This window comes from Macrotis lagotis, chromosome 2, assembly GCF_037893015.1.
Source record: "Macrotis lagotis isolate mMagLag1 chromosome 2, bilby.v1.9.chrom.fasta, whole genome shotgun sequence".
NCBI lineage: Eukaryota > Metazoa > Chordata > Mammalia > Peramelemorphia > Peramelidae > Macrotis > Macrotis lagotis.
The window spans coordinates 118,151,376-118,295,554 of record NC_133659.1 but is presented as its reverse complement, the minus strand read 5'-3'; the positions used below and the strand labels follow the sequence as shown (position 1 = coordinate 118,295,554).

Below are 144,179 nucleotides of genomic sequence, written 5' to 3'. Positions count from 1 at the left end.
CTGAGAGCCCTTGGTTTTAGGGAAAGAATTGTGGAGAGTCAGTCTGAGTACAGATGACCTGGTTTGAACATGGTCACCAAGAAGGGACATAGAAGCCTATCTCCATACAAGATAGGTCAAAATCTCCTGGTGAGATTTTTGGATTGCACAAAAATAAAGAATGGGATCAAGTAAAGGATAAAAGAAAGGGTGCCTTTGGGACCAAGCCAGGACACAACTGGGATGGCTTGTGGGGAATTAATCCTAAATTTAGATTTCCATCCAACTGACAATATGTTGAACAATAGTTTAAGCTAAGGTGGGAGAAGTGGCATAGACCATGTCCCAGGAGCCATAGATGGGAAGTCACCCAATTTTCTAATGTTAGTAGGAGATAGACTCTACCAGGAGAGTCAATTCAATTCCATATTAAGTATGATATACAAGGCATAGGGTTGAGCAGAGGGCAAGTCTCTGTCTACAAAGAGCTAGAAAAACAATACACATATACATAAGTATAAAAAAAATCTATTTCTGTGTGAGAGAGAGTACTACAAACTGAAAAAAATCCTAAAAAAGTCTCATCTAAGGTGTGGCATCTAAACCTCAGTTTCTCATAGCAAGTCAGGGATCACAGCCCTGTGAAAAGAGCTTGAAGTTCCCTGAGATAGCAGTGACTTGAGGGAGGAATTTTGTTATAGGGGAACAGCTTATGCAAAGTTGGGAGAGAGAATGCCCACTTTGTCTGGAATGGAGAGCATGTAAGGGGAAATAACCTACAGTCAACCTGGAAAGATAAGCGAAGCTTTATATTAAAAAAAAAAGTTTATGACCCTAGAGTAAGAGTGGGGAACTTTTTCTGCCAAGTGCCATTTGAATGTTTATAACATCATTCACAGGCTACATTTGGTCAAACAATTCATTCACCCTTAAAAAGTTCCCAGATTTATTGAATTTTGAGTCCCACCTGCGGTTGCATTGGCAGCCCCAGACCAATACAACCTGCATCTGGAGGTTCCCTGCCCCTGCTCTAGAGATATAGGGATCCATTGAGCTTTATGGGGGGGGGTTGCTTTAAGATAAGTCCAAAGATATAGGGGTACAAATCAGTGTGGCAGCTTCCCATTTTGGCTATAACATAACATAACCACAACAATTGACAAAATCTACTTTCAACTATTCTACCCCTTTTAAAAATCACTTTAAAACAGAATAAAATAAAAGCTTCTATGAGAACTAGTCAGCTACTGACTTGGAAGGACTTGTCAAAGGCTATGAGAACCTAATGAATGACTCACTAAACCCACAGACTAAGACTGCCCCTTAAAAGCTAACATTTAAGTTTCTGTTCATCTCAGTGCCATCCTGGTTTTTCTGAGGCAAAGACTGAGATCTGAAATGCAAACGAATGCTCTGTCTACCAATCTGATGTGGCCAATTTGATTTTCCTTTGGTTTTGAGGAAGATCATTCCTCAAGCTTGTAGTGTCTATGACTTTCTATTTTTCTAAAGCCTTGTCTTTTCCCCTATGCTATTTCCTCTAATTGCTGCATTTTTTATAAGAAAAAGCTCCTTCTAACCCCCCTCCCCAAATAAATGAAGATCTTCTCCATGCCTTCCCCTAGCTCCAAATCCCTGATGTCAGTATTTTGTTCCAGTCCTTTATGAGGTCCCATGTTTCCCTTTCCCAGGTGACCCAGTCCCTCTGATCAGGTTAGCTGCCTCTGGAGCACCTGCCTTCTCCCTGCTTAAGCACTTTTTTTGAGCAGAGAGGCTCCCAGGTGCCAGAGTGAGGAAGCCATTCATGTTTTATTATCTGCTTCAAGGTCACACAGCATACGGTGCAGCTAATTGTAAGTACAGGTTTTACACAGAGCACAATTACTGGTTGGAATTTGGAACGATCATTCTCTGAAATCCTGAACAAATAATACAAGGGAAATTCACCTTCGTGACTGACCAATTAGTCTCTGGGAACCACATGTTTTTCATCACAAAAAACCTTCCCAGTGACCCACATGGATATTTTTAGATTCATTTCAGGGAAATATTAAAGTCCAGGAGGTGAATTGGGTTAGGGGGGGGGGGGAATGTATATAATCATGCTGCTTTTTAAACAGATGATTAACACTGACTTCCCCCTACATTTTTAAATCTCAGTTTGACTCGGTAGCTGATATATCTGATGTGTCCAGCAATGTCACCCTCAAAAGCTACACCATGCATTTTGAGGTATGGGTTTGCTGTGTCCTCACAATCATCATGGTGTGTTTGCATGATTCTCTTGCATGGTATGTTCATTGTACAGGGAAGAGTAGCTAAAACTCTCTGACATCTAATGGAAGGGGTTTGTCATGTCACACAGCTGAGGTATAAAGCATCTACTGTGTACAGACTCCTGAGCGAGGCACAGAAGGGAGATTCAGAAAATAACAGGGACCCTACTTTAAAGGACATTGCTGTAAAATAGGAAGATAATATACCAGCACAGATCACTATAATAGGTGATATATAATAAGTGTGTTAAGAAACTCTGAAATAAAGCCTATTCAGGAGCAGCTCAGTGGTGCAGTGGATAGAACACTGGCCATGGAGTCAGGAGGACCTGATTTCAAATCTGATTCCAGACACTTAATAATTACCTAGCTGCATGACCTTCAGCAAGTTACTTAACCTGATTACCTTGCAAAATAAATAAATAAAGCCTATATAATGAATAGTGGGAAGTGAGAGAGCAAGTGTGACCCAAGTAATAAGGAAAGGTTTTCCTGGAGGAAATGAAATTTGACTGGGGGTTTTAAAGGATGAGTAGGAATTTAAAAGATATAATAATGGGCTAAGGATTGTAGAAAGGAAACAAATTAGCATATATTTTAAACAACAGGGAGCATGCCAGGTGTTCATTTGGTTTTCACAACAACCCTGTAATGTGGGTACTATTTTTATTCCCATTTTACAGATGAGGAAACTGAGGCAGATGTTAAATGATATGCCCAGGGTCACACAGCTAGTAAATATCCAAGGCTGGATTTGAACTCAATTCTTCCCAACTAAAGACCTTGGTGTAAACAAAGAGACAAAGATTCTAAGGCACAGAGTATGTGCTTGTGAGAGAAACTGGTGAAGAAGCCAATAAGAAATTTAGCTTGGTGAAGGAGCAAAGTCATAGAGTAATTTAAAAAAGAAGACTGGAAAGGGAAGGCAGTGCCAAGTTGTAGAGGAATTCAAAACAAGAATTTTGCCCTATAAAAATAGTGTATAGTTGGATTTTCAAGACATTCTAATCCTAAATTAAGAAAGACCTTACCTATTTAGAAGTAAAACTGGATCTGGCAGAGTAAAGAGAAATGGAACAAGAAACCACTTTTACACATAGGTCCTAGAATCTGAAAGTCAATTTTTTTCCCTCTCATACCAACTGAAGGAAGGGCAGAACTCAGCCAGCAGTCAGCCATAGGGAGAACCTTGTTAACCTTGGCATCATCGAGGACTTTAGCAGCCCAAGGAGAAGGGTGTTCCAAGCAGAGAGGGAACTGGCAACGGTGACACGCATGAAGAGATCACCTTGTTAAACCTGCAATGCAGCAAGCCTTTGTCTCTGTAGGGAACAATAGCTGGAGCTTCCCTTAATGACTGTTCTGGGGTCTTAATGACACTTTTATCAGGTTGCTAATGTGACCATTAGCTTGTTACCTAACCTCTGTAGGAAACAAAGTGACAAGTAGAATTACAAACAGTTTCTAAGCTTTTTTAGAGGGTTCCAAGATGTAACAACAAATGATCCTTGGCACACTTCTTTTTTAAGGGTTTCACTAATAGAAACTTTCTTCTTCAGGGACTGGCTGATACCAAGATCCCTAGGACAGGGACTCCCATGAGCATTCGAAGCAACAGAAGCATGTCTGTCCTCCGCATCCCAAGTCAAAGCCAGATCAGCCGTGCCTACTCCCAGGCTTCTCTGCACCGCAGTGTCAGTCAACTCATAGACATGCAGGACAAGAAGGGCTTATCCGATGACTCGCTGTGGGAAACCATCATGGGCCATGATAGTGGATTGGTAAGTTGGTCTTTTTATGACTGAGCTGCTTTCACCAAGCAACCAGAAAAGCAATTGCTGTATAATTCATTCATTCATTCATTCATTCACTCATTCATTCACATTCCTTCATTTCACTGGATACACCTCTTTAAAACAAAATTGTTGATATAACTTTGTGCAGGGAGGACCAAGGATGCATTATATTTCATTTAAAAAGATGGCTGCACATTATTTAAAGGATACCTTTAGCACTATGTAATATAGGTTAGCTTTCCCCACTAAATATCAATTTCCCTTTGTTTACCAGTGGTCTTCAATACTGTATATTGTGGGGAAAGAAAATATTTTTCCCATGTAGAAAACTCTTAAAGGGTTAAAGATGGTATATCTCCAAGGGATCTTTAGAAAGTGAAAACAGATAATAATGAAATTGCCCCATGGGCCATGTTTTAATAATTTCATTCCTAACGGGTACCCAGAATTAAATTCCAGCTAGGTAGTGCAATGGATTGAGTGTTGGACCTGGAATAGAAAGAACCAAGTTCACATCCTGCAGCAGGATGACCCTGAACAAGTTATTTAACTGTAGCCTGCCTCAGTTTCCTCATCTGTAAAATGGGGATAATAATGTCTACCTCCCAAAGTTGTTGAACATAAAATAAGATATGTTCAAAGTACTTTACAAATCTTAAATCTCTATTTTATGTGCTTTACAATTTAGGTTTTCTGTAAGTATTGTCCTTCCTTTGTGAATATATGCATGCATAAACAGATTAGTAACATTTTAGGGGCCTAATAGATGGTGTAAATTATCCAATGTGAATGTTAATCTGTTTTCTGCATCCCTAGCATTTTTAGCATGTGAAGACAGACACAGGATAGTTAAAACCTAAGCAGAAATTCAAACTAGGGGGGGCAGTTAGGTGGCACAGTGGAGGGGTGGCTAGGTGGCACAGTGGATAAAGCATGGACCCTGGAGTCAGGAGTACCTGGGTTGAAATCCGATCTCAGACACTTAATAATTACCTAGCTGTGTGGCCTTGGGCAAGTCACTTAACCCCATTTGCCTTGCAAAAAAAACAAACAAAAAAGGAAGAAATTCAAACTAGGAGTAAATTTAGTAATACTTTCTTTTTTTTTTTGCAATGAGTTCCTTTATGAGATAAAAAACCACCAGTGTAAAGGAATGGACCCTGAATTCTGGAAATTTTTCTCATACTCTAGCCAAGACCATAAGAGCAACCCAATTTCTATAGGAACAGATTTTATAAGTCAACCTACCTTCTTTCACCAACCAATTACATTGCTTAATGTTCCCAAAGCATAGATTTTGGGAATAGAATTAGCATATAATGCTTTGTTTCACCACCAATCACTATTATAGAACCACTGGCAAAAGATGAAAACTGGAGGGATTTTTGCTGACAAACATCAGAGATAGAAGCTTTAAAAAAAATAAAAATGAAATTGGAAAGCTACCTCTGATATTGTCTCTTCCCCATGAGGGAGTCTGGCGTAGACTGAAAAGTTTCAGATCTCCCATCCACAGTTAATCAATGCTTCAATATACTATCAAGAATATTCATCAACAAATTTCATTTGCATAAATAAGTATGGAGTATGAATTCTATTATTTTCTTTCCTAATGTAGAAACTGAGTAGCTAAATGGTACTGTGCATAGAGGGCCTGGTCTGGAAACAGGAAGACTGATTTTATTTAATTCAAATCTAATCTTAGATGCTTACTGCCTGTGTGACCCTGGGCAAGTCACTTAATCCTATTTACCTCAGTTTCCTTATCTGCAAAATGAGTTGGAGAAGGAAATGACAAACCACTGCATTAGCTTTGCCAAGAAAATCCCAAATGGGGTCACGAAGAGTTGAAAAGGACTGAAACAACTGAACAATAATGGCAATGTGGAGACTCATTAACCACAAAAATCACTCACTTTGGCATTTGCTTCTAAGTGAAGGAAATATGATTAGGAAAGATTTCTATTTAAGAAAAATCTTTTGGATCCAAAAATACTGCTAAATTAATGATATATACATAAGTTACTGTCATGATTCCTTAGCTTATGGAGGCAGATATGCATGAATCCTAGTTTCTTCACCAAAAGCTTCTTTCTCCCAAAGTCCATGTTGTGGAGCTAAATGTTGCAAAATATACTCTGACCTGGCACAAGTCCTCTATCATCACACTCTTCCCATTCAATAACTAATATAAAATACTTTAAAACTTGTCTATCCTTTCTTTATCATGCCAAATCTGCTTATAATAGTATAGTTTTGAGCTAATAAAACTATTAAGCTTTAAAGCACAAAGCTGCACTTCAACTTCTGGGTTATAGATTATTTGGTACAACCATTGTGAGGAGGATTCCACAGATATTATTATTCCCATTTTACATATGAGGAAACTGAATCTCAGAGATGTTAAGGGACATAAATATAGTCACACAGTTAGTGCTTATCAGAGGCATAATTCAAAACCAGCTTATAACTGCATAAACAGCATTCTCTCTATACCGGCCTTCTCTCATCACCACAATTATCATGGAATATAAAATATTAGTGAACAGAGAGTTGTACTGTTGCTTTCAACAATGTCTATCAAAGAGCAACAAATAGAAATATATTTAATAAAAACTTTTTGATATCTATAATTAAACAATTTGACATAGCTATTGTATTTATTCACTATCATGTTTTATTTTGTTTCTTGATGAAAGGCAGCTTGGTGTACTGCATCAAGCTTTGACCTCATTTGGAAAGAGGTTCAAATCTTACCTCAAATACATACTTTCGGGATAAATCACTTAACCTTGGACCTTGGATAAATCACTTAACCTCTCTGGTTCTCCCTTTCCTTATCCAAAAACTGAGGGAAACAATGGAATCAATTACTTGCTAAGATAACCTTTCATTCTAAATCCAAGTTCATATAAGAAAACAGTCTTTATGTAATTTAAGAACATTAAGAATCACAGAATCTGGAGCACATATCTATTGTTTGAGACAAGATCTGAATTTCTTCCTAACTTCAAGTCCAGGATTCTATCCACTGTGCCACTGGAGTGTTGGACAGTTAGTTATCTAGTCCAACCTGTGCTAGCACAGGAAGGTCTCCCACATCATCTCCCACAATTGAGCACGCAACTTATACTTGATAATCTCTAGTAAAAAGGGAGGTGGGGGAGCAGTATCTTTTGAATTAGATGATTTATTGATCTTTCCCACCAGTTAGCAGAAAATGCTCTCTAAATGTGTTTTGGTAATAACCTACCATAAAGAGTAAAAACCATGTACTAAACTTACACAGTCAAAGCTAAAATTTTGAAGTCAGCTGACTCTCAATCTCAAGGCAATAACAGGACTATGAATTTGTTTGTTCTCTGGTTTTGAGTTTGGGGCTTCTTTCATTGATGTAAGGTGCCAGTAGCTAAAATTCAGATTTGTGAAGAAATCTGTAAGCCATGGATGAGGGTTTCTCCTTATGAAAAGAGAGAAATCTAATTTCCCATATAGTTCTTTTTTTTTAAGGTTTTTGCAAAGCAAATAAGGTTAAGTGGCTTGCCCAAGACCACACAGCTAGGTAATTATTAAGTGTCTGAGATTGGATTTGAACCCAGGTACTCCTGACTCCAGGGCCTGTGCTCTATACACTTTGCCACCTAGCCACCCCTCCCATATGGTTCTTAAGAGCCTTCCCTCTCAACTTGTAGCAGGAAAGGATCAGGGAAGTCAAAGACTATGCCAAAATGTATTTTTAAAAATAATTCTTTCTTTCTCAGAGACCTTGGATCTGGGACTTTGATAAGTTATTCTTATGCAGAGAAGATTCTCAAAGATGACTAATCTATCTGTAAGCTCATAATTTTTTTGAACAGATAGTCCTTTTGGCCTTAGGAATGAAGGATTAACAGAAACTGCACATAACATCAGTGAATATAATTTTCTTAGTCTATTTCTTATTTTCTTAACTAAAACCATAATATAGAGAATGGGACTCCCATTTGTCTATCTCAACACCCTTAAGCAATAGCAAGTTGGAATCATGAATCAGTTTTTATATTTGGGCAGTTTTCTTTTTGCAATTTGCTCAGGGGGGGGGAAAGGAGAAGAATACTGAGAATCTTCTAAGTATTTTGAACACCTTGTTTATCCATTTCTTAGGTTAATTGGTAAGCATAGGACATGGTAAAATATCTTTCAGTGCTCTACTCAGAGGTACTTTGATAGAAATTTTCCTTACTTATAACTGTTTGTGGTTCCTATCAAGACTTTTAAGGTACCCAAACAATATTCTGGTCCTTCCCAAATTAGCAAAATGTGGGATGTCTTTGCTCAGTGATTAACAAAACATCTGGCTCAGAGTAGGTCCTTAATTAATGTTTACTGACTGGTTGACAGTCCTTTGAGACCAAGCTCAACAAGAACTCCTCTATGTGTTGATATATCCTTTTTCAGATAAGTCCAACTTTTCATGACTCTTTGGGGTTTTCTCGGCAAAGATACTGAAGTGGTTGGCTATTTCCTTCTTCAGCTCATTTTATAGATGAAGAAACTGAGGTAAACAGAGTTAAGTGACTTTCCCAGGGTCACACAGCTAGTAAGTGTCTAAGGCCACAATGATGAGACTTCTCGACACCAACTACAGACCTTGAAATTCTTGAAGACAATGCCACCATTGACAAATCTTATTTCTAGGCTCAACATCTGTACTTTCTTAATTGAATGTCATATGGTATGGTCCTTTCACCATCTGAATAACTCTCCTCTAGTTAAGCTGCACATTGTACCCCGATACCTTTAATGTCCCTCCTAAAATTTGTTATACAGGTATGAATATATTATTCCAGAACTGGTCTGACCAGGGCAAAATGCAGTAGGATTAGCAATACTCTTTAGACTGGACAGTATACTTTTTAAAATTTCATTTCATTTTTTTTAAAGACTGAGTCTTTTTATCTTACCCAGACTAGAAAGAATGGGGGAGGTCTACACGTGGGGTATGTGGGCATGGGGGTATGATTCCACTATTGATTGAAGAGAGAATGTTGAACTTTGCTGTCTTTGACCTTGGCAAGTTCTACCCTGAGTTAAGCCCTCTGTTCCCAGGGGCTTACCTTACTGATGTTGAACTTAGCATACACATCCACTTGGTATTGTGCACCACAGTTCAGAATTCCCAAACCTAATATCTTTTTTTGAATCTCAAAGTATTAGAGAATCTCTATAAATGTTTATTGAAAATTTGAAAGTATTGCCCCTCATTTTCCCCCAAATGTTTTGACGAACTCACTATTATTTTTAAGCATGGCTCTGAATTATTTTTCTCCTTGAGTACCTTCCCCTTCTACCTCTTCACACCTTACCCATACTTCAAGTTCTAACCCAAATCTTAAATCCTCTATGACTTTCTGATCTTTTCTGCCCTTACTAGTTTAAAAAATTCTTGTTTAGTTTTAATGAGATTCATAAAATAAATAATTACTCTGCCATAACTGCTATTTTTTATGTGTGTTTTTTTCCAGTATGTGGATGATGAAGATCTGATGAATGCTATCAAGGGTTTCAGTTCTGTGACTAAAGAACACACAACATTTACAGATACTCATTTGTAACAGATGGAGAAAATATTCAAGAAAAAAAAAAATGAATGATAGTGTGCCACACCCTAGAGTTGCTCCCACAATGACTAACTAGTTATTTATTCAAACTGAAAAGCTACTCCTATGTCCCCTTTATTTCTATTAACATAATTTGGGTTGGGTTTTTTGTTTTGTTTTGTTTTTTGGATTTGGGAAGAGATGAGAATTATTTGGTTGATAGTATCCTGACTAGGCTCAATTTAGAAATAAATCCTTCTCTTGTGTTAGTGAAATGAAGGTCAAAGCCTACAATGCATATCCATCTCAGATCTGTGTTTTGTCAGGGACAGGGTAATGTATGTTTTTACTGGTCTAGATTTCTCATAAAAACAGAGGCACTGTAGTAGAATAATAATATATTTCTGTGGTTTAGTTTGAATCTATGTCAAAAGGTAGTATGAAGACATTCTCAAAGTTGAAGCCAAACAACATGACCCAAAGTGACCAGGGTAAGTAAAGGCAGCACATTTTCCTTAAGGAGTTGATGCTATCACTGCTTCTCTCAGATATTACTCTTCTCTTGTCCTTAGAGCTAAATGTGACCCCAAGAGCCTGTTAACATTTCTAAAGCCTACCAATTTTCACATAGTATGAATACACTACTTTCAATGTTAGAAAATTCTCCCATAAATTGGAGTGATGCTTCACTCAACCTAAGTATAGGCCGCACTATTTTGGGCAAAACCTTTTTTGAAAAGACTTGGCTCATAGAGCTTTTTGACAAGGCATCATACAACTTATAATACATTGGCCTCTATCTCTGCTTTTAAGAATTGTTTTAAAATCTGAAAACTAAATAGCCAATTTATGCACTTCAAAGAGAAAATGAAGTGTTTCAACAGAACCACCTCTACTTGAACTGTAACCAATGTTTCTATTTCATAGTATATCAACATACAATGTTGAGACTGCAATTAGGGAAGTTATCATAAAAATCTGACAACGTACTGAATGTTGGGAGTACACTAACATCTACAATTTAGCAGATTTCAAATGGCAACTGCAGATCTGTTTGTAATATTTCATCAGCTTGATCATTGTAGACAGAATTAAATAGGAGGAAAAATATGTGCAAGCCATTTTCTAGCTTTGAAATGAATATAATTGCTTAAATTATAGTACATACATAAAGCTACAAGATCATCCTTATGCTTCAATGAGTAACACTTAGAAAACCATTGCAATCTACCTTTCTTTGCCTTTCAGAGAGGAAGTCTTACCCCTTATCTTAAATTGCAAATGACATGCAAAATAAACTATTTCTATTTTCCTCAGACCCTTAAAGACCTTTATCATCTACCCTTTATCTTAGTGATAAATTTTTTGTTCCAGAAAAATAGGGATAACTAGTTTCTGTTTTAGTAACTTGGGTAAGTGTAAGTACATTTGTTTGTTTAAGTTGTCAAGATCCCAGTAGAGGAAAGAAAAGAAAACCTGTATAATCTTAAGGGTCAATGTCTCCTGGAAAGTGACTTGGACACATCTGTATAGCTCTCATTGTTGTATTGTGGGAATAAATGAATATATATTCAGAGTTGGGTACCTTCCATAAGAAACACCCAAAAAATTGCCATAGTTCTAGACCACTGAGCAAAAAAACAAAAAAAAAAGACTGCAAAGTTTGAAAGTACTTGGTAGACTCTTCTTACCTCTCACACTCGCCAAGAAAAATGCAGGTGTTTGTTCTCTGACATTTTATTTGTGTCCTTTTCTTGTCCAAAGCACTTTTTTTGGATCAACCCCCCCCCCACATACTGATTGACTCCCTAACCCTGATGGGCAATAAGCAAGCATTCTCAGAGATATGCTAAAACATAGTCAGAAACTATTGATTGCATTAGACCTGGTTCCCTGAAGTTCTAGCTAAAGCCCATGATGTAATTCAGGAAGTTTGGAATAGTGGTGTAAGCTACTCTTGCAGCCAGAAGCACCTAGAGGCAACAAATACAATTTCTATTGCTGTGGTAATAACACCTACATTTCACTCAATTCTCTCTTACACTATGCATTCCCTTGGGTACACATGATGAAGAGACTTTGCTTCCCAATATACTTTTGAAAACAGACTTGTTTGGCTCAAAAAAAATCACTATCTTAAGCCACCACTGACCACAGCACTTATAAAATTGTGTTGCATACCCTCTCCTATGGAGGCTCTTTTCCTGTTCTAGAAGTGTTAAGCAACTCAGAAACAATTCAACACACAGCTCTGATCCATTTGTGCACAGGCTGAATAAATTGTCATGGTCCCATCATCATCATCCTATGACAAATAGAGAGGACCACTTTCTCTTACTCTTTTCCAGTCAGTCATTAAACTTTCATTGAGTATTGATGTATGGGGCACTATCCTAAGTACTAAGGCTATAAACAAAGGTAAAAACTGTCCCTATATCTCACATTCTAATCAAAAAGACAATTCATAATAAGTACATACAAGATACTGAAGAAGGAAATGACAAATCACTCCAGTATCTTTGCCAAGAAAATCCTAAATAGTCACCAAGAGTCGAACATGATTGAAAGCAATTGAACAATATACAAAATACATTCAAAGTAGATGAATTTTCAGTGTAAACATTTATTTGCACTTTATAGATGGGTCAATGCTACAGATCAAAGCTTAATTTATTACTATATTGTCTAGTTATAAAAAAGTGATGGAGAAAAGGTGTTGCCTTTCAGAGGACTAGTTTACATATATTTACCAACACAAATCTAGTCAGATGAGAAGATTTTAATACAGAAATTCTTAACCTTTCTTGTATTAATAATCCCCTTGGCAGTTTGCTGGAGCCTATGAACCATTTCTCAGGATATTTTTTAAAATACATAAAACTAAATACAATTACAAAGGAAATCAATTATATGCAATTCAATTCAATTAACATTTTGTGTGCTAAGTACTAGGGATACAAATTTTAAACAAATACAATCTCTTGCCCTTGAGGAGCTTGCAATCTAATGGGGGGGGGGAATAACACATAAAAGAAAGCCACAAAGGAAATTGGGGGGGGGACCACCAGATTATGAGGGCATGGTGTTCCACTGAACCAAAATCAAGCAGGTACTGATAGAAAATGAAGTCATCTGAAAAGTTATGAGCCCACAATAAAGAAAGATTGTGGAAGAGGTTTAATGCTCCATCCTTCAATCTTTTGTTCAGAAGGGAAAGGCAACTGAGTAGATCAGATAAAAGGGGGCATTCTGTTCCCGGAGGTGAAGTGAAGCAGAGCTGCTCAAAGAAAATGTAATTGAAATATCTTTTAAGAATTAGAATACAGATACTGGGGTGGCTAGGTGGTGCAGTGTATAGAGCACAGGCCCTGGAGTCAGGAGAACTTGAGTTCAAATGTGACCTCAGACAATACTTACTTAGCTGTGTGGCCTTGGGCAAGCCACTTAACCCCATTGCCTTGCAAAAACCTAAAAACAGATACTAAAATATTTCTAAATAAAAGACATAGATCCTAGTTAAGAATCACTATTCTACTACCTTGGAAGATTAGAAAAAAACTCCTACAGAAGAAGAACTTGGAAATAGGGCAAGCATCCTAAATTTGGGGGTGGGGGGAAGGCAGGGAACAAGTACAAAAGCATGGAGACACGAGGTGGAGTATTCAATGTGAAAAATGAGTAAATGGAACATGGAATGTGTGAAATGTAAAAAAAAGATTAGAAAGTTAGGGAGAGGGGCGGCTAGGTGGCGCAGCGGATAAAGCACTGGCCTTGGAGTCAGGAGTACCTGGGTTCAAATCCGAGCTCAGACACTAAATAATTACCTAGCTGTGTGGCCTTGGGCAAACCACTTAACCCCATTTGCCTTGCAAAAACCTAAAAAAAAAGGTAGGGGGGGCCAGGTGGTAGAGAGCATGGCAAGGACTTTACATTTTAATCCTGAATGTAAGAGGGAGTCACTGAAGTTTGTTGGAAGGACAGGATGGAGGTGGGATTGACACAGACCTATGCTGTAGGAAAATCACATTGACAGCTTTATGGAGGATGAATAGGTGTAGAGAAGAAAGTGATGCTGAGAAGCTGTGTGGAGAAAAGACCATATGAAAAAATATTACTAAAGTAGAAATAACAAAATTTGGCATTTGAATGGCTATTTGGGGAAAGTTTGAGGAGCCAAGGATGGTACCTTGGTTATAAGCCTAGGAGACAGAGGTGGGGGAGTGGGGTTGGGGTGGGAGGGCATCTTTTACTTCCTATGCAGCTTGGTGGCAAAATGGATAGTGTGTAGGACCAAGAGTCAGAAAGACTCAAGTTCAAATTTATCTTCAGATGCTAGTGAGCCCCTGGGTGTCTACCTTAATTTCCCAAACTGTAAAATATGGATAATAACACCTCCCAGGATTGTTGTAAGGATCAAAAGAACTATTTGTAAAGCAATATAATGCCTAGGGCTTAATAAATGCTTATTCTTTTCCCAGACTCTTCTAGTCTCAAAGTACCTTAAAAAATACTGAGTTCTACAATCTTTAGGATATGTGATGAAGCAATATGTATTTTTTCACAAACTTGTATAAAAATTGATTTATTAAATAAAATGGATAGATTTGCATAGTCATCAACATTCAGTATCAACAGAAATTTTTACCTTCTTTAAATATAATCTTATTATTACTATATTGTTTACATTAATATGAAAGAAAATAATTCAGTGACAAGATTTCAGGCCTTCCAGATTCTGAGTTGGGCCTTCCACTATGCCACATTGCCCCTCTATAGCATATGAATTATTAGAAGTTGCTTTTTGAAAATAAATACACCCTCTCTCTTCTAGTCTGGGAGTTGGGGTCTCCTGATCTCTCTGCTGATCAACTTGAAGTTTTCACCTGTTTTGTTTCCTACCTAGTCTGGTTTGCCTTTCCTTAGGTACCCTGGAGGGTTTCTGTTCTTGGAGACTCACCATGTTGGTGCTGTACTTAACTGAGGACATTCATCTTTTTTAGTCCTACTGCAATTCAGAATTCCCAAACTCAAGCAGCCACCAACCTTAGCATTCCCAGTAGTAAAGAACACAGGTAAATATTATCATTCCTGGCTAAATGTTTATTTTCAATGCAAAAATGCCGTCATGTAAATCAAGATAGCCTGATAGCAGTTTGACTAAAAAATAACTAAATTTAAATTGTGCAATGTCAACAAATATGGAGTTTGTTTTAATAGCTGCATTTACAAATGATTTATTTTAAAAATATGTTAAGGCAGTCTATTAAAAATACATCACAATTTCAAAGAGTGCTGTCTACCAATTTGCAAAAATAAGGTTGTCCTGTCCAGTTTATGTACACGGTGGCATGACAACTAAATAGATCAGTTTGTTTTGTTTTCTTTTCTTAAATAGAAATGAATTGACACAGAAATTGGTAAGAGTTATGTTGTTCGCTAATACTTAAAACTTTTTGCTCAGTATTGAATCAGCCCCATTAGCTTTAAAATTGGGGGAAAAAATGCATCTGTTCAAAATAGATGTTAGTCTAACAAAATAAGAATAGAGCACAGGTTCCCTTGTCTTATCTACTGAGGAAATGATGCTTAATTGATCTGAGGAACTTTTTTTCTTTTTATACCATCTAATTAGTTCCTGTCCTTTCAAAGTAAAACACCACCCTCTTCATCTAGTGAAAATTCAATTACACAATTTTTATTGGACACTATGCTATTCATGGTTTAAAAATGTGTTTTTTTAACCTTTCTTAGGAACTCTGAAATAAGTGTAAAAGTGATTAAAAGGGCAGCCCTGTCATCAGAAGTAGAACTCTGTTCTTTCTTTTCTCTCTACTAACAATATTGTTATGCTCTCATCAGAGATTTAGATCTGGAAGGTAAGGTTGGAAGTTATATTAGTCCAATATGTTCATTATATAGATGAAGTAACTGCAGCCCAAAGAGGTTAGGTAACTTTCCCTAGATGATATAGCTTGTGTCAGAGATTATGACCAAAAGTTTTTTGAACTATTCTATACTTTCTGCCATAATGCTACTTCAAATCCCTCCCTTTTATTTCTCTATCCACTTAATATTTTCTAAAATGAGTTATTTTTCATCATTAGCTTTCCCCAATATCCTTTCCCCTTCCCCTCCTAGAGAGCCCCATAAAATAAATATTTTTATAAAGACAAAAAAATCGCTGATCAATACATACAAAAAGTCAGAAAACATATGTGCCCTCCATGAAGGGATGGGCTGAAAGTATCCATTCATATTTCATCTGTAGAATCATATTTGGTCTTTATAATTTTAAAATATAAATTTTTGATATATTAAGTCATTCTTTCTATTTGCATTGTTGTAGTCACAATGTACATTGTATCTGTGGCTCTACTTTACTTCTATCTGTATTAACTCATGTAGATCTTTCCATGATTCTCTGTATTCAGCATATTCATCTTTTCAGTACTGAATAATTCCATTTTATTCATATACCTTAATTCATTTAGTTATTTCCCCAATAAATAAATAGGCATCTATTTGTTTATAATTCTTTGTTATCACAAAAAGTGCTATTATAAATATTTCAGTGAACATGGGAACTTTCTTCTTAATAGCTTTCTTGGAGGTATAAGTCAAGTAATAGTATCTTTAGTTTAAAGGGTATGGACATTTTATTCACTTTACCATATATTTCCAAATTGCTTTCCAAAATGGTTGTGCCATTTTTTTCTTTTTCTTTTTTATTGGCTTTTGAAAGGCAATGGGGTTAAGTGACTTGCCCAAGGTCACACAGCTAGGTAATTATTTAAGTGTCTGAGGCTACATTTGAACTCAGTTCCTCCCCACTCCAGGGTTGATGCTCTATCCACTGCACGACCTAGCCGCCCCAGTTGTGCCATTTCAAAGCTCTACCAGTAATGTATCCAATCAATCCTTCCAACATTGATTTTTTGGGGGCCTTTTTTGTCAATTTGCAAAGTATGAAGTGAAACCTTGGGATAATTTGCAATATTTATAAGAACTCTACTTTCCTCATATGCTTTGACCACTTATCTACAGTAGAATGGATATTAATATGACATATATGTGCTGGTTATTTAAATACGAACCCCTTGGAGAAATTTGATGCAAAAATTTATTTTTTCCATTTGACTTTTCTCATCCTTGGTAAATGAGTTTTGTCAGTGCACAATCTTTTCACATTTATTCAATTAAAATTAACTATTTCATCTTTTATAATTACCTTGATTCCTGGTTTTGGTAAATATCTCCCATCTATTGCTGTGAGAGATTTATATGTTTCTCTTCTTTTTTTTTAAAAAAGTATATTCAAGTATATATTGTAGAATATGATCTAAAGAGTTGGTCTAAGCTAATTTCTTCCAGACTGCTTTCCAGTTTTCCCAGGAATTTCTTTGAAACAGAGAGTCCTTTCCTATGTAATTGATTTTTCCCCCTACTTAATGAACTCTAGGTTATTGAGCTCCATTGTTTCTGATTCTGCTTTGCCTGTTCCACTGATCTAGCTTGCTGTTTTTAAACCAACATTAAAGGTTTTGATGTCTCCAGTTTTATAATAGAGTTGAAGTTCTAGAAGAGCTATTCTCTTTTCATCCTTTTCATAATTTCTCTTGATATTCCAGATGGTTTTTTAAATGAATTTTATTATTTTATCAAGTCCTCCCCCACCCCAGAAATTTGAATAGCATAACATTAAAAGGGGTTAAATGAATTTATTAATAGTATCATTTTCATTTATCTTGACAATACCCATTCATTAACAATAAATACTCTTCCAGCTATTTCTGTTGTTCTTTATGTCATTAAGAAGTATTTTGATTGGGAAAGAAGAGACAAAACTCTCACTCTTTGCAGATGACATGATGGTCTACCTAGAGAATCCCAAGAAATCATCCAAAAAACTACAGAAAACAATTAGCAATTTTAGCAGAGTTGCAGGATATAAAATAAACCCTCATAAATCCTCAACTTTTCTATATATGTCTAGCAAGATATAGCAGGAAGAGCTAGAAAGAGAAATCCCATTCAAAGTAACCTCAGACAATATAAAATACTTGGGAGTCTATTTGCCAAGACAGACTCAGAATCTTTTTGAAAACAATTACAAAACACTTCTCACACAAATTAAATCAGATTTAAATAACTGGGCAAACATCAACTGCTCATGGATAGGTTGAGCTAATATAATAAAAATGACAATTCTACCAAAACTAAACTACCTGTTTAGTGCTATACCAAAGTTCCAAAAAATTACTTTAATGAGTTAGAAAAAGTTGTAATTAAATTCATATGGAGAAATAAAAAGTCAAGAATTTCCAGGGATTCAATGAAAAAAAAGTGCAAAAGAAGGTGTCTTAGCCTTACCTTATCTAAAATTATATTATAAAGCATCAGTCATCAAAACTGTCTGGTATTGGCTAAGAAATAGAATGGTGGACCAGTGGAATAGACTAGGTGCAATAGCAGGAAACTATTATAGTAATCTGCTGTTTGATAAACCCAAAGAGTCCAGTTATTGTGATAAAAACTCTCTCTTCAATAAAAACTGCTGGGAAAATTGAAAGTTAGTATGGAAGAAACTTAGATTAGACCAACACCTCACACCCTATACCAAGATAAGATCCAAATGGATACAGGATTTAGACATAAAAAACAATATTATAAGCAAACTAGAAGATCAAGGACTAGTTTACCTGTCATATCTATGGAAAGGGAAGCAGTTTATGACTAAGGAAAAGATGGAGAACATCACTAAAAACAAACTAGATGATTTTGATTACATTAAATTAAAAAGTTTTTGCATAGACAAAACCACTGTAACCGAGATCAAAAGAAATGTAGTAAACTGGGAAACAATCTTTACAATTTATGTTTCTGATGTAGGACTCATTTCTAAAATATACAGAGAACTGAGTCAAATTTAAAAAAAAAAAAGCTATTTCCCAGTTGACAAATAATCAAAGGATATGCAAAGGCAATTTATAGATGGGGAAATCAAAGTGATCCATAGTCATATGAAAAAATTGCTCTAAATCATTACTTATTAGAGAAATACAAATTAAAGCTTCTCTGAGATACCACTTCACACCTCTCAGACTGGCCATTATGACCAGAAAGGATAATGATAATTGCTGGAAGGATTGTGGGAAATCTGGGACACTAATACGTTGTTGGTGGAGCTGTGAACTCATCCAACCTTTCTGGAGAGCACTTTGGAATTATGCCCAAAGAGCAACAAAAATTTATATCCTTTGATCCAGCAATACCACTACTGGGTCTATTACCCTGAAGAGATGATGAAAAAGTGTAAAAACATCACTTGTACAAAATAATCATAAGCAGCCCTGTTTGTGGTGGCAAAGAATTGGAAATCAAGTAAATGTCCTTCAATTGGGGAATAGCTTAGCAAACTGTGGTATATGTATGTCATAGAACACTACTGTTCTATTAGAAACCAGGAGGGATGGGAATTCAGGGAAGCCTGGAGGGATTTGCATGAATTGATGCTGAGCAAGATGAGTAGAACCAGAAGAACATCATACACTCTAACTGCAACATGGTGGTGATGTTCAACCTTAATGGACTAGCTCTTTCCATCAGTGCAACAATCAAGGAAAATTTGGGGCTGTCTGCAATGGAGAATACCATCTGTATCCAGAGAAAGAACTGTGGAGTTTGAACAAAGACCAAGGACTATTTATTACCTTTAATTTAGAAAAAAAAAAACCTGATATCGTATTGTCTGATTTTTTTCTTTTCTTTTTTCTTTTTTTTTATTAATTTTTATTAAAGATATTATTTGAGTTTTACAATTCTCCCCCCAATCTTACTTCCCTCCCCCCACCCCCCCACAGAAAGCAATCTGTCAGTCTTTACTTTGTTTCCATGTTGTACCTTGATCCAAATTGGGTGTGATGAGAGAGAAATTATATCCTTAAGGAAGAGACAAGAATTCTAAGAAGTGACAAGATCAGACAATAAGATATCTGTTTTTTCTAAATTAAAGGGAATAGTCCTTGAACTTTGTTCAAACTCCACAGCTCCTTATCTGGATACAGATGGCACTCTCCTTTGCAGACAACCCAAAATTGCTCCCAATTGTTGCACTGATGGAATGAGCAAGTCCTTCAAGGTTGATCATCATTCCCATGTTGCTGTTAGGGTGTACAGTGTTTTTCTGGTTCTGCTCATCTCACTCAGCATCAGTTCATGAAAATCCCTCCAGGCTTCCCTGAAATCCCGTCCCTCCTGGTTTCTAATAGAACAATAGTGTTCCATGACACACATATACCACAGTTTGCTAAGCCATTCCCCAATTGAAGGACATTTACTTGATTTCCAATTCTTTGCCACCACAAACAGGGCTGCTATAAATATTTTTGTACAAGTAATGTTTTTACCCTTTTTCTTCATCTCTTCAGGATATAGACCCACTGATCTTGCTATCTCTTATAGATTATGTTTCTTCCTAAAAGATATGATTTCTCTCTCATCACATTCAATTTGGATCAATGTATACTATGGAAACAATGTAAAGACTGGCAAATTGCTTTCTATGGGGGTGGGGGAAGGGAAGTAAGATTAGGGGAAAAATTGTAAAACTCAAAATAAATAAAATCTTTAAGTACATGTGAAAAAACTAAATTAATAAGCAAAAAAGTATTTTGAAATTGAATCTGTACAAGTCCTTTGTACACAAACCTTTTGTGTGCTTTGATGAATAGATCCTCAGATATTTTACACATTTTGTGATTATTTGGAATGAGATTTCCCTTTTTTTATAGTTACCCTGAAATTCTGTTATTATTACTGGGTAGAAATATAGTTATTTTTTGAGAGTTCATTTTGAAGCCTGCAATGTTAGTTAAGTTTTTGTCTCAGTATCTTTGGTTATTCTCTAGAATTTTTCAAGTATACCATGGTTTCATTAGCATACAGGAATAGTTTTGCCTCTTTAATCTACACTTATACTTTTAATTTATTTTTTACTTTCTCAATTATTACTGTTGCTGTTGCTGCTGTAATTTGGGGGTCACCAATTAAAAATAGAAATTGAGGATTACTGAAAGATAAAGGAGTACTCCCTGGGGATTTAAAACTGCTCAGGATTTTATTACAAATTATTACAAAGTAAACAGAGTAAAACTTTTCCTCCTCCCTTAGGATCAACAAGCACTTTAGGACAGATTTTTTTTCTAATCCCTCATTTTATAATAGATTTTAGTTTTGTTTTTAACAAATATGTCAACTTTTTTTCAATTTATTAAACTTAAGCTATTAACATTTAAAAGTATGAGTAAAGAATGTTTTTTTCTCTTCCACTACAAAGTACTCAAAGTATTGAAATGCCTTCCATCAGCATTTTCTGATGAAGCCCTTCTCCTTACAAGCTTTACTCCTACTATACTAACTGAAGCAATTCTATCCCATATCTTCTAGCAGATTACCCCCATTATCCTCAGATTTAACAGGTATTTTCAATCTCCCACTTCCCTATTACTTACAAACAAGTTCATGTCTTCCCCATTCTAAAAAAAAAAAATCCTCACTTTATGCTTCCATCATCCTATACTTTATTCTGCCCTTTGTAGTTAAACTCAAAAAGGCCATCTACAGTACTTCCTCTCTCTCTCTACTTAATGCCTTACAATTTCAGATTCTGATTTCCTATCTTGCTGAAGCTTCTCTCTATTTTTTTAAAAAAAATTTCAATTACATATAAAGACAGTTTTTAACCTTCTTTTTTGCAAACTTTTAAGTACCACCCTTCTTTTTTTTACCCTCCTTCCAACCCCAATATAGGTTGTACATGTTCAACCCTGTGATACCTTAATTGCCAAATTCAATAACCATCTCTCAAGCCTTGACACTTGATCACTTTCTATACCTCAATACATCCTTCTTTGTAGTATTTCAGGATACCACGATACCACTCTCTCCTGATTCTCCTCTCTCTCTCTCTCTCTCTCTCTCTCTCTCTCTCTCTCTCTCTCTCTCTCTCTCTCCTTTACCCAGATTCTCCTGTGCCCTTTTCTCTTTTCCCTCTATACTACTTTACTTGGTGACCTTATCAGTCATCTATATTTTTTTCTCAAATCTACCTGTCCTTCTCTAGCCTCAAATATGTAGTAGCATTTCTTGAACTGGATATTCAGTAGGTATCATAAACCAAACATTTCCAAAATAGAATTTATATTTCCTCCTAAATTCTCCCACCCACCCAGTCCCTCAGGATCACAACCTGGGAGTTATCTTTGACTCCTCACTCTTTCTCGTCTCCCATATCCAATCTCATGCCATATCCTATTGATTCTACCTTTGCAACATTTCTCAATTATGCTCACTTCTCTGACACAGCACCCATTCTAGTCTAGGCCTTCATTATCTCATGTCTGGGCTACTGCAATAGATTCCTGGTGTGTCTGCCTGCCTTGTTTCTTCTTCACCCTAAACAATCCTTTCAGTCATCAAAGTGATTTTCCTGAAGCACATTTTCCTAAAGAGCCCTTTCTAACCTATCTTTTTACCTTTCCATTCTTCTTATTAGTATATATCACAGACTGATCTAATAACACTGCTCTCCTGAGTTCCATAAATAAGATACTCCATACTTGCTTTTATCTATTTAATTCTGCCCTTATCACTTAATAAAATAGAATTATTATTCTTCCTTTAGTTATTTTAAAATTTCATCCTTTGCACATTTTTCTAGAAAGGATTTCTTTTCCTCACTCTTTTCATATTCCTTTTCTGTTGATTTTAGACTTTTATTCTTTAATTCATGGCTCTTATATTTGTATTCTTTCCTTTACTCATTAAATTAAAATTTTGAGATATCTATTTTTGAGTTCTCCTTTCTAAAGTTTCTGTTATTGCCTTGTAGTTTGTCCCTAACCTTTTCCCTTTTTACATTTTTCTTAGAAAATAATTTCTATAGGGAGAGTTCCTGCCCAATAGAAGAATTCTTCCTATGTCCTGGATTATGAAGTTCATTATAGACCCTTAACCTTCCTTTGATCACTTTCTTTCTCCATCTGATTCTACTCTGGGTTAATTCTCCCCTTCTCCTACTGTCAGTTGCCCACCAGGAGCTGTTTTCTCTTGTCCTGAGGTAGTATCAGTGGTCTCTGAAATACCAAATTCCCAGACAATACCTATTGTAAGGTTTCCATTTCCCTTTAGAGAATATCTTCATCTAGATCAGCAATCATCCATTCCTACCATTGAAATCCAATATCCATTATCCAATATCCATTCCTACCATTGACATAAGATTTCCAGGGTGGGGGTGGGGGCAGAGCCAAGATGGCAGTGTGAAGGTAGCATTTCCTGGAAACTCCTTCCCCAAAAAAACTACAAAAGTGGTCAAATTATGACTGTAGTCAAATTAGAGGGGCAGAACCCACAGAAAGACTGAGTGATATATTTTTCCAGTCCAAGATAACTTAGAAGGTCCACAGGAAAGGTATATTTCACCAGGACCAGAAGTTGGAAAAAAGCCCCGGCCCCAGCTAAGCCCAGCCAAACCCAGCCCATGGATCACTGGGAACAGCTTGAAGGGGGCAGTGAGAGAACTCTGCTACACGGAAATGAATGCAGAATGAGGAGCATGGGTTGCAGAACCTGTAGCAAGAATCAGGGGAAGCCAGTCTGTACTCCTGAGTACAGTCCACAGACGATAAGGGGAGATCAAGGGAGACTGCAGAAATCTCTCTGCTCTCCCTGGGGCAAAACTCTGCTTTTTTGCCCACACTCAGATCCAGGTTGCAGTTTGGTCTTCCATACTAAGATACAGGGACCCTCCTCTCAGCTCTAGGGCAGAGGGGAGTGCTGTGGTCATCTACAGATCAAAGCACAGGCAAGAGAACATAAGACCTTGGAGGAATGAAGGCTCCAGTGGGGTGTCTCCCCCCAAAAAACCCCAAAGCCTTGAATGTGCTGTAAATTAGTCTTGAGCTGAGGAAATGAGTAAACAACAGCAAAAGAAGAATCTGACCATAGAAAATTACTTTGGTCCCATGGAAGATAAAAAACACATAATCTGATAATGACAAAATCAAAGCTTCTGTATCCAAAACCTCCAAGAGAAATAGAAAATGGGCTCAGACTATGGATGAGATAAAAAAAAAAGACTGAAAAACAATTAAGGGAGGTGGAGGAAAAAGAGTGATTGAGAAAAATAATGAAAACCATATCAGCAGCTTGTGGTATAAGAAATACAAAAAAATACTGGAGAAAATATTATGTTAAAAACCAGTTTAGGCCAAATGGAAAAAGCAAAACAAAAGGCAAATGAGAAGAATGTCTTAAAAAACAGAATCAGCCAGCTGAAAAAGGAGATAAAAAAGTTCTCTGAAGAAAATAACTCCTAAATGCAGAATGGAGCTAAAGGAAGCTGATGACTTTGCGAGTTAATTGGGAAGAAATAAAACTCTTTCAAAAAAAAGCCAAAAATTAGAAGAAAACATGAAATATCTCATTGGAAAAACAACTGACCTTGAAAACAGATCCAGAAGAAATTATTTAAAAATTATTGGGCTACCAGAAAATCATGACCAGGAAAAGAGCCTAGACTTCATTTTTCAAGAAATAATACAGCAAAATTGCCCTGAGATCCTAGAAGTAGAGGGTAAAAATGGAAGTTGAAGGAATTCACCAAATCAACCTCCTGAGAGAGATCCCAAAAGAAAAACTTCCAGGAATGTTATAGACAAATTCCCAAACTCCCAAGCCAAAGAGAAAATACTAAAAATAGCCAGAAACCAATAATTCAACTACCGTGGCTCCATAGTCAGGATTACACAGGATCTGGCAGCATCTACATTAAGGGCTTGTGGGGACTGGAATAAGATATTCCAGAAGGCAAAAAATTTTGGTTTATAACCGAGAATCAGCTACCCAGCAAAACTGAACATCCTCTTTCAGGGGAAAAGATGGACTTTCAATCAAACAGGGAACTTTCAAACTTTCCTACTGAAACAACCAGAGCTGAACAGAAAGTTTGATCTCCAAGTCCAGGACTCTGGTGAACCATAGAGGAGTGGACAAGAAGGACTAACCATGAGGAACTAAATGATATTGAACTCTTTGTATTTCTGCATGGGCAGAAGATATTGATAACTCATATGAACTTTCTCATTTTTAAGAGCTGTTAGAAGGATGATATATAGACCAGGCACAGGAAGGAGTGGAATATCATGCTATAATAAAAAAGATGAAGTTAATGGGTGATAAAGGGAGGTACTGGGAGGAAAAAGCTAAGATATTTCACATAAGAGTCAAGAAAAAGCTTTTTTCAATAGAGTGGAAAGGAGGAAGGTTAGGGGGAATGAGTGAGCCTTCATTCTCATCAGAAATGGCACCGAGAGGAAATAACATACACACAATAGGGTGAGGAAATCTTTCTTACCCTAGAGAAAAATGGGGGGAAGGAAGGGAGGAATAGGTGATAGAAGAAAGGGAAGATTATGGGAGAGAGTACTCAGATATGGCACACTTTTAAGATAGGGCCAGGATGAAAGGATGGAGAGAATAGAATAAATGAGAGTGGGGAGGAATAGAGAGGAGGGATATACAGCTAGTAATGGCAACTGTGGGATAAATATCAAAGCAACTTCTTGGGTGGACTTAAGATAAAGAAAGCAACCATTGGAATCTGAACAAAGTCTGAAGTACGTTTTTTTCCTCTCTCAATATTCGTTAGGTTTCTCATCCTCTTGGGGGGGTTATGTTTACTCTTATAACAAAATTATTGTAATAACAAAATAAGCCCTAAAAAGTGAAAAAAAAGAATTAAGATTTCCAATCTTTTAAAATTTATCCTTTTACTTTTGTTGCACATTCTCCTGTAGACTCTTTTATGGAAGCCTACTGTAGTTATTTTCTCTTTGGTTGTTAGTATATGACTCGATTAAGATACATCACTTTCCCCTTTATTTTCTCTTTTTTAAGTAACCTCCTCTTTTGTAATTTAGTACCACAAAAAAAGAAAAAAAAGTTTTATTGTATGTGGTTTATGAGATTTAGTCCATGATGTTTCAGTACTAACTCATCTTCACTTTTCCATCATCACTTCTATTGGACTTCTGCTTTCAACCTTATTTCCTAAGAAGTCTTTGAATGTTCTCTATTATTTTGTTGTTGTCATCCTTGGATGCTATGTTAGTTTTTCTTACATTATCTGTTAAATGGCATGTTTGAAAAGCAAAATAATCTCATTAAATTTTTCTTAACAAGAATGTTTTAATACATCTTTATTACTGAACCTTATTTCATTGATAGCTAGCTCAGATTTCACCTTGGGATGCATGTTGAATTCTATTGCTCTTTGACACACATTACTGCATTTCCTTCTGTTTTCTGAAGGGTGCCAGTCTTATGTCATTTGAATTTTCTTTCCTTCATCTTTGAAAATCATCATCCTGACCTCTCAGAACCTGTTGTTTCTCAATGGCATTTAAATTTAAACACTATGTTTAAGAGTGTGCTGCTTTTATCATTTTTCTATGCTCAGTTCTGTTTTAGAAATTTCTCTTGTAATGCTGTCCAGATTTTTTGACTTTTCATATGCTCCTGTATGACTTGTTTCTATGTACCCTTATCTTCAAATCAGTGTTTTGATTATATGAAGAGCTTGATTTCTTCATAGTTCTTTTCTTCCAAATTGTCCCTCCTTTCTGTGTATTAGCATTCTAAGTCAGTTATCTTCTTTCTTTCACCAGTTTCAAAGGTTGTTTTGCCAATTATGTGTTAGACAATAATTTCTACTCTCATTTTTCTTTTAAACCACTCAGGCACATGCTGTGGTTCCATGCTCTTAAAATCTGCTGCACCCTCCTTTACCTCGTCTAATCATTTTGTTTTGCAGTTACTTGTTCATAAATGTGCTAACTAGATCTACAAAGTTTACTTGTTTACTAGATCTGGAGGATGTATGTCCTTTTGTTAGCTGCTCAAGGGCAGCTAGGTGGTGCAGTGGATAAAGCACCGGCCTTGGAGTCAGGAGTACCTGGGTTCAAATCCAACCTCAGATACTTAATAAGTACCTAGCTTGTGGCCTTGGGCAAGCCGTTTAACCCCATTTGCCTTGCCAAAAAAAGAAATCCTAAAATTATCTGTTCAAGCTCAAGATGTTTTAATTTTCTTTCTACTGAAACCTTTAGTATTTTTTTTTATTTTTCTCCCCTACTGCTCATTTTCTCTCACCCGTCTAAGTGTCAGATCCCAAATCTTAACGTCTTTCCATTATGGGCACTTTATAATAAATCAGTTTAATTTTCTGTTCCACATTATTTCTGGTGGGACAGAACTGGCTTCGGTTGGTTATTGGTTATTACTTTAGGCTCAGTAGACTTCAGCAGAGGTGCTACAGCCTCACCAAATTTCTGCAGTTTGGAGCTGTGGCACTGGGAAGAGGGGGGAGGGTAGTGTCAAGGTGAGGGGCTGCATTCTTTTGCAAACCAGTGGGTTGACTAAGTTGCTACTTGAAGTGGGAGAGGAGATAGTAACTGAACCAGGTTTAAGCAGGAGTTCCTGAACTTTTGCTTTCTGACCCATATGAAATCACAAAATAAGTCCTTAAGTTATTGGTATCCTATATTGTAAAGACAAATGAAATCGCTTGATTTCTGGTAAAAAAAATTCTATTTTGAAAAGGTTTTAACGATAAGTCAAATGTCTAGTTTTCTCTCTTGTTGGTCAATAGGCCTAATTTTTTTCTGCTTTCCTACTCTTTTCATTTTTAGAATGAAAGTTATTAGAACCCCATCATAACAACAATGGTAGAATAACAATGACTTACAGGCTTGCTAGGTTATAATGAAAAAATATACCTCACTAGCTGTAATCTAATCTAAATCTAGCTGTCATGTAACCCAATCAAGCCAAAGAAGAACTGACTTTTGACGGAAGTTTAATGCATTTTCCATCTTGGAGCTTTCTGATGATATCCCCTCTCCCTCCTCCTAGTATAGCTCATTTTTTTCCCCTTAATACCGAGTGCCTAATGGTCTCTCTCTCTCTAACTGTGATAATAGGATTGATAAAAGGATTGATGAATAACTGAATTCCTTTCAGTCCCAGTCATGATGCTATTTATGGTCATACTCCTTCCCCTAGTTTCAAGAACAATGATCAAAACATTTATACTACTTCATAGAAATGTTATGGTTTCTCTAGGAGCCATAGACAAGATGGTTACAATAATAACTGTATTATTACATCCTCCAAGACATCAGGTCCTAAGTGCTCCTTCTTGGGTATCCCCAGCTTGTTTCATCACCACCCCCAATCTTCCCAACCCAGTCATAGAACTGAACTTCTTAGGACAAGAACCATCTCTGCTTTTCTATCGCAGGCACTTAAGATTAATGCTTGGCACATTCGCCATTATTTTCAGCATTATGACCGAATATGTAGTATGAAAATAAAATTTATGTTTATCTCATTTTTTTCTCCTGAGTATTCCAGATGTGCTAAGATGTTCAAGACAGGAAGAAGAAAAGTAGTAAAGACAATGGACCAGAAAAATCAGCTCTCATGTAACTAAGAGGTGGTTGTACTGATCTCTTTTATTTAACTTGATATTCAAACTCATGAGAAAACAGTGACAACATGGCAACCTTCAAAGAATTTATTTGTACTTCACACATCAACTTATACTGGAATTTTATAAGTACAGCATCCTTAAACAAATGCTTAATTACCTTTTAAATTTACAGATACCATATTTGTAAATACCTGAAATCACATTAAAGAAAACAAAATGATCACTATAAATAATTATCCTTTCTTTGAACTTTTTAATAGGACAAATATATGCAAAATAATGTTTTTTCAGCAACCAAAAGCATTAACTCAATATTCAGAATCACAGTGTCATTTAACTAATACTTTTAAAGAACTAAGGTAAAAGTCTCTTAGCTTTATTAGATTTGGGAAGAAAATAACCAAGTTGAATTTATAAACAACACAGAAAAAATAAGTAGAGCTTTCCCACATGGGTACAAAAAGCTTCCCTTGAGTTAGTTTTCATGTTTCATCAAACCTGAAGAGAAACAATAGCTAAAAGTAACTCCGAATCATAAACTCAGCCCTAAGATGTCTTTAGGTGGGCTGAGTATTCATTACCTGTAGTACAAACAGAGGTCCAACTTGAGGTCCTAAAATTAAAATCAGACAATGACTCCCATCACCAAGACACAAATATCCCTTTAAAAGAAGTTCCACATGCTGGGTTGCATTATTTGACATCACAAGTGTTTAAGAATTAGAATATTACTGTAATATTTTTCACATACATAGCACCTTTCAAGTAAAGATCTCAAAGCACTTTTCAAACATTGGACAGATTAGGAAACAAGGGTCACTAAAAAACTGTGACATGCCTAAAAATTTCAACATAGGTTAGTGGTAAAATGACCAGAAGATCAAGGTCTGTCACCTTCTATTCCTTGTGGGAGTATTCGTGCTATCTTAGCATGCCACTGTTCTCTTAAATATTGAACTCTGTTTCCACAAAATGACATACAAACATAAAATTGGACTCTAGCTTTTAAAATGTCCCTGTTTATTGTGTTGTTAAATCCAAAGAGTTACTAAGCAATATGAAAAACATGGTTAACGACCACCTTGCTCCAGTTAATCCCTTCTCTTAAAAACATACCGAAATGAAACCCATTGTAAGTTGTAGTGTAAAAATTAACAGCATTGAAATCCAGTTAAATTAACTTTCATCAATATTCATTGACATAATTGTCCATACTGCCTAGTGTTTTCTCATAAGCTATAATCCTGACCAGAAGAATCACTTTTCTTATGCCGTGGAGATGGGGTGGTCTTTGTAGGTGATGGGGATGCAGTACCAGGTGAGTCAGTCCCTCCATCTGAAGTACTTGGTGATGATGCTAGGTGAGGAACTTTCTTTCTTCCAAGGAACCCTCCCCCTTCAAATCCACCTTTCTTCTTCATCTCTATTTTGTTTTCAGTTTCATCCTCGGATGCTCTTTTCTTGGATTCTGACCAACCTTCACCTATTTTCTGAGCTTCAATTCCACCATCTGATTCTCTTGAAGTTTTTGCTTCTGTTCCAGGAGACTTTTTTTCAGAGATGTTGCACTCCATCGCTGCCCATTTCATTTCTCCCTGTACTGGGCACAAACTATTTTCAGGGACAGCTTTTTCCACTGAATTTCTATTCAAATTAAAAGTTTGGAAGTCTTTGTAACTGTGAAAGCTCTCAGTCCTTCTTGCCCTTGCTAATAAAGGACTTTCTCTATAAGGCCTCACTGAGCCATAGGTAGCTGCTTCATGGATCGTTTCATGGTGCTGAAGTTGAAGGCTGAAACAGATTTAAAACAAACAAAAACTAGTATATTTCAAGATTATTTCTGTGCCAAAATATATTTATATTTATCACTAATTAAAAATTTGCAGTTATTCAGTCAAAACAATATATTTCAAAGATGAAATATTTGGGAAGAAAATTTTTTGAAGCTATCACAAAACTGGAGCTCAGATTTATCAGACAGGAAAGACAGACATCAGACATTAGAATGAGTATTATATATTATAGTTTGAATATTCCCCCAGAGCTTTGTGAAGTACTCTCCATTTATCTGATGAAGACAGTTTTCCAAATTTCTGAATTTTCCCAATATGTAGTTTAAAAGATTTAATGAAAATAATATTACTTTATAAATAGTAAATACAGCTCTACAAGAGGAAATACAAGCTAGATTTTATTTTCCATTAATAAATATTTCATTGAAAAAGATAAAAATAAGGTGAATTCCTTATTCCTACCTCCAACACTCTTAAATGTTGGCAGGTTTTGCCACTTCCTTCAAATACTTTCGCAGGGATATTATAAGAGGATGTTTTCTTATAAAATTTGATATAAAACTGGGCAACAATTTACATGAAGAAGTTGGATGGGAAAATTCTATATGTCTTTGAAAAGTGAATACAAAATTAAGAAAATCATAAAATGTAAATACTTTAAAAATGTTAATATTATTTCCTAGAAAAAGTATGAAAATTCAACATTCAAATCTGTCTAAAAAGAATTGAATTTGCATGTTTCATACATACCTAGAATTTGATTCCCGTAGGCGGTTATGCTGAACTACAGAAGTTGCTGGGCTGATATTAGGAGTAGCACATCGAGATGTACTCAGGTCACACTGATCCAGTAATTTAAGTAGTTCCTCTTCAGTTGGACCCCCTATATCTTAAGCAAATAAAAATTAATTAGTATTTCTTCTATGAATGCCTCATATGAATGATCAGTTTCCTTATGGCAACCTACCCTTATCTTCACTTTTATTAACAATATCCATAGCAGTGGTTAAATCCCACATTTGAATGCTGCCATTTGCATGCCCAGTGAATAAATACCGTCGTGGCCTTGAGCCCATTCTACTGGATCCTTCACATTCTCTCACAGTAAATGATGAAATTGTGGTACAATCAACAGCTTGGATCTCACATATTCTGAAAGAAAATTATATAATTGTCATTTAAACAGATATTAAATTGCAGAAAATCTTTTAATCCAAACCACATTATGAAGTGAAAATTCCCACTACAATATCATTCAACTGACACCTTCAAAAGAAAAAATTTGAGGGGGCTACAAGAATGCTAAAAACCATCACTATAATTAAGAGGGCTCGGGAAAGGTTTCCTGTAAAAAGAGTGGTATTTTAGCTGGGACTTAACAGAAATCAGAAGGTAAAAATGAAGTAGGAGAACATTCCTGGCATAGGGGACAAGGCAGAATAGAATAAATTCCTGGAGCTGAGAGAGGGAGAATTTTATTTGTAGAACAGCAAGGAGGTCAGTGTCAGTGGATCAAAAAAAGTATGGCAGAGAGTCAGGTGTCAGAAGACTAGACAGGTAGGAGGGGCAGGTCATGAAGAGCTCAGTTTTCAATTGTACTGTAGATGGAGTTTGCTTGGATCCTACAGGCATCTCTCATCTCAATTACTGTCATGTTCTCTATACGAGTCTCCATGACTCAAGCCAAGCTCCAAACTAATCTGCTTGCTCCCAAAATGATTCTTCATAAAGCCTAGATCTGACACTAATGGTTCCCTGATTGACTCTACATTTAAAGCTCTTTCCATTGTCTCTTTCTTGGTAGCTTGGTAGCATGGTGAATCGAGCACTGGGAGGATGGGAGTTCAAATCCTACCACAGGCACTTGAAAAGTCTATGACCTTGGGGAAGTCACTTAACCCTGACTGCCTCACATCCAGGGCCATCTCCAGTCGTTCTGATCCATATTTGGCCACTGAATCCAGATGACTCGGAAGTAGAAAGTGAGGCTGGTGACTTAGCACAGTCGTCATTGGTCCCCCCACTCAAATCCAATTCATGCACTTGTCATAGCACCCTGTCCCTGATGTTGTTGTCTTCAAGAATGAAGGACAAACATTAGTATGTCTGACCCCACACAAGACAACCCATTTCCCATCTAGGCACTTTCCCACTAGAGGGTCCTCCATGTCTGGAAAACTTTTCTTCCTCCTTTGTTTCTTGGAATCAATGGGTTCCTGCCTTCCTCCAAGACTCGGTGTTAAGGGGCCATTTTTTGAACAATGTATTAACAGTCCATTCCAGTTGGAATGGCCTTCTCTTGGAGGTTACTGCAATCCTGATCTGTGTGTTTACTGCCTCCCCCATTAGAAAGCAAGCTCCTGCATGGATATAGAAAGCTGAGTGAAGTGAGCAGGACCAGAAAAACACTATACAGATTAACAGCAACTTTGAACACATTTGTATATATACAACCTAGACAGTATTGTTCACTGCCATGGAGAAGGGGAGGGTGGTGAAAAAATATGGAACTCAAAAGCTTGCAAAAAAGATGAATGTAAAAAACTACACTGGAATCAGAAAAAAATAAATTTTAAAAAAATGCTATTTTGGGGATTTCCCCAAAGTTAGGTGAAAAAGGAGCTTTACAGCAGGGACTGTTTCACTTTTGTCTCGTATCTCCTAGTGTCTTATAATTTCTGGTTTAATGACTGATTAAAAATAATTCATAAAACACTTAGCACTATGTGATACAAAGAAAGACAAAAGGCAGCCTTTAGAAGCTCATAGTCTAATGAGGGAGAAAACATGCAAGCAACATATATATACATACATACATATATATATATATATATATATATATATATATGAATCTGAAGGATAAGTTGAAGCTAATCAACAGAAGGATAGAGGAGCCAAGAAGACTTATTTCTGAGTTTAAATATAGTCTCAAAAATTTACTATATGACCCCACTGAACACTGTTTGCCTCAGCTCCTCAACTGTAACATGAGCTAGAAAAGGAAATGGCAAAACACTCCAATATCTTTGCCAAGAAAAACCCCATATGGGGTCATGAAAAAGGATTGAAAACAATAAACAGGGAAGGGACTAGCTTTAAAGGAATTCAGAAAAGATATTTTCTAAAGGGAGAGATTTTCAGGTGTTGGTGAAGGATTGTTTGTCCTATTCCACTGTTGACTCACTATTGTAATCTACTGCAGGGCCTAGTTTTTACTCTAGGGAGTCAAAACCATGTTGTCTCATCTTGGACCATTCGTTTGTATGCCTGCTTCCTCCCCAGCGAGTTCTTCCTGAAACCTCCATTTTATGTAAGGGCACAGACCAGACTTATTCCCCTCACACCTACTTTCAGTTCTTTCCTGTGTGCTGTCTTGGGGAATGCAATATTGTTCAGGGCAGAAACCTGAAGTAAGCTCTTTTTTTTTTTAAGATTTTTCAAGGCAATGGGGTTAAGTGGCTTGCCCAAGGCCACATGGCTAGGTAATTATTAAATGTCTGAGGCTGGATTTGAACTCAGGTACTCCTGACTCCAGGGCCAGTGCTCTATCCACTGCGCCATCTAGCCTCCCCGGCTTAGTAAGCTCTCAGTTGAATAATTGTTTCCTTTTTTTCATCAGTGATACTCCCAAATCTTTTTTTCATACAGATAAATGTCCCTCATTTTGTAATCACTGTTTACTTTCTGAACCCAAATATAAGAATTTATATGCATTCCTACTAATTTCCAATCTTTCAAATACAATCCCAATTGTGAAAAAAAAGTCATATTACGTGTCTAAGTTCACACAGTGAATTAGTGACAAAGTGGTCATTAGCAACTATGTCTAGTCTCCTTATCCCAAATACCTTCTTTCCTTAATAGGGCATATTTTGATTCTCTAGTGTGCCTAACTGAAAAATCTCACATTACTTTAGATATCCTGTGTTATCAAACTTCTTCCAAATGATAAAAACAATACAAAGGTGAAGGACATGAACACCATGGACTCAAACTATCAAAAAATCAAGTACACACACACACACACACACACACACACACACAATGTGTCTCATATACTTTAACAACATTTTACTTGTGATTATGGAATGAGCACAAGTAACATGAGATGCAGTTCCTAGTTTTTAAAAGTCAGCATTTAATCAAAAAAATAAATAATCCAAGAAATTATACACCTGACCCAAATGAAATCACAAAATGAGTCCTTAAAATTTTCCAAGAACAAAAAACAAAACAAAAAAACCACTCTTCATTACAAAAATTATCCATAAACATAGAGAAAGCTGGAACACTGCCCAATACATTTTGGAAGGCAAAGGTGGTAGTGATTTTTAAATCAGGCAAAAATTACACTTAAAAGTAATAGATTCCATGGGGCGGCTAGATGGCGCAGTAGACAGAGCACTGGCCCTGGAGTCAGGAGTACCTGAGTTCAAATCTAGCCTCAGACACTTGATAATCACCTAGCCGTGTAGCCTTGGGCAAGCCACTTAACCCCACTGCCTTGCAAATTTTTTTTTAGGGTTTTTTTTTTGCAAGGCAAAGGGGGTTAAGTAGCTTGCCCAAGGCCACACAGCTAGGTGATTATTAAGTGTCTGAGACCGGATTTGAATCCAGGCACTCCTGACTCCAGGGCGGGTGCTTTATCCACTACTCCACCTAGCTGCTCCCGCCTTGCAAAAAAAGTAAAAAAAAAAAAAAAAAGAATAATAGATTCCAACAACAACAACAAAATTCACACTACTAAGACTCACTATTCTCCAAAAACTGCAGAGAAAATTAGAAAACATCCTACAAGTAATTAGGGATAGTGTGAAGTTTCACATCATATACTGACCTAGATATAAAAAGTTACATTATAAACAAATTAAGAGGAGTAAGGAAGAAAATAATTTCTATAGCTATGCTTAGGGAAGAGTTCATTCCCAAGGAAGGCAGAAAGGATCATAAAAGATAAAATGGACAAGGTTTATTATATACCAATACAATTAAATTTAGAAGGAAAATAATTAAGTTAAAATGAGGAGGGACATTCACATAAAACTTCTCTGATAAAAAAGGCTCTGTTGTATAGGGAACAGATTCTAAAATGTAAAAATAAGAGTTATTGTTCAGTAGAGAAATGGACAAAGGATATAAATAGGCAATTCTCAAATGAAGAAATGAAATCACTCGAGCCTTATGAAAAAAATTGCTCCAAATCATTCATTAGTGAATTGCAAATTAAAATTCTGAGATCCTCTCTCATACATATTAGCTTAGCAAAGAAGACATTTCAGAGAAAACAGGGAAGATTTAAATGAACTGATGTTAGCAGAATCAGGATGAGGTATACAATAACATTATAAAGTAAAACAATTTTGAAAAGTTTAAGTAACTGGAGATGTTTACCCTGATGTTTTCTTCAGCCTTAGGAGAGACAATAGAAGGCATTCTATGAGGAAGAAGAATTAAACTATCCTTCAAAATCCCTTAGGACAGAATTAGAGGCAGTGGGGTAGACAATTCAGAGTCAGATTGATTGCTTTTAAGGAATGATATACACTAGTAAAAACTACATGAATTGTTTAGAGAAGGAAATGGGTTTCCACTTTTCTAAATCTCTATGAAAATGAGAGATACATTGCAGAAAGAATTTTTATTCAGGTACAGGATGAAGCTCTTCCAACTATATTTCTATTAAAATGCTACTATATACAAGGTGAGGACAAAAAAGAAAACACCACAAATATATCTTTTTTCAAGGAGGCTGTAGTCTAATAGGTAGGTCATGGTTAGTTTACACTGCTTTATACCTCTTTAAATGGCTATTCAGAATATGGAAAGTGTAGTCTAAACAATAGATTTTACCTTTTGATTATTTGTAATTCCAAGAACCAGATTTATGCTACTGTTGTTGCTTGCTATTCAATCATTTGATTCTTTGTGACCCAATTTAGAGTTGTCTTGGCAGAGATACTGGAGTGGTTCACCATTTCCTTCTCCAGATCATTTTACAGATGAGGAATTGAGGTAAATAAGATTAAGTGATTTGTCTAGGGTCACACAGCAAGGATGTGTCTGAGGCTAGAAAAGAACTCAGAAAAATGAGTTTTTCCTAATTCCAGGCCTGGTACTCTATCCAGATGATGTGCCATCTCTCTGCTCTTTTATTCTAACAGAACAAAGTCAGTTTATGTTCCTTTAATCTATGGATTGAATTAAATTTTATACAGCTATCTATATTAATTTTCCTTTTTTATAAAAACCTCCCAAACTCACTATTGATTATTCTGATCTAATATCAAACCTGTTTCCTTTCTGATAACTCATCCTCACTTTGCACTAATTTTTCCAAAGGATTTCATATGTACTTACCGCTCGTCAATTTCATGAATTCAGACATTCCTAAAGTTAACACAAATGTAAATTTTGTAACAAGGACTGGTTGATTAAAACATACTACTGTCATTTGTATTTACAAGAAGAGGATAGGGAAGAAAAACAAATTAGAACTGAACAGGGATCTGAATTTGTTTTGTTAAACTATGTTCTAATGTGACATCAATTTTAATGAACATTTGCAGATTCATTGAGAAAGCAGAAAATATTAAATTATGATTTATAATATTTATTGAGTTAACAATAATTTGCTCTTTAAAGAAGCTAATGCTATTTTGTTTTAAAAAAAGGCTGTCAAAAGGTGAACCTGCATATTTGATTAATTCCTTTAAAAAGCTGCTTATGATTACCTTTTATGAACTTTGATATAAGGAAGACAAAAGAAAATCAGGTAATTTCTATTGAAAACTGCAGTAAGAGCTAATAATTTTAATATCAAAATTGTTACTCTAAAGTCCTATTAATATTCTTATTTATCACTATTTCTTTAAAAGCTAAAAGAATTTCATCAATGGAAAGAGAGAAGGGAAAATTTTTTGACATATTAGAGGGAATAAAGGAGATCTTCATATTTACAATATGAAACAGACAGAAAATTTCAAATTATTAGAATAAATTTTATCATCTTATCCTGCAGTTGCTATCTGGAGATAACCAGAACATAAATAACTATTCCACAGAAGAAAGCTAATCTATTTCCTTTCTGATTTCAAATGGTAAAAACAACAATAATAATAATGATGATGATGATGATAAAGGAGTCAAATTTTTCATTCGGGTTTCATTAAAATAGAATCGGTTGTTTCAGAATGTCAAACTATATATTACATGAGCTCCTGAGGGGCAGCAGGCATGCAGAAAGGAGGGGGGAAAAGGGCAGAGAATGACAGAGTCAGCAATGAGAAGACATTAACATGGAAAGAATAATCACAAAAGGGGCGGGGAGGCGAGGCCAAGCCCCTGCAATTTGGGACAGGGAGTAAGTTCTACTTTTGTCTGATATTGCCCCCTCACACACTGTTATTCCTAATAGTGAGAAGCAGTAGAAAAGAACAAGGAAAAGTGCTACCAACAACAACAGCACTGAAATCAGGTAAAATATTAATACCATGAGTGACAGAGAGAGAAAAAAATGATATTGTTCATAGACCAGTAAATAAAAATCAGAGATGTGTGAAAAGGAAGAGAAATAGTGATGAAGTTAAATTAAAAGAAAACTTTTGCAACAGGGTGCTGTGAAAGAAAATTACTAAAATTAAAAAAATTCAGGGAGATGAAATATGTTTAATAGTCATATTCCAAGAAATAATTATTTTGATTTCATTAAATAGCCAACTTAATGAAGAATTTCTATGAATTTATGACAATGAATTTGCATTCTGCACATCTCAAGCAGCTGACAATACAAAATGTGCCAATATACGGTTATCTTCCTAGTACATATACCTCCCAAAACATTGTTAAATGGCTCAGGCTCCTTCATCTCTTCATCTTTAAACAGGTCAAACTTATTCAGTAAAAATGAAATCAGTTACATGGTTTTCATTTGTTTCTTTTGTCTTTACTTCTAGGGTCTTATGGAGTTTTTTTTGCATTAATAGCTCAATTGAGTCTTGATGATGGGATAATTGCATATCAATTTTGAGATTTTGGAATGAATAAAAATGTATCCTATAGAAATTCATTTTAATTCATTTCAATTACATTTTTATCACCCTGTAGAGGAACTTTTCAGGCCCAAATTACCCTTATAAGACTGGAGAAGGCTTTAACTCCATAAAAGAAGGGAAAGAGAATTTGACCAGAAAGGACCCTGATTCAGACTCTTGCAGAGACCACATCTCTCCTTAGATCACATCAACTTGGAAACACCAAAAACTTTCTAGACTCATAGAACTACCTCTGAAAATACAGCAACATGAAAAAGCAGTGTCTCCCCATCCCCAGGTGAGCAGAGGCCAAAGTCAAGAAATAGGCTGGGAAAAATGAGTAAACAACAAAAGAACTTGATAATGAAAAAACTACTACAGTGACAAAGAAGACCAAGATATAAACTTAAAAAGAAAAATGCTAATTGGACCCTAGCCTAAAAAGAGTTCTTGGTAGAGTTAAAAGAAACAGATAAGAATAGCAAGGGGGTGGGGCAGCTAGGGGGGCACAGTGGATAGAGCACCTGCCCTGGAGTCAGGAGGACCTGAGTTCAAATTTGGCCTCAGACCCTCTAATTGACTAGCTGTGTGATCTTGGGCAAGTCACTCAAACCCCATTAAAAAAATAGCTGAAGAAAAATTGGAAAAAAATGAATGATGCAAAAAAAAATTATAAAAAGAGAATTAATAGCTTGATAAATGAGCCACAAAAATACTCAAGAAAATAATACATTAAAGAAAAATTGGTCTAATGGCAAAAGAGGAACAAAAATTCAAAGAGGAAAACAAGTCCTTAAAAATTAGTAATGGGTAAGTGAAAGTTAATGACTCCATGAGAAATCTAGGGGAAAAAAGGCAAAAAAACTGGAAAAAAAACCAGAAAACGTGAAATATCTTACTGGAAAAACAACTGTCTTGGGAATTTAATCAAGGAGAAATAATTTAAAAACTATTAAGAGTATCTGAAAGCCAGGATTATAAAACAAAGAGCCTAGATATCATATTTTTATGAAATTCTTAAAAAAAAAATCTGTCCTGGTATCTTAAATTGAGAGGGTAAAATAAAAAACTGAAAGAATACACTGCTCGCTTCCTGAAAGAGATTCCAAAATGAAGACTCCCAGTATATAACAAATAAAATTCCAGAGCTCTCAAGTCAAAAATTAAGTATTGCAAGCACTGCAAGCACCAGAAAAAAAGACAATTCAAATATCATGGAGTCATAGTCAGGAACACATAAGATTTAGCAGCTTCCAAGTTAAAGGAATGGAGGATATGGAATAAGATATTGCAGAAGGCAAAAAGAATACAACTAAGAATAATCTACCCAGAAAAACTGAGTATAATCCTTCAGGTGAAAAATGAGTTTTTAATGAAATATAGCACTTTCCAAGTAGTCCTGATGAAAAGATGAGAGCTGAATAGAAAATCTGACATTCAAACATAAGACTCAAGAGAAGCATCAAAAGGTAAACATGAAAGAGCTATCATAAATGATGCAATGGAGTTAAACTTTTTACAATCTTATTATGGGAAGAAGATATATGTAACTCCTCCTAAAAACTTTGATTTAGGGCAGAGTTAGAAAGAGTCTGAATAGACAGAGGGCATGAGTGCAAGTTAAATTATATTGAAGTGGTCTCCAAAAAGATTGTATATGGGGTGAGAAGGTGGAATACAATGCACTAAGAAGAAAGAGGCTGAATGAGGCATTCAAGGAAAAAGCTTTTATAATGAAAGGAGAAATGGGAGGGTAACAGTAAAATAAGGAAGCTTCCTTTCTATACTATTATTTAATCCAGTTCCAGAAATGCTAGTGAAAGCATTTTAATAGAAATAAATTAAAAGCAAAGCAGAGTTAGAAATGCCATGACATGATACTTAGAATCAACAAAAACAACAAAAGTTGAGATAATAGCTTCTATATTCTGCTCTAATTCAGGTTATCATTATCTCTCATTTTTGACTACTGCAATAAATTTCATATTGACTCTCCATGATTCATCTCTCCCAATCCCAACCCACTCTTTTTTTCCCTTTTTCTTTAGGTTCTTTTTGCAAGTCAATGGGATTAAGTGGCTTGCCCAAGGCCACACAGCTAGGTAATTATTAAGTGTCAGAGGCTGGATTTGAACTCAGGTACTTCTGACTCCAGGGCCAGTGCTCTATTCACCACCTAGCTGCCCCACCCCACCCCAATCCACTCTCCACAGAGAATGTTAACCTAATTTTCTTAGTCTCAGATCTGGCAATTATCACTCACCTCAACTCAAATCCCAGTAGTTCCCTATTAACTCTACAATAAAATTTAAACTTACTAGATAATTGGATCAAAGTTCAGATATGGAAAGATCTTATAACTCATCTAATCCAATCTTTTCATTGTATAGATGAGAAAATAATGATTAAGTGATTATCCACAGAGACAGGATAAAAAGAGCCAGGATTTTAACTCAGGTCCTATGAATAAGTAGGAATTTTCCACTGTGCCACTCATTTCTCTTAATGGCATTTAATCATTTCACAATCTTATCCTATCCTGTTGTTCCTGTCTTATTTCACATTCTCCTCCCCCATGCACTCTATGATCCAGTCAAACTGAATGCTTTGAATCCTGAATCCTCTATGGTTTGTACTGGTGTTCTCTCATGCCAGGAATGCATAATTTTCTCACTCCAACATCTTAAAATCCTTGATTTCCTTCAAGCTACAACTGAATCACTAGCTCATATATGATTAAGAGTTCTTTCCTAGTTCTCTCTATGTACCCCCAAGTTATCTTATGTGAAAGACATGAGATTTTTGAGTTGTCCTCCCATAAAAGAAAGAATTAGGGACCATGGCTGAGGATAGATACAAACAATTAGCTTGTCCTGGCTGTAGATGGTTTCAATGAGTTTTAAAATGAGGAATTGGAACCTGGGAAATGCTAAACTAGAAATTCCTGCTGGTTTTAGGGTAAAGATTTGATTTGTTTAAAAAAATAACAAACAAAAATCTAGCTTATGAACCAGAAACCACAATAGAGCCAATAGCTAAGCACCAGAACCAAATGCCCAGTCCAGAGTCACCACAGCAGAATGAAAATATCATGAGTAGACATCAAAGATCCTACAACACTAGGAATGTGTTGTTCTCCTTGTTTGTGTTCTAGTGATGCTTGGTTAGAATGTGTACCTAAGTCTTTAGGGAAGTGTTCTCATGTAAATGCTCTTACACTGCTATTCTAGTACATAAACACTAACAGTGTCCTCTGACTAGACAATTTAAGGTAAACATATCCCTGACATGTCTACCTTTCATGGGAAATAGTTTTAAAAGCAAGGACCATGGGAACCTACTTATGAATGCAAGTTAGAAAGAAGGGAAAGGTGTAGCCCAAATGGTCATTATATTTTATCCATTTGCATGTACAAATTCCTATTAGAATGCAAATTCCTTGAGGGCAGAGAATGTTTGGCTTTCATCCTTTTATCTCTATCTTCAGTTATATTGACAGATATATAATAGCAACTCAATTAAAAAAAGAGAATATTAGGAAATGGAAGTTCTATTCAAAAAGAACCATCTGTATAAAATATCTGGGAGACACTACACCAAGGTACATTTATGATTTATACAACAAAAAATAATGATAGGGGAGGTTACTTTCTTACAGGAGGAAGAATTTAAGTTGAATTTTAAAGGAAACCAGGTATTGCAAGTGGTGGAGAGAAGACAGGCATTCCCAATGAAAGTATTAGGAAAAAAGCATAGAAAAGGGAGGAGCACAGTCTATGGAGTGAGAGTAATGTGCAATTCCCATGGCTGGGCATCATCAATGTAACAAAAATCATAATGCTACCTAAATTAATTTATAGATATAGTGGTAACCAGTCAAACTACCAACATTCACTATAGGAGGAACAAAAATTCTAGAATCTCAAGGGGAATAATGCAAAAAAAAAAAGAGGGAAAGAAGGAGATAAGACATCAAGTTATTTTGCATTATTTGACCATCAAAAACTACTGACTCAACCTAATAGACAAAAATCAAAAACAACTAAACTTTAAAAAAAAAATAGCGTGATTGATACCCAAGAACACAAATTACCTTCAAGAGAATTAATTCCGTTTTGGCTAAGAACTGCTAAGAAGATAGCTTGGCAGAAATTATGAGATAAATATTCAAGCCACAAAAAGCTTGGTGGGTGAGTAGAGTGGGTAAGTGAGTGAGAGAGAGAAAGAGAGAGAGAGTGAGTTGTTTTAAGGTCACAAGATAAAACAAAAATTAGAAAACAACCAAATATAGTACCTTTCATCATGATATTTGTGATGAAACACGAGACATAGGGTAAGAAGAGTTTCAATGCTAACATATACATAGCAGCACTTTTTGTAATAACAAAGGGAACAAAATGGGTTCCTATGAAATATGGAATTTTAAAAAAAATTGTATTGATGTCTCAAAAGATGACATCTTTTCTGAATACCTGATCTCTTACTTCAGAAAATTACCTTTTTCCAGTAGATGACAGTCTTACAAAGAGTTTGTTTGTGATAGGAACAACTTTTTGGATAAAGACTTGTTGATCATCTCTCTCTCCGAAAGGTCCTACAAATTATAAAAAGAAAATGGAAATATGTCCAAAGAAGTATATTAGATCAAGTTGAAATTCATTTTCATTTTCATTTGCAATAATCATTAATATTGGAAAAAAGACATTTTTCCCCAAATCATAAAATCCACTAAAAAACATTTCAAATATATAGAAACTCTACCTATGATTTTATAGAATAAGTTCTGGTTAATCATGTTGTACTAAAGCTTTATAATCATTTGACAAACTTGGAATTTTTAAAAGTTGGCATGATTCTTATGGAATGTTTTACTGATATCAGAAAAATCTGAGTTAAGACTCCCTCTGCCAATATACAAAGGCATCCTCTTAGGTATTGATGCTGTTAAAGAGTTGCTTGGTATACCAAGAGGTTAAGAAACTTGCCCAGAGTCACACAGCTCAGGATGAATCAGGCAGGATGTGAACCTGTCTTCCTGGTTTCTAGCCTGCTTTTCTATCCACATGTTATTCAATAATTGATGTTTCTAATAGTCAAAGTGTAGGAGCAGCTAGGTGGTGCAATGGATAGAGCACCAGCCCTGGAGTCAGGAGGACCTGAGTTCAAATCTGACCTCAGATACAATAATTACCTAGCTGTGTGACCTTAGGCAAGCCATTTAACTCCACTGCCTAGCAAAAAAAAATCTTAAAAAAAAAAAAGATAGTCAAAGTGTACATCTTAACTTTAAAATAATATTTTCTCCTCCTTATCCCCTTCCCCAACAGAGAAGTTTCTTGGAGTTTATATACCATAGTTTAACCAACAACATATGTGATTGTGACATACAATGATTTCTAATCAATGTTTATTAAAGTTGAAAAACCTTTTCATAGAGATGTAAGAAAAAGTCCTGCATAGCCAAGATTATGATACTATATTTCAGCAGGAAAGCAGGACCTTCAACAGAGGATTTCCAATTGTCAGGGCATAGTTCTTTCCTTTACACCACCTCTCTTTTCTTTTTTTCTATAACAGATAAATATGGCTAGATAGCTATTAAGTACTTTCTGGGTGCTAGGCACATAAAGAGAAGCTAATGGTAAACTCCCTTCTTCCATTCCTCCCTCCTCTCTTTCCCTCCTGCCTTCTTTTCCTCCTTTTACCCCCTTTTCTCTTTTTCCCCCTCCTCCCTTCTTCCTTCTCACATGTTACTCAGAAGAATTTATTTTTTCTGTCAAGTTTTAGGGAGCAAATTTTAAATTAGTACATAGCATATATATTTAAAACTTCCATAAGAACCATGATAACTTTAATTCCAAGTCTGTCAAATGACTATAAAACTATATAATACAACCATGATTAATCAGAACTCATTTCCTTTTTATCATAATTTTTGCAGCTCTAAATAAGAAAACAAGTCTATGTCAGTAGTTAAGTAAACTAAAAAGGAAATCTTTATGGAAAGTCCTAGTATTACTTTTCTAAAAAAGGCAGTCCTGACAGTTAGGATTTCCTATATCTTCTACATTTACAATAATATTTACTAATCACTGCTGTAAAGAATTATAACAGGGAGTCTCCAAATATATTTTCAGTTATTTACAAAAGGGTCAATCCCATTTGTTATACTGTATTTGTTAAAGGGGGGAGTTGGGAGAGGGAGGAAATTAAATGTTCTAAAATGATCTGAAATAAAAAGGACTTTGAACCTGAACTAAACAGAAAATCTGATTAATAAAAACACTTAATTCCCTTAGCATTCCGATACTTAACTGAGATCATGCTCTATTAGTCAACTGTCAGAATTGTGTACTGAACATTGATACATTCATACCAGTAAAATTTCACATTAAAATAAACATGGTAGCAAGTAATCTGAAGTCTTAAACTAAGGATATCATCTATTTCATTAATGATAAAACTAGATTAAAATTTTCTGAAATAAAGCTAAAAATGACATTTTAAACCTCACTTGTTTATGAAATGCTTTGAGATTATTGTGAGGAATAATATATACAAACATCCTTTGCCTCACCTGCATCCCAATCTTCCAATCAAGAAAATTTCAAGTAAACAAATAGACTCTTGTGGTCTCAATAATATAAGCTTTCAGAGAAGAAGCACTTAATATTGATTTGAGACATACTGTTAACTCTGAAAGAGTCAAAGAGTCATTTAATAAGCATCCTAATATCTTGAACTTTAAGAGTAACTGTTACAAAATGATATTGTTGGATATGTCCATTTTCCCATGTGAAGAAACTTATGCGATGTAATTTTTATAACAGTTTCATGTGGTACCTTACACAAAGTAGGCAATAATAATACTTTTCATGGAAATGTATTATTTAAAGTAATTGTAGGTTTAATATTTTAAAAGACAATCATTATGAAACCTTAACCTCAAAAATATATTTTGAAAGCTATAAATCCAGAAATCGCATGCAAATACATTCTTAAGATAATTCTTTCTTATCTTCTATCATTGTCATAATTTCTACACATTTTAAAAAACGATCACAAAGGTACATTAGTTAGCCAATAGGTCCTATAGAACTCTTCTAAGTATGGTGAGGCACGACTGCATATACAGAGCAGATTCTCACAAATGGGTCCTTGGGGAAAAACAACATAAATGGTACTGTGAAATGTGTGAGTTTAGAGACACAAATCACAGTAACTTTATATACCTCCTGCTGAAATCAGATATCAGAGTAAAAACAGAGACACGCTACACTGTCTTCAAATGGCTTAAACTACCAATAGCTTCATAAAGAATTTTAGTACATAAAAATAGATGAGCCTGCCTTCTAACTTACATTGTTTTTTCACTAGATTAATTAGGATAGCAATGGAAAAGCAAGTTGTGCTGATATAAAAATGCTTAACTTAATCATGACTTGGGGTTTGACATGAAGGTCATAATCTGAAGCGGTAGCATTATTTAAAACTATTATTATGTCCTAATTTAAAATTTGGCAGTAATAAATAAATGAAAATAAACCCTTCTAAGTAACAAAAGAGAAGAGGAGAGAAAAGAGAAAAGGGGAAGAAAGGAGGAAGAGAATTTACTTTGAACTTCTCTTTAAATGTCTAACACCAAAAAGGTGCTTATTAGATGTTTAATGATTGACATTTCTTAAGTCTTTATACACACCAGGTACTCTGTGAACTCCTAGGGATTCAAACACAAGCCAAAAAAAGAGAGTTCCTACCCTGGAGAAGCTTCCATTCTAATGGGGGAAGATAAATAATTCAAAGGGAGTTTAAAAATGTATTAAATGTCATCTAGGTAGCAGGCACAATGCAAAAAAGAAAAAACAGTCCCAAGCCCAAAGGAGTTCACAACCTAAAGGGGAGCACAATAGCAAACAAATATGTACAAACAAGCTGTATACTGGAAAAAAAAAGGAAATAATTAAAATGGAAGGCACCGGGATCAGATGAAGTTGAAAAATGGATTTTAGTTGGAACTTTAGGGAAGTCAGTAAACAGAGATAAAGGGGTAAGGGGGGGAGGGCATTCTAGGTATTTAGAAGAGCAAGAGTTTGCCTGAAGTTAGGAGGGCCTTGTTCATGGAAAAGCAAAGGAAGCCTTTGTCATTGTATCAAAAAAACATGTACTAAGGAATAAGGTGTAAGAAAACTGGAAATACAGGATAGGGCTAGGCTATGATGGGCTTTCAATATCAAACAGAGGATTTTGTATTTGATCCTGGAGAACAAGGTAGAGTAAGAGGATATGGTCAGACCTGCACTTTAGGAAAATCTATTTGGTAGCTATATGGAAGCTAGAAAAGAGTGGGGAGATTTAAAGCAGGCAAACACACCAACAGACTACTGCAACATATAATGCAATATATAACATATAATGAATACGTGGTGAATCCTCTCAATAGACTAAAGAGATGGGGGCTCCTATTGATTCTGAAGGAGAAGCCTGATTGGTAAAGAGCTTGAGAGGCATAATAAAAAAACCAAATACTACTAAAAGCTAGAATTTCAGACTTTAAGTAATTAAATTTTGAAAAAGCTGAATCAACAGAATAAGGAAAACAAATGTAAATTTTCTTTGAACATTCAGCAATTAAAAGACATGTATGACTATGTTTTTAGTATTTAAAAAACTTGCCTTTCTGAAGACAGAGGCATTCACCTTAAAGACCCAGGTGAAAAGGGCAATAATAAGGTTAGAGACTGATAGGCTGCAAGGAATACGTATGGCTTCTGACCAATAGCTCCCTTTGGAGAATGTACTGACTTCCACAAAAGAAAAGGCTATAAGGGAAGAGACTGAAAGAGATGACAAAGGTAAGAACTGGGAACTTCAGGTAGGAAGAGAATTTGGATTGGCCTGAGTTAGGCATAGCCAAGAACACCAGAACAATTAGACAAATCTATTCAAAGGGATTTAGGCTGAAAAGAAAGGGGAAGAAAGGCAAATATATTCCAAATTATAGCCTAAAACAAAATTCACAGGTTTCTATATAAATGCAAATGTAAAAAATGGTAATGATAACAGTAAACCTAAGCTCCAATGCAATGAGGCAAACCTGACCTCATAGGTCTCACTGAGACTTGGTGAGATGAGATTCATGACTGAAATACACTTCCAAAAGAGATACCTATTCAAAAAGAATATATTTAAAGTGGAGAAAGAATACTGAAAATTAAAAAGACAATGTCAAATCAGAAGAGGTAAAGTATGGTGGAACTCATTTGAGGAAAGAACGTTAGAGACAGAGAATTAATATTGCTGTGGAGCTTATTAGATTACCTAATCAGAAAAAGGGGAAAATTTAGGATACTATGTATTCTGTTTGGAAACAGATCTCAAGCACTGATGAATGATGTAATAGTTACAGGTTATTTCAATTTTTCTGGGACATAGCAGTTCAAGGTTCCCTTAGTGGCAAGAGGGTGGGGGGGGGGGGTGAGGGGCACATTTACAAGGGGAAACTTTTACTCTACATTTGATCCTTACCAATGGGATCAAAATGATTACTTGGATAGAAAGGATAGAATCCCTTTTCTTAAAAATCTATTTATTTGTTTGTTTATTTATTTATTATCCAATTATGTGTAAAGATTAATTTCAACATTCATTTTGGTGTAAAAAAATTTTTTTTGTTCCACATTCCCCTCCCTCCATCCTAGGATAGCAAATAATCTAATAAAGGTTATACATATATCAACACATTACTCATATTTACATATTAGTCACAATGTGAAAGAATCAAAACAAAAGGGAAAAATCATGAGAAGAAAAAGTTTTAAAAAGAGAAAATAGTGTGCACTAATCTGCATTCAGATTTCTTCATTCTCTCTGTATATGGATGGCATTTTCATTGTAGGTCTTTTAAAATTGCCTTTGAACAGTGGATTGTTGAGAAGGGCTAAATCTAAAAAGATGGAATCCTTGGTGGAAAATGAATATCCTATCAAAAATTTGTGTTCAAGAAAAGGAAAGCTGAGTATAGTTCAATATGTACCTAAGATTTAGGTCTTCTGTTTTGTGTTTTTTTAGGATAGGGTCTCAACAATGAAAATTTTGGAAGGGAAGTTAGCCAAGGAGGGACAGAAAGTTCTCAAGAATTAAATTCTGAAAGCACAAAGAGAAAATTCATGAAGAGAAACAAGGCAAGTTGCTAAAGAAAGATATGGGCCTATAGGGAAAAAAAACATAGAGAGATGTTTAAAAGATACATACTAAAGATGGAAGTAAGACAGGTAACAGGATAAATATAAAGAGTAATACAGTCCAATTAAGAATGCTGCTAGAAATACTGAAACCTAGAATGAGTTCTTTTTGTTCTGTTTTGTGTACACTGAATTAGGGAAAAGAGAAGGACCAAAAAGGGATAGACTACTGCTGCTGGAAGTGGACGGATGGAATGATGTTACTAGACAAAGAGGACAGAGTTTCATTGACAAGGAAAATGATCATTAGCCTCAAAAAAGATACACTAAAAATGGCAAAGAAGGAGCTAAAGCTCTAGACCAGAAAAGAGATAATAAAGGAACCTTTCACTAGCCTTGATGCATTCAAATTATCAGGTTGAGGGTATATGGCATTGAACTGTTCCCTTAGATAACTTAAAAGATGATAGAAAATGAAGAGAATGCAGAACTGGATAAAGGCAAATGTCACAATACTCAAAAAGACAAAGTACTAGCAAACTTGATATTAATTTCTGGGGAAAAAACAGAACTAGCCCAGCCAAGTGTAATGGGTGGTACATTCCTATAATCTCAGTTACTGGGAAAGATCTCTAGAAGAGTACTGCCTTTCTCTAACCTTCACTTTCCCACATACTCTGTGATCCGGTGACACTGGATGTTCCTTGTGCATGACACTCCATCTCCAGATTTTAAGTAAAATCACTGTCCTACATGACTAGAACTCTCTTCGTCATCTCCACCTTTTAGTTTTCCTGACTTCCTTCATGTCTCAGCTAAAATTCTACCTACTACACACAATCATTTCCTGGGCCTCCACAGTCTTAGTGCCTTCCTTCTGAGATCATCTCCAATTCCCCTACATATATATTCTGTAAAGGGACTGTAATAGTTGTTGTTCTTTGTATCCCCAGTGAGTAGCATGATGATACCTGGCAGTTGATCAGTAAATGCTGGTCAAGTATCTTGATTTGCCCAGCTGTCTCTTGAAGCAATATTAGATCTGATCTGCTTGGCCCAAAAAGGTAGAACTGAAGGCAAAATTTGAAAGTCACAAAGAAGCAGATTGTGGCTAGAATTAAGAAACTGTTTCTTAACATTTAAATAACTGTTTCTTAACATCAGAAATAATGGTTTCCCCATCAACAGAGACCTTCAAGGGAAAAAATGATTATTTGTTTGGATATGGTAGAGAGCAGTGTAATTCAGAGGAGAAATCATTTAGAGGGTTTCTGAAGCCTCTTCCAACTCCAATATTCAATGATGCTCTACTATTTTTCCCCCAAAGACAACACAATCTATTGTGCAATTCTCTCATCTACTTAATAAAAACCTTTAAGCAGTTTTACTCACCTATATCATTTCCAGAAGAGTAACTACCATGACTTTCTGTCTCTTCCAAAGACAGTATCTTGAATGATGCTAAAGGAGTAGAACCTGGCTGTGTGGAAATCATTCCTCGGAATCGTGTTACTGTCCATGTCCGTACATGATTATTATCAGCACAGACTATTGAGAAAAAAGAAAAAATATAAAATGCTAAATATAATATCAATATTTCAAAATTAAAGAAGGTTCACAATTACTTACCATATGTAATGAGACAATATACAGACATCAATAAAGATAAAAATGATTAAAAAACAGCAAATTGTGATGGTATTCTTAGAAAACCCAGCAAAAAAATCAGCAAAGAAGCTGACTAAAATGATTAATAGCTTCAGTAAACTCATAAAAGTCATCAGCATTTCTATTCTACATTAATAACAAAACTAGGGGGAAGGGACAGTTATAGTTAAGAGAATTTTCTCTTATTAATGATTTGGTTCAGACTTTGACATGGTTATTGATCATTAGCAATTTTAAATGTTATCCTGAAATTGATTACATATTAAAAGACCTAAAGTAAGGTTATGCAGGACCCTAGATAGATCCTATATGGAGGATTTATGAAAGGACATGAACAACCAATTGGGATAAAAAAAATCTTGTAAAGGTCCGAACAATGCAAAGTGTATTCATATAGATCATCGATTTACTGAAATAGCAGATCATGGATAAACAATCTAAAAAAAAAACTCCTTTTTGCCTGAACCTGGTAATAATTACTCAAAGGTAATATTTGTTCAACAAACTTTATTGTAATTCATAAGTAAAATAAGAAAAAACCAGGTAATTCACCACTGACCGAGATCTCAAGAGATTTTGAATACAAAAGCAAATGTGTAAAAGGAATAAGTATAATCTTCAAGGTAACATCTCACACCTATCAGATCAATGTAACTACAAAGTGTTAGAGGGGATGTGGGAAAACTGGGACACTAATGCATAGCTGGTGGAATTGGAATTGAAATTGATTGAACATTTCTGGAGAGCAATTTGGAATTATGTCCAAAGGGCACATTTTTATTGATTCAGCAATACCACTAGTAGGTCTATATCCTGAAGAGATAATGAAAAAGGGTAAAAAATCCCACATGTATAAAAATATTCATAGCAGCTCTTTTTGTAGTGACAAAGAACTGGAAATTGAGGGGATACCCCATCAACTGGGGAATAGTTGAACAAATTGTGGTTATATGTATGTGATGGAACACACATACAGGAAAATCATGAGGGGACAGGATTTCAGAAAAGCCTGGAAAGTTCATCATAAGTGAAATGAGTGGAACTAGAACATACACAATAACAACTATGAGGTTCATTGAATTTGTTCATTTCAGCAGTATAATAATCAAAGATAATTTTAAAAGACTTATAATGCAAAATACCATGCAAATCCAGAAGAAACTGTGGAGTTAAATGAAGACCAACACTTATTATCTTCAAAAAAAAAAAGGCAATGAGTATGTTTTAATTGCTTGAAAATTATATAGCTCTTTTCCAGTTTTTGTAGCATTTTGCATAAGAATACACTAAATATAAAACCGGAAAGGAGAATTTTGTCAAGTTATTGCTTGTATGTAACCCAGATAGATATACAATTTCCTTCTTTTCATTAATGTATTTTGAATCCATCAAAAAACTGTAACCTACATAAATTAAATCTTCAAGTATGCCAAAGTTTTTGATGGCAATGATAAAACGTTTTGTTCTAAAATATATCACCAGGAATACTTTCTAAGCTGATACTATTTAAAAATGCAATGCTTTTTTAAAAATAAGAGTGTGAAAAAATTCAATTAAGAGGTTTTTTATTTTTTGTTTTTCTTTAGTTTTTTTGGAGAGGTGAAGCTAAAGGAGGAAACTCCTTCTAATAGTGCTGTGACTCTTCTGAAACATAAAATCTTTTTTTGGTTTTTTTTTTTTTTTGCAAGGCAAAGGGGGTTAAGTGGCTTGCCCAAGGCCACACAGCTAGGTAATTATTAAGTGTCTGAGACCAGATTTGAACCCAGGTACTCCTGACTCCAAGGCTGGTGCTTTATCCACTGCACCACCTAGCCGCCCCCTGAAACATAGAATCTTAAGGGAGTTACCTGGAACACAAGATCAAAAAGTGGCTTGCCCAGGGTCACACAACCCATACATGTAGAGATCTTTCTGACCTTTTGATCTGTTGTCTAATCATTAAATCATGTTATCAATTAAAGGCTGATACTGAGTTAATAAAGGTTAATATTGAAAATGATCCTTATTCATTTCAGATTTATGTAACTTAAAGGAAACTTAAATCTTTTTAGACCGTAGCAAACTGCAAAAATTTCTCCCTTCCTCAAAAAGTTCTCTTATATTCCCTAGTATTTAAATTTCTATTTTTGCAGAGAAACAACACCTAAGAAATATGCACACAAGTCAGTGGATCCTAATGACCTAAGAAATAAAAATTTTAATTAAATGATTCCCGATTTATATTTAAATACTATCAGAGCTAGATTAATTTCCCAAGAATCTAGAAATGATTAACAAACTTGTGTGTGTGTGTGTGTGTGTGTGTGTGTGTGTGTGTTTAAGTTCTCCCCCCCCTCAAAATATGGAAATTATATATAGACTACAAACAAAGAAGTACTTAAAAAAGTCACTGTACCTGATACAAGGTGTTTCTCTGAAAGCATGATCTTTGTAACTGGACTTCGGTGAACTGTGAATGTCTGGAAAAGCTGAGGGCCCGAGCCAACTGTTTCTGGGTGTTGTACAATTACTCTAACAGCTCCAGAACTTGTACCATAGGCAATCTCAATCCAATTACCACTGACACCTAAAGAAAACCAATCACATTGATAAAGGTAATATCAAAGTCTACCACTACAATAAGAGAAGAAACTCACAGACTTTGTCACATTCCTAGTTAATTCAAGATTCAAGATTTGGTAATGGTCACGTTCTAGCTCATTTAGATATCTTGGACGGGAGCATTCTAATATTGCCTTAAAACTTTACAACTTTAAACTATGAACTAGGCAAGAAAAATAAAGACAGGACAAGTGACTAAATCCCTAAAGCAATAATACCATGGAAAGGAGAGAAAATTATTTTTGTTCATTGAAAAAAATTTTAAATATGCTTCATTTTCAGTATGGTGCAATTTAGGAAATGTACATACAACATGGCATGTTTCTGCAATGTTAAAATTTCCTTATCCTTTCTTCTTTCAGCTGTAAGAGTTACTGTACAACACCCAAAATTTCCTTATCCCTATCTTATATCTAATCTCCCCAGTACAAAATAATGATGCACTGTCTGGGATTCAGTTTCCATAGCTGTAAAATGAAGATGATCCTGTTCATACTAGATGAAGATGACTCTCATTCTGTCTTTCTGGTATTTTACATTTCTTGTTTTTGTATCTTTGATTTCTTTATCTACCTTGTCCAAACTTCTCAACAGATGTATTTGCTCTTTTGATATTTCAGAATTATAATATATTGTAATGGATTTAGGAAAACAATATTACATTATTGAGAACAGATTTAAACCTACTGCGAAGATTCTTGGGGGCACATTAACATGTTTACTAATATTTCTTCAGATAAATATCAAATGCTTTAACTGATTTTTCCTACCTCACTCTACAGGGTCCTTAATAAATGAAAAACACTTTTCCAATAACTCAGTCTTAATGAGAAATGTTAATAAATATTAGAGAAATTTCCAAAATCTGTCTTTCATAATTCCAACTTAATGTTAAAATTTATGTTTACTTTCTCCCTAATGCAATTTTTAAAGTTGGGTCCATATCCAACAATATTTATGACTTTCCAGGTCATTCATGGAATAGTTTTGCTTGACTTTTGAACAAACATCCATGAGGTCTAAAATTCTTAATATTTGACAAATCTCTTAACTGTGGTTTCCAACTAGCTTAATTCTTATCTAATAGTAAATCAATACCAGTAAATAAAACACATTCTCTCTTTCAATATCTGACATAAATCTCAAGAAATTATAAATATTCTACCACATACTAACTTGTTTTAGGTGTGAGGTAGACACTTAGAGCAGTAATAGCATCATTTGAAGGATCATGATAAAGTTCAGTTACAAGAAGGTCATTGTCTTTCATTCTCAAAGGAAATTTCTGCATATCTATAAGAAAGAAAACATTTAAGATGACATAATCAAAAAGGAAAAAGTAATAAAAATAAATCTGACATTTCATGAATAAAATGTTATCTAGAACTATCTTCCTTTAGGTATGATTACACACTTACCTATATAATATATGGATCCATTATTACAGCCCAAGAGCAGGAATGACCCAGCAGTGTCGTAACTAGTAATAGGAACAACATCTTGAACCTAATGCAGAGATTATTATGAGATGTTACTACACCTGAAATTTACCTTTTTCTGCTTTTGAAATTCTTAAATTTATGGCAATGCCCATTTAATATTATCCTGATTAATTAAGAAAACTACTTCCCTTCAATAGCCAACACTATGGTGAATCCAGAACTGAAAATAAGTTGTTCAATAAGGTATGTTTATGATAAAGATAATCCTTAGCTAAAGAAAAGAAGTTTCAAAATATACTTTGGAAAGAATTTATTACAACATGCTAGGCTAATAAAGGAAGGTAGAAATCTACTAAATAAAATTGTCAAGCCTGAACAATGAGTATTTTTGCTATAGAAGCTCAAATTAGTTAACTTAAAATTTGACTTAGCTCACTTACCTACTATTTTCCAACAACTTCTAAATTTCCTACCTCTATGTTGAATAAATGTTGACTAAATATTAATTTATTGGGGGCAGTTAGGTGGCACAGTAGAAAGAACACCAACTGTAGAGTCAGAAAGACGTGAGTTCAAATCCAAGCTCAGACATTTAATAATTGACTAGCTGTCTGACCTTGGGCAAACCACTTAACCTCATTGCCTTAAGTAAATAAAAAATAAATATTAATTTATTGTGATAGCAAAGAGAAACAGTTGGAAATTATTACCTATTACTTGAAATAGGTATTTCTTGATTCTTCCACTGATTTTCAGAACAACATTTGGCTTTTTATAAATAAATCAAGATTAACTGAAAAGAAATTATAATTGTACATGTCTAAAACTCTATTTTTAATCTACATTATCATTTGTAGGAAATTTTTTTTTTCTTCTCTGGGTTTACTCTGCTCAATAGCTCACCAGATATTCTTTTAATCTATTAATTATATATTTTATGAGACCTCTTTCAAAGTAGGTTGATTATAGTTGAATGTTATATTTCTAAAAAGATATAATGTTTGGAAGGTCAACCAACTCAATTGTAAATAATAAAAGTTCTAGACTTCCTTTACCCCGTATGGTGATAACACTGCCTATGCTTGATGACTATCTATACAGCTAACTATAAAATCAATTAGATTTACTCCAATGATTTTAACCTGGAAAAGAAAAAAAAATATTTGTTGTATGTTAATAGGAAAAAAGTGCACTAGACTTGGAATCAGACAGAAATGGTTTATATCTCATCTGAAAGTTATAATTTTCTCATCTATATAATGGGGGATAATAATACCAATAAAATAATTCAAATGGTTAAGAAGATCAAATCCATGAAAGATCATGATTGCAAAGCACTTTGTGAACCTTAAATACCGTGTTAATGTCAGCTATTATTATTCAATTGCTAAGCACTGTAAACTCCACCAGTGATATTTTTCAAATACATGTTAAATATTTAAGATGATCCTATGTTAGACATATTTAACTCCTTAGGAAAAATATCAGATATCTAATAAATCAGAAGAACTTAACCTACTAAATTAATTTTCTATTTTTATATAAGTATGAACTTGTACGTATTATATTAATTTCATGTGCATTACATCAACTTAATGCCAAATTTATGAATTGAATCAATCAGGAAATATAGTGTTATTATGACAAAATTTTCATAAAAGGAGCTATTTATCCATGAAGATTAGTAAATGCCTCATACATTTTAAGCAGTTTAACCCAGTTGGCAGAACTGAATAGTTCTATTTTTAGCTGCTTTTGTGAGACCTTCCTTGAGAGTATATATGAACAAAAGTAAGGGAAATAAGTAAGGAGGAAAACCATCTTTTCCCAAAAGTTTATTGAAAAGATTTCAAATCTTTCAACAGCATTTTAGTATGTATATATATATATGTGTATATATATATACACATATATATATATACACACACACATATGTATATATGTATATATATATATATTACTTTATCAAATTACTTTACATATACACTACTTTATCAAATAAAACTTATAACAACTTCTTGCTTTTGACCTGATTTGATTAGTGTTTTATTTGATGCAAATATATCAGGCCAATCCTTATTATCCATCTAAAGAACAATACTGCAATGGTTGTCTTTTTCTACTGTCTTCACGTTATCCATGAATAGGATTGTTGCTGAAGGGCTAAATCAGAACCTACTCAACCAGTGTTGTGACAGTCAGAAGAGTCAGCCTTAGGTCAGCTCTGCCTCTTGAGATTTGCAAAGCAGACTCTTAAATTTCATTACACACTATCTCTGCATTGTGTCACAAAGACATTAATCTGGCTGGTTACAAGATTGTTTCCTGCATGAATGCCCAACTTTTCCCAAGATCTTGGTATGAAATGTAGGAATAGAATTATTATTGCTAGAAATGTTTTCCCAAGTCATGTATGTTTAAAAAAAAAACAAACTAAAAAATTATCAGTTTACACGTGAGTGTACTGCTAAAATACGATTATCATCTCTCCTCAGGAAACTGGTTTGGGGTTTTCAGAAACTCAGATGGTATTAGAAATATTGTCTGCAACTGCAAAAAATGCTTGTAAATAGATACTAAAAAATGATCTTTTTAGAATCTTATTATCTTGTAAACCTGCCAAGAACAATTTTAATTTTTCCAACTATTTAACAGTAATCAAATCTGATTTTCTACAAGGACCAAACACATCAGAAATCTAGATAAGAGATTTAGAGCTGGAAGGGTTCTTAGAGGTCATGTGGTCCAATCCTTCATTTCATAAAAGAGGAAACTTGGGGCTCAGAGGTTGTAAATCACCCAAGATCACAAATGGTAAGTACTGAGACCAGAACTTGACCCTGGGTATTCTGACTCTTAATAGTACTTTTTTCATTGCATGAAGCTACCTCTAAGGTGTAAGCACTGTAAATGTTTGTCATATTTTCAGGTCCTCTTTCACCTTTGTAATATATTTTAAACTAATTTAAACTAACCTGCCAGTGCTGAGTTACTGCATTCCACACTCCTACTTTCCCTGTATGACTTGTTGCTACCAACTGGTTACCAATGAAGAAGAGAGCATCTACAGGAACTCCAAGACTGAACACTCCTAAAAAGAGAAACAAATCACATGAAAATTTCAAATCAAATGCTGGTAGATAAATATTTTAATATTAAAAAGAAAAACATATACTTCACTTTTTAAAAAAGATTTTTCTTCTAGCAATTACTGTATTGAGTATTTCAGACTTAGTTATTCTGCCTTTTATTTTTTAAATAAAAATGGATTTAAGTGGATGGTTAGTTTGAGTTCCACATAGGAAATCAAGTTCACATATCATTACTTCCAAGCTCTATTCCTGTTTTTACCACAAACTAAACAGGTAATCATAGCCAAGTCTTTTTATCTAAGACTCAGTTTTCTCATTTACAAAAATGAGGGAACTAGGGGGGGCAGTTAGGTGGTGCAGTGGATAGAGCACTGGCCCTGAAGTCAAGAGAACCCGAGTTCAAATCCAGCCTCAGACACTTAATAATTACCTAGCTGTATGACCTTGGGCAAGTCACTTAACCCCATTGCTTTAAAAAAAATTTTTTAAATGAGGGAACTCAAGTAGTTGTTGTCACTAAATATTCTATAATTCAGAGTTTAGGTCCTTAAAATTGTTAGTATTAGCTATCTGAACTGTCACTTACAAGAGCAATCTCTTCAACTATCTCAAGCCCTTGAAAATGTAGAGCACACATTTGAGAGCAAAGACTATGCCTTCCTATTTATTATTTGCTACATAGTCCTGAATACAAAACTGCTAAATCCTAGAGCAAACTGATGTTTAAAATGCTCATGAGTGAAAAAATGTTTATGAAATTTCCTATTTCTGTGTACCTTTCTATAAGTAGATTATCCAAGTATAAATAAGAGATATAGTTAATAACAATTATAATAATGATAGCTAACGTTTGTGTAGTACTATATGCCAAGCACTTTGCTGAGCACATTACAATTGTTATTTTAGTTGATCTTAATGCAAGGGAAAGGGAGTTGCTATTATTATAATACCCCTTTTACATTTGAGAAACTGAGGCAAATAGAGTTTAGGTGCATAGGGTCACACATCCAGTGTCTGAAGCTGAATTTGGATTCAGATCGTTGACACTGGCCTGGTACTATATCCATTGAGTCATTTAGCTACTCCTCAATATATATTATATCCTGAAAACCAATATTAAAAATAGTCAGTTTAGCAGGAATACAAATATAATACCAAGAAAAATAGTAATGTTTTATACTTTATAAAAACACTAAATAAAAACCTTGTGTAATCAGATAACCCAATACTCATTTAAAAATAAAATTTCTATATTAAAGCCAGAAGCCATTCTAAAAGCTTGTAATCAGTTACATAGTTCTTTTTTTTTTAATAACAAACCAGTGCTATAATTATGACACCAAACAATTTTTCAGGGCATGTGAAGTTGACTAAATTCTGCAACATGGGTCATATGAAAGGAGGCAATAATAAAAACCAAGAAACAACTAGAATTGATTACTCCAGAGAAGGATGAGGTTCTGGGAAATCAAGGAAGACAGTCTGAACAGTCTCAAGGAATTTAATGTGTCATTCCTTCTTAGGCTCAACAATCTTGATGGCCATCCACAGGGAAGACAACGGTATAAGTAATGACAGGTTCCTGTCTTAAGGGGCCCTCTCAGTAAAATACTGCTTATAGCAGCAATCCAACAGCAGTGTCTTATATAAGTAATATTGAAGGGAGTTCAGCCTCTGGGATAGCTCTATCATGGATATGCCAACCTTTGCAATTTTCTCTAGATGGTGTTGTCAGGTTCTGAAGAGTGTTTGTAACAACAAATGGTTTCTTTTACAGGGTATGAACAAATTACTACTGGACCATCCCACGGCAGAGCTACCATGTCAGTCTTTGCAAACAAAGCAAGTCATAAAATCTCCTTTATGTGTATAACCAGACATGCTTTGTTTGGTGAATGATCACATTTTGCAAAAATGCAAGACTTGCTTCCTTTTGATTTAGTTTTCAATGTACAAAAAATTTTAAACTACCAAAACTATTTAGTTTCCCATAAAAATTAATTTCTCTGGAGCACTCATAACAAAATTTTGCAGACTATTTATCACAGTAGAGACCCTTCTGTTTAATGTAAAGTTATATATTTATTAATTTCTTTGAAAAGATTATTTGAAAATTGAGATGAAAAACTATCATGATATTCCCACAAAAATCTTTATTATTAAAAAGATCTCTTCCTAAGAATATTTCCTAAAGATTTTTAGAAGGCATCTTTTTTAGTGTATCATGCTATGTACCAAGGTGTTTTGTTTCATTTATAGTTAAATAGTAACTCTGGAAGTAGCAGAATCTGGTTACCCTTTACTTATCCAACTTTACAGGATACTGACTAAAAGCTCATAAATAATCCATGGGTAACCCCAATTTGAAACTTCACCTAGAGAAGAAAAAAAATGCAAATTTGTTTTTTTCCCACCTATTTCACTACCACTGCCTCCATCCTGAATGCTCCACAGAATAATACTACTATCTGAGGCAACAGCCACCATCTTATCTTTGTCTCCATGTGGACCTCCAACCACTTTTGCATTCAAAGCCACTCGTTCAATAGTCCAATCCAAATAAGGACTTGTAAACACCTGCTGCCACCCAGAAGATTCTTTGATCCTATGAAAAAAACAAACTGGATTTAGATTATTTTATAAATATCACTTTTAAAATTTTACCAATTTATAATTTCATCCAAATATTTTTCTTTCCAACTAAAACTTATTGCATGAATGTTAAGTAACAAAACTTAGAATATGATCTATATTCCAAAATATTCTAGATGTATATATTCTGAAATTCTTTGATATAACCATATTATCTGAAATGTTAAATACAAAATAAAAATAAAAATTCTATTTATGATAACTGCCTCTCTAAATAAAAATATGGTAATATAGTGTTATGGTGAGCTTTAAACCAACAAAACTCAGAATTTGGGGAATTAGACTAGAATCTTACAGCTGATCCTATTGTGCCCTGATATTACAGATACAGTGGTCCTTTATTAATCAGTTTCATAAAAGGAAATGATAGAGTGTAGAGTGTAGCATAAAACTTATAATATCTAAGTACAATAGTTTAAGTAAAGGATAGCATTTAAAGTTTTAAAATCCTGATTTTTGAATATTTAAAACAAACCATAATGGAATTAACTTTAATACCAAAAGCTTTATTAGAGATTTAAATTTCTGTAAAGATTTAAATTCCTACATCGAATTCACAAAATACATAACTGTAATCTCTTTATAATGCTTTTTCTTTATTATCTTAACTTATAAATTCCCAGAGAATCCCAATTTAATTTTTTAGTAAAATCATTTACATTTAGATCCTGTTAATTTATAAAAACTAAGAGAAGGATCAGGTTGAACATTCTCTTTGTAAGATCTGGAGGGAAAACAGTTGTTAAAGCATGTAATTAAAGTAAAATTTCAAAGAAATATTATACATTTTAAGAATTTCTATAAATATATATAGGTAACATTGTTAGCCTTGTTTAAGATGTTAAATATACACGAAAATAATAAAATTTCCATTTAAAATTTGTTATCTCAAAATTAGTGAAGTTTAACTTTATCAGAATCCTTCCTTTTCCCTATAGGCAGTACTAGAACCTGGAAAATATATCTTTACCCTACACAGTCTACAGTTTCCAACTTATTCCACTAGATGGTTCTCCTGTGTTGGTAAAGGAAAAGCTAACCAATTCATAGTTAAGAATTTGTTTAGACTGGAGAGAGACACACCCCCCCCTCACCTAATTCAATTCCTTAACTTTAAAGAAGGCAACAATGAAGCCTAAAGAAGAGATTTGCTCCAAACACATAATTAGTGTTGCTTCTACTGTATCAAACTAGGGACGGAAACAAGGAATGTACCAATGAAGTTAGAAAAAATTAAAATGAAGTTTTTTTAAAATTATAAAAGGGCGAGCATAACATCTGCCATGATTTTGGAGGTGTAAACTTGAAAAATATTTGTTTTTGGAAGGATACGCAGAGTGGGTTTCCGATTAACAGAGAAATGGATTTTAACATGAGCAACAAAACAAACAAAAGTGTGTATGTGTAAAATATCTAAGACATAATGAACAATACGAACATAATTACTATCAGACCAAATAAATCATCTAATAATATAGTTTCAGTTAAGTTTTTATGGAAAAAATTACACATTGACCTAGATTTATCATTTATGTAGAGTATAATTTTATTGGAGCATCTCACAACCTCAGGGCTAAGGAGACCAAAGGTTATCTAATTCAACATCCATCCAACTGGATATCACCCTCCAGAATATCACCAAAACCAGTTAACCAGGTTCTACTTGACCTTCAGAGAAAGAGGGATATAATATTTCTGAAGCAGCCTAGCCTACTTATTTTAGGTAAGTTTAGGTAAGTTAATTTTTACGAAGTTATTCACGACACTGCCTCTCTGCAATTTCTTCACTGAGTAGAAACAATCTAATCCCTCTTGAAAATGATTTAGATAGAGAATAACATACAATACAGAGAATTCTGTTCTCTCCATACTCCAGTGAAGTTACTATTCAAAAAAAGAAATCACATTCAACAATATTCTGAGAACAGAGAAAGTGCTAACTTAAGTTTACTATCCATTCACTAAGGATATGAAAGACAGGATAAGGGTATGAATCAGCTGAGGCAAGAAGGAAAAAAACCTAAGAACTGCAATCATGACTTCAGACAAAGTTAAAGTTAAAATAGAATTAAAAAAGATAAATAGGAAATTACACTTTGATACAAAGTACCACAGAAAAGAAGCAATGCCAATATAATACATACATATACCAAATGGTATACCATCTAAATATTTTAAGAAAAATTACATGTGGAAATAGTAATACTCTTAGTAGGGGACTTTAATCTTCCCCTCTCAGAATTTGATAAATCTAACCAAAAACTGGTTAATTTCAGAAAAACATGGAAGGACTTGCACAAAATGATGAAGAGAAATAAGCAGAATCAAAAAAAAGTTGTACACAATAACAGCTATATTGTTCTAAGAACAATTTTGAAAGACTAACTTGTTTTGACTATTATAAATAGCCAAATCAACTACAAATGACTTCTGAAAGAAGATATTATCCACATCCAGAGACAGAACTGATAAACAGAAGCATGTATAATATGGTTTCATATATACATATAATTATTTTTAGTTTCTAATGGTAGCCTTCTCTAGGGATGAGTGGCAAGAGAGGGGAAGAAAATTGCACAAGAGAACAAAAATAAAGTTATTACAAAGCACAGAAAAGCAGTGTAGAATTGAAAACAATGTAGAGATTACAGTTTTTCAAAATACTAGAAATGGAAATTCATACCTTTATTTTGATTTTCTTTTTAAGCTGTCCTGTGTACCTAGAAATATCCTTTTTTTGATATATGTATGCCAATGGAACACTACTGTTCTATTAGAAACCAGGAGGGATGGGAATTCAGGGAAACAAGGAAGGATTTGCATGAACTGATGCTGAGCAAGATGAGCAGAATCAGAAAAACACTGTACACCCTAACAGCAACATGGGGGTGATGATCAACCTTGATGGACTTGCTCATTCCATCAGTGTAACAATCAGGGACAATTTCGAGTTATCTGCAATGGAAAATATCATCTGTATCCAGAGAAATAATTGTGGAGTTAGAACAACGACCAAAAGCTATTATTACCTTCAATTTAGGGAAAAAAAACCCCATTATCTTATTATATAATTTTGCTATCTCTTATATTTTACTTTTCTTCCTTAAGGATATGATTTCTCTCTCACCACATTCAATTGGGATCAATGTATACCACAGAAACAATGTAAAGACTAACAGACTACCTTCTGTGGGGAGTGGGGGAAGGGAAGCAATAGGGGGGAAAATTGTAAAGCTCAAAATAAATGAAATCTTCCTTTAAAAAAAGAAAAAATAGGGACTTCCGGCCAAGATGGTGGAGAGAAGACAAGCACAGTTCTAAAGTCTCCTGATCTCTTTCCCATCTATCACATGAAACAAACCTCTTAAAAGAAATCCAACACACAAAACCCAGAAAGAAAAGTCAGGAGAAAGAACATCTACCTCAGGATTTGTCTCCAGCAGCAGCTTTGGTCAAATTCTGGCAGTGAGTCTGGGTTCACAGGGAGTATCAGCCCCAATCAGTGAGATTAGCAGCTGAATTGGAACCAGGAGTCTGAGGGCCTGAGAGCCCGACCTGCTCGATCAGTGGTGGGGCTAGATGGCAGGGGCTTGAGTCAACTAGGGAGCAGAGGCGCTGGTGTTGGTGCTGTCCCCCGGGCTGGGAGGAGAGTTCCAGTGCAGGAGAGCTTCAGACACCATCCCTGGGCTCCTCTGGTCTGAGGAACTAAGAGTACACACCTCCAGTGCTGCTGAGGCCTCTTCCCAGAACAAACATTTGCAGACTAATACTGCCTCAGGCCCAGGTGGGTGAGCAGAAAGAAGCCCAGCAGAGGAATGACCTCAGGCCAGGGTAAAGCCCACCATTGATTGAAGGCAAAAAGAATTCAATAGGTCCAACTCCTCCCTTCTCCAGAAAAAGCAACCAACACCTCCCACTGGCCAGCCACAGAAACTGCACTCAGTGAGTAAAGCCTTTAGCGAATCCCAAGCCCCTGTGAACCAGCCCCTCCCCAACTCAAGCTCTTAGCAAAAGTAAGAAGAGTCAGCAGAAAGGTGGATCCATAGAAAAATTCTTGGAAGGGAAAGACCATAACTCAGAGAGACCTGGAACCTCTGAGAAGAATACAATCTGGTCTTCAGCACAGAAAGACTTCCTTGAAGAAATAAGGAAGAAGCTTAAAAATTTGGGAGAGACAATTAATACCTTGCAACAAGAAAAGAAAGTTCAATTGGACAAATATAAAAGGAGAATAAATCTCTCAGATCATCAATTGGACTGATACAAAAGGAGAATAAATCTCTCAGATCATCAATTGGACAAATATAAAATGAGAATAATTCTCTCAGATCCTCAAATGAGTAAATCGCATTGGACAAATACAAAATGAGAATAATTCTCTCAGATCCTCAAATGAGCAAATGCAAAAAGAAATTAATTCTCTCAAAACCTCAACTGGTCAAATGGAAAGCTCTTTCAAAAGTAGAACTGACCAATTGGAAAAGGAGTTGCAAAAGGTTAATGAAGAAAACTCCTCCCCCAAAAAAAGAATGGAGTCTACAGAAACTAATGACTCCATGAGACAAGAATCAGTTAAACAAAATCAAAAAATAGAAAAAATAGAAGCAAATGTAAAATACCTCATCAACAAAATTACTGAGATTAGATCGAGGAGGGGCAAACTGAAAATTTTAGGACTTTCTGAAAACATTGAAGAGAAAAAAAGCCTGGACTTAATATTAACAGGATCTAGTGATGGAAAACTGCCCTGATATCATGGAATCAGAAGGCAAAGTAGTTATTGAAAGAGTACATCAATCCCCACCAGAAAAAGATCCTAAAATGAAAACACCTAGGAATGTTGTGGCCAAACTCCAGAACTATCAGATAAAAGAGAAAATCCTGCAAACAGCCAGAAAGAAACAATTTAAAAATCAAGGAGCCACAGTAAGGATCACACAGGACCTGGCTGCATCAACATTAAGGGATCAAAGGGCCTGGATCGAGATATTTCGAAGAGCAAGGGAGCTTGGAATGCAGCCAAGAATCTACTTTCCCACAAAGCTGAGCCTTCTCTTCCAGGGAAAAAAAGATGGACATTTAACGAAATGGAAGAATTCCAAAAATTTCTGATGAAAAGACCAGAGCTAAACAGAAAATTTGGACATCAAACAGAAGGTTCAAGTGAAACATGAAAAGATAAAAAAGGGGGGGGGGGGCGGTAAAAGGAAAAAAATGCAATCCGCTAAGTTGAAACTGGCTGCATCCCAGCATGGGGGAAAAAAGATTCTCATAAATCTTGAGAATTGTAACTCTAACAGAGAGAATATACCCAGCCAGAAATGATGGACATTCATGACCTATCCATGAGACTGCTATCTAAAGAGATGTAACTGGCTTTAACCCCACTTGGGAGAAAGACTCTAATAACTCAGGAATTTTGACTCTATTCAATAGAATATACTGAACTAGAAGGGACAGACACTCAGAATTTTCTATGACTTAGATAGAATGATCTAAAAAAACACTACCTCCTTAAAAAGGCGGACAGGAAAGAGACTGGAGGAAGGAGGGAATTGAATGGGGTAAATCTCATTACACTAAGAGGTACAAAAGACCTATGGTAATAGAGGGGAAGAAGGGAACAGATGAAAAACACTTGAATCTTCTTCTCATCAGACTTGGCTTAAAGTTAGCCTACACATACTCAGTTAACTTTTATAAAATATCTAACCTTTCAAGTATTAAAAGGGGAAAAGGGGAGGGGGGGACAGAGAAAGGGAAGGGGAGTGGGGGAAAAGGGGGAAATAATAAAAGGAAGGGAAGGGAAAAGGGAAAGGGGAAAGAAAGGGGAGGGCAAACACACTGAAGGGGGTGGTATTCAGAAACAAAATACTGGGGAATTTGGATAAAGGGGGGAGAAAGGGAGAAAAATACAAAGGGAAGATAGCTCGGAGGGCAATAAAAAATTAGTAATCATAACCTTGAATGTGAATGGGATGAACTCTCCCTTAAAATGTAAGCAAATAACAGAGTGGATTAAAAACCAGAATCCTACAATATGCTGCTTACAAGAAACTCATTTGAAGCAGAGAGATACATATAGCGTAAAGGTAAAAGGTTGGAGCAAAATATATTTTGCTTCAGCTGAAGTAAAAAAAGCAGGGGTAGCAATCCTTATCTCAGACAAAGCAGCAGCAAAAATAGATAGCATTAAAAGAGATAAGGAAGGAAATTTTATCCTCCTAAAAGGTACTATAGACAATAAAATCATTTCAATATTGAATATATATGCACCCAGTGGGACAGCACACAAATTCTTAGAGGAGAAGCTGAAAGAACTACAGGAAGACATAGACAGCAAAAGTCTACTTGTGGGAGACCTCAACCTCCCTGCTATCAAATATAGATAAATCGAATCATAAAATAAACAAGAAAGAAGTAAATAGATTGTTAGAAAAATTAGATATGGTAGACTTTTGGAGGAAACTGAATGGGGATAGAAAGGAATATACCTTTTTCTCTGCAGTACATGGAACTTATACAAAAATTGACCATGTACTAGGACATAAAAACCTAATGATCAACTGCAGAAAGGCAGAAATAGTGAATACATCTTTCTCAGATCACAATGCAATAAAAGTTATATGCAATACTGGGCCAAGGAGATACAGACCCAGAACAAATTGGAAACTGAATAACCTCATTTTTAAAAATGAGTGGACCAAAAAACAAATTATAGAAAGAATTAACCATTTTATCCTAGATAATGAAAATGATGAAACAACATACCAAAACCTATGGGATTCATTCAAAGCGACTCTCAGGGGATATATTATAGCTCTAAATGATTACATGAATAAATTGGACAAAGAGGAAATCAATGAACTAAACATGCAACTAAAAAAATTAGAGAAAGAACAAATCAAAAAATCCCCAATTAAATACCAAATTAGAAATTCTAAAAATTAAAGGAGAAATTAATAAAATCAAAAGTAAAAAAAACCTATTGAATTAATAAATAAAACCAAAAGCTGGTATTATGAAAAAACCAATAAAATTGATAAAACCTCTGGTCAATTTGATTAAAAAAGAAAGAAGAAAACGAAATTGCTAGTATCATAAATGAAAAAGGTGAACTCACCACGAATGAGGAAATTAAATAAATCGAAATTATTTTGCCCAACTTTATGCCAATAAATTTGATAATCTAAGAGAAATGGATGAATATTTACAAAAATATAAATTGCCCAGGTTAAATGAAGAAGAGATTAAATATCTAAACAACCCTATCTCAAATAAAGAAATTCGACAAGCCATTATTGAACTACCTAAAAAAAAATCTCCAGGGCCTGATGGATTCACAAGTGAATTCTACCAAACATTTAAGGAACAATTAGTTCCAATTCTAAATAAACTCTTTGAAAAAATAGGGAAAAATGGAACTCTGACTAACTCTTTCTATAAAACCAATATGGTGCTGTTACCTAAACCAGGAAGAGTTAAAACAAAGAAAGAAAATTATAGACCTATTTCCCTGATGAGTATAGATGCAAAAATCCTAAATAAAATCTTAGCAAAATGATTACTAGTTATCACTAGGATAATACATTATGATCAAGTAGGATTTATTCCAGGAATGCAGGGGTGGTTCAATATTAGGAAAACTGTTAGTATACTCAATTATATCAACAACAAACCTATCAGAAATCATATGGTCACATCAATAGATGCTGAAAAAGCTTTTGACAAAATACAGCATCCATTCCTATTAAAAACACTAGAGTGTAGAAATGAATGGACTGTTCCTTAAAATAATTAGCAGTATCTATCTGAAACCACCAGCAACCATTATATTCAATGGGGAGAGGCTAGAGGCATTCCCAATAAGATCAGGGGTGAAACAAGGGTGTCCATTATCACCACTACTATTCAATATTGTATTAGAAATGTTAGCATCAGCAATTAGAGAAGAAAGAGAAATTAAAGGAATTAGAATTGGGAAGGAAGAGACAAAACTCTCACTCTTTGCAGATGACATGATGGTCTACCTAGAGAATACCAACAAATCATCCAAAAAACAATTAGCAATTTAGCAAAGTTGCAGGTTATAAAATAAACCCTCATAAATCCTCAATTTTTCTATATATGTCTAGCAAGACACAGCAGGAAGAGCTAGAAAGAGAAATCCCATTCAAAGTAACCTCAGACAATATAAAATACTTGGGAGTCTATTTGCCAAGACAGACTCAGAATCTTTTTGAAAACAATTATAAAATACTTCTCTAAATAAATGGGCAAATATCAACTGCTCATGGATAGGTAGAGCTAATATAATAAAAATGACAATTCTACCAAAACTACACTATCTGTTTAGTGCCCTACCAATCAAAATTCCAAAAAATCACTTTAATGAGTTAGAGAAAATTGTAAGTAAATTCATATGGAGAAATAAAAAGTCAAGAATTGCCAGGAGCTTAATGAAAAAAAGTACAAAAGAAGGTGGCTTAGCCCTACTTGATCTAAAACTATATTATAAAGTATCAGTCATCAAAACTGTTTGGTATTGGCTAAGAAATAGAGTGGTGGACCAGTGGAATAGACTAGGTGAAAAGCAGGAGATGATTACAGTAATCTGCTGTTTGATAAACCCAAAGAGTCCAGCCATTAGGATAAAAATTGCTGGAATAATTGGAAGTTAGTATGGAAGAAACTTAGATTAGACCAACACCTCACACCCTTTACCAAGATAAGATCCAAATGGTTACAGGACTTAGACATAAAAAACAATACTATAAGCAAATCAGAAGATCAAGGATTAGTTTACCTGTCAGATCTATGGAAAGGGGAGCAGTTTATGGCTAAGGAAGAATTGGAGAACATCACCAAAAACCAATTAGATGATTTCGATTACATTAAATTAAAAAGCTTTTGCACAGATAAAACCAATGTAACCAAGATCAAAAGAAATGTACTAAACTGGGAGACAATCTTTACAACTAATGATTCCAACAAAGGACTCATTTCTAAAATATACAGAGAACGGATCATTTTTAAAACAAAAAGCCATTCCCTAATTGACAAATGGTCAAAGGATATGCAAAGGCAATTTACAGATGAGGAGATCAAAGCAATCCATAGCTATATGAAAAAAATGCTCTAAATCATTACTTATTAGAGAAATGCAAATTAAAGCTTCTCTGAGGTACCACCTCACACCTCTCAGATTGGCCAATAAGACCAGGAAGGATAATGATCATTGTTGGAAGGGATGTGGGAAATCTGGGACACTATTACATTGTTGGTGGAGCTGTGAATTCATCCAACCCTTCTGGAGAACTATTTGGAACTATGCCCAAAGGGCAACAAAAATGTGCATACCCTTTGACCCAGCAATACCACTACTGGGTCTATATCCTGAAGAGATGATGAAAAAGGGTAAAAACATTACTTGTACAAAAATATTTATAGCAGCCCTGTTTGTGGTGGCAAAGAATTAGAAATCAAGTAAATGTCCTTCAATTGGGGAATGGTTTAGCAAACTGGTATATGTATGTCATGGAACACTATTGTTCTATTAGAAACCAGGAGGGATTGGATTTCAGGGAAGCCTGGAGGGATTTGCATGAACTGATGCTGAGTGAGATGAGCAGAACCAGAAAAACATTGTACATCCTAACAGCAACATGGGAGTGATGTTCAACCTTGAAGGACTTGCTCATTCCATCAGTGCAATAACTGGGAGCAATTTTGGGCTCTCTGTAAAGGAGAGTGCCATCTGTATCCAGATAAAGAGCCGTGAAGTTTGAACAAAGTGGAAGGACTATTCTCTTTGATTTAGAAAAAAACAGATATCTTATTGTCTGATCTTGTTACCTCTTAGACTTCTCTTCTTTAAGGATATGATTTCTCTCTTATCACACCCAATTTGGATCAAGGTACAACATGGAAACAAAGTAAAGACTGACAAGAGTGCTTTCTGTGGGGGGGTGGGGGGAGGGAAGCAAGACTGAGGGGAAAATTGTAAAACTCAAATAATATCTTTAATAAAAATAAATTTAAAAAAAAGAAAAAAGAAAAAATATCCTTTTTAAAAAATCTTTTTGTATTTAAGTTCAAAATGAATAATAGATAGCCAGAATAGGTAGTGTACCATGAGCTGATGCTGACCACCAAGGAGTTCATGCTAGAGTTCATATCATCGACCCTCAGTGTCTGGTGGAGTTTGCCCCAGCCTTTTTCAAGGTCTCAGAACCTACAAAGCTCACCAAGCAGAAGCAGTAGCAGTGCTGGAGCCCCTGGACAACTGCTATGGGGAACCAAATGCTTGGAGCATCTCCAGAACTTTCCAGAGGTGGTGACCCGGGAAGCCATGGCCTCTAACAGAAAGCAGTTTGGGGTCATTCCCCCCTCTTCTCCCCAGCTTGGAACTAGAGCTATGATGACTTTTGTTGAAAATGAGTAAGTGGGAGTAGATCTCTGCTTGGGTTGAGAGGCCTCAAAGTCAAAGCAGGGCATTATGAACTCAAATCTCTTTCCTTTCTTGTGGTGAAATTCTCAGAAGATAGGAGCTCACCCTGTCCTTGAGATTCATGCCACCCTCTTGCTGGGGAAGCTCAAGTCCTGTGAATGACAGATATATAGCACCTTTTTCTGCAGAGATGGACCAGGAGAAATTTTTCATCCCTGAACAGCTCATGCTACTAGATCCTCAAAGCAACAATTTTGATGTGCCCACCCCACAACCCAGTGTTTTTGAGAACTTGCCTACCGGGGAAAATAGCCTAGCTTTCCATCTACTGTACAATCTGTTTCTTCAGGCTTAATGTATTTGTCTATTTTTAAATAAATGTGTAAATTTTTTCCTGCAAGAAAATAAATTTTTTAAAAATGTGTGAAGTAGTTGTTATTGTTGATTTATTAGACCTGGAGGATTATTTTTTCCTTGTATCTTAAAAAGGTTATATGATGGTACTCCAGTTCAACAGAACACTTTACTTCCATCCTAGGGGATTGGTCATTGTAGTTTTTGAGAGATTTTATAATAGATCATGACTGTGATGGTACTCCTTGATGTCCTGGGAGAAGAAGGGAAGGAGAATGAAAGGAAACCAACAAGAAAAGTTAGCATCTTTGAAAAAATGTGTAGTATTTATTATGTGTGTTTTCTTGAAATGAAAATTATTGTGTTCTACTGAATCATTTCTTTTTTTTTAGGTTTTTTTTGCAAGGCAAACGGGGTTAAGTGGCTTGCCCAAGACCACACAGCTAGGTAATTATTAAGTGTCTGAGACCAGATTGGAACCCAGGTACTCCTGACTTCAGGGCTGGTGCTTTATCCACTGTGCCACCTAGCCGCCCCCTACTGAATCATTTCTGATGGTCTGCTGTGTACATGTAAATTTTTTTATCTTCTCATTTTGTATGTGCTTAAAATAAAAAATTGCAAAAAAAAATTCAAAAAAGTTCAAAATTAATATGAGAAAATTTTAAATTTCTATACAAACTATTCTCCTACTTCTTCCTTAGAGATCTTTGTTCCTTCTCTCTTACTACTTCATAATCTCATTCTATCACCTTTTTTCCTTGACTACTCAATCTTAAAAAATTTATATTTACTGTAATATTTGCAGTTATAATTACAATTAATTAATGAATTCTTTCCATTTCCTTTTTTGTTTAGTATTCAATGTCATTTATATTATCAGATTCCATGTTTATAAAAATTGTTTCACCCTGTTTATTAAGAGGTATTATAGTAGTACCTAACAAAAAAACATGAATTTCTAGCAGCAGCTAGGTGGCGCAGTGAATAGAGCACTAGCCCTGGAGTCAGGAGTACCTGAGTTCCAATCTGGTCTCAGACACTTAATAATCAACTAGCTGTGTGGCCTTGGGCAAGCCACTTTAACCCCATTGCCTTGCAAAAAAAGAAAAAAGCCTAAAAAAACATGAATTTCTGACAAAAACCTAAGATAGCATTCTCTTTAGTTCTGCAAAACAAAAACTTCAATATAGAAATTTTCCAAAATATAATTTTATAAGAATGCTTTGTTTCAAATAATGAAAGTATACTTTGTATACTTTCCATACTCCACAATAAACAAGATCCACATAACTGTATCAAAGGAAAAATTTGAATTTAATTATTATTAAAATAAAAATATAATTCCAGAAATGGTTTTATGAATAGTTCTAATCAAAAATGAAATGAGTGTCAACCAAAACAAAGTTTTTTTTAATAAAAAAATACCAAGTTTTCCTCAATAAATTATAAGAGTAATTATAATTTTCATTTCTGGGACCTTCAAACATACTAATATTTAATTTTTAACCAAATTCTATGGTGAACTCATTTTGCTGGAGAGGAAGAAAAAAATCCCAAGAATACAATTTAAACTATTCATTTGTTTTAACTTTAAAGTTCTAGTATACAGGACATTATACACTGCCAAGCTAAAGTAAAAAAAAAAAATTAAAATGACATTCTCAGAATAATCAATCTTCAACATTCATAAATAAACAGCATTGCTCATTCCTATTTTAAATTCAAACAATTCAATTAAATATTTAATAAGAACCTCCTATATGCTAAATCCCAAATTCTATGCACATGCTTCCCAGTAAAGATGAAAATTATGTAAACTACATAACCATTAAGAAAAACCCTTTATTTCATGTGTAACACAAGTGTTGTTTACATGACAATCAAAATCCACCACATAGTTTTCCTGTCTTATGTCAATCATTCTGAAGCCTTAAAAATAATTTGACATCCTGACAGTCAAAACTAATAAATTCAAAATTATACAAACTAGGTCAAAGAAACAGGCCTAAATTATTCTAGACAGAAAAAACATGGGGACACAGAAATAATTCTTACTCCCACAGTTCAACACACTAATTTTCAATGACAAAGTGATAGGTGGATTAAACAGAAATGAAGAGAACTAACAAATTTTACATCTATGCATATCATCTTATATATGCTAGTAAGAGAAATTTAAGTTAGCTTTTGGTATTCTAAATGAGAGAATGCTAAACTTATTATGATCAACATGCAAGAAGGTGGCACAGTGAATAGAGCACCAGTCCTGGAGTCAGGAGGACTGCAAATCTGGCCTCAGACACTTAACAATTGCCTAGCTGTGTGACTTTGGGCAAGTCACTTAACCCCATTGTCATAAATAAATAAATAAATTTTTTAAAGAAATTATTGTTATATGATAAGACAAAATTATGTTACAGCTGAAGATGATGATTACTGATAATTTTCCTTAGGAAGATAAAGGTTTGGACTAGAACCAAAGATTAGAGATGGCTCACAAATTTTCCTTAGAAGAAGAAAATAAAAAAGTTGGTGGGAATAGTTTTATTATGTATACAAAAGCTACAGGAAACATTTCATGGAAGATCTGCTTTTTTGCTGATATCGCTTTCATGACCTGTATTTTCAAAGAAATCATAATGAAAATAATTACAGCTTAGTCACCACTATGTTACAGATTAAGAGGTGGAGAAAAATGTTACAAGAACTTAATATTCTCCAAATTAAATCAATGCATGATGATAATTGGTCAATTTAAAGGTGAGCAGGAACAAGGACAAAGAAAATAGATATTTGAAAAATAAGGCCCAGAGATAAGGAATCAAAAAGATCAACCTGCATACTAAGCAGAAGTCACACTTCAATACTATCTTCAAGAAAGGAAAAAGGAGAAGCTAAACATCATGAATAGCAAAAAGCATCATAAAAATCACAATTATTCTAGACAGAAAAACAACCATGTACTTTAAATATGTTCACTTTCTTTTAGCAAAGAATAAGAAAGTGCTGATTATGAAAATGATACAATTTTAACAAAATATTACTTATTACTCCTAGGAGTCATTACTATATATCCTCTTAGAGTAAACATTAAAATTAATAAAAAAGATAGAATGTATAAAATAAAAATCCAGTCTGACCTATTTAATAATTTAATATAACAACTTAAATAAAATGAAAGGGAAGAAAAGCAAAAAACCAACTCTATCAGAAAACATTAGAATGTCTGTCAAGACAAAAAGATAGCAGGCTAGGGTAATTTCATAAACTCATTTATAAATAATATACTCACTATAATTCATAAACTCATTTATAAAAACTTTATAAAAAAAAAGATGGTGGAAGACTCCTAAGAATGTCACTTTATAAAATTGCAAGGAACAACTAAAAGACAAAGTTTCAAGAAAATTTGGTGATAAATCCATCACAAAGTCATCACAAGGTATTTAAAAGGTGAGACATAGAAAACTATATAAATAAAGAATTGCACATTTTTTTAAAAAAGCCTTTTCACCTTAGGGACAGCTAACTGACATGGTGGACAGAGCACCAGTCCTGTAATCAGGAGGACCTGAGTTCAAATTTGACCTCAGACCCTTAACAAATTACCTAGCTGTGTGGCCTTGGACAAGTCACTTAATCCTATTGCCTTGCCAACAAAAAAAGGCATCTTTTCGTCACTCAGACAGTGGCTCCACCATATTTTGACTCTAACATCACAAAACTAGAAGAAAGAGGAAGTAAAAATTGGATTAGGCTATCAGAAAAGAACAAGCAGGCCTTAGCAAGTGATACTGAATGAAAGGTTACATCTTTACCACAATAACAATAGGCTGAAATTTTTTTTAAATGACTCTACTGTTTGATGTTGATTTTTCCTAATATTCCCTTAATGGCTCTCCTACATCATATTTCCCTGAAGAAGTCAAAATTATACTAGGTTCCTTGACAGATAGTAGATATGAAATTGTTCAAAAATGAAGCCTAAAATTGTGACATGTTTGTTAAAGCTGTTCATCACTATCATAGAGAAGATGTCCATACATATCCAGGCTAAGTTGAAAAAGGACTTATTTTCCATGTCAAGTTCCTATTTGCAAATGACATGCTGATTGTGGCTTAAGACTACCTGTGTTCTCATTATACTCTCCTTCTCTGTGATCTCTTTAGCAGTCCCAAATCACCAAATATCTATGAAATATCCTATTTAGGCATATCACATTCAATATATCCAAAGAATTCTTTGCTCTTTTCAACTTTCCTATTTCTGTTTAAAGTACTGCCATCCATCTGGGTTCAAAGCAATCTTCTTCTTTCCCTAAGCCAACAAATGAAATCAGTTGTCAAGTTTGATCAATTATCTATGTTTAAAACAAGGTCAGTAGCTGCTACAGTAGGCAACGAGGTGGTGCCCAAGAGAGAGCCCTGGGCCTAGAGTCAGGAAAATTAATTTCAAATTCAATCTCAGACACTTACTAGCTGTATGATCCTGGGCAAGTCATCTAACACCTAGCTCCCTCAGTTTTCTTACCTGAAACATGAAAATGATGATTATAGCAACCTCTCAGGTTTATCATGAGGATCAAATGAGGATTGGTGCACTTATAACAGAGGAAATGCTATGTAAATGTTAGTTCTTCTTACCAAAACACTCATATAAACAGCATCTCAGCTCAGTCCCACATTACCTCTTGGTCAGAACTTTCCAAAGTAATTTTCCTAAAACACATCTGACCATGTCACTCTCCTGCTCAATAAACTTCAATGATTTTCTATTGTTTATAGAAATTTTGTTGATTACTCATTTTAACACTCAAAGCTCTTTACAATTCAGTTTCCCAACCTTTCCATCACTATTATACATTTCCGCCTTTCCCATATCTTTCAATCTAAATAAGTTTTTCTGTTTCCTCTCAGAAAACATTCCATCTCTGATTTCCATGCCTTTGCATAAACTATCCCCAATGCCTAAAATGAAATCCATTCTCAAATCTGCCTCTCAGAATAACTTAGCTTCCTTCAAAACTCAAAGCTTGAAAGCTCAAAAACTTCTTCCATGAGACTTTTCCTGATCCCTTCTATTGCTGGTGCTTACCCTCCACAATCACCTTCTATCTACTTGTAACTATTTTAATATATTGTTTTTTGTTCCCTGTTGCTTTCCCATATAGAATGTAAACTCCTTGAAAGTCAGTACAGTTTCAAGATGGGTATGTTTCCCCATCACCTAGAAAGTACAGGTGCTCAAAACATATTTAATAGACATGAGAGATTCCTAAATAAGATCCATAATCATAATCAAAAAACCTCAGCCTTACTATCCTCACAGAAAAATCTAAGTAGATGAAGAATACCTATTAACCACACTATGATATATATTTGGATGTACAACCTATAGAACCTTCTGTCGATAAAATTCCAACACTACTGTTCCATTAGCAATCAGGAGAAGCCTGGAAAAACTTGCATGAACTGATGCTGAGTGAAATGAGCAGAACCAGAAGAACGTTGTACACCCTAACAACAACCTGGGGTGATGATGATCAACCTTGACGGACTTGGCTCATTCCATCAGTGCAATAATCAGGGACAATTTTAGAGGATCTGTGATGGAGAATACCATCTGTGCCTAGAAAAGGAACTGTGGAGTTTCAACGAAGACCAAAGAGTATTATCTTCAATTTTTAAAAAAGTCAGTTTATGTATCACATAATTTTACTATCTCTCATATCCTTTCTTCCTTAAGGATGTTTCTTCTCTTATCACATTCTTTGATATATGCATATCATGGAAACAAATGTAAAGACTATCAAACTGCCTTTTGTGGGGGGAGGGGGTAGGGATTGTAAAATTCAAAGCCTTGCAAAAAAATGATTGGTAGAAACTACTATTGTATGTAATTGGAAAACAAATAAAATATTTATATTAAAAAAAATAAAGTTCCATAACTAACTACAAATAAGACTGTTTCATCCTTGGGAAACCGCCAATTTCTTTCCAAAAGCCTAATCTTCTCCCTAAATGAAAGCCTTTTTAAACACCACTATTCTTCTATTAAAGTTACATGACTGAATCAGGGAACTCTACAAGTTCTGAAATACTGAAGTTCAGGATCAACCAAATGAGAATGGTATGTGGTGGTAACAAGCAAAGTTGGAAATATTTTCATAGAAGAAGTTGTATAAAGGATATTATCAAAGAAATATGACTAAAAATAAGATTGTTACATGGCAAGAATGAAGGAGATTACAGTCTCATTTCCCATTCATATCCTTATGATGTCAAGAGAATTCATGGACAGCTGCCAGTATGTTTTATGAATTTTGTAATTGGAGCAAAGGAGGTGTAGAGAGGGATATTCAATAGTTATAGAGGATGAGAGAGCATAAATAGGTTATCAATTGGATCTTCAATAAAGCTGAAGGATAACAAGCTAAACTGAAAGTTATGTTTTACCTATCAGACAACACAAAAATAAACAGGGAACAAATGAACAAAGAGTAAAGTAATGGAATTTATATTATACCTGTAACAGACAGCAAAATGGGCATATGCAGCTACAATCCAGTTGTGATGGCCAGCTACTATCAGCACCTTTCGCGGATCCACAGGAAATCCTGTCAATCATAGTATAGGAAAATTAGTATGCTTTCTTTTATAAGAAGAAAAGGGGGGAGGGGAAAGTAAAAGATAATTAGTATGTTCTCTTTTACAAGAAGAAACTGATTGGGGAAGGGGAAGCCTATGGAAAAGACAAAAAAGTGAAAATAGGGAGGTAAAAAACAAAAAAAATTTGATTCAGAGGCATATATTTGACAGAGGCAAAAAAAAATCATCTACTGCCATTCAAAACATTAATTTCTGAAAGAAAACTTTTAATTAATAGCAATTTTTCTTGATAACATATCAAAATATATTTTATATTCTAAAGATTCCAAAGAAATAAAAATATCACAAATGCCATTCTGAAAGAACACAAGAAGGATTTCAATTTAAATGAGATTCTCTATTCAAGTTTTATTCTATCAAGAACCTATTATGGAGGACAAAGAGACAATTTTTTAAAGTCTTATAAAATATAACAGGCCAAAAATAGACACACAAATGGTCAATTGTCAATTTAAAAAAGGTATTTTTTGTTTTAATGTCTTAATTTTATTCCATGATTTCAGAAAACAATCTACAACAGTAGACATGATCAAGAAAGCATCCCCAAGTAAAGAAAAAAAAAACCTGCTATTCAATAAGATGAAACTGGCTATATCCCAGCATAGGAAAAAAATTCTCATAACTCTTGAGAACTGTAACTCTATCAGAGAGCATATACTTAGCCAGAAGTGATGGACACTCATGACTTATACATGAGACTGCTACCCAATGGGATGAAACTGGCTATATCCCTACTTGGCAGAAAGACTCTCAAGAATTGTAACTCAATTAGAGAGAATAGAAGACTTAGCCAAGAAATGATGGACGCTCAGGATTTTCTATGATTCAGATAGAATGATTTAAAAACACTTTCTCCTTAAAAGGGGGGGACAGGAAGGAGATGGTAGGAGGGAGGGGACTGAATGGGGTATAAATCTCATTACATTAAGAGGTACAAAATACCTATTGTAATAGAGGGGAAGAAGGGAGGAGATGAGAAGAAAGCATTCCCCAATACATTTTTTTCCACCATTAGACATTACTGCTCACCCAGTCTAACTGCCTCTTCTCCAGTTCTAGAGAGAATAGGCTGGGCACCATTTCCCCGGGCTGATTGGCCTTCTGAAGAATTCTGTCCCGTTCTGCAATCAGCAGAGGGTCCTGGAGTATTATTTATTTTGCGACTAGGAATACCTATTTTAAAAAAAAGAAGAAAGATGGTCGGTATGAATTTAATTAGTGAGTAAGTTACTCACAATAAAAGATTTCCAAGTACAAGTAAAACTGTCTTTTGTTTAGTAAAATATACATTTTACTATAGGAAATATAAATCTTAATATCTACTTTGTTAATTAGAAATAATTTTGTTACTATCAAAAGCAATTAAAGATAAAATAGAAATACTGTCAAACTCAAACAGAAAAACACACAGAAATGATTGAAGTAGTTGGCAAAGTTCAATAGATGAAAATAGAGACTGTTAAAAAAACCTGGTTAAACATAACTCAAATTGTTAAAAATGATGCTAGCTCAAATGATCAACTCAAGCAATGTTAAGAGAAGTTCAAAATTATCATAAAATTAATCATACTCCATGTTACTATTCTAAGTTTCAAGTGGGAGGTGTTCTTCAAGTGGGAGGCATTCTTCAAGTTGTAGAGTACTTAAGAGGTCTCAGATTTGGGTTCTAATAGGGGATGTGGGTTACCCTGAGCTAATCTAACTCCTCTGAACCCATTTTCTCTGTAAAAAGGAATTTTAGACTAGTTGCCTTGTGTTTGCATACATTTTCTGAGAAGAGTATGGGCAAATCAAAATCAAAGTTAAAGGAACAATACCTGGTGGAGGCAAGTAGCCATGAAAAAGGACGCTGCCACATGATGAACGTTCCAGTTCTTCACATAAGAGAAGTCTTCTTACTAAAAGTAATACAAGCAAACTTTCAAGAGTAAATAAAAGCAAACATGAACAATAGTACTTCATTTTTATTTTCTAGTCAGCAAAAGGTTAAGAAAAAGAGAATAAAACTGAGTGTAGTGAATATAGATAGCTGTGCCAAAATTACTTCTTTGAAGAAATTTTTAAAAAAGTATTAATTTTTCAAGCTAAAGTTAAAAGGTTTATACAAAACATGAAATACAAAGCACAAAACCATGGATCAAATTACAACCACATAGTTTATTTAATGGGGGAACATACCTAATGGAGTAATTCCATAAAATTCAGCTTCATGTCTGAGAACATTAATACTCACTCCCCTATAAAGAAATAATAAAAATAAAGTCCCTTTACTACCATGCTTGGCTTTCCACTTTTAGAGGGGAAAAAATGATTTTTATAATAAGGGTTCTTGATCCAAAAGATCTTTCCTCTTTGTAATTAAAAAAGTCTCACCTATGTAGACGGACTGAATAATTAACTCAAAGTACAAAGGATTCCATGAGACCAAGGTGAATAATTATAGAGCCTATTAATTTCTGAGTATACACAGTACTTGAAGGGCAGAAGTCATCCTTTTCTAATGGCTCAGAGCTCTCAGAAACAATAATAAAAGAAATATGATAAATGTTTGATTGAGGATAAAGATCAAGATCTCTGGATGCAAGATATCTAGATAAGGAATGACATGACCAAATATGAAGTGAAAGGTTAATTTTTTAATAGTTATATTCCTAAGTCTGCAATACTATATAATTAAGCAAATAATTATTACGTATCTACCATGTGTGATGCACTATAATCTCACATAATGAGGAATTCTTAAAATTCACATGAGTCCATGAACAAGGCTGAATGAAATAGGTCTACAGGTCTTGGGAAATCAGGATAAATTGATTAGCCCTATCTTTCACAGATGAATTGCAGGGTGGCCAAAACTGGAGTGGGTTAAAGTAAATTTAATGTTATTTTTTACCCTGCTAAAGAATGAAAATGAATGCCCAAGACAGTTAATAAATAATCTGAATTATTTTGGAGCAAAATATAATTTTAACTCCATTTTAATTTTATAGGATAAAATTACATTCAGCAAAAAGGATTAAAAGATTGCTTACTGAGCATTAATCTTGAGAAATTAAAACAGAAATCAAAAATAGTAGTAGTGGTCAAAATAATTACTTCAAGATAACTATCAAAAATAAATTAGAAGGTGGGGAAAAATTTACATGGCAAAGTAGTTAACATCTAGTAGAACTCCACAGACAAAACACAAAACCCTAGAACTCAGATAGCACCCCCCCCTTCCTTTTTTTCAAATAGGTTCAAAAATATTTAGACACATAAACAATGAAATTTAAGAAAAATAATGTGTCTTACCGCAAGTCAAGTTCTTTAGTTCGAAGAAAGTTTAAAATGGGTGCAAATGCTGCAGGATCTCTATCAATAAATATCTGTTTTAAAAAAGACTATATTTTATTCTTAGGTTCATGTACATTGTTCATGATTTTATTAATATTATATTATTAATAAGACAGTTTCACCTAATTCTATTATGTCAAATGTATTTTTTTAAGGTTTTTTTGCAAGGCAAAGGGGGTTAAGTGGCTTGCCCAAGGCCACACAGCTAGTTAATTATTAAGTGTCTGAGACTGGATTTGAACCCAGGTACTCCTGACTCCAGGGGCTGGTGCTTTATCCATTACACCACCTAGCCGTTCCTTATTATGTCAAATGTATTAAAAAAAAAACACTTCTATATATGGACATCCTAAGTAATCAAACTGATGTTGCTGGGAGTAGAGGAGGAGAGAGTTTATTCATTGAAAATTAAGAATATAACAGATATAACATTCTCTACAAATACTTTCTCAGTCAAAAATGTTCCTAAATGATACTACAGGACAAATTGTTTCTGGCTCATTTCTATTAAATATTCATTCTTCATGTAAAAATTAACACAATACCTGAGATTTGTTTATCCAATTCAATCAGAGTAAAATCTACTCTGCAATATCTGACAAGTTGTTCATCTAACTCCACTAAAGAAGAACCCCACTGCCTTTCCAATGCTATTATTCCATTTTTGGGGGGGGGAACCTAATTGTTAAAAAAAGCTTCTCCTTATATATACATGCTCTGAGGTAACTATTCCAACTTCCATGTCCACAGACATATAGGTTCCCCAGAGCTTGACTTCTACCTTTTTACAAGGATTTCGGTTTAGTCCAGAGAAAAATGGGGGATAGAGGAAGTGTCAGGGATGATTTCTAATGTTATATGGTTCTTCAAGCTAAAATAGCTGTTTATTTGGGGGTTTTTTGCAAGGCAATGGGGGTTAAGTGACTTGCCCAAGACCACACAGCTATGTCTGAGGTTGTATTTGAACTCAGGTCCTCCTGACTCCAGGGCCAGTGCTCTATCCACTGCACCACCTAGATGCCCCACTAAAATGACTATCTGAATGGAAAATCATAAACCACCCAACTCCCACACATGTCAAAACCATGAAATTCAAAAAAAAAGGCAAATGACCAATTTCCATTTAATGATGAGAATGATTTTTAACCACCCCAAGAACTACATGAAAAGTGAGCCAGCAGCAATCTGAAGACAATAGAAAGAGGTCAAGTCATAAAGTCAGTATCTACTAAGAGTATGGTGCCCACTCTCCCAACTCAACCAATGAATGGGAAGAAGCATGTGTAGCCTACAAGGTTTTTTGTTCAGAACAAAAGCCCCAGGGGAAAACAGACAGATAGATGAAAACACAGTCACTCAGGTAAATGTTTAAAAGGACACAGGAAAATTGGGACACTAATGCACTCTCAGTGGTTATGAACTAATCCAAGCATTCTGAAGAGCAATTTTAAATTATGCTCAAAAGGCAACCAAACTGCATATTGTTTAATCAGAAATATCATTGCTAGGTCTGTATTCCAAAGAGATCATAAAAAAGGGGAGAAGGACCCACATGTGCAAAAATATTTGTAGCAGCCCTTTTCGTGATGATAAAGTGTTGGAAACTATGGGAATGTTCATCAATTGGGGAATGGCTGTGGTATATGATTATAATGAATTACTATTGTGCAATACAAAATTTTGAAATGCAAAAATCTTATAAAAATGAATGCTCAAAATTGTCTTGACATATAATTGAGGAAAAAATAAAATACTATAAAAATGTGATGGAGAACATTTATTTTACTTTAGAAAAATTTTTTTAAAAAAATATATTTTCAGCATGGGGGAAAATAACCAGATTTTTTGGAAGTTAGTGAAATAGAGATTAAAACATAAATTTATGATCTTCCTCTAATAAAAATGAGAATAACAATGCAAATAATAAAAAATGCTTCTCTGGATGATATAAAGAGTAACTACAATTTATACAATATTTCTAAAATCAATCAAAAGTACTACTGACAAAATATAGGCTGTCTCTAAGAAGGATTAAAATTTAAAACAGTTCTTTTAGAAAGGAAAATTTATTTAAACATAATGAAAAAATAACTATAGAAACTTAACGCAAAAAAAAATCAACTGAACCTCATAACAACTCTGTGAAGTAGTTACTATAGGCATTAGTATCCTCATTTCACAGAACCTCAAAGGTTAACCATCACAATAAATGTCACAAGTAAGATTTGAACCAGGTTTGCTTGATTCTATTAGACACTGAGCTGCGGCACATCTACAAGCTGAAAACTGAGTTGAACTTTGAGGAAAAAAATCTAAATCTTTTGAAAGGGAGATGTGAAGAAAATATAATTATAAGCTATGGGTGGGTTTTATAAAACCAGATAGGAAACGGGGTAACAGCAGTGGGGAGAGATGAAGGAATCAATTTGTAAAGTCTCTAAGTGGAGTAATAAGATAGTTATTCATAAATCAAAAATTCAATAAAGAATATCAAAGCACTAAATGTTATGAAATATAATTCATAAATACATTCAAGCAGAATCTGCTGAATTTGAGTCTGAAAACATCAGTGTGCTATCTTAAAAAAATATGACTTTCTAAATAGGGTTCCATATTTTTAAAACATCAACATTTTTATTTACTCTAAATATTGGCTATTCATTACAAAGTTAAAATCATACACAACAAAATTAATTCATTTTCTAGACTTGAGCCAGCATAATACATTGGAGAGAAATGCATTTGCTGTTTAAAAAGATCTTTGGTTTGAATCCCTATTTTGCCAGGAGTTAACATGATATTTAGCAAATCCCTTAAACTTTCTGGACTTTGATTTTCCCTTTTATAAAAGAGGGAAATGGATTAATCATAGATCTAAAGTTAGAAGGGACTTCACAAACCGTCCAGTGCAAATCCCTCTTTTGAGTTTATGTCATTATTTAAAAAAAATTTTTTTTCAGTTTTAAGAAATCTGATAATTTTACTTCTTTCTGGAGTTGTTATTTTTGAGAGAATATCAAAGATCAGTATTAAAGAACACTTAAAGGAGCTCTCTTAAATATTCATTCATGTCCATGATTGGCAACTCAATTGCTCACAAGCAGTTCTATGTTGCAGTTCAAGGGCAAAGGGAGCATTTGTGTCACAAGAGAGGAGTTTCAAGGCAGAGAAGAACATTCCTTAAGAAGTAGAATAAGGGAGGTGGCTAGGTGGCGCAGTGGATAGAGCACTGGCCTTGGAGTCAGGAGTACCTGAGTTCAAATTTGACCTCAGACACTTAATAATTGCCTAGCCATGTGGCCTTGGGCAAGCCACTTAACCCCATTGCCTTGGAAAAACTAAAAAACAAAAAAGTAGAATAAGGCAAATGGAAAAGAGTTCACTGAAGAAAATAATTCCTTAAAAATTAGAATTGGCCTTTGTGGAAGCAATGACTCCATGAGACACCAAGAAAAATAAAGTTTAAAGAATGAAAAGATTAAGAAAATGTGAACCATCCCATCAGAAGAACGAATGATCTGATAACAATGAAAAATGATGACCTAGTTGCAGTTTCAGGAGTTCTACCACTTGTGGAATAAAGACCAGAAGGCAGACCAGGAGAATGTGACCATAGCACCAAAAATTTGCTGATTCCCAGAACTACCTCTGAAATCAGTAGCACAAAAGCCTCAATCTTGGGACAGACAGTTCCTCTCTCCAGCCAGGGACAGACTTCACTCATCTTTAACATTTGAAGCCAAGAAATAGACTTGGAAAAATAACAAACAACAGAAGCAATAACAACAAACCTTTGACTATTCCAAGACACAAACTCAGAAGACAATGTTGTCTGGGAGGAATAGTGAAAAAGTTGGAACAAGTTATGAAGAATTTCAAATTCCAAACAGAAGAGTTTATATTTAATCCTGACAGTAAAAGGGAACTACTGATAAGGTCACATCTGCACTTGAGGAGAATCACTCTGGCACGTATAGTGGATGAATTGAATGGGGAAAGATTGAAGACAGAAGTTCAACGAGAAGGCTATTTGCAATAGTCTAGGTGAAAGGGAATGATGCATGAACTTAGGGTAGAAGCAATGTAGGCAGAGAGAGAAGGGAACAGAGGTAAAAATGTTATGGAACTAGAAATGGCAAGATCTGGCTACTGATAGAATATGTAGCATAAGAGAAGTGTGAAACCTGTGAGACTAGGACTGGGGGTAGTATTCTTCATCAGCAAGCGTTTAAGCACCTACTAAGTATCAGGCATTGTACTAAGCCCTGGGAATACAAATATAAGCATAAGGAGATAAAGTTCTTCCTCTCAAAGAGCTTAAATTCTAATAGGGGAAAGACAGCACCTAAAAAGAAGCTGAAAAGAATGGGGTGTTAGGGGATAAATTAAATTAAGTTAAATGTAGCCTGCAGAGGAATAATGACATGGCTGTTCTGGCACCCTACTTAAATGGAGCTTCTAAGAGGAACAATCCAAACAGGAGAAACTGAAGAGGTAGATGTCTAGTTGTGGCAATGTGAGAATTCTTGGGCTAAAGTGAGCTTCCAGGATTAAAAGATTTCTGAGGACAGGAGTTTAGCCTGGGAAAAAAAATCCACTATATAGGAATGAGAAGGTTTGGAAGAAAAGTGAGCTTCCATAAATAACTTCCCATTGAAAGGGTTTCTAATAACAAATGAACTGCTGTATTTCCAGAGCTAGAAGGTTATAAGAGAACCTCTCAAGAACTGATAAAGCTAAGGACTACTACCAACTTCTAATGATTCAGAGTAAGAGTCAATAAACGCTGTACTGAGTACTGGGGATACAAAGAAAATAAGATTATTCCTTTCCTCAAAGAGATCACAACCTAATGAGCAAAAAAACGTGAAAAAGAAACTGAAAAACCAGGAACAAGGGCATAGTGAGAAATGATCTGAGAAGGTCTGACTTATGAGATTATTTTATCTTATATAGTATGATGAGTTTTCGGAAATCCTGAACTCTAGGAGAGCAACTGGGTGGGAAATTTGGAGGTGAATGTCCTAGGTATCTTCTTTAAATAGTGGAAGATCTAGAAAGAGTTCTCTAATATCCACCTTTCAACCCTCTCCATACTACAGGGGTAGGAAATACTGAAGATACTAAGTAGGAAATATTGAGAATAATAAGTTTCTGGAGATCATAAAGTCCAGGAGAGGAGTGAGGTAGGAAATGAATTTCATTTGGGCATAAGTGATGTTGCAAGAAGTAATCCAAAAAAAAAAAAATCACTGTGAAAATCAATTTAAAATACAGGAAGGACAATTCCTATGATAATATAGAAATGACAGGGTTTTACAAAGGAGAAAAATGGAGGAGGTATTTTTTTCAATTCTTCTCTATAACTAAATATAATCATCAAAATTTATAATGCCATTTCATTTTACTATTCTTTCCTTTTGAAATATTGCACTCATCATTTATGGCATTTCCTAACTTTGCTGTTTTTTCATGTTTCTCTAAATTCTTCATATTTATTATTTCAGGTACATTCCAATTTCAGCACCTGTACTACAAAGCAAGTCCTATATTATTTAAAGGCTGATTTTTGAACACTAAGACCAGGAAATGGTGATCACAAGGGACATACTGGTCATGCCAGAGTAACCTAATTTCACTTTTTGACTAATTTACCAGGGTTACTAGGATGGTAGATCTATAGATGACTTGAATTTTAAAAAATATATGGCAAAATCTTTTCTGCTTTTACTGTGGTAAAGATGAAAATACTTGGGACTAGGTGATATTAGTTAAATGGTTTGAAAATGGCAGAATTCAGAGTTATCATTAATGGTTTGGTGTTAATCTAGAAGTAAACTGTCTAGAGGACTGTCTCAAGAAACTATGCTTGGTCTTTTGCTAGATAATAGTTTGAAGACATAACAAATTTATCAAATTTAAAGATGACAAAAACATAATTAATCCACTGAAGATCCAAAAGGCTCATTAAAGGATAGAATAATTGATTAAATCTAATAAGATAAAAGTTAATGGGGACAAATGCAAAGCTTTTACACTTAAGATTCAGAAAGTCAACTTTGCAAGTACAAAATGGGAAAGATGCAGCTAAAGAACAGTTCATCTGAAAAAAGTTTAAAATATTTTTAGTAAACCATGAACTCAGTGAGTCAATAATGCAACAGAGCAACTAAAAAAGCCAAGAGTAAAAATTTCAGGAGAAAAATTGATATTCCTACTGCACTCTTTCCTGGTCAAAAGTATTGTTTTCAGCTCTGGGAAATAGACTTTTTTTGTTGTTTAGGTTTTTGCAAGGAAAATGGGGTTAAGTGGCTTGCCCAAGGCCACACAGCTAGGTAATTATTAAGTGTCTGAGACCAGATATGAACCCAGGTACTCCTGACTCCAGGGCCGGTGCTTTATCCACTGTGCCACCTAGCCATCCCTGGGAAATGTACTTTAGAACGAATATTGGCAAGCTGGAAAATATTAAACGGAAAGTAAGCAAAACACTGATGAATCTCATGATCAATGTAAAGGAAGATAATCTAAAGTAAAGCAGGGTGGTTTAATATGGAATAAAAAAAATTTGGAGCAGACAGCAAGACTGTCTTAATTTGTTTGAATGCCTGTCACACTGAAAAAGAAACTTGTTTTATTTGGCTCCAGAGGACAAAATGAGGAATATGGGGAGAAGATGCAAAGGGTAGATTTCAGTTCAACATTAAAAACCAGATGTTCCCCTAGTGATAAATGGTCAAGGGATCTGAACAGGCAGTTTTCAGATGAAGAAATTAAAGCTATCTATAAGCATAAGAAAAAATGCTCTAAATCACTATTGATTAGAGAAATGCAAATTAAAACCTCAAACCTATCATAAACTGGGACACCGGTGTATTGTTAATGGAACTGTGAACTCGAAAGTAATTTGTAACTAAGACCAAAGGGCTATAAAACTGTATATCTCTGATCCAGCAATACCACTACTAGTTCTACAATGTCTAAGAGATAGGGAAAAAGTGGGAAAAAAGTTCACATATTCAAAGATATTCACAGCAGCAATTTGTGTGATGGCAAAAAAATTGGAAATTGAGGAAATGCCCATGAATTGGGGAATGGTTGAACAAACTAGGGTATATGAATGTAATGGAATATTATGGTTCTATAAGAAATGATGAGCAGACAAATTTCAGAAAAAATCTGAAAAAGACTTACATGAACTGATGCAGAGTGAAGTGACAGAACCAGGAGAATATTGTACACAGTAATAGCAACTTTGTGTGATAATCAACCATGATAGACTTAACTCTTCTCAGAAATACAGAAATCAAAGAAAATCCTAAAAGATTTGTGATAGGAAATGCCATCCACATTCAGAGAAAAAACTGGAGCCTGAATGCAGATCAATGACTACTATGTTCACTTTTTAAAACTTTTGTTTTTTCTTTCTCAAGGATTTTCCATTTTGTTCTAATTCTTCTTTCACAAGAAGACTAATATGGAAATAATGTTTCTTCCCTCAAGATAGTGCTGGGGGGTTTTTTGTCCTTTATTTTTCAAAGACGATCACAACATCAGAAAGGTGACAAGCATGTGAATTGGATTTGAGTGAGCTAGTAAGAGTTAAGTCGCTTAACCCTTGCTGGTGGGCAGCTAGATGGCACAGTGGATAGTGCACTGGCCTTGTAGTCAGGAGAACAGAGTTCAAATCCAGCCTCAGACATTTTCTAGTTGTGGGACCTTGAACAAATCACTTAACCCTGATTGCTTCAAATCCAGAGCTATCGCCAGTGGTCCTGATGGTCACTGGACCCAGATGGCTCTGGAACAGAAAGTGAGGCTGATGACTTAGCACAGTCTCCCCTTACTCAAATCCAATTCACGTGTTTGTCATGCATCACCACCCTGATGTCATGGTCTTCTTCAAGAATGAAAGACAATCTACTGAATGAAGGACAACATTATGAATAAGTTGCAGAACATTACAAACAAGGAATTGTATCATGGAGGGGATGAAGAGGTAAGAATATAAAGGATATCATCAAAGAAATATTTGACAGAGGAAAAAAATGAGCCAGTAATTTTTAATGAGCAAGAGATAATTGAAGGAGAGAATTACATGCTCTGCCCCCCAACTACACAATGTTAAAACCAGAACAAAAGTCTCCAAAGCATTGGGTAGGGTCAACAGATAATTGAAAATAAGTCAGTTATAAGGGCATCAAAAAATTAGCAAACCAGATAGATGAGATCACAAATTCACTGGAATAATGGAGTATAAGGGAAAATTAGTCAAATTTTGAGTCTCAGCTGTGACTACACAGGTATGGAGAATACATACTTTTAAAAGGCTAACATTACTCTAAAAATGGTATTAATTAAACTAGCATACCAAGTAAAGTATAATAGAACAAATTCTAGAGCAGTTACATCAATTTCATTACACTCAATAAGCAGGATAAATGCAACTATAAATTTGATTCTGACAAACTACTTATTTCTCATGGGCCAAAAGCTGAAGTTTATTAATAACTTCAAAAAAATATCCAATATTGGGAAAAAATTCAGCATTTACAATCTACTAATGGTTATTAACTTTTTTAATTTTAGAAATCTCTAAAGAATGTGTACAAAACTAATTTTGATTTGAAAGAATACCATCTATGCTTAATCAAAAGTATTGCACTTACAGCACCAGTTTCATCTCGAAGGGTTGAAATTCTCCCACTCAGCAAACTGGAAAGTATAAATATACACATTATGTACATCAATGAATCAATTTAAAATGTATGCACACATGCACGAGCTCATATACAAAAACACAGTGTTCCAAAAGTCTTAACTGGTTTTAAGCTATTAAATATTGAAAAGATTTCTGGAACATGTTGGATATATTTGTTATCTTACAAATATAACTCAAATATTTAAAATAATATCTGAATATGAAATCATTTAACAAAGAATTCACGGCCATGGTTTCTTTACAGTGACAATGCATAAAAGAGGTATTTTCCTATAATGACAGCTATACAAGATATATACTGCCACTTTCAAAAAGTCATTTCTTAGTGATTATAATAAAAATCCTTTAAAAAGTGAGACAATGATCTTACAAAGTCACTTGAAAGTGAGAAATGATTTTGGACAAGTCACTTAAAAGTCTTTGAGTCTTTCCTTATTTATCAAATGAATAGGTCAATATAAATAAGATGTGTCTAACTAGGCAGCCCTCAAAGCCCATTCATGCAGTCCTCATCAGGAAAGGAATGAATGAGCAAGTGAGCACATGAATCAAAATTTCAATCTCAGATTAAGAACAATAACTTAATTCACTTTGAAACACTGTCTGAACAAAGTAACAAAAGTGAAAAGTATGCAGCATTAACTACTAATTTGTCACAGGAAGGACTTTGAGAATAGACTCCAAGATTTAAGAAAACACAAATTGCATTTCAATATATTTGCTATTCCATTTTCAATTGATATCAACATGTTGCCTGCAAACTTGCAAATAGAGTTACAATTAGACAATCAACTTGAAGAAAAATTTATTCAAGTGTGTCATTACAGAACTTTTTATAAGTTGTGCCTGGCTAAAGAAAAATATCCAGCATTTCAGAATATGCCCTGTTCATGATGTCTCTTTTCAGGAGCACATATATTTGGGAGCAATTTTTTCCCATATGAAATATACAAAATGTAAAGATTAAAAAAAAATCAGAGGAACATCTTGAAAGTAGTCTTCACATTGCTATCAAATTAGATATTGATGCACTGGCAGCAAGCTCAGTATTGGCATTAAAAATTACACAATCTTTTTTTTTTTTTTTGCAAGGCAATGGGGTTAAGTGGCTTGCCCAAGCCACACAGCTAGGTAATTATTAAGTGTCTGAGGCCACATTTGAACTCAGGTTCTCCTGACTCCAGGGCCGGTGCTCTATCCACTGTGCCACCTAGCCACCCCTCAATCTCATTTTTTTGTTTAAAAAGTAAATGTTTTTGCTTTATATTATACTTGATTATATTTTATTATACTTTATTATACATTATTGCATTTATTATTATACTTATTGGTAATAATACTAAATTCTATATGCAGTTCTTGACAAATTTTATTGGGTGATGTAGCCTAAAGAGTTAAAAGATTGGACACTCATGATCTAAATGATATAAGGCATCTTCCAACTCAGATACTTCATCTGTATTTGGGGTACTTAGCGATTTACTAAAATACTGACTTCTATTTTACAAGTGAGACTCTAAAAAACAAACATGAATGAGCCACAGCCTATATTTAGAATAAAGAAAGCTATGCTCAAAGAAGTTAACATTTTTTTATATAAATCCAAGGGGGGGAAAAGATTTTTCTTGATCAAGCAAAGTTTTTTTATTACTCTGGTGAAGAGTCAAACATCTAAAAATAATTATGTTTGATATGTATATGTGAAATACCTGGAAAAAAATGAATCTGGAATCCACATAAGTGTTTGTCTTGAGGTACTGAATCTGTAAATGAAAATTAAGCTTTTGTTAGAAACCAGAAAAGGTGATTTGAAATTTCACTTATATTTAAGAAAAACCATATGACATTTCTGACAACTTCAACACTGTATAAAGCTCTAAAATATTTACCTTTACCAAACTGTACCATGGATAAAAGACTCAGGACAAAAGTAACTCACAATCCATGGAACAGAGGTTTCTTGAGGGCAGAGATTCCTTCATTTTTGTCTTCATAACTCCAAAGCCTGTAACACTGTATAGCATATGGTAACTATCTGAAAAAAGTTTATTGAATTTAATTGGACCAAGTTTAGAGTCATAAAATCAGGTTTAATGGGGACCCTAGGCTATAGAATTATTTTAAAAATGAGAAACCTGAGACCATCCCTCTTTCAAAGGCCTTGACTTGCCCAAGGTCACACATATTTCTAATTCATTCCATATATAACCTGTTCTTGTACACAAACATATACATAAGTTTGCATGCTCTTTCCTCTATTAAAACTGTAACTTCTCTGAGGCAGATAGTGTTGCTTTTAACTTTCTTTGTATTCCAGCCTTAAAGAACTTAGTTCCCTGCAACCAGGGTCATCCTCAATCACTCTGATCTATAGCTGCTGGCCACCAGGCCCATGTGGCCCCAGATGAGAAAGTGAAGCTGGTGACTTTGCACAGCCCTCCTTCACTTAAATCCAATTCACTGGTCATCTTCTTGAGGTCATTGGTCCTCTTCAAGAACCAAGGACAAAATAACAACAACAATAATAATTTGTATCTCCAGTACTTAGCATAGTTACTAGGGCACAGAGGATGCTTAATGAATGTTTACTGTCTGGGGAGGAGTCAAGATGGCAAAGAAAAGCCAGGAAGTTGTTTGAGTGCTCCATAGTTTCTCATGATAACAATGTTAAATCAAGCCTCTAAATGGATTCTGAAGCTAAAGAATCTACAAAAATGAAACAATTTCCAACTAAAACTACCCTAGAAGGAACTCAGAAAAGGTGTCTCACTGGTGTAAGAAGGGAAGCACAGCCCAGTGCAGATGGTGTCCAATGAAGCCAGAGGGCAGCTCTTAGCTATATAGCAAAGATTAGCAACCAAGGCCAGCTTTGAGGCCTCCAGTCTCAGCACAGAAGGAACTGCCAGTCCAGAAACAACTACACAGTCCATTCCAATGCAGTGGAAAAAGCATCCAAGGCCCCCCCTAGCAGAAAGGCAATGACTGGGCTCCTGGGCCCCCCCCCGCAACAAAAGAAGTTTAGGACTGTCCCATGTTCCCCAGGACCAGAACTCATTTTTAGCCATGAAATAGCCTAAAAAAATGAGTCAAATAAAAAAGCAATGATTATAGAAAGCTACTATATCAAGACAGGGAAGAACAAACTAAGAAGAGGACAACAATGTTAAAATTCTTACAAATGAAACCCAAAAAGTCCTCTTGGAAGAACTCAAAAAGGATTTTAAAAATGAAAGAGGTAGAACAAAAACTGGGAAAAGAAATAAGTTTTGCAAAAGAGTGAACAGCTTAGAAAAGGAAGGACAAAAATTGTCAAGTTAATTCCCTAAAAAAATACCACTGGCTTGATAAATGGTCAAAGGATATAAACAGGAAGTTTTTAAGATAAAAAAAAACTAAAATTATCTGTAGTCATGAAAAAAATGCCCTAAATAATTTTTGATTAGAGAAATGCAAATTAAAACAACTCTGAGGTACCACCTCCCATCTATCAGACTGGCCACATGGATTTGAAATGAGAAATGAAAAACTTTACATTGTAAGCACAGTTCAAGCACCTGGAGGATCTGTGGAAATATTAATTGTAAATCAAATGATGAAGATGTCACAAAATTTGACTTACTGATGGGAGCATCCACATTGTTTAAAGCACAAACAAAATTTTTCATATTATCTCTGCCTAGAATACTCTTCTTCCTATTTCTAACTCTAAAAGTAGAATTCCTATCCATCCTTGAAAACCCAGTCCATGTGCCATATAACCTATGAAAGCTTTACCTCATCTCTCCAGTCAAAAGACATCTTTTTCTTTCTGTGAATTACTACTGTCCTTTGTACCATTCTTATGGTAATTTCACATTTACTTAGATTTGATCTTCTGGCTAGGAAGACAATCAGAAAAGGCTTAATGTTGAGTGGGATATTCCCTCTTAAAAGTTAATATTCCTAGTGAAGCCCTCTCAGGGTTAAAAATCATTAAAACAAAAACTACGACTCTTAGACTATTCTTAGAAGAAAGAGGGAGAGAAACCTTGCATTCCAAGACAAATTACATTACTTCAATAAAATAGTTATAATCCTGAAGATTATTCTCACCATCTGGATGGTGAGGTAATATTTTATGAAAACCTTTCATTCTTTTCTTTGTTGCTGGGGTAGATTTTCACAAGTAGAATGTAACTCTTAAGATTAACTAATGGGTCCACAGAGAGGGACTATAGGAAGGAGAAGGTGATCTAATTGGGCCAGATTATTTTGCTAATTCGGGGCAGCTCATTGATCTTCACTACCTTTGTGAGACTTGGAGTATGCCCTTTTCTAGAGAAAAGCCAAAAATAAACTTTTTTTTTTTGCTCAGAAGAGTCTCTATATTTTTAAGTGGATTTTTATCCCACATAATGTAAAGAAATTATGTGTTTTCTACTGAAATAGAAACTCCATAGGAAAAGTCTCTTTACAACTGATTGCCTCTAGCACAAAGTAAACAACCCAATATTTTTTAAAAACTAGAAGTTATGATTGAGAAACAAAGTAGAATTGTCAATGTAAAACATTAAAGTTTAATTTTCTGTCAACTTTTAAAGAAGTTTAGCACAATTAACATTTTTAGCTTAATTAAATATCTGGGGCTGAATGATGAGGGTGGGGTTTTTTTAATCTCTTTAGAACAGTAGTAAATTCTTAAATAAGGACTAGAAACCAGTAGAAACTATTTTTTACAGGAAGGTAGAAGATTAATCCTGGCTTTTTGCCTTATCTCATAAAAATAAACTTAATTACATAGTATTTTAAGGTCTACAAGATCTTGTACTCATAGGGTTGTTATGAGTACAAGATCTTATTATCGTTCCCATTTTACAGATCTGAGATTTTTGAACCCTGTGCCTTTTACAATCTAGCTCCAACTTACTTTTCCAGGTATATTTTTCTGAAATTTAACTAAACTGTCTTTCTTACTGTACCTCATATATATCTTGCAAGTTTCCAACTTTGAACATCTGTACAGACAATACCTCATCCCTGAAATCCACTTCCTCCTTATTTCTGACTCTCAGAATCCCAAGTTTTCTTCAAAAGTTCATCTCAATTATGGCATCATCTAAGGACTTTCCCCCATTCTCCCCACTCCTAAATGTTAGTACCTACTCCCCAAAACTGCCCTGCATTTTTTCAATGTTTCACCAACGCAACTAATAGAATATAAACAATATGAGTGCAAGGAGTGCTTCATTTTTATCTATCACTATTATTTAGCACATTCCATGGCTCATAATTTACATATAACAAATTTATTGTGACTTTAAGTGAATCAATGAGTCCTAATTTCCTTAACTAACAAATAAGGGTACTCATATCACAGAACTTTTTATAACAAAATGAGATGATACTCTGAAAGCACCTAGAATATAAAGTTTTATGAAGAAAATGATGGCAATAAACTATAATAGTGTCTTCTCATAAATACAAATGAGTCATAGTAACCTTCCTTACCACCTTCTGTACCCCCAAAATGAAACCAGTTAGAGCACAAATTACAATTTTAAATGACAGGTATTTAAATCAAGCTAGCTGACATTTTACTAAGACCATGCTTAGGAATATCTTCTACTGTTTAACAAAGTTTATTTATTTGATTTCAGTACTAGAAATAGTAATTAGAGAATCAAAAAACTGGAAGGGACTTTAGAAATCATCTTCATTTTAGAGAAAATGAGGCCTAGAGACAAGGTTAGTCAGCTATTAATGGAACCAAGGTCTTCTCACTATCATCCAACAATATTCTTTCCATGTCACTTTAAAAGTTCTGTGACATAAAGTGCTCAAGAAAGATTCAGATAGATTAATTCAATTTTCAGAAAATATTTTCAGATAAAATTAAAATTCTAATTATTTATGGTTAAAGAATTACACAAAAATAATAAAATCAATTAGCATTTATATTGCTTCTTAGGGTTTACTAATATGCTATATGCTAACTTATTTAACCCTCACAATAACTCCACAGAGTTAATATTAGCCTTCTTTTACTAAGATGCAGAGGAATTGAGACTTTCTCAGGCTCATACAGCTACTATGTATCTGAGGCAGTAATCACACTTCATGTTTTCCAGACTGACTCTCAAATCTAGAATTCCATCCACTTGGCAGAAAGCCAGCTGACTTGGTTCTCTTTGACATAATTAACTAAAGCACATAATTAGCTACTTCCCCACAATTCAAATGGCTAATGTTCAATATTTTGTTAGTGGATTTGAATGTTTTTTGTTAAATATTTTGTTATTGGAAACTGAATGATGTATTAAATCAAATAACATCATGAACACCAATCTTAAATCATTAAAAACTTAAAATTACTCATAGTGCAGTGAGAGGGAAGGGGGAAGAAATTCTACCTAGTTTTTAGTTAAACTAGTATAGAATACTTCAGACAATTTTATAACCACATAAAACATGTATACAAACATGTATAAAAACTTTGCCTAATAATGAAATTACCTCATTTGGATCCCTCAAAAGTCCTGTGGATTATGTATACTATAGTTATCACCTACATTTTACAGTCAAGTAAAGGAGCATTTACTGATAAACCCACTATGTCTTCTAGGCACAGGAGCCCACAGACTACTGAAAGAGATGATAGGGACACTCTAGATACAGAAGACATTAGAAGTAAGATCAGAAAAGGCTTCCTGTGGAAGACTGAATTTTTAACTGGTACTTGAAAGAAGTCAGGGAAACCAGGACATCAGAATGAGGGGGAAAGGCATTTAATGCACAGGTTAAGAGTTAATAAAAGTGCCTTGATAAATATCTAAAAATAAAATTAACTTTAAAAAATGAAGAAATAAATTATTAATATTAAAGTGAAAGGCTCAGAATAAAGAATGAGAATTCTTTTTTGACATAGTCAATGAGAAAATTTATTTTGCTTGACTATATGTTTGTAATAGGTTTTGAATTCTTCTGTTCTCAACTAGGGAATGGAATGGTGAGGGAGATTACCAAAACAAAAAAATTTTAAATAAGATAAAAATAAAGAAAATGCCTAGTCTGAGGTTATAGTCTTGAACCCAAAATATGCCAACTTTTGTTCTGCTTTGTTTAATATTAAACTTATTTTAATTCATTGTGCATAGTTGTTAGAATAAAAACATTTAATAAAATAAAACAGCAATTTTGCAGTAATATAAATGCATATTCTTTAACTGTAGTCATATTTTAACCCTAGAGGTAGGGTGGGGAGTGTAAAATGTCCCATTTTAGAAAAAGAATGAGAAGTTGGGGAGATAGAGATTATGAAGGCTTTGTGAAACGGGGAATTTTTATCTCTGATTTTGCCAGTGATAAAAGTTTGAAGACTGGGAGAGGAAAATGGTCAGAAACAAACTTCAGAAAGGCCATTTAGCTGAATTGAAAATGGTAGAGTGGGAAGAGACCTGAGATAAGGAGACCAACAAGAAGACTACTGTGGGGCAAGAGGTGATGAGGGCCTGCACTAAAGGCAGAGAAGGGGATGTATGATTTGAGATATTACAAAGCTAGAAAAAACACTTTGGCAACTGATTAGATAGGGAGAGGGTGTAAATGACACCTTATGTGACTGAAAGATGATGGTGAAGGGAGCATGAGAAGAAAGATAATGAGTTCTTTTTGGATGTGTTGAGTTTCAGATATCAATAGGACATCCAAGTCAAGATGTCCATCAGGCAATTGAAGATATGGGCCACGAGATTAGTATTGGACAAGTGGATTTGAATCAGCAGCACAGAGACAACTGAATTCCTAGAGGAGGCAAAATTGAAGAAAGACCAGGATAGAGTCTTGAAGTTATTTACAGGACATAACTAGGTTGAATGTCCATCCAGCAAAGAGTCTGAAAAGGTGGAGTAAGACAGGTAGGAGGAGAATAAGCTTAGAACAGCACCAGGAAATCCTGGAGAGAACAATGCCAAGAGGATGATTAACAGGGTCAGAGTATATAGGGAAGACAAGCAGAATGAAGACTGAGAAAACACCATACACACCATTATATTTGCTTCTTTTTTTTTATCTTTATTTTTTAGGTTTTTGCAAGGCAAATGGAGTTAAGCGGCTTGCCCAAGGCCACACAGCTAGGCAATTATTATTCAGTGTCTGAGGCCAAATTCGAACTCAGGTACTCCTGACTCCAAGGCAGGTGCTCTATCTACTACTCCACCTAACCACCCAAAACACCATTATATTTGGCTAAACAATGAATGATAACTTTGGAGAGCAGTTTCAATTGAGTGATGAAGCTAAAATGCAGTTAAAATGAGAGGAGAGAAAGTGTTGGCATGTATTATAGTCTTCTCAAGATGTTTAACCTTGAAAGGGTGATAAAGAACAATAACTAGCTGGGAAAAGTGGTTCAAGTGATTTTTTTTGAAAATTAAAGAAACAGATAAGAAAAATGAGGCTTAGAAAGTTTTAACTTAATCAGATATACCAGTCAACTAGGGCAATGAAGGTGGCACAATGGATAGAACTCTGGCCTGGAAGTCAGGAGGACAGAAGTTTGAATTCAACCTTAGAAACTTGACACTTACTAATTATGTGACCTTGGGCAAGTCACTTAACCCTGAATGCCTCCCATCCTGGGCCATCTCCAGTCATCCTGAATCCATATCAGGTCACTAAACCCAGATGACTCTGGAAGAGAAAGTGAGACTGGTGACTTAGCACAGCCTTTCTACACTCAAATCCAATTCATGTGTTTGCCATGGGCATCACTTCCCCTAATGTCTTGGTTGGCTTCCACAAAAAAGAACCAATATCACTAATCAACTAATTGTTAGATGAAATTTTTACCCAGGGCTTAATGACTAAGACCAGTATTTAATCTGCTATGCTTTGATGTAAGATTTTGTCTGTCTCTTTTTTTTTTAAAGTTTGTCTCTTTTGAATGGTATCCTTAATCTCTTTTACCTACTTTGGGTATTATTTCAAACTTTCTCATATCTTTGAGCATAAACATTTCTAGACATCCCTTTCTTTTCTAAATAGTATTTAGAAAAGCTAATTAAAAGTCAATCCTGGGGCAGCTAGGTGGCAAAGTGGATAAAGCACCAGCCCTAGAGTCAGGAGTACCTGGGTTCAAATCCAGTCTCAGATACTTAATAATGACCTAGCTGTGTGGCCTTGGGCAAACCACTTAACCCCATTTGCCTTGCAAAAAAAAAAACCTAAAAAAAAGTCAATCCTATAGTCACTTTTTTTAGGTTAACAGTTTAATCTTAGAACACCACTAACATTGTGGAAATTTAATGAGTTTTATCCATTTGCACTATTTGCATTTTGTACTGGCCAAAATCTATAGCTGCAGGAGTCTCAGAGGTCATTTAATCCAACCCTCTCCTATTACACAAGAGGAAACTGAGGTCCAGGAAAGTTAGGAAACTTGCCCAAGATCACATAGCTAGTGTCAGAAATAGGATTTAAATCAAAGTCTATCTATGCAGATGTGTATTTCTAAAATGTCCCATTACCTAGGGTTAAAAATGACTATACAATTAAAGAATATGCATTTATATTACTGCAATAGGATAGTTTATTCATTTAAACATTACTGTTTATTTCACTAATTGTTTTTATCCTAAAAGCTATGCACAATGAATTAAAATAAATTTAATATTAACAAGGCAGAACAAAACTTTAATTCACTTTTCCTTCAAGTCAAATAAAACTTCACTATGTAATCCCATAACTTTTATTTCTGTTATACTATACAGGCAGGGACATAAGAGAAAAGCACTGCTGACCTCCCAAAACAGAAACAACAATTTAATCACTACTGAAGCTGCCTTCACAAACCATTTAATAATTTAAATGTTATTTTACATTTGCTAAGGGCCATAATTTTAAAAAATTCAGATAAAAGCATATTTAAAATCTTTTAAATTAAAGCAAAACTACAATGTATTCATAACAGATAAAAAAGCATCCTGAAAATAATGTTACAAATATTATCTATTAATTCCCCAAACTGATGGCAAACCAATATCATCAATAAATGTATCCTGTAGTAGACGATTAAGATTCTTGAAGGTAAGAACTTTTTCTTATCCAAAGTTTACAGCTCTCTCGGGGTCAAATGGAGTGTTCTATAACCCATCAGACAGTATTTATTGATTGCCTACTGTTGAGTACTGTTTTTATTATTTACAACCACATGTTTTAAGACCTGCATAGTTCTCATTTGATTAAAATGTATTTTAACAATTCCAAGGTCATTTATCATGTCTGCAGCCACAACTGTTTCCAGGAAATTAAAAAGTTAATCTGAGAGTTAGAAAGAATTCTGAAGATATGGATTGAGGATGCAAGATAATTGTGTATACAAATAAAATAATCGATTTAAAGCTGAAAAGGACTTAGGAACCATTGAGTTCAAACTTCTCATTTTACTGATAAGGAAAAGGAGGCACAGAGTATTTGAGTGACTTGCCCAGGATAACACAGTTTCCAAGGGGAGAAGTGAACCCAGGTGTTTCTGAGATAACCCTGTTATGTCTGAGATTGATCCCTATTGACAATGCAAAATTTTGAAAATTTTTGGCATTAAAACTGGAAACTTTATTTTTTAAACACCCTGGCCAAAATGTTATTGTTTTTCAAAGCATGTTCTAACCTAATAAAGTATATTCTCCTAGAAACCTTAGCTATTTGGCTCCCACCACGCTTCATTAACTTAATTATGCCCTTCCTTCACAGGCCTGCCAAACTCTTTCGGAGAAAAGTGGTTCATAAAATATAAAAGAGAACTGCCCAAAAATTAAAGTCGTTTGCACACGCTTCCCCCTTTGCCCCACTCCCCGAACCTCAACACGTTAGGGAAAAAGGGTCATGGCAGAGGAGGGGGGTGGCAGCATTGGGGTGCTGGGAGGACCGGGCGGTGGGATGGGGGCACAAAACTTTTCCTCGTGCCCATTCTTCACTTCACCATCCATCAAAACCAGCCAGAGGACCCCCCCCCCCGCTTTCTCCAAGGTCCCGCTCTCGCGGCCACACTGTTGCTTCAGACCCATAAAGGCCGTAATGAAGACACGCAGTAACCGCACACAGCACACAAAGTTGCCATTTTCGACCTACGAGACACAAGTCGAGGGGCGGGGGCGGCGGGCCGGGGCCCCTCCAGCCCGATGCTCTCCACTCCCACGAGGGGAGACCCCCGAGGGCGCCTCGGGAGGAGGGGGCTCGGCCGGGGGTCCCGGGCCCGCTGGGGCGCGCCCCCCCCCGCGCCCACCTGTGGGCGGGCGGCTCGGCGGGGGCCGGGCAGGCCCCGGGCTCACCTGGTGCCCCCGACGTTGAGCTGCACGATCTCGCCGCCGCCGCCCGCCGCCGCCGAGGCCGAGCCGCCGCCGTTCCCCCCGGCCATGTCCGGCGGCTCCGGCCGCGCGCGCCGGCCCCCGCCCCCTCCCCCTCCCCCAGCCGGGGCCGCGGGGCCCGGGGCGGGCGCAGGGGCGGGCGGCGGCCGCGGGGCCAGCGGGGCGGCCGGAGGGCGCGGGGAGCGGGGCGCCTCCCGCCGGGGCCCCCGCCCGGCAGCGGGGCGGCGAGCCGGGGGCGGCGAGCCCGGGGCGGCGGCGGCCCTGGCGCCCCCAAGCCCCCGCCCCTCCCGTGCCCAGGCCGCGGGGCCCGGGCCCGCCCGCCCGCCGCCTCCCGGCCGCCCCGCGGGGCCCAGGCCGCGGCGCCTCCGCCGCCCGCACAGCCGCCGCCGCCGCCCCGGAGCAGGGGTCCCCGCGCGGGGCGCAACACCGCAGCCGCGGGCCCGGGCGCTTCGGAGCTCTGGAGCCCGGAGCCGCCCGGCCCCAGCTTCCCGGCCCACCGGGGCGGCGCCGCGCCGAGGGGCGGGGCGGGAGGAGGGGCGGCGGGCGCGGGGCCCGGCAGCGGCCCTGCCCTCCTGCTAGGGCCACCCCCGCGGCCGCGCACCCGCTGGGTGCCCGCGCCGCCTCCCCACCACGCGCGCGCACTGCCCGGGCGTGCGTCCGTGCCCGCTGCCTCCCAGCGCTCTCCTCTGCCGCTCTCACCTTCTCCCCTGCCTAGTTCCTCTCTCGCTCTCTCTCGCTCTCTCTCTCTCTCTCTCTCTCTCTCTCTCTCTCCCTCTCTCTCTCTCTCTCTCCCTCCCTCTCTTCTCGTTTCAGTGTGTGTGTCTCTCCTTTTTCTTTCTCTGTGTGTCTCTCTGTCTCTCATTTCCCTGTCTGTGTGTGTCTCTGTCTTTCTCTGTCTCTCTTTCCTTTCAATGTCTGTGTGCCTCTCTGTCTTTATCCTTCTCTGTCTCTGCCTCTCTCTCACGTTCTCTCCCTGTGTCTAGTTCCCTCAGCCTCTGTCTTCCCCTTCTCTCTCTCTCTCTCTCTCTCTCTCTCTCTCTCTCTCTCTGTCTCTCTCTCTTTCTCTCTCCCTCCCTCCCTCTCTCGTTTCAATGTGTATGTCTGTGTGTGTGTCTCTCTCCTTTTTCGGTCTCTGTGTGTCTCTCTCATTTTAATGTGTGTGTCTCTCTGTCTCTCGTTTCTCTTTCTCTGTGTGTCTCTCTCATTTCCCTGTCTGTGTGTGTCTCTGTCTTTCTCTGTCTCTCTCTTTCATTGTGTGTATGCCTGTCTTTATCTTTCTGTCTCTGTCTCTCTTTCTTTCAACGTGTCTCTCTGTCTTTGTCTCTCTCGTTTCTCTATGTCTGTCTCTCATTTCTGTCTCTCCTTTCAATGTCTCTGTTTCTTTGTCTCTCATTTCTCTATCTCTGTATCTCTCTCATTTCCTGTCTGTGTCTGTCTTTCTCTCTCTCTGTCTCTCTCTTTCCTTTCAATGTGCATGTGCCTCTCTGTATCTTTCTCTCTCTCTGTCTCTCTTTCCTTTCAATGTGTCTCTCTTTGTCTCTCATTTCTGTGTCTTTCATTTCTCTGTCTCTGTGTGTGTCTCTCTGTCTCTGTCTCTCCCGGCAGCTTTTGCCAATTAACAAATACCATTTGCTAAAAAAAATATGCCTTAAAAAAAGGGAATGAGAATTTCACTAAATTATGATTTACTTCTCCATAGTTTATATGACAAAGCTGGGATTTTAAAATTCTTCTCCTGCTTGTACTACTGTTCCATATATTTACTCAAAATCATTTGTTCATTTTAGAGATCGCTGGGGATATGAATTTAATCCTTCTGATCCACTACTATGAAATTTCTGGACTAACAAACTCAAGGAGTGTTTAATATAGGGTGGCCACCAGAAATCTTAGTACATTTTCAAGCTTTACTAGTGCAAAGGAAATCCATTATTAATGAAATATAACTATCATTTTTTTAAAAGTTGGTGAACCACTAAGATTTAGTAGCTTAAAACTGCAATAAGATTTGTGGGACACTATGATAGTGCCTGTGACTGACAGGTAGCAAGGGTTTCTGGAAAGCAGGAGATCTTAACTTTTTTGTTGTTATTGTCATGAACCCTTTCAGCAGGCTGGTGAAACCTATGGAACCCTTTTCAGAATGTTTCTAAATGTTTCACGTGAAATACATAAGACCACCCAGAGAATTATTGAAATACCTTATTTCCCCCCCAAAAAAATTTGTTAATGGATCCTAAGTTAAACCATTTATAAAGAGAAAACAAATCATGAGAGCTATATGCTGAAGTCCAATACCTGTATTTTGGATCAAGCAACATTGTTGCCTACTCCAAAGTATGACTATATTTTATTACAGGTGAGCTTCCAAGGTTATTCCAAGGACACTTACTAGGCCACTAAGATCCCTCTAAAAGCAGCCTGTTGAGTCAGTATTGCTAAATGATCAGAGAAAACTCGTTCAAGTCACACATCCAACAGAAACTAGCTGGGTGACTAAAGACCATTCACCACCTTTTGGAGCATCTTTTTTCCTCACCTTTAAAATGAATGTAATGATATCTGCAATACCTATTTCAGCATTGTTTTAGAGTTGGGAAAATGCTTTGCAAACTTTAAAGCTAGTTTAAGAGTCAATTAATAAGGTAGTTTGTACAATAGTTACTATAAACAAACAGAAATGAGGAAATGTGCTGTTCAGTTTTTGTTCTCAAGGGTACAGTGAGTCATAGGAATAGAATAATAGCTAGCATTTATATAGCACTTTAAAGTTTTTGAAATACTTTACCCATGCTATCACAGTTGAGCCTTAAAACAATCTTAGGAGGTAGATTCTACCAAGAATTTTCCTCTGGGTTACACAGCTGGTAGAAATGCAGTTTGCACCAAGAGGTCTCCAAATGCTCCATCCACTATGCAACATTTAAAAATATTTACTGATTGACAATCAACTAGCAAATATAGTGAGCACCACAGGTTTTATTGTATATATAGTAAAGCATGGTTTTCTTAGTAAAGCATGGTTTTCTTAGTAAAGATCAGAAAAACTTTGTCCCTATTCCCAAAAATCTTTGAGTTGCCAGTTACTATTTAAAGCAAGAAAGGAAGGTAGAGATGTTAAATACTTTTATTTTAGTAATCAGGAAAACATGGTTTCCACCCACCCACCCCAAAAGTGAATGACTTGAATGAAGGAAGCATTTTTTAAGCCCTTATTATGCACAAACTCAAAGAAAAGTAAGACCTACTGTCAAATCTCCCCTCACAAAAAGCTCATTATAATGGGAGAGACAGCATATATGAAAGGTTTAAGCTGCAAATCAAGTTAATAAGTATGGTATTTGGTAAGGACAGACTTTGGTTCATACACTAAAATGTTTGCTCCATATTAATCAAAAGAAGGAAATTATCATGGATAGGAAATTAATTTTAAAGATCACCAACCAAGCAAATAAGTAGATTTGTTAAATATACATCATCTCTATATCAGGGAGATTTTTATGGAAGTAAATTTAAGGCAGAAGCAACTCAATAATTCTTCATTCTGCATGTCATATATCTTTCTGCAGTCTTAAAACTTCAGTCCCACCAAAAATGGGAAATTTGGTACAAAAATATAGAAAAAACAAAAAGGATACTTTTTTCTTTATGATGACATTTTCACAATAATTTAAGAATGTAGACAGAAATCTGTATCTTTGAACAAGCATTGTACTAATAATAAAGTATGCATTATTTAGACATATGCATTATCTCATTTGAACCTCTTAACTTTTCAAAGGAAATACTATGGCATTTTACTTTCATTGTACAGATTTAGAAACAAAATTTAGGAGACAAAATAAGAACAGGCTCAAACCAATGTCTTTATGAATTAGAGGAAGTAAAACATATTTTATAATTAATCTGTTCCCTCTGCACTGACCACATACCTTACATTAACACTGATACCAGGACCCCATTCCATTGTCCAAGCTATGAGAGGAGGTCCATAAACTTTTAGTAAAGTACCTTGCCCTTCCCTGGCAAGGAGTCCCAGGGTAAATCCCTACCCTAGGCACAAAACAAGCCCCTATAAACAAAACAATGGATCCCTGACTTAGCCTGCTCCCTCAAATATACCTAATTACCTCATCTTTCTGCTCCTTTAAAGCTCACTCCAAAGTTCAAGTTGTTTGTCTTCCTTTGGGAGGTCAGTTGACTTGGTGGAGTGTGATTTCAATATTTTATTTATACTTTTACCAAATACTTATCATTTCCCAATATTGTCAACTTCCTTAGATCCTTCCCTTGCAAAAAAGTTTTGTACAACAAACTTGGCACATCAACCATGTATGATTTTACTAATAGATATCAATTTTCTACCACCAAGAGAGAAAAATGTTTTAGTACAAGTACTCTGGAAATAAGACTTTTCATTATATTAATCTGAATTCTGATTTTTTACATTTTACATATATATGTATGTATATATATATATATATATAATATATAATTCTCTTTACTGTTTTCTTTGCTTTAGTAATAATTTAATCATTCACCAAGCAATTATTGAGCACCTACATAGGTCAAGCACTGTGCTAGGAGAACATGTGGGTATGTGGAACAATGTAAAGTATAAAAAGTCTAGAAAGGGGGTGAGGGAGTGTGAAGGACTTTGCCAAACAGAGGATTTTGTATTGTTCCCAGAGGAGATGGGTTGCGACTGGAATTATTGAGTATTAGGGTTCTGTGATCTGACCAGAGCTTTAGAAAAATCAACTGGCAGATGAATAGAGGATGGATTAGTGAATGGAGAGATGAGGCAAACAGACCCACCAGCAACCTATTGCAATGAATAAAGCACAAATTAATAAAGGTGGCAGAGGAAAACAGGAGATGTGTTCAAGAGATGATGCAAAGGCAAAATCAAAAGGTTTTAGCAACAGATTGTTTATAAAGGATGAGAGAGATTGAGGTAGTGAGCCTGGGAGAGTAGAAAGATGGTGGCACTCTCAACTATAATAGGAAAGTCCAAAGGGAGAGAAAATAATTCCAGTTTTGGATATGTTGAATTTAAGATGTCTACTGAACATCCAGTTTGAGATGCCCAAAGGTGACTAGAAATGCCAGACCTGAGGCCTGTTTAGAACAAGGTAAGTAGATTTTTTTCTTCTCCTACCCTTTTTAAATTAGTATTCCCCCCCCCCCCCATTATGTGTCAGGATAGTTTTTAGCATTCATTTTTACTTTGAGTTCCAAATTTTTCTCCCTCTCTCCCCTCTCCTCTTCCTAAAATGTTGGACAATTTGATACAATTTATATTTTTGCCATTATATAGAGCATACTTTCTTATTAGTCACAGTTGCAAAAGAAGAAACAGATCAAATAAATCATAAAATAGTATCCTTCAATCTGCATTCAGAGTCCATCAGTTCTTTATCTGGATTTAGATAGCATTTTCTATCCCAAGTCTTTTGTATTGGTCTTGGATCATTGTATTACTGAAATGAAGTGAGTCATTCCTGGTTGAACATTACACAATGTTGCTATGTACAATTTTTTTCCTGCTTCTGCTTATTTCACTTTGTATCAGTTCATCCAAGTCTTTCTAGGGTTTTCTAAAATCTGCCACCTCATCATTTCTTAATGCACATTGGTATTCTGTTATGTTCATGTACCACAACTTGTTCAGTCACTCCTTAAGTGAGTGGACATCTTTCTAATATTTTGCCACCATGTAAAGGGTTGCTACTGTTGATAGAGTTGTTAACTTATCCCACCAATTTGGAATGCCCAAAGGGATATTAAAACTGTCATACCCTTTGATCCAAGACTACAACTACTGGGTCTGTATCCCAGAGATGATAAAAAAGGGGAAAAGACCCATATGTACAAAAATATTCATAACAGCTCTTTTGTGGTGGCAAAAAATTAGAAATTAAGTGGATGCCCATCACTTGGGGAATAGCTGAGCAAGTTTTGAAATATGAATGTAATGGAATGTTATTGTTCTATAAAAAATGATGAGCAGGAAGATTTCAGAAAAACCTGGAAATATTTACATGAACTGAAGTTGAGTGACGTGAACAGAACCAGGAGAACATTATACACAGCAACATTGTATGATGATCAACTTAATGATTAAAGCCAATTCTAAAAAAATAGTGATGGAAAATGCCATCCATATTCAGAGAAAAAATAATGCAGCCTGAAAGCAAATCACTTTGTTAATTTGCTTTTTTGTTTTATCTTTCTCGTGGCTTTTCCCTTTTATTCTGATTTTTAAAAAAATGCTGGTAATTGAGTTACCAGGGTGGAACCAAGGTGGCGGCGCGAAGGAAGGAATTCCAAGAAACTTGTTACCCAAAAAACTCCAAAAGCTATCAAATTATGACTTTAGTCAAAATTTAGAGGTCGGAACCCACAGAAAGATTGAGCGAAACCATTTTCTGACCCAAGACAATTTGGAAGATCAGTGAGAAAGTCTGTTATATCAGGGAGTTGTAAAGGACCACAAGTGCAGCCCAGGTCACAGCGACTGCACCAGAGCAAATTGACTCCAGACATCCAGGAACAGTCCACTGAGCATCTGGGTCCCTGGAGGTGTCAGGTCCATGGTAATAGGGGCGGTTTCCAGACCTCCCAGTCCAGGGATTGCCAAGAACAACTTGGAAGGTCAGCAGGAAAACTCTGCCACACCAGAGTGAGTCTAGGCCTAGTCCAGTACAGGCCTCAGCACAGCCCCAACCCAGGAGCTGGAGTTGGGAGCCACCCAGTAGCTGTTTCTAGAGTGCTCAGCCCATGGACAGAGGAAAGATCACAAAAGTCTTTTTGCTGTCTTAGAGGCAGGACTCTATTGTTTTGCCTATACTCAGATTTGGGTCAAAATCTGGACTCCCAGTTCCAGGAAAAAAGAGCTTTATTGCTATAGTAGAACAGAGACCCTCCTCATAGTTTTAGGACAGCAGAGTGTGCTTGTGGTCATCCACAGACCAGAGCATAGGTCAGAAGAGCAGTTTCCAGTAAGACCTTGAAGGAAGTTCTGGGAGGGTGTGGGGGGGTGTCCCTGAAAAGAGTGCATAAACCCTGAAAAGTTAGGAAGTTGGATCCTCCACCCTGAAAGCAGAACCCCACTTTAACAAAGAGTTAAAATCAAGTCACAAGCTGGGGAAATGAGTAAACAGAAGAAAAAAAATCTTACATAATTACTTTGGTCCCATGGAGGATCAAAATACACATTCAAAAGATAAACTCAAAGCTTCTGTATCCAAAGCCTCCAAGAAAAAATATGAATTTGTCTCAGGCTGTGGAAGAACTCAAAAAAGATTTTTAACAGTAAGGGAGGTAGAGGAAAAATTGGGAAGAGAAATGAGAGTGATGCAGGAAAATCATGAAAACCAAGTCAGCAGCTTGGTGAAGGAAATACCAAAACATGCTGAATAAAATAACATCTTAAAAACCAGTTTAGGTCAAATGGAAAAAAGCAGACCAAAAGGTCAGTGAGAAGAATGCCTTAAAAAAGAATTGACCAGATGGAAAAGCTCTCTGAAAAAAATAATTCCTTCAAATGTGGAATGTAGCTAAAGGAAGCTGACTTTGTGAGAAATCAAGAAACAATAAAAATCAAAACAATCAAAAAACTGGAAGAAAATATAAAATATCTCATTGGAAAAACAACTGCCCTGGAAAACAGATTTGGAGAGAAATTTTTAAAATTATTGGGCTACATGAAAGTCATGACCAAGAAAACAAACTAGACTTCATTTTTTAAGAAATGATCCAGGGGGAAGTGGATAGGTGGATTACCTACCTATGTGACCTTGGGCAAACCACTTCACTCCACTGCCTTGCAAAAAAAAAAAAAGAAAGAAATGATCCAGGAAAATTGCTCTGATATCCTAGAAGTAGAGGGTAAAATAGAAATTGAGAGAATTGACTGATCACCTGAAAGAGATTCCAAAATAAAAACTCCCAGGAATTTTATAGCCAAATTCCAAAACTCCCAAGTCAAAAAAAAAAAGAAAATATTACAAGCAGCCAGAAAGAAACAATTCAAATACCATGAAACTACAATCAGGATTTAGCAGTGTCAGGACAAGATTTAGCAGTGTCCACATTAAGGGTTTGTAGGACTTAGAATACGACATTCCAGAAAGCAAAAGAGTTTAGATTCAACTACCCAGCAAAATTGAACATATTTTTTTTCTTGGGAAAATGTGGATATTCAATGAAATAGAGGACTTTCAAACATTCCTGTTGAAACAACCAGAGCTGAACAGAAAATCCAAGTACAGGACTCAGGTGAAGCATCAAGAGAGTGGACAGGAGAGGCAAATTATGAGGGATTTAATGATGTTGAAGAGCTTGTATTACTGATTGGGAAAATGAAACTGATAACTCAAAGGAAACTTCTCATTTATTAGGGCAGTTAGAAGGAGCATATATAGACAAGGCACAGGAAGGAGTTGAATATGAAGGTATAAAATAAAGATGGACTTAATGAACAAGAAAGGAATGTCCTAGGAGAAAGGGTAAGGAAAAGTAAAATGGGCTAAGATATTTCACTTAAGAGTAAAGAAAAAAGAGGCAGCTAGGTGGTGTAGTGGATAAAGCACGGGCCCTGGAGTCAGGAGTACCTGGGTTCAAATCCGGTCTCAGACACTTATTAATTACCTAGCTGTGTGGCCTTGGGCAAGCCACTTAATCCTGTTTGCCTTACAAAAAGACCTAAAAAAAAAAAAAGAGAGTAAAGAAAAAGCCTTTGCAATGGAATAGAAGGGGGAAGGCATGGGGAATGAGTGAGCCTTCTAATTGGAAATGACTCAGAGAGGAAATAACTCACTCAGTTGGATATAGAAATCTATCTTACCCTAGAGGGAAAAGAAAGAGAAAAGGGATGAGAGAAAAGGGATGGGGAAGGGGAAGGGGAAGAGATATAGGTAATAGAAGAAAGGGAAGATCATGGAGAAAGGGTAGTCAGATACAGTGAACTACTTGTGAAGACAGACAGGGTGAAAGGAGAGAATAGAATAAATGGCAGTAGGGAGGAATAGAATTGCAATAGCAATTGAGGGAAAAATATTGAAGCAATTTCTCTGATATACTTATGATAAAGAATGCAATTCATGCCAAAAATAGAGCTGATGGTATCTGAATGAGACTGAAACACAACTTTTTTTAAAAAAATGTTTCTTGAGGTTTATCTTTGGGGGGGGGGGGTTGTTTCCTTTAACAACAAGGCTATTATTGTCATGTGAAAAAAAATAAGTTAAAAAAAGCTGTGTCCCATTCTAATAGAAGTTAAATTTTCATCAATACAACATCAATCAGATTTTTTGTGTGCATGTTCTAGCTTTTATGGTTCCAATTATATCCAAGTATTTCTTCATACACAGAATAGACTCCTGCACTCTCTTTGCATGAAATATGAACAATAGATCAATCACTGAAACTATCCTTGACTAAGAGCTCAATAATAGAAACAATTTTACTCAAGGAAAATTTCAACAAATATCAGTTGAAACTGAACGAAGCCTAGTCTTTTCCAAAACCATATTTTGTGCTACATTATGATAGCTTGATTCATCACTCTTAAATTCATTATACTTTGGATACAGTATGGACTACTGGGAGGACAGGGGCAATGACCCTGTAAAAATTTTGTCATCTAAATTCTTTAATATTCAATAAGAACTTACCAGACCAGCTGATCTTAACAGTTGCATACTGGACTAGCTAACTATGAAATAATCCAAACTTAATCCTTTCCTATTATTGGCAAAATAATATAGGTCAAAATACAATGACATATTAAAAATAGTCTTTATAATAATGGAGGCTTCCTCAAATAGGTCATCTATAGGTATATACAAAATTTCCCTTATTTGATCTTTACTCATATAATATAAAAGTCATTTAACATTTAAACTCACTTAAGATTTTCTCTTTTCTGAATAGCTCTCCTTTCCATATACCCTCTTTTTTTTTCTTTAAATACATAAGTCTAGGCTAGGTGGTGCAGTGGATAGAGCACCTGCTCTAGAGTCAGGAGTACCTGAGTTCAAATCTGGTGTCAGACACTTAATAATTACCTAACTGTGTGGCCTTGGGCAAGCCACTTAACAACATTTGATTTGCAAAATCCTAAAAAAAGCAAAACAAAACAAAAAGACTTAAGTCTAGCTTACTTTGTTTAGTCATTTAATCTGTTCAGTTGAGTCCACTTAAGTTACTGAAAAATCATGATATTATAGCCTGAATGTTCAAACTGAATCAAGTTCCCTTAACACCCACATTTCATCAAATGGGGGCTACTCAAAATGGGTCATAATTTTTTATGTACTTATGAGAGTCTTGGCAAGAATTCTAATGAAGACTGGCACCAACATTCTAGACAAACAGAATCTAGCCAATAAACCAAAAAAATACAAGCAAGTTTATGACCAAATTGACTAAGAATCCTTTAGTCAATGAGCATATGTTTATGTTATATTCCAAGAGTTCTGAGGCAGCCTCTGTTATCACCACTAATTTGCAAAGTCAGTTCCCTTATAATCCTTTGGGACTTCATTTTTTCATTAGAAAGCATAAGAAGGTATTTATGAGTTTCCAATTATCATACACATTTTTCTGACAACTCTCATCTTTGTGAAAAGAAAATATTTGTGTTCCACTGACTGCTGACTATGGGATGTGACAAAAAAAAATGTGTAATTTGCTGATTTTAATTTGTTCCCATATATTAAGGGCAGACCCTCTTAACCAAAAACTTTAAGTAGCTCTATCATTTAATCAGGAATCATCTGATGTTGATATATAAGACCAACTGGACAATTGAAATAGGCCAAATGTAGAAGCTCTATTGACCCATAATGTTGGACATTGCTATTTTTAGACAACTGTGTTCTTAAAGGATTTCCCCATCACTGTACTATAATTACCATATCAGGGTTCCTTTCATTTACTACTATTTCCAAGCAAATATGGAAGTGTTGATTTGCTTTGTGTGTGTGTGTTTTTCCCTTTCAAACAGGTCCATGCTAGGAACCTGCTATTGCTTACCTATGTATGCTGCTATTTTTCAGGTTTGATTTGACATTAGAAAATTCAGTCAGAGGACAGAGAAGAATGAGCTTATTCATATAACAAAGAAGAAATATTTTCCCTTTCCCTTTTCACAAAAGAAGGCAAAATTTAGACAATTTTGAACACAAAATACATGGCAGGGATGCCATGGTGGGATGATTTCCTTTTGCCCCAGTTGGCTTAATAAAAATTTCTGGGGAAAACAAAACAGAACCAAAACCCAACAACTTCTAAAGATATCTTTAAACAACAGGGTTTTGAATAGAAGCAGGAAGTGACCTCAGCACATTCATCTCCTACTATTTTTAAAAAATATAAATGAATGTTTTAGTTCATGGAAGGCTTTCTTTTATCTAATGATTTGATTATGATACAGTCTTCATTTTTTTCTCTTATTGATAACAAATCCAATAAAAATTACTTGAAGATTAAAAATAATAACAAAATAGCCCCTGACCTCAAAGAGAAACAACACATACACAGACACATATATGTAGGGACAAAGCAAATCTATAATTTGATTATTAGGATTAGGAAAGGCCTAATGTTGAAGATGAACTTTCATATAAACTCCATGTTCAAAGATGAAGATTTAAAGAAGGTATATATATATATATATATATATATATATATATATATATATATATATACATATATATATATATATATATATATATATATATATTTTGGCAAAAGGGATAGTCTGCAGAGGAATGAGAGATGACATATCATATATGATGGACAGCATGTAGGCAATTCAGTGACTCAGGACAGTGTATGAAGTAGAATAATATATAACAAGCCTGAAAAAGTAAATTGGATTATGGTTAAGATGGCAACATGAAAGATAATGGAAAAATTCATCTCCTATGTAAATCCTGAAAAGGCCTTCTCCCCCCACCCCAGATTTTTAGGTGTTTTTTTTAGGGTGTTTTTTTCAAGGCAAATGGGGTTAAGTGGCTTGCCCAAGGCCACACAGCTAGGTAATTATTAAGTGTCTGAGATCAGATTTGAACTCGGGTACTCCTGACTCCAGGGCCAGTGCTTTATCCACTGTGCCACCTAGCCGCCACTTCCTCCCCAATTTTTTAAGCTGAAAAGAAACAAAAATAAACTATTCTATCTAATCCAGAAATGCACAAAAAATACTGGCAGAGAAAGGAGCTGAGCCATGCCTTTCAGAATCCCTGGTTCCCTTCAAGTCTTAGCTCAAGTGCCTCAGACTCCAGGGAGCCTTTTTCTTCCTCTCATAGTTGCTAGTATCTTTCCCTGTCTACTTTGAATGCATAAAATTTGTCTCCTCAAGGACGGTTTCACCTTTCTCTTTATATTCTCAAAATTAATTGATTCATCACAATTGTTCAAATCATCCACTTTCATTTGTTTGATGAAATTATAAAGGACTGGACTTTGTCTTAAAGGAACCCCTCCCATGTGGAAAGCTTATTCCCTTTCCTAAGAAGTGCTAAGGCAAAAATAACTTGAGCAATAGCATCAAGTCTTCATTACCAGTCCTCTTTTTTTTTTCCTCCCCCATTCTTGGCTGAGGGGGTTTTATCAAGAGTGAAGGATATGCTCTTATGTTCTAAAGCTGTGGAAATAATGCTACTCTTTCTTTTGGGTCCTTCTTTGTTGGGACTCATCAGTATTTTTACTTTGGAATTCAGAGAGAGACTTAATTACTTTGTTTTATTCAATTTTTATTTTTAGTTTCAAATTTTCTTCCTCTCCTTTTCCTTTCCTTTATTCATTAAGAAGGCACGAAAAAAGTGTTACAAGTATATAGTCATGAAAAACATATTTCAGTGTTAACCACATTTAAAAAGAAGAAAAAGAAAAGAAGAAAATATGCTTCAATCTGCATTCTAAGTGGAGATGAATAGAATGATTCATTGTGAGTGCTTTGGAATTGTGCTTGGTCAATATGTTAACCCATTACTAAGTCTTCCAAAGTTGATCTTCTTTACAAGTTGCTGTGACTGTATAGATTGTTTTTCTGGTTGTTTCATATAAATTTTATTTTCACATAAATCTTCTCAGGCTTTTCTGAAACCATTCCCTTCATTATTTTTTAAGCACAATAGTATTCCATCACATTCATACACCATTCAGCCTTTCCAGTTTCCAATTTTTTTGCCACCACAAAACAGTTGTTCTAAATATTTTTTGCGCATATTGATCCTTTTCCTCTTTCTTTGATCTCTTTGGCTGTATACTATCAATGTAGTAGTGGTATCACTAAATCAAAGAATACACACAGTTTAACAGTTTTTTGGACCTAGTTCCAAATTGCTTCCCAGAACAACTGGACTAGTTTGCAGCTCCACCAATAGTGCATGTTCCTGCTTTCCCTTATCCCCTTCTGCATTTACCATTTTCATTTTTTGTCATCTTAGTCAATATGCTAGTTATAAGGTTGTTTTAATTTGCATTTCTCTACCTATTAGTGATTTAGAGCATCTTCTCAAATGTCTATTGATATGTAGGATTTTTCCTTTCAAAAATGCCTATTCTGATTAATTGGAGAATGCACTTATAAATTTAATTCAATGCTCTCTAATTTGTTGCAAAGATAATTTACTATTTTATACCTTTATTCTAATTTTAGCTGGCTGACTTTGTTCATAAAAAGATTTTAATTTTATGTAATCAAAATTATTCATTTTACTTCTGAAAATTTTCTAATCTGTTGTTTGGTCATGAGCAATTCATCTGTCCAAAATCTGAGAAGTAATTCCTTCCATGCTTCACTAATTTGCTTTATGTCTAAATAAAGTACTCATTTTATCTTCTTTGGTATATTGTCTGAGATAATGGTTCATACTTAGTTTCTGTCAGACTACAGTTTTCTCAATAGATTTAATATTTAATTCTTGCCCAAATAATTTTGGGGTTTATCAAACACTGTATTCTTGTACTCATTTGATTCTGCTTGTTTCGTACTTAAACTATTACACTCATCAACCTCAAATTATTACAGAGTACCACATTGTTTTGATGATTACAGCTTAGTTTAAGATCTAGTACTGCCAATCTCCTTTTCCTCCCACTTTTTTTCATTTAATCCATTGATAATTTTAACCTTTTTTCTCCAAAAAATTATTATTTTTCATAAGTGTAAGGTTATTTATTTAACCGGTATTGCACTAAATAAATTAATTAATTAATCTAGGCAATGCTCTTTCATTATATTGGTTTGGTCCACCCTTGAGCAACGTATTTGAATCTACTTTCATTTCAGTGAAGAGTATTTTGTACTTTATTCATCTACTTTGTATATATGTCTAGGCAGTTAAACTTCCAAGTATTTTATACTGTCTATACTTATTTAAATGGAATTTCTCTTTCGGTCTCTTTCTCCTGGATTTTATTGATAATATACAGAAATGCTTTGTTTGGGTTAATTTTTGTATTCTGCAACTCTGATGAAGTTGTAATTGTTTTTATTAGCCTTTTAGTTATTTCCTCTAAGTTTTTCTAGATATCATATCATCTACAAAATAATAGTATTTTTAAAATGCTGGTAATTTGGTTTTCTCTTTCTAAAAAATCAAATTAGCCAATGGATTACCCATTTTATTGTTCTACTTCCCTACCCTCCAGAAAAATCCTCTAATTTTACTCATAATATTAATGATAATTTTTAAACTTTTGAAATTGCTATTTCTTTTTTGCTTTTATTCTATTTTGGTGTTTTTCAACTTGTTCAACTTGTTACTTAAAACTTTTGGTTTTTTTAGTTACATGGTCAATTTGTTGATCTATTTATTTTTTCTTTTATTGATGTAGCCATTTAGAGATATAAATTCCTCCATAAGTACTGCTTTGGTTGCATCTAATAGATTTTGGCATTTTGTTTCATTATTTTCATTAACTGAAGTAAAATAATTGATTTTTTTCAATGATTTGTCCTTTGACCAACTTATTCTATAGGACTGTTACTTAGTTTTTTAATTTTTGTCCTAGAGATCCTTTATTTATGTAATTTTTATCAATTTTGATAAGGAAAAAGATGTGACTTATTTCTACTCCACATTTGTTTGCAGGATTTTTATGCTCTAATACATGATCAGTTTTTGTGAGGATGATACCAATGAAAAATAGTTATATTCCATTCTATTCCTTTTTAATATTCTCTAGATCTATATAATATCTAACTTTTCTAAAATTCTGTTCAATTCTTTAAGTTTTTTTTTTTTTGGTTTATTTTATGGTTAAATTTATCTACATCTGAGGATGGTAAGTTGAGTTTCCCCACTTTAAAATTTTTAGTATCTATTTCTTCCTATAATTCATTTAACTTTATCATTAAGAATTTAGATGCTCTGCTATTTGATACATGGATATTTAATATTGTTATTAATTCATTTTCTCAGATAGTTTTTAGCAAAATGCAGTTTCATTGCTTACTATATTTTTAGCTCTGTTTTAACTTTTACTTTGTCTGAGATCATGACTGCTGTCCATAATTTTTTACTTGAGCTGAAGTTTAATAGATTCTACTTCAGACTCTTAATTCTATCTCTATCTTCCTGTTTCCCTTTCTATCCTTGGGTACTAGAATATTCTGGGGCCCTGCTGTTCCTATCACCATGTGCTCCTTGCCAGCCTCCACCCCAGTTGGCAGAACTGTTTGTCCTTCCTGCATTTCTCTGAACTGGAAAAATGACTCAATGTGACTTTTTCTTGACTTTCCCATTCAAAATTCAGTCTGGTGCATTTCTAGGTTGTTATGAAGGAGATAGTCTAGAGAGCTAAAACTATAATACTTCCTCTCACTCTGTCATGGCAGTTTTACCCTTCTTTAATTAGATTTTTACAAAAAGGTATTTGCTAAGTTAGTATAGTAAGAATATTTTGTTGGGTCTCCCACCCCCCAAATGAGAAAAGCCTGAACCTCATCAGTATCTACATAGTACAAGGAAAAGTAGGTTCAAGCTTAGAATTTGTATCAATATGAAAGTCCTTTTTTTAAAAAAATTTGTGGAGTGCTCAAAATTCTATCCTTTGGTATGATGTAGTTTTTCTGATGGGCTCTATTCAATACTCTAAAAAGAATATCTAATCTGTTCTCTTCATTTTGCCCATTCAATCTTTTTTTTTCTCCCCCATGTGATTCTGCTCTTAGCTGTACCAGGGATTCTGAGAGAATTCTGGGAATACATGAATTCTGAAATCTTTAGGACCTCCAATGATAAACTTTTCTTGCCAAAATTAAAGGATAGAAGGAAGAGAAGGAGGTGAAGGCCAAGGTATTCCCTCTTCCCCAAAGTCAAGCAATTTCTTCTAAATTCTCTATCCCATCATACCACATTGCCTACCTCCAAGGAAGATTAATGAATGCTATGGTGATTTTAGATATTTTATGTTTTGTGTATTTGTGTGTAGATATTTATGGATCTTTTGTGTCTTGTGAAGATTTTATGATGGAGGAAATAAGTAACTTTCCTAAATCTGATACCCACTTCGTACATTGAGGGCTTTTATTTTAGAATGGACCCTGTTATCCAAACTAGAGGGGCCTGAGCCATGCCTAAGCTCTATTTTAAAATTTTCCCCTGGTGTTTTTCTCCAGAATAGGGTCAATCAGAATGAAAGAAAGCTAGATCTTCTGTGATGACTCCAAATCTGGTCTGTATGATCCCAGAGTCCCTTTTGTAAAGTACTTAACACAGTGTCTACCACATCTAAGGGCAATATATCCCCCACTATCCCTTGTAGAGGGGGATCCCATGGGCCCCAAATCACAAGAAATACAAAAGGTTGTTCATAGAATTTTGTAAAATTTTGCTATCAAGCATTCAAAAGTCTATTCAAAGTCTATCTTTGCTGCTTACAATCTGCATAATCATGGACAAATCATAACTTCCTTGTGCCTCAGTTTCCTCATTAAGGATATTATTGAACTAGATAGCCTCTGAGATCCCTCCCCTGCTCTAAATCTATGACCCTCTCTGCTTTAGGATTTCTGATCAGAAAATAGCCTCCTTTCTTATTTTTCACTTTCCCAAAGAACTATTTCATTATGAGAAAGAAAAGTAGAAGGGAAAGAAAGAAAAGCATGAGTATTGCATTGGATATTTCAGCAACAATAAATAATCATTAATATCTTTTAAAAGTTGCTACAATGTACATAATACATGTAAATATAAAAATGCTTGCATGCATGTTTTCTAACTAATTCAAATGACCCTATTTTTACTTTTTTAGAAGGAAGTAAGGAAATAAGTTTAAAAAACTATTTTTTCTACTAAGCTGCAAATTTTTACTCCCTCTACTGTCACAAATTTTCAAGCAAAAATTTCTTATAAGGAAATAGGATTAATAGGAAGTTTAATAAGGAAATACTCCTTCAATAATAAATCTCGATGGGAAGTTATTTGGAAAAGCAGAATAGGTCACAATATATTAACTGTCAATATTGTTCCACATTTTTCTTTGAGTAGTATGTTATAGAAGTAATATTTGATGGGAGGACTATATAATTTCAAAATTGCAGAAACAATTATCTTCAAAGTATTAGAGGAAGTTGGAAATTTTTAGAAAGCATTAGGATTTATTTCTTAGTTGAGGTAACAAAGGCTGTCGACTTCCACCATTCCAGGACCTTTTCCTCCTCTTATTACCCAGGGTTCAGCTCTGAGACAAGCCTGAATTCTTGATAGGTAAAATAGGCCATCTAATTCTCAGTCTCTCCCACCAAAATTTCCCAAGGAAAGTTCTATTTCAATAATGTTGCTTTGGCTTTAACTTAATTTAATTCCCCCAAAAGGAGGAAGCAAAAAAATATAAAAACCCATTGAAAATAAAAAATAGGAATGGAATAGGTAGCTTATTTCCATAAAGAAAAGGGAAGGAAGACAGGGTGGCTAGGTGTCGTAGTGGATAAAGCACCGGCCTTAGAGTCAGGAGTACCTGGGTTCAAATCTGGTCTCAGACACTTAATAATTACCTAGCTGTGTGGCCTTGGGCAAGCCACTTAACCCCGTTTGCCTTGCAAAAACCTAAAAAACAAAACAAAACAAGAAAAGGGAAGGAGGGCAGTTAGGTGATGCAGTGGATAGAGCACAGGACCTGGAGTCAGGAGGATCTGAATTCAAATCTAATCTCAGACATTTAATAATTATTTAGCTGTGTGACCTTAGGCAAGTCACAACCCCATTGCCTTGCAAAAACCAACAAAAGAAAAGGGAAGATTAAACAATAATAACAAAATGAGTAGAATAGAATCCAATTACTTATCATCATCTATTAGGAAGCTAATATTTAAGACTTCTTGGGGCAGTTTTTGCAAGTCTGCTAATTATCCAGTCTGCTAGTTATCCATTTCACATGCACATAGTTCCATAAAATACTAGTTGAAGATCTTTCCAGTGACCCCTGTTCCCTCTGTATGTTTTCTCTTCTCTTGGTGTCAACCTACTCCTGTTATTAATGAACCTTTCTCATCTGGCAGTAATCAACCTTCCTAACTCAACTGCTTTCTTCTACTTCTCTCATGTCACCACCTTGATGGGGGAGGTGAAACCAATGTGACAGCATGCCTTTAGATATCTTAAATTCTCACAAGACTTCATTCAAAAGGGAAAGAAGACACAAAAAGGATGGCAGCTCCATGCCTAGGCACATCATATATTTATGGCTTGAAACCATGGCAAATTGACCCCCAAGGAGCTCAGAGTATCTATCTTCTTGTTCTGAAATCAGAAGGAAGTGGCATGCTAAATATCAGCCTTAGTTTGTCCACAGAGTCTGAGTTAAGCAACCAGATGGAGTAATTCAAACAGAATGAATGATAATCTAGAGTTAGAAGTAGAATAGAGAAGGAAAAGGAATGAGCAAGATAGGGAATGGACTGGGGAAAGATCAATTACATTTTACTTGTTAATTTTTAATGATTTCTTATATCAAAAGGGGCTTGCTATCACATGGAGTGGGAAAACTTACATGGCCATTTCTCACTGAGGAGGAAAGGACACATACTTATGCACACGCACAGCTAGTAGCTGCTTCAATGAGATCTTAACAAAAATGGCATATTGAATAAAAAGGTTCATCTATCAATTCCTTGATCAGTCTATGTGTCTTCAGACTTGTTATACTATCTTAATTCAAATGTCTGTGGAAATAGACATTGTTCAATCTATGAAGTATAATTTTTCACATTAGATCATCCTAAATTTGTGAAATACATTATGCATTTTTTCAGGGGACTGGTCATTGAGGGCTTAGTTTTTATGAATGTATGTGGTTTCTTCTGCCCAGAATTATCCACAATATAGTCTTTGGAGTAGGCAGAGGTATTTTATGATTGTTCCCTGTCCACTTACTGTAAAACCTAGAGGATCATTTTGATTGGTTATTGAACAAAAATGAATGCACAGAGAAGGTATTAACTGGCCAAATCAGTTTTTTTCCCAGAACTGCTTTAAGTCTGCTGAATTGGAAAAAGCAATAGCAATGAAGACAGAGGGTTTTTTTCCTTTTATTTTTTTCTAATTATATGTAAAGATAGTTTTCAACTTTCATTTTTAAAAAAATTTTATTTAAGGCAATGGGGTTAAGTGACTTGCCCAAGGTCTCACAGCTAGATAATTATTAAATGTCTGAGGTCAAATTTGAATTCAGGTCCTCTTGACTTTAGGGCTTGTGCTCTATCCACTGCACTACCTAACTGTTCCTCAACATTAATTTTTTGTAAGATTTTGAATTTCATATTTTTCTTCCTCCCTTCCTTCCCTCTTGCCTCCCCTTGACAGTGAATAATCTGCTATATATATACAATTTAGTTAAACATATTTCCATATTAGTCATGTTGTAAAAGAAGAATCAGAACAAAGTGGGGAAACCATTAGGATCAAAAAAATGAATAGCATGCTTTGGTCTGTATTCACACTCCATAATTCTTTGGTTGTGGATGATATTTTCCATCATAAGTCTTTTAGAATTGTTTTTGATCATTGTACTGTTGAGAAGAGCTAAGTCTATCATCCTTGTTATTGTATGCAATGTTCTCTTGGTTCTGTTCATTTCACTCAGCCCCAGTTCTTGTAAATCTTTCCAGGTTTTTTCTGAAATCCACCTACTCATGTTTTCTTATAGAACAATAATATTCTGTCACATTCACATACCACAATTTGTTCAGCTATTCCACCCATTGATAGTCATCTCTTCAATTTCCACTTCTTAGGGCAGTGGTCTTGATATCAGTTGGCTATTACCCCATTCAAACAGGGACTTATTGCTTCTTTCCATTAGTTCTTTCCTGATTTTAGATGAAGTATTAGACATGGGTTGTGAACTTTAAAAGACCAAAAGAGCATGTTATCAAAGGTCTGTGATGGGTTCCTAACAAAGTCTGCTGGCAACTTTACCTTGATGAGGCACAAGCACAGCTCTGAAACTCTGTTTGACTCAATCTAGCATTCTGCAACAAGGGAGTTGCAGCAACAAGGGAATGAATTTGATGGGGTGATTATTTTATGGTAACTGTTTGGTGGTGGTGGGGGTTCTTGGCAAAGATATTGGAGTGATTTGCCATTTCCTTCTCCAGTTCAATTTACAAATGAGGAACTGAGGTAAATATGGCTGTCACTTGCCCAGGACCTCAAAGCTAGTAAATGTCTGAGAATGTAATTAAATTCAGGTCCTCCTGATTCCAAGGCAGCACATCATCTCCTGCTTATCCACTTAGCTGTCTCCCTCCCCCCTTTTTTAATTGATATTTAATTTTATTTTTCCAATTATATGTTATGAAAATTTTTCAATATTACACCCTATTTTGCTCCCCACTTCTTCAGCGGTGACCAGTCTAATGTACATCTGTGTTTAACATATTTACATATCAGTCATTTTGTGCAGAAAAAAAAAACATGGGATAGGAATGAAAAGCATAAGAGAAATTTTTAAAAAGTGAATATAGGGGGGAGCTAGGTGGCATAGTGGATAAAGCACTGGCCTTGGAGTCAGGAGTACCTGGGTTCAAATCCGGTCTCAGACACTTAATAATTACCTAGCTATGTGGCCTTGGGCAAGCCACTTAACCCCATTTGCCTTGCAAAAACCTAAATAAAATAAAATAAAAAGGTGAATATAGTGTTCATTCAGATTCTGTGGGGTTATTTTGTTTTTTCCATCTGAATGTTGTCCATAGCAGGTCTCTCTCAACTGCTGAGAGGAGCTGCATCCATCCTAGTTGATCAACTCACAATGTTGCTATTAATGTGTACAATGTTCTCTTGGTTCTGCTCCCTTCACTCAGTATCAGTTTCTTCTCTAGAGTCTGATCATTCATGGCTTTTTATAGATCAATAGTACTCCATAACATTCATATACAATAACTTGTTCAGCCATTCCCCAATTGGTGGGCATCCCCTCAAATTCCAATTCTTTGCTATTACAAAAAGAGCTGCTATGAATATTTTGGAACATGTGGAACTTTTTTTTTTTTTAAGATTTCTTCCTAATTTAGACCTAGTATTGGAATCACTGGGTCAAAGAGTATAACCAGTTTTATTGCTCTTTGGGTATAGTTCCATATTGTTCTCCAGAATGGTTGAATAAGTTCATAACTCCACCAACAGTACACTAATGTCTCAGTCCTCTCCAACGTTGTTTGTCCTTTTTGTCATCTTAGCCAATCTGGTAGGTGTATAGTTGTCCTTTTTTAAAAGAGAATTTAATCTATTTTCATCTAGCTTTACAATTATTACAATTTACTAACATTTTCCTCATTTATTCACATAGGCTTTAATATACATAAATATGTGCTATATGATTATATAACATAATATATAACATATTAAAATGTACTATATTAAATAATATGCAATATATAATTAATATAAATAAGCACATGCTAAATAAATACATGCATTATTGTTCCAATTACTTGCTTTTGTTCCAGTCTTAGCAAAACTATACTAAATGATATTCTGGTCTTCTAATAATGACAACAACAAATTTTCAACTTGGCCTTCTTTGTCAAAGACAGTATTATCTATTAAAAATCAATGTTTCTTTTCCATTTCCATACTTGTGCCTACCACCCTCATTTTCCTTGTCTGAACTAATGCTTCTCAAACTTTTGCTACACAGAAGATTTTTCACATTTTCTTTTTTAGGTTTTTGCAAGGCAAATGGGGTTAAGTGGCTTGCCCAAGGCCACACATCTAGATAATTATTAAGTGTCTGAAGTTGGATTTGAACTCAGATACTCCTGACTCCAAAGCTGGTGCTCTATCCACTGCACCACCTAGCCACCCTGATTTTTCACATTTTAACAATTTTTTTTCCTTATTGAAAATCATAGACTGGTCTAATTACTAACATTGGGCTTCAACTGAAAGAATTTCTTGAACTTTTTTGTAAAACTGCTTCTTCTTGTAGGTAAGTTTTCCTTTTTCCCTACCTCACTACCCAGAGACATATTTTGAATTAACCATTTTGAAATTTTGAAATAATCATCTCTTGTTTTCATACATCAGTTTGAGGTTTACTGAGTAGAAAACTCTGAGTTCAAGGCCAATGTTTTTTCCTTTTGTAAATGTTGCATTACATTTTCTTTATCTTTGGTCTTCCTTGAGAAGTTCTCTGTGATACTGTCTTTCATTTTTGTTGCTTTGAGTATTTTTTCTTCATCACTTGTGTTGGAATTTAATTACTATTTAAGACAGTTGAATCTGGACTTTTCCCCTTATTGTATACTTTTCACCTCTTTCTGTGCATATTCTAGCTTATTTTGATAAGTTGTCAGATAAATTATCAATAACTTCCTGAAATAGATTGTTCACTTGTTTTTCTAGATTTTCTGAGAATGAAGTAATCTTGAAGTTTCTGTATCTTGAACTGTTCTCCAGAGACCTGGAACACTTGAATTAAAAGAATTGTTCAGTTATAAAAATTTAGTGGTTTTTTGAAGCCTCTTTTTCCTGTTGATCTGTCCCATCTCAAATTATTTTTCCTCTGTAGGAATTTTATTATTTGTTTATGATACTGATTCTTTTAGGTTTTATCACATTCTTCATATTGTCTGTTTTTTTTTTTAAATTAAAAACATCTGGGGCGGCTAGGTGGCATAGTGGATAAAGCACCGGCCCAGGAGTACCTGGGTTCAAATCCGATCTCAGACACTTAATAATTACCTAGCTGTATGGCCTTGGGCAAGCCACTTAACCCCGTTTGCCTTGCAAAAAAACCCCAACCTAATAAAAAAAAATATCTGCAATTTATTTCTACCAGTCTTTTTTCAAAACCATCTTTTAATTCTAGGAGCAGCTTTCATTATGAAATTTTATTTTCTATAAACTCATTTGTGACTTTTTAAAAATCATTATCAATTTGTATCCATTTGATAGATATATATTTAAGGATTCATCTATTACTTTCAGAATGTTCTGTTTTTGTTTCCAACTCTAAATCCAGGTTCTTGACTAGAGATTCAAAAGCAAATTTTAGAATGCTATATAAACGCTATTATTAATATTTCTTTGCAATCTGTTTAATTTTATGCATTGAAAGACATTTTGAGAAGGGATCCAAAGCTTCATTAAGCTTCCAGATAAAACTCCCAGGATTATTGTGAAGATCAGATGAATTAGTAATTGCAAAATTCTAAACACAGTACCTGGCAGATATTTAGCACTATAAAAATATTAGCTATCATCATCATCATCAATTGCTTTGCTATAGTTGATTTTATAGAACTATTAATGTAGGAACCATACATAAATAATACACATTCTACTGTGGCCAATATTTGTAATATCAATGTCTGCTTAAGAAAAATAAAATTATATATATATGTATATATATATACATATATATACACACATATATGCATCTGTCTTTTTTGGAGTCCCTAATAAATGATTTTAGGAGTCAAGGATGAGTCCACTTTCAATAACAGGAATCTAAATAAGAGTTAATGAGGCAAAGTAATGACACATTTACAATTGATACAGTTCATCCTCACTTGTAGGACATCCTTGTTATAAAAATGAGAAATATAGGTCAATTATTTTAAAAGGATACAGTGAAATAATATTCTACCATGCTCAATCGTATTCAACATGCTCAGAGAGTTATTTTGATTTTACCACAATTCTAGGCATGAACAGCACAATAAAAATTGTATACCAATGACTACAATCTATGTGCAATAGATATCAAATGATTATGTAGTTTTCAGTCACTTGGAGATGATGAAGCACATTTTCCTAGTCTTAGTAGGGAGATGAAGGACTAAAGGATTAACAATCTCTATATGTTATCAGATATAGTCATTCTGTTGGTTTCACTTAATTGTTTCTCTTAGTTACAAGGAAGAGTTTAATGTGGAGGCAGATATACTAGAGATACAACTGTCTTATGAAAAAGGGAAAAATGGAAACAATGCAATCTAAACCTTTGTAAAGATTTCTGTTTTCCTGATTCTGCTCACTTCACTCAGCATCAAATCATGTAAGTCTAGAAATTGTATTTCTACAAAAAAATTCATTTATTTTTAAAGGCATTAATAAATAAATAAATAAGAAGAGCATTGGATAGAAGGTGTATTTTGGTAATATTTAGTCAAGTGATGGGATTTGGGGGTTCTTCTGTAATCAAGTGTTTAGTGTTTAAAGATAGACAAATTTAAAACAATCCCCAAATCATATATTTGTAGTAATAGCCACAATCCTGCTAAAAGAGAGAAAGAGAGAGAGAGAGAGAGAGAGAGAGAGAGATAAAGAGACAGATTTAAATGAGGCAGGATGAATGTTTGCATTCTCTAAAAATATAATCTAAGACAAAGGATTAGTAATATCAAATGCTGCAACTGTCTCATCTCAACTGTTAAAAAAAAGAATTAAAAATTCAATTTTAAATCTATCAAATGACATTATTGAATTTTCAAAATTCTAGAAAGCACAGATCAAACTAGCAAACAAATTTTCAACAGAATAGTTAAAATGAGTCCAACAAACATTCATTTATAAGAAACAGTTAATAACAGACAGGAAAAGAGCTCTAGTTAATATAAAATTTTTGACTCTTTTTGTGAAAAAATATATAATTTACAAAAGAAAAGAAGTTATGTCACTACTTAATCAGAGTACTTAGCAAAAGAGTTAGGAACCGAGCAATTTTTACATATATACTGTGCAATTGAAATTTGAGGAAGTTGTAAGTAACTATGGTTTGGAAAGGAAATAATAATACTTGTGGTTTGAAATACTACAGTATTTAAGGAAGATATGTTTTCCTCAGAGATTGAGTCTAACCAGTAACTATATGAAAATGTAAAATAAAAAACAGGGGGCAAACAGATAAGTTTCAATTTTGCTTAACATATATATATATGTATATATATATATATATACATATATATATATTACAGTATCACAGTTTCATTGATTTTTTTAGCAGAACTGAAGCATTGATTGAATAAATTGAGTGAATCTCTGTAAAATTTTCTTTAAAAGAAAAACTTTAAAATTTAAAACTTGTATAACTTTAAATACCCAAAGTCTTTTTAGAATGTGGAAATTTGGAGCGAGTAGCAATCCCTTACTATTTTTTTAGGAAAAAAAATTATTAGATATAGAGAAAACTATCTTTTTCTTCTATCTTTAACACATTCATTTTTAATTCATTTTTAAATTTTTATTTTTATTTTTTTTAGGTTTTTGCAAGGCAATGGGGTTAAGTGGCTTGCCCAAGGCCACACAGCTAGGTAATTATTAAGTGTTTGAGACCAGATTTGAACCCAGGTACTCCTGACTCCAGGGCCGGTGCTTTATCCACTGCACCACCTAGCCACCCCTAAACTTTTATTAATTGCTGTAAATTTAATGCTATTTAAAACTATCATAAGATGACAACTAAAGATTCAATTTTTAAGTTCCTAAAGATCATTAAATGGATATTTCCCATAGCTATTATGGTTTTTTTTAAAAAAAGACAATATTTTTTGAAAAGTTTTATTGAGTATTAAACTGACATGACAATTTGCATAAAATGTAAATTAATTTACTGTAATTCTCATATTGGTTTGTATTAGGAGAATATAATGTTCATGGCCCAACTTCAGTTCAACATTCTGACAATTTTTAAAGACTAATGTTTTCCTAGTCCTTTCCTTTCCTAAAAAAAAAAAGGAATGGGGGTGGCAAGGTGGTACAGTGGATAGTGCATCGGCCCTGGAGTCAGGAGTACCTGGGTTCAAATCCAACCTCAGACACTTAATAATTACCTAGCTGTGTGGCCTTGGATTTGCCTTGCAAAAACCTTAAAAAAAACCAATGTCATGTATTCATTTATTTATTTTTTCTTTCTTCCTCACAATGAACTTCTATAAATATTTCTCTTTATCTGTTACACATTTGGAAGAATATTAAATTTGGAGTCAAAGGACCCATGATTTGAAACCTGGCTTAGATAATTATTATCTCAAAGACCTTGGACAAATCAATTTAACTTCTTTATATGACTCAATTTCCTCATCTATAAAGTGAGGATTTGGACTAAATGATAGCTAATAATTTGTCAGATTGAATACTTATAAAGAAGTGGGAATTGAATTTTATTTTCCCTCTGAGAGGGCTGCCCTCCAAGGGAAGAGGAGTCATTAGGGTATAAGCAGAAATGGAGGGTAATAGGGGCATATAAATTTAGGGCATAACACACAGGCAGAGCAGGTTGCCCTTCAAAGGAAAGCAAGAAGCACAACTAAGGAGTAAGCAAACTTTTTCAGAAATATGGTAGGGGGAATTACCCTGGAGCTGGCGGAGATGAGGTAATTAGATTTTATATACATATATGTATGCATACATATATGTATATAGATAGATAGATAGATAGATAGATAGATAGATAGATAGATCTAATCCTTTCAGAGTAATAGGGGCTTTTGTGCTTGAGGGCAGGAATTTACTGGGAGTCCTTACTAGGGAGGGGCAAGATACTTGGTTTAGTTCTTTTACCTCATCTCAATAAATTGAACAGTGGTGTGGGGTTAGGGGAAGATACATGGTTAGTACAGAGGGTACAGATTAATAACTATAAAACATATTTCTCTGTCCAATATTTCCCCTCCTTCAAAGTGGGGATGAAGGACCTGCAAGAGAACAGACTAACCTTGGATAAAGAAGGGCTAGGAGAAGGTGTGAACTTCCCCTAATTAAAGGATATTGAAAACTGGAGACTGGGAGTTTTGACAGTGATGAGGGGTATGAATTTTAAGATGAATAAATTTGAGCTCAATAACTTTATGTAATAGAAATTTTTTCAAAGGTGCATCTTATACATGGGAAAATATGGAAAGTCATTGACTATAACCCCTAACACTACAAACTCAGGAAGGCAAAGTTCAGGATGTTGGAAGACTGGACCTACCCTCCAGATTCTTTAGGATTAGGATGAGATTACAACCAGATAGCATTGTATAGGGATGATCGATTTAATAGGATGATCTCCAGGGAAGTTTAAGGCTTTGTCCCCTCCTTTTATATGTATTCTGTCCCCATCCCCTTGCTTCTCTGTAAGTATTCTGATCTGCCTCATTACCATAATGGTATTACCATAATGGCTTCCACCTTTGGGTTAATGGTGATTCCCAGAGAATAAAATTTCATGTCTAAACTATATCTTCTGTCATTTTATTTTAACCCTATATTTTTAAGGTTTACAGTCTTTAGGATTCTCAATATGTATGACTTCATAAGTATAAACCTATATCAAATTGTTTGTCTTCTCAAAGGCTGGGAGGAGAAGGGGAGAGGAGGGAGAGGGGAAGTTGGAAGTCAAAAACATTTTTAAATGAAAGTTTAAAACTCTTTTTTTACAGGTAATTGGGGAAAATAAAAGATTGAATGAATTTTTTTTTAAGTTCTGGTCTCCCTTCTTTCATTAAAGTTCACCATTTGCCATGTGGCTGCTCTCCTGGCCTTCATCATTATCTCCAGTAACTCATTATTCTGCAAGATGAAATCGGGTTCTGATTTTTATGCCTCGGTACTCCTGCCTCTGGGCCCTTCCCTCTCTGTATGCTAAGGATGGACATTGGACAACTCTTCCCAGATCTTACTTTATTATATAAATATATTTTTTCATTATACAATAGTAGTTCCTACTTATCATTTTTTGTCAGGTTTTGAATTTTTCACCACCCTCCATCCCTTCCCTCCCCCTGACCCCCAACAGAAAGCAGTCTGATAATCTTTACATTGTTTCCATGCTATGCGTTGATCAAAATTGAATGTGTTGGGGTAACTAGGTGTCACAGTGCAAGCACTGGCCCTGAAGTCAAGAGGACCTCAGTTCAAATCTAACCTCAGACACAACAATTGCCTAATTGTGTGATCTTGGGCAAGTCATTTAACCCCATTGCCTTAAATAAATAAAAAAATAAACAAAACAAAAAAAAAATAAATGTGTTGAGAGAAAAATCATATCCTTGAGGAAAAAGTAAAATATTAGCAAAATTATGTGGTACATAAGACAACATTTTTTAAATTGATCTTTGTTAAACTCCACACTTCTTTCTATGGATATAGATGATATTCTCCATTGCAGATATCCTAAAATTGTCTCCGATTATTGCATTAATGGAATGAGCAAGTCCATTAAGTTTCATCATCACCCCCATGTTGCTGTTACAGTGTACAATGTTCTTCTTATTCTGCTCATCAGTAGCAGTTCATGCCAGTCTTTCCAGGCTTTTCTGAATTTCCACCCCTTCTGGTTTCTATTAGAACAATAGTGTCCCATAACATGCATATACCACAATTTGTTCAGCCATTCCCTAATTGATGTACATTCTTTTCCTAATTAAATCACTGCAACTAATACTTTGGTAGATAGCCCAAATGTTTGTCTTTAGTTGACAAAAATATCAGGTGGGCTTTCATTAGTGCTTAGTTTCATTGTGATTGCAACTAAAATAACTTGGACTTCAAATTAAATCAAAGTAAATGTTTACAGAATACCTACTGTATAAAAGATGTACAAATTCAATAAGCTTATATCAAAAAGATAGTTAGATTACAGAGAGGTATAAAGGGTAGTTACATTTCTTAAGTGACTTTCAACTTAGTATTTTCTAGGTTCAGAGGTTGGACATCCAAATGATAGAACTTCACACATCTTTTACAAGGTATATGATCAGGCTGGCTTAATCACTTTAGCCTGCCTTCATACTGGCAGGTTTAGGTTCCCAGGGAAGAAGCACTAACATTTATTTATTATTACTTTTCATTTTTTTCAAAAACCTGGGACAATTTACTTTTTTATCCTCTATGGTTTTTATTTTGATTTCTTGAAATATTATAGCTCAAACCCATTGTGTTTTACATGGAGTTACTTGACTCTGCCTTAAAATCCAAATCACTTGGACTTTGATTGAATGGACAACTATTGCCTCAACCCAAGCGTCTGTGGCTCATGGTTTAGGTTTTCATACCCTAAAAAGAATATATATATATATATTAATTGCTTTCTGTTCAGTCTTCTCTGAATTCTTGAAGGTTTTCTCCTCTCATATTATATCTTTGTGATGATAAATCGAATAATCATCTTTTGCTGCAACTCTCACTCAGCCTTTAGTTATTGAATGATCATGGACTCAGAAAAGCTGGGAAAGACCTTAACTTAGAAAAGTCAAGGTCATCCATTGCATCCTGGGTCATTGTCAGTCATTTGTCTTATTATTCAACTTCTGTGACTGGAGAAAAGAGCAAGGTTAATGACTCTGCAAAGCTTTGTTCCACTCATATTCAATTCACATACAGATCAAGATATCAATCTTAGATGCCATTGGTCCTCTTCAAGAATGAAGGTCTAACAATAACAACTACCATGTGGTTACAATCAATCTCTCTTAGTATCTTAGGGGGAACTCCATGAAGCACTTTAGTTTTGGATCCCCTGCTAATGTTCTTCCAATTACCTAAAACCAAACATTTTACAATAATGACAACTTTCTTCCTCCTACATAACCATTAATAAAAACATAAAAGAAATCATAACTATAACATCACAGGTTCTCATAAATTAAAGAAAATACATGAAACATCACAATTTGCATATAAACTTGTATCAAAATTTCCTTCTAATGCACTCAGTACCTGCCAACAAGGAATATGAACAAAAAGAATGCATGAGCTCAGAGTAACTCAGAACTCTGGAACTCTGAAATTTATTGTATTTCTATCTCAGTGGCTGTTCCTGAAAAATTTCCTTATGAAGAACATAGTTTATTTATTTAGCAGATACTTTTGTGATCAAATTGATATGATCAACTTCGTGTTTGTTTCAAAACATCTCAGTCAGTCTAGCTGATCTGATGGATGACTACTTTGATTTCTTCAGATGGACTCCACAAGAACCATCATAACAATTATTTTTATCTTTAATGAAGTAATAAAGTCTAGGTTGAAATTTTTATATCTTTTTAAATTAAGACAAGTCCTCTCTTTAAATAATCTTAATTTAACTTAAAGTTAATAATTAAATTTTTATTTTCTATGCATAATGTGATAAATCATATTTAGTCCATAATTGCTGAACAATTTTTTATCCATGTTGTTTCAATATGCCACAGTTTTCATATTCAAAATGAAATAAGAATTGTTTCCAAACTCTGAACCAAAGAAATTTTCTATTAGAATTCTAAACACAGGCGATTTAACTTGGCAATAAACTCTCCATACGAAATAGCAGTACTTTAATGGGATAGTACTGTGAAACTGTAATACTTAACAAATGATAATTATATAAGAGGAATATAAACAAAATGTTATATTAAGACCAAGGGGTGAAAGACCATTAAAGACTGAAGAGGTGGAACCGGGGAAAGAGATTGTATTTCAGTTGGTCTTTAAGGGTAGATAGGAATTCAAAGCATTGGGAAAACTTTGAACATAAATATAAATTGGAAAGGTACAGGAAATATTTAGGTTAAAACAATGTGTCTATTTCAGCTAGAATAAGAAATATGGAAAAGGAAGTAGAATGAGAAGAACCTAGATAGTACAGAATTAAATTTGGAGGGGGGCAGGTAGGTGGCATAGGGGATAGAGCACCTGCCCTAGAGTCAGGAGAACCTGAGTTAAAATCCGGTCTCAGACACATAAATATCTAGCTGTATGACCTTAGATAAGTCACTTAACTCCCTTGCCTCACAAAAAAAAGAATTAGATAGTGGAGAGTCCAAATTGCTAGGTTAAGAAGTTTGTTTGAGGAGATTAATATACTAGGAAGATTAATCTAACAGTGATAAGTTGTAGGGATCTCACAGGAGAAGAGAAAAGATAACAAGGGGACTGTTATAATAGTCAAGGTTGATATAAATGAGCATCTGAACCAGGTTGACAGTATGGGAATAAAGAAGACAGGGAAGATATGTGATGCTGATCAAGAATTGTTAGAAGTTGAACAGTGGAGACTATTGGTGCTACCTTGAAGAAATGGTGCAGTCAGAAGAAGGTATAGGTTTAGGGGGTAGATAATAAGTTCAGATACTTTGTGCCTTCCTGAAACTTCCCTCCTTGGCACTATTACTTTTCAGTTATAGAACAATAATGAAATCAATACCATCATGTTACTTGAAGGGTATTTCAGTTTATTCCATTTAGTTTCTCTCATAATCACTGCTTCACTATGAATGTTGTTTACCACTATTAGAATATAAAGTTCTTGTAGTAGGCACTGACTCCAAGTTTGTATTTTTATTCATAGTGCTTAGCACAGTATTTGGTACTTAGTAAGCATTCAGTACATTTTTAAAAAAATGTTATTCGTTCATTCATTCATTCATATAAATCAACTATTTTTCAAAGTGTAAAATGGTTATTTTACTCAGTTCATTCTTAATAGCTTTCAGATTTTTTTCCTGTGACCTTTCCTTATTAAACTCATTTAAATTTATTTTCTAAGCATACTTTATCCTCCATTTTCTCTCCTCCTTAGCCTCAGTTCCTATTATCTATTTTTAACATTATCCTCTTTATAGTATTAGTCCCCTATGGGGTAATGAATAACAATGTATAAAGAAAAAAGTTGGAATAAAAAATCAAGAAAAATTAGAATACGTTGCTGTCTAAGAGAGAAAATGGATCAAAACCACATAGGTAATCAAAGTCCAGAAAATATACAAATCAATATATAGATAAGATTCAGTAATGCAGAAATTAGGTAAATTAGGGCATATCAGAAGTCAGGATAAATGATGAATCAGAAACAAGATGGTTAGTAAAACAAAAAATCAGAAGAAAAATAGTTCATATCTACTATTATCTGAAATTTTTCAGAATATACAAATACTTAAGGAAGACCTTATTTGTTGTGATGTTTGGGTCATGGTACTAGTTTCTGAATAAAATATTTAGGAAAATAGCATAATATACCATAAATAGAACTCATCTTGTAGTCAGGAGAACACTGTTTGACTCCCAATTCTTATATTGCTAAGCTTGTGACTTAAGTCACTCAACCTCTTTTCTTTTTTTCTTTTTAGTTTTTGCAAGGCAATGGGGTTAAGTGATTTGCCTAAGGTCACACAGCTATGTAATGGTTAAGTGTCTGAGGCTAAATTTGAACTCAGGTCCTCCTGACTCCAGGGCCAGTGCTCTATCCATTGTGCCACCTAGCTGTCCCTCACTAAACCTCTTTTAAATCTTCAAGAGTGTAATGATTATAATAATACTTGTGTTAAATACATCAGATTGTTTTGTGATGAAAGCATACTTTAAACCTTAAAGAAAAAAATACCTTAAAGAAGAAGGGAATAGGAACTGGACTAGGGATTTCATTGGTATAGGAAATATTCTAGGAAATTTTATTTACCAAAGAAAATTGGCATCTTTTCTGCAACTTAGAATCTTAGCTTCCCAGAATCAAATCATTATGTAAACAAACATTTATTAAGCACTCTCTGCATACCAAGCACTATAAGGCTTACAAATACAAACAAAAATAATGATAGTTCCTGACCTCAAGAAACTTACATTCTTTTGTTATAGTTCTTTTTTATTTTTTTATTTTTTAAGGATCTAGATTCATTTTATATTATTACAATAATTTTGTTATAAGAGTAAACATAAACCCCCTCCCCCCTCCAAGAAGATGAGAAACCTCAAGAATAGTGAGAGAGAGAAAAAAATGTACTTCAGTCTGTGTTCAGATTCCAATGGCTCTGTCTCTGGGATGAATTCCTTTCTTTATCAGAGAAGTTGCTTCAATATTTTTCCCATAGTTGCTATTACTAGCTGTACCCCCACTCTGTTCTTCCCCACTCTCATTTATTCTATTCTCTCTCTCCTTTCATCCTGTCCCTGTCCAAAAGTGTGTTGTATCTGAGTACCCTCTCCCTCAATCTTCCCTCTCTTCTGTCACCTATTCCTCCCTTCCCTCTATCCATTCCTCCTTATCCCATCCCTTTCTTCTCATTTTTCTCAAGGGTAAGATAGATTTCTATACTCTATTAAGCGTGTATGTTATTTCCTCTCTGAGTCATTTCTGATGAGAATGAAGATTCACTCATTCCCCCTTGCCTTCCCCCTTTCTACTCCATTGAAAAAGTTTTTTCTGGACTCTTATGTGAAATTTCTTAGCATCTTCTTTATCTCCTTTCCCTTCTTCCTAGTACTTTCCTTTATCACCCATCAACTCCATCTTTTTACTATATTATACCATTATATTCAGCTCCTTTCTGTACCTTGTCTATATATGCTCCTTCTAACAGCTCTTATAAATGAGAAAGTTCATATGAGTTATCAATATCTTCTTCCCATGCAGTAATACAAGCAGTTCAATATCATTAAGTTCCTTATTATTAGTCCTTCTCATCCACCCCTCTATGGTTCATCAGAGTCCTGTACTTGGAGATCAGTCTTTCTGTTTAGCTCTGGTTGTTTCAATAGGAAAATTTGAAAGTCCCCTGTTTCATTGAAAGTCCATCTTTTCCCCAGAAAGAGGATGTTCGGTTTTGCTGGGTAGCTGATTCTCGGTTGTAAACCAAGATCTTTTGCCTTCCAGATTATCATATTCTAAACCCTATGAGCCCTTAATGTAGATGCTGCCAGATCCTGTGTAATCCTGACTATGGAGCCTTGGTAGTTGAATTGTTTGTTTCTGACAGCTTTTAGAAGTTTCTCTTTGATTTGGGAGTTTGGGAATTTGGCTATAACATTCCTGGAAGTTTTTATTTTGGGATCTCTCTCAGGAGGTGATTCAGTGAATTCCCTCAATTTCTATTTTACCCTCTGCTTCTAAGATCTCAGGGAAATTTTGCTGTATTACTTCTTGAAAAATGAAGTCTAGGCTCTTTTGCTGGTCGTGATTTTCAGGGAGCCTGATAAATTTTTAAATTATTTATTCTGGATCTGTTTTCAAGGTCAGTTGTTTTTCCATGTGATATTTCACATTTTCTTCTAATTTTTGGATTTTTTGGAAGAGTTTTATTTCTTCCTGATTTCTTGCAAAGTCATCAGCTTTCTTTAGTTCCATTCTGCATTTGAAGGAATTCTTTTCTTCAGAGAATTTATCTCCTATTCCAACTGGCCAGTTCTGCTTTTTAAGGCATTCTTCTCATCTGCCCTTTGTTTTGCTTTTTCATTTGGCCTAAACTGGTTTTTAACATATTATTTTCCTCAATATTTTTTGGTATTTCATTCACCAAGCTGCTGATTTGGTTTTCATGATTTTTCTGCATCACTCTCATTTCTCCTCCCAATTTTCCCTCCACCTCCCTTAATTGCTTTCAAAGTCTTTTTTGAGCTCATCCATAGTCTGAGCCCATTTTCTATTTCTTTTGGAGGTTTTGGACATGGAAGCTTTGATTTCGTCATCATCTGAGTATGTGTTTTGATTGTCCATGAGACTAAAGTAATTCTCTATGGTCAGATCCTTCTTTTTATGTTGTTTACTCATTTTCTCAGTCCAAGACTAATTTACAGCACTTCCAAGGCTTTGGATTTTTTTTTTTGGGACACCCCACTGGTACTTTTATTCCTCCAAGGTCTTATGCTCTCTTGCCTGTGCTTTGATATGTAGATGACCATAGTACTCCCCTTTGGCCTGGAGCTGTAAGGAGGAGCCCTGCTCAGCTATCTTAGTATGGAAGCCCAAACTGCAACCTGGATCTGAGTGTAGGCAAACAGCAGAGTCCTGCTCCCAGGGAGAGCAGAGAAATTTTTGCAGTCACCCCTGACCCCCTTACCACCTGTAGGCTATGTTCTGGAGGCCTGGTTTCCTCCAATTCTCATTGCAGGTTCTGTGGCCAGTGCTCCCTCACTCCACATTTATTCTGGTGTAGCAGAATTCTCTCCCTACCCCTTCAAGCTGTTCCCGGGCTGTGCTGTGACCAGAGCTTTTTCCAACTCCCCATCCTGGTGAGACATACCTTTCCCACAGAACTCCTAAGTTGTCTTGGACTGGGAAAATGCATCACTCAGTCTTTCTGTGGGTTCTGCCCCTCTAAATTTTTGGCTAGAGTCATAATTTGATGGCTTTTGAAGCTTGGCGGGGGGAGGAGCTCCCTGGAAATGCTGCCTTCATGCCACACCATCTTGGCTCCACCCCCCCCCCCTTCAGAAACTTACATTATAAAGGGGAAAATAATTATATGAAAGGAAGCTGAAAAGAGGAAAAGGGGTTACAGGTAGAGTAAATGTAGTTGATCAGAGGCCTGGTATAGAGAAGGATGTCAAGAAAGGAATGGAAAGAACTGACTAATCAGAGGAAGAAGATGAAGGGTTATAGTGATCACTGAGGGTGAGCAGACTCCTGGAGAGGCATGATATTCCAGGGTAAGAAGTCTTCTGGTGTGTGGAGGAGAAACAGAATGGATTCAAGGCACCAGTACCATCATAATGTTGCTTCTGAGACTAATTACTGTCTGAGCCAAAGCTTCTTCAGATCAGAACTAGACCCCAACCAGACCTACAGAAGGAAGCATACTTGCTATGTAAATACATGTTTGTGTATATATGCATATATGCATACAACAAAGAGAATCAGAGAGAAGAGAAGAATTAGAAGAAGGAGGAGGTTCAAATTCAGCCTCAGACATTTAATATTCACTTGACTGTGTGACCTTGGGCAAGTCAAACCCATTGTCTTGCAAAAAATTTTTTAAAAAGGAGGAGGAAGATGAAAGGGGGGGGAGGGAAAGAGGGGTTTGAAGGAGAGAGGAGGAGGGAGAAAGTGCAGTTTCTGATCTCACACAAACTCTTCTTTCTTCAGAGAATTCAGAAAAACTTCATCTGGGATGTACCTCACCTTGAACTTTGAAATGAAATCATCATTTCTTTCTGCTCCACTGACTTTGAATGTTCATCATAACCTTTTTGATGAAAAGACTCTTCAAATGCTCAATAACATTTAGGTCTTACCTGCCTAAAGGTGCTCAGTGAAAGTATTTGTTGGGGACAGAGAAAGGGAAGGAGAATGGATTAGATGATCTCTACTTATTCAACAATGATGAGTTTCTGTTTTGGAAATAATGCTGCATGCATTTTTATAGTAGTCTTTAAACACTTAATAAAACTGCTTGTGGAGATCTTCTATGTGGGACTGAAAGAATTCTGTTCAAGTTGAATTTAAATGTTTCCAAGTCAGTCACATTTAAAAGGGTTGGAGAATGGAGTGGGGAGGGGAAGGGGAAGAAGGGGAAGGAGGGGAAGGAGGAGGGTTGGTAGCAAAGGATGTTCCATGTTCCAAACTTCCAAATTTAGAACCTTTGAGAATTCCAAGTCTACCACATTGCAAATCTGGGGTTCATTTTTTCCCTTTCTTCTTGACAAAACAAGATTTCCAAGTCAAAGGAAGAAAAGCCTAAAGGAAAAATTTTAAAATAGACTCTTGAGACTTTGAGGGCATCAAATAGCTTTTATGAAACAACATTTTGATGAATTAAATTTAAAAGAATCAGAAACATATGGATTAAATTTCCCTTGAAATACACATGAGTACCACACATACCACAACTTATTATAAATCTGGAAACCATTTATTGATTTCCCAGAGCAAACACAATTAGGGAGCCCAAACAATGTATCTTCCCTTTTTTTGGACTGATGTATACTCACTGTACAGAAGCCATTCCTTAAATTGATTTCACAATAATTTTGCATGGTTACTTCAGCCAAAAGAACTATATTTTCAGTGAATTCAGGCAACTGCCTTGATGTATCACCAGGTTGAATCAGCATATTGAAATTGTAGTAAATAGGTAACTGTAGAAGCTTAAATCACATTGATAAAACTATAGCCTGAATTTTAAACAAACCCAAAACATTCATTAATGTAAAGCTATTAATGTAAAACAGTTTCAGAAACTATGCCAATGTTTCAGTACCACTTTGGAAATTACATTTTGTATGTTAAGACCACAAAGATGATTTAATCATTGCCTTTGTATTCCTCTTTGTCTCACTCATCAAACATCTTTTTCTGAGAAAACTTACATAATTTTCTATCCTTTGTTTGATAGACTTATGTGGTATGAAAGCCATGGATATACTTTGAGGGATTTCCTACTTATTTGACTCATTACCCACATCCAGATAATATGGGAGCTTGGTTAATTTCATCCCCAAGGGTGTTGCCACCATGCAAGTACCTGTTTTAAAAAATTCAAATATGGAAAGGTTTATGTGTATAGGTCACTGAAAACAGAGCACAAGGCAGCTTGGGGTCACAGTGGATAGAACACTAACCCTGGAGTTAGGAAGATATGAATTGAAATCCTGGCTCAGATACTAGTTGTGTGATTCTGAGCAGGTCACTTGACCCCAGTTGCCTCCAAAAACCACCCCAAAACCAAAAAAATAAGCAAACAAAAAATAAAACAAATGGAACTCATATTAAAACCTATAGAAGCAAAAATTAATACCACTAAGTGACCTTTCCTCAGAAGTCTACATAATGTCAGTCACTTAATCTCCTAGTATGAGTTGCCTCTTAGAATGAATATTGATGTTCTTATGACTTTTGCTCATATGATATCACACCCCCACCATGGTTAGTGTTCTCTTTAAATCATAGCATATTAGTTGTTTTTTTTCAGTGCAGTGTTCCAAGGAGAATGACTTCTTGAAGGCTCCCACAACTTTGAGCCAATGGCTTCTTGTTCCCTTTCCAGGATTGGCTAGGACATGATATTTCTGCTTTCTAACCTGATCCCATAGTGGGACAATGGATAGAGTGCAGACCTGGAGTTAGGAAGACATCTTCCTCAGTTCAAACTAGCTCTGAGCAAATCACTTAACTCAGTTTCCTCATTTGTAAGATGATCTGACAAAGGAAATGATAAATCACTCCAGGATCTTTGCCAAGAAAATTCCATAGCGGATTGGACAAGACGAAAATGATTGAAAAAGAACAACACATATAATTCCATTCAATAAGAAGGAAGGAGTATTGTTCTTAACTTGGTGATTATATATTCTATCTAGCTAAACAAAAATGCAAGGGAAATGACAAATGTTATATTTTTTTGATTAAATAAACTGCTATTCCCAAATTTTATCTCCTTCTAAGAAAACAGTTTATTTCATTAGATTAGACAATATGATTAGTATGGATCTCTCCTATTGTGAAAACCCTAATTTTTCCCTTACATTTCTATATTTCATTGAATTTTATTTTTGTGAACTTGGTGTAATGGGAATACCAACTGGAATGGATAGAAAATATTTTCCTGTACAAAGTACTTTATTCATCCCCCCCCCACCATTATTCAGTTTCATTCTATTTTCTTTTGATTACATTGTAGCTATATTGTATAATTGTTTCTTGGTTCAACTTAATCCACTCTTCATCATTTCAAATAGGTCTTCTTATGTTTCTTTGATTTCCCTTTTATTTTTGTCATTGATTTTGAATCTTAACTTTATCATAGTAGTTAGGTGACATGGTATGTAGAGAGTTGATCTGAAGTCAGAAAGACTTGAACTCAAATCAATCATTAGATGTTTTGGGACCCTGGACCAATCATTTAACTTCTGCCTATTTCAGTTTTCTTAATTGTAAATTGGAGATCACAATATTACTTATTTTCCAAAGTTGTTGTGTGGATAAAATGAGATTATGTTTGAAAATCATTTAGCATAGTTGCTAGACATAGTAGAGATTTAATAAATTCATGTTCCCTTCTCCATTGCTCCTATATTAGCTAATTATGTGATATTAGACAAATCATTTAATATTTTCAGGCCTCAACATCCTCATCTATAAAATGGAGTTAGACTAGAGAAGTCTCTCTCTCTCTTTTCTTTTTAGGTTTCTGCAAGGCAAATGGGGTTAAGTGGCTTGCCCAAGGCCACACAGCTAGGTAATTATTAAGTGTCTGAGACCGGATTTGAACCCAGGTACTCCTGACTCCAAGGCTGGTGCTTTATCCACTATGCCACCTAACCGCCCCTAGAGAAGTCTCTTTGAACACTAATCTATGATCTCTTAATAAAGTTAATAATTTTTACAACCTATTTTACAACTGGTCTATACAAACTATACAAACCTATACTACTGGCCAGTGTCTAAATTCTTAATTATGAATTATGAAGTTATAATTTCTATTTTTCCTATTGTTAATTGTATATAGTAATAGCAATATTGTATGATGAACAAATTGTGAATTATTCGTCTATTCTCAGCAATAAAATGATCTAACATAATCCCAAAGTGATGAAAAATGCTATTTGCTACTAGAGAAAGAACTTATGTCTTCTGAATGCAAATCAAAGTATACTATTTCTCACTTTCTTTCCTTCTTTCATTTTTTTGGTTCAAATTTTCTTACTAAAAATGATTGATATGAAAATATGTTTTAGATGATTGCATACATATAATTTAAATTGGATTACTTACTCTTTTAGGAAAGGGAAGGAAAAGAAGGGAAGAATAGAAGTTGGAACAAAAAAGATGACAACAAAAGAAATGCTAAAATTTATTTGTACATGTAACTGGGGAATCTAAAATAATAATAAAAACAAAATAGTTGTTTTTTTAAAAAAAGAATTCTCATCCTAACCAAAGTTAGAAAGACACTTCTTTCTAAAATCCTTTACTTTTCCCCTAATTTTTCTTCCTTTTTTTCTAATACAATGTCTAGCACAGGGGAAGCTAGGTGACATAGGGGATAGATAGCATAACTGGAATCAGGAGGACCTGAGTTCAAATATGGCCTTGGACAGTAATTAGCTAGCTGTGTGACTGTGGACAAGTCACTTAACCCCATTACCCTACTAACACCCCCCCCCAAAAAAAACCCCTCCAAACAAACAATGTCTAGCACAGTGCTTGGAAAAGAGTAGGCACTTAATAAATATTAGATTAGATGTGACTAATGAATTCATTAGGAAGTAGCATAAGATATTTTTGTAAACTTGTTATTGCCAAGTTACTTTTCAATTTATGTACAAGCCTTATTGAATAGATATTCTTTTCCTATGAGGGTCGTATTTATGTGCATATCTAACCAAGGGACTCCTGAGTTTATTAGTTCTGATTTTTGCTTATTTAATATATTTTACAATTCAACTTTTTTTAAAATCAATAATACATAATCTTCATTACTGCTGCTTTATATTATAGTTTGAGGACTTCAATTTCTATCCCCCCCCTTTAATTCTGTTTTTCCACATTCTCTCTCATTTTTACTGTTTCTTTTTTTAAAATTTTCTAATTATATACAAAGATATTTTTCAATATTCATTTGTTTGAAAGTTTTTGAGTTCCACATTTTTCTACCTCCCTCTTTTCCCTCCCCCTCCCCATGGCAACAAACAATTTGATACAGATTGCATATGTACAATCATATTTAACATATTTCCATATTAATTTTGTTATAAAAGAAGAATTAGAACTAAGGGAAAAAAAGAAAAGGGAAAGAAAGAAAAGGGAAAGAAAGAAAAAAAAACGTAAAAGAAGTTTTAAAAAAGTGGACTTAGTGTGCTTTGCTTTGCATTCGGAATTCACAATTTCTTCTTTTTATGTGGATGGCACTATCCTTAACAGGTCTCTCAGGACTGTCCTTGGTTGCTAATTGAGAGAAATTGTTCGATCATATTTGATTATCTCACAATATTGCTATTAATGTGTACAATGTTCTCCTAGTTTTGCTTACTTTCTTCAGCATCAGTTCATGCAAGTCTTTCCAGGCCTTTCTTTTCCTTCTTTTTTTTTTTGCAAGGCTATGGTGTTAAGTGGCTTGCCCAAGTTCACACAGCTAGGCAATTAAGTGTCTGAGGTCACATTTGAACCCAGGTCCTCCTGACTCCAGGTTGGTGCTCTATTCACTGCGCCATCTAGCTGCCCTTTTCCAGGATTTTCTGAAGTCAGGTCACACATGATTTCTTATGGAGTAATAGTGCTCCATAATATTCATAAACCATTGTTTAGTTAGTCATTCTTGAATTGATGGGTATTATAAGGAATATTTTACAAAATTTCACAAATACCTATTGGTTAGCTTTTAATTACATCTATTTTTGTTTTTACTTTGTTTGAGATCAGGATTGCTATACTTGCTTTTGTTGTTGTTTTTACTTCAGCTAAATTCAGCTATACTTAGTAATATATTCTGCTCCAGCCTTTTACCTTTACCCTGTGTGTATCTCTCTACTTCAGATGTTTTTCTTGTAAACAGAATACTGTAGGATTCTGATTTTTAATCCAATCTGCTATCCATTTCTATTTCATGGGAGAGCTCATCCCAATCACATTCACAGTTAAAGATGACTTATTTCTTTCCTTCTCTTTGTACTTGTCTCTCAACTTTTCCCTTATCCCTCCTTACCAATGTTTTGTGTCTAACTGCTGCATCTCTTAATCTACCCTCCTTTTTACCAGTCCTCTTCCCTTTTCTTCTCCCTTTCCCCTTTTACTTTACTTTTTTTTACTTTTACTTTAAGCTTTACCTTTATTTTTTACTTTCATCTTCCCTTTTATCAATCTCAACTTCTCCTTTCTTTCCTCTTCCCCCCTACTTCCCTATAGGGTAGAATAAAATTTTTAAACCCATTTGGGAATGTATATTATTACCTCTTTGAGTCAAATCTATTGAGACTAAGATTTACTCAGTGCTCATACCTTCCCTTCTTTCCCTGTACTATTTGTGCTTTTTCTTGTGGTTTTTTAAATCCTTTAATGCCTTCTTCTCCTGGTATAATCCTCTTTTTCAAGTCTTAATTGTTTTATTCCTGTCTTGTAAACATACCCTCTGTCAAAGTATACTCCTTTCATCTATCCATAGAAGTACAGTTCTCAAGAGCTGATTCATTAATTGATTTATAAGCCTCATCAAATCTTAATCACAATATAAATATCCTCAAGAGCTAAGAGTTTGATCATACCACAGTCAATTTATATCCATCTTCTGCCTAAACACGCTCCTTTTAATTGTTCTAAGAGAAATACAGTTCTCAAGAGTTACAAATATTATCTTCCCATGTAGGGATATAGGCAGCTTAGCTTTATTAATTAATATTCTCCCTTCCCCCCTTCCCCTTCCCTTCATTTGTCTTTTTATGCATCTCTTGAATCTTGTATTTGAAAATCAAATTTTCTGTTCAATTCTGTTTTTTTTTTAATCAGGTAAGTTTGAGAGTCCTCTATTTCATTGTAAATCTTTTTTTTTCCCCCTGAAAGAATGTGCTGACCTTTGCTGGATAGTTGATTCTTGATTGCAATCCAAGTTCCTTTGCTCTCCAGATTGCTCTCCTATTCTAGGCTTTCTGAACCTTTAATTTGGAAACTGATAAGTCCTATGTAATTCTGACTGTGATTCCTTGGTATTTAAAATGTTTCTTTTTTTGACTGTAGTATTTTGTCCTTTAGTGGAAAATTCTGAAATTTGGCTATAATATTCCTTGGAGCTTTTATTTGGGGAATCTCATTTTTGGGATGATTGATGAATTCTTTCAAGGACTATTTTGTCTTCTTGTTCTAGGATATTAGGGTAATTTTTCATGTTAATGTTCTGTATGATATTGTCCAGGCTCTTTTTTCTGTTTGTGGTTTTTAGGTATAGCAATAATTCATAAATTACTTCTCTTGGATCTATTTTCTAAGTTGGTCATTTTTCTTAAGAGGTACTTTACATTTTTTTCTATTTTTTCAGCCTTTTTTTTTGTTTGATGGAATCTTGATGTCTCATAGAATCATCCATTTTATTTTTCCATTTCTAGTTATTAAGGTTTTATTTTCTTCAGTTAGCACCTTTGTTTCCTTTTTCAGATGGTTGATTTTATTTTTCAGCTAGTCAATTTTACTTTAAAATTTTTGTTTTCTTCAGTTAATATTTCATAATTCTCTTGTATGACTCTCATGTCTTTTCCCCATTTTCCTTCTTCTTCTCTTCTTTGGTTTTTAAAATCCTTTCTGAGTTCTTCAAGAGGTCTTTTTGGATTTTAGAACAATTCATCAAACCCATAGAGGCTTCACATGTAGGCATTTTGCCACTGCTTTCCTCTTTTGAGCTGGTGGGTTTTCTCTCCCCTATCAGAATTATAGCTGTCATTGTTTTTTTTGAGCTCTGTTCCTATGGTATAGGGTGTATATAATCCCAAGCTTTTTTTTTTTTTTTTTTTAGCTTGGCAGGGTTCTTTCCC

At 35.0% G+C, this 144,179-nt stretch overlaps 1 protein-coding gene across 2 annotated transcripts; it reads right to left on the bottom strand.

Moving 5' to 3' along the window:
- Positions 1-28,187: 28,187 nt before the first annotated feature.
- KCTD3 (potassium channel tetramerization domain containing 3) lies at positions 28,188-100,594 on the bottom strand. Of its 2 annotated transcripts, none has more exons than XM_074222667.1 (18): positions 100,483-100,594; positions 90,886-90,939; positions 89,124-89,169; positions 80,413-80,486; positions 79,297-79,355; positions 78,936-79,016; positions 78,148-78,291; positions 76,976-77,066; positions 59,405-59,595; positions 56,874-56,989; positions 53,875-53,962; positions 53,633-53,749; positions 52,251-52,421; positions 49,580-49,735; positions 42,504-42,600; positions 30,944-31,128; positions 30,727-30,865; positions 28,188-29,974 (listed from the first exon to the last, which is right to left on the bottom strand). In XM_074222667.1, exons 1-18 carry the CDS (start codon positions 100,566-100,568, stop codon positions 29,413-29,415), a joined length of 2,457 nt encoding a protein of 818 aa, XP_074078768.1. In that variant the 5' UTR covers positions 100,569-100,594; the 3' UTR covers positions 28,188-29,412. The 2 variants fall into 2 exon arrangements, with proteins under 2 accessions (XP_074078768.1, XP_074078769.1); XM_074222668.1 differs by having other exon boundaries at positions 30,727-30,859.
- Between the last annotated feature and the right edge of the window lie 43,585 nt (positions 100,595-144,179).

Bases quoted from the DNA above. Each gene is read 5' to 3' on its own strand.
- KCTD3 (XM_074222667.1), bottom strand. From the start codon at position 100,568: ATGGCCGGGGGGAACGGCGGCGGCTCGGCCTCGGCGGCGGCGGGCGGC. The intron at 31,129-42,503 runs GTAATTTTCTGA...ATTTTCTTTCAG, and splicing joins CTGTCATCTACTGGAAAAAG to AATATGTGAGATCCAAGCTG. The intron at 29,975-30,726 runs GTATGTATGAAA...AATCTGTTTCAG, and splicing joins CTACGGGAATCAAATTCTAG to CCTTCAACTTCAGCACCATG.